This window comes from Sus scrofa, chromosome 10 (assembly GCF_000003025.6).
Source record: "Sus scrofa isolate TJ Tabasco breed Duroc chromosome 10, Sscrofa11.1, whole genome shotgun sequence".
Classification (NCBI taxonomy): domain Eukaryota; kingdom Metazoa; phylum Chordata; class Mammalia; order Artiodactyla; family Suidae; genus Sus; species Sus scrofa.
This window is the reverse complement of record NC_010452.4, coordinates 25,706,586-25,850,764: the sequence shown is the minus strand read 5'-3', so window position 1 is coordinate 25,850,764 and position 144,179 is coordinate 25,706,586. Positions and strand designations below refer to the sequence as shown.

The following is a 144,179-nucleotide window of genomic DNA, read 5'->3' as shown; positions in this document are numbered from 1 at the left end:
GGAGCAATCTGGTATCATACATCCATGCAGCAGACTCAGGGCTTACATAGGGCCATAGGGATATTCACAGAATGGTGCAGGGGAGGGGGGTAGAAGTGATACAGCCTACTCAGAATTGGTATAGCTCCATGACTTTGAAGGTCAGAGCTGAGGAAGAGTCAAAATACAGTGCCTTCCAAGACATTTCCTCATGACCGACAATGGCAGCCATGGCTCTGAGTCAAGTTCGCTGGACTCACAACACCCCCAACCACGGAGTTTGTATTTTGGATTTTTCTGAAAGCTGAACAAATCTTATTACTGGGAAGACAAAAGATGCTAAAGAGCTGGCCTTCTACCACTTAAGCCAGAGCTATGAATTTGTTAGGCAGCATTTCTCCCTTAGGAAGCTAGGTACAGAACCCCAGGAGACTGGGACACAAGGCAGGTAAATTTTGATGTGTGGAGAAGAGGGAAGATGGCCTTATCCTAGAGAGTCATGAGTAGAGGTACCCTTGACCATGCATCAAGGACTAACGTGAAAAGAAAGGGAGGACTCCAGACAAACACCCACCTGGAATACAGAATTTTGGCCACACTCCCCTTACCCATTCCTCGCCCTGGTGATCATCCAGCCAGAGGGCTTAGGATCTGGGTGAGAGGAAACCATCCACAGAAGAGCACAGGCTTACCTGGATGTTATCTGGTGTGTTAAGGAAATGGCTTGGGAGAAGGTTTGGAAGCATCCCAACGTTGTTGACTGACCCAAAGAGACAAAACAAAAAGATGTCAGACGTGCCCAACAGCAAACGTTTATTGAAAGACTTAAAAAATGTCATGTTCAATCCAGGAAATCTTCTCCTGGGAAGTTTTCCAAGGAAACATATGCAAAAAGATTTATATACAAGGTCATTCATTGCAACATGGTTTGATAACAGTGAGGAAATTGGACCAGAAAAGGTTCACAGTTCACTAATACAAAGCACATAGAATGAATCATGGTATAATCACATGATGAAATGCAATGCTGTCATTCAAAACTATGGCTGTTCAGAGTTTCAAAAATATGGAAAAACATTTGCGATGCATTTTTTTTTTTTAATGTTGCAAAACAGAATGTAAGTTGAATCCTGATTTTGAAACTATGTGTGTGTGTCTGAAAGGATAAGTACTAAAGTGCTCTCTTGGGCTATCTAGATTTTAAGAAATTTTTAATTCTTTTTTTTTGTCTTTTTGTCTTTTTAGGGCCACACCCATGGCATGGATTTTCCCAGGCTAGGGGTCGAATCAGAGATGCAGCTGCCAGCCTACACCACAGCCACAGCAACACGGGATCCAAGCTAGTGTCTCGGCAATGCCAGATCCTTAACCCGCTGAGCAAGGCCAGGGATGGAACCCACGTCCACATGGATCCTAGTCAGGTTCATTACCACTGAACTATGATGGGCACTCCAAGAAATTCATTCAAAGCTCCTCTGTTCTTTCCAGTTTTCCTACAATATGTTTTACACTCTTATTAGTAAAAAATGTAATTAATGTTTAAATGTGACAGAAAGTTTAGAAATCAAATCTTCCATAAACAGTATCAATATTGTACTGTATGTGTGGTTATAAAAGAAATTATAGATAAATTATCACAGAAAAAAAATTGTATCTTGTTTCCTGAATGAGAAAGGCAATCCTCAAATAGCCCCACTAACTCACTATTTCATGAATCAATCGCAGAGATGTTTGTTTACTAAACTAATTCTTCAAGGTCAATATTTCCTTCTTCCTTCCCAATGTCAGTATCAGTTAGGTGAAAGGAAAATATTTTCATACTAGGAAATATGGTTTGGAAGGTGGAAATATGTAGATTTGCTACATTGCAAAGCCATTAATGTATCTGTGAATCCAGTGACACCTCTTGAAGACTTGAACTTTAATATTTGGTTTAGCAGTACTGCTAATAGTCACAGGTTAAGTTTAAGCTACTGCTGAAAAATCAAACATCCCTAAGATCACTGTTTCACGGACATATAACAACAAGCTTTGCATTTTGTAATTTACTTACCTAAAATTCCAATTTCTAAGCCTTTAAGTTTTTCTTTAATATCTTCATAGATGTCATCTTTAGTAAAATCTGCTTGTATAATCTTGACGCTAGTCCCTATCGTCCACTCTGCATTAGAGACAAAGATTCTTTTTTTAATGAACAGGAGTCCAAACGCCCTCCTGCCCACATCCCCCTGAAGCTCTTGTACCACCTGGGCAGACCCGTAAGCGCACAAGCCCCCCCCTCCTCTTAATGAGAAACGAGAAATGACCTCAGAGAAATGCTGGGATGTGCTAAAAGATTTGTGAATGATGCTCTCTGTGAAAGATGCTCTCTGTGTGAACTCTCTGTGAGTCGAAGAGTTACTACAGTGACAAGTAAAGCCCTTCTAGCAGATTGAATGCAGTCGTTGTCACAGTGGGAACTAACATCCGCATCACTGGGAACGTGTTAGAAACACAAAATCTCAGGCTCCATCCCAGAGCTACTGAATCAGGAATCCATGCAAGTGGGCCCTGTGATCTGTTTTCACACATGTTCCTGGTGACTCTGGTGATACTCAAGTTTCAAACCCCTGGACTAAGGGCCATAAATGAAAATGCGATGCCTCTGCTCAGTGAGTATCAAGTCCCTTTTGCATAGACATGGAAGACTTTTGTATGTGTCCAACATTCTAGCATTCATAAAGCATTTACGTGCATAATATATATATTTTTTTTTTAGAGCCACACCCATAGCATATGGACGTTCCCAGGCCAGGGGTCAAATTGGAGCTGCAGCTGCCGGCCACAGCCACAGCCACAACCACAGCAGATCTGAGCCTCGTCTGTGAACTACACCACAGCTTGTGCAACAGCAGATCCTTAACCCACTGAGTGAGACCAGGGATTGAACCCACATCCTCATGGGTACTAGTCAGGTTTGTAACCCAATGAGCCACAACGGGAATTCCCACAATATCTTTTTTAATCCTCTCTACAGCCTTGTATAGTAGGTACCATTGCAGTTTTTCAGAGGACAAAATTGAGGCTCAGAGAAGCTTCCTGGCTTAACCAAGGGCACACTCTGCTCACTCCAAGTTCAACGCTCTTTCCACTACTCTATGTGAACTTGCCTTGTACAGGAGCTTTTGGATACATCTCAAAGCATCAGCAAGATTTCACCAGGTGCACCCTGCTCAGCTTTGGAGTTAGACCCAATATTTCTGGGCCAAATGATCTTAAGGCATAGTTTGGGGGCAGGGTTTGTTTTTTAAAGACACTGCTTGCTTTTTAAAAGGAAGATTAAAAAGTACACTTTAGCACTGTGGGGAGAACACTGAAGAATTCCTAGTCCTCATCATGGTTATTTTTTTTTATCAATTTTTTTCTTTTTTTTTTTTTTTTTTTTTTTTTTGCTTTTTAGGGCCACACCCAAGGCATATGGAGGGTCCCAGTCTAAGGGTCGAATCGGAGCTGAGGCTCTCGGCCTAGCCCACGGCCGCAGCAACATGGGATCTGAGATGCATCTGTGACCTACACCACAGCTCACGGCAACACCAGATCCTTAACCCACTGAGCAGGGCCAGGGATCGAACCTGTATCCTCATGGATACTAGTCGGATTCGTTTCTCCTGAGCTGCAACAGGAACTCCCCTGGTCAAAGTTATTTCTAATATCCAGACCCAGAACACAAGTAGAATTCACTAGTTCAAGGGCACTGAGCTGCCCGAGTGTGACTGCTCAGCCTCACACCTCTCATTTCCTTCTCTTATCCCAAATCTCCCCCAGGGATATAAAGCTGTCCCCAGACAACCTGCCATAGTCTGCCTTCATAGCCGAAGACTCATTCCTTTGAGTTAAGAAGTTTATTAATTACTAAATTAAAATGATTAAAATTCAAATACCCAGAAAGGCACAAGATGATTATTATTAACTAAGAACACTTCAGAGTGGGCCATATAATAAAACATTGTAATATAAATGCTGTCTGATAGGACTGTATAGTGTACAACCTTCACAACCGTACATGGAATCAAATCTTTCTTTGCTTACTTTCAAGCCCCAGTAAGCAATGTCCCTATTCCAAGGAGCACAGACAGAAGGACGTGAAGTCCCAAAACATAGATGTTGCTTTTGAAAGGAGTAGCAGAGGGGAGTTTCATTTGTGGCTCAGCAGGTTAGGAACCCGACTAATATCCTTGAGGATGTGGGTTCGATCCCTGGCCTTGTCAATGGGTTAAGGATCTGGTATTGCCTCAAGCTTCGGTGCAGGTCCAGTAGGTCAAAAATGTGACTCAGATCCTGTATTGCTCTGGCTGTGGTGTGGTCCGGCAGCTGCAGCTCCAATTCAACCCCCAGCCTGGGAACTTCCACACGCTGCAGGTGTGGACCTAAAAGAAAAGAAAAAAGAAAAGAAAAAGAAAGGAGTAGCAGAGGCAATCAAGCAGAGGAGGCCTCTGGATGAGGGGTCTGATTCTAAAGATAGAGACACTGGACCAAAGAAGACAATAGACCTACTTGTAGGGTGAGTCTGTTCCTGCTTCACGCAGCCCAAAGAATCACAGGTGAAGTAAACAAAAGTGAACTAAAGCCACTTAGTCCTGCACTTAACCCTGGCTCCCTGCAGGAGGGCTGGGGCCCCAGGCGCCAAAGAGCAGCCATGGGGATGCTGACAGATGCCTCTACAGGGAGGACAGGACCAGACGTGGCTGGCGGGCTCTACAAACATCTCCCTTAGAAGAAATAATGGGATCACTCACCAATCTCCGCAGCAATGGTCTGTAGTTTTTCCAGTGTCCGGCTGATAAGCACGACGTTGAGTCCCTGTCTTGCTAACTGGGGGTGGGGATGGGAAAACCAAAAAGACAGAGATGACAAGCAGACAGGGAAGGCTTGTTCTAAAGGGGAATTGGGCCATCGCCCCCTTGACCATAGGGTGATGTGCTTGCCTCTCCTTAGTTTAAATGTGCAGAAAGTAACAGTGTTTTCTGGGTTATGAGTAAAACAGCCACACGGGGCCAGGCTAACTGTGACATGGTAACGGTGGTCTGTGTGTGTTTGCTATGTGCCAAGAACTATTATTCTAAGTGCTTTTTTGGGCAGAGTCACGATGTGAATGCCCTCCCCTCTGAAGCACCTGGGTCAGAAATGTGATAGAATTCAAAATTTGGAGGTGTTTTATTTTATTTTATTTTATATTTTTTTGTCTTTTTAGGGCCTCACCCACTGCATATGGAGGTTCCCAGGCTAGGGGTGGAATCAGAACTGTAGCTGTCGGCTTACACCACAGCCACAGCCATTCTGGATCCGAGACTCGCCTGTGACCGACACTACAGCTCATGGTCACGCTGAATCCTTAATCCACTGAGCAAGGCCAGGGATCGAACCCGGGTCCTCATGGATACAAGTCGGCTTCATAAACCGCTGAGGAACTCCTCGGTAGGAACTCCTGTAGCTTAGTTTTTCAGTTGTTTATTTTTGAGAATAAGGTGAGGTTGAAATCATCCAGCACTGTTTTTTTCAAATGGGTGTCAAATTGTCTTGGCAACATTTTCCTACTTGTTCTGATTTGAAATGCTTAGTCATATGCCAAATCCTCCTATGAATGTGGGTCTGTCTCTGATTTATCTGTGCTGTTCTACTGCCTATTTGTTAATTTCTACACCAGTGCCACTTCTAATAATCTTATAATAGGCTTTGATATCTGGTGTCTGAGAGTGGAAGTTCCTACAATTTACTACTTTCTTTCAAAATGTTTCGTTTAATTTTCCAACTACAGGACAAAATTGTATTTTTTAAACAGCTGTATTGAAATTAGAGATATTTAAGGGGAAAGTTACATCTTTTCAGTAATCAGTTGTCTCATCCATAACATGTGATTTATTTGTTCAGATACAATGCATTCTTCTAAAAACTTTAAAAGTTTCTTTATATAAATTTAGGACATTTCTTGTTAATTTGCATTAGCAAGGATAATATAACCTGCTATAACAAATAAGTCCAAAATGTCAATAGCTTCACATAATGAAATTTGGCTTTTGTCTTATATAACAGACTCTATTCCACATGGTCCTTTAGGACCTACAGCTGAGAAAGGCATTGCCACCTTCAACACCAGGTTTCTAAGACTGCCCTAGCTATAACATCCAGTGAGTGCAAGGATCAAAATAGGGTGGAAAAGATGTATCCCCTCCTTAACCACCCACCTTAACCAAGAAATGACACACATCATTTCTGCTTGATTTCATTGGCAAAATTAGTTCCATGGCCCCAGCGAGATGTAAGGGTGTCTGGGAAATTCCTTGGCTGGACAGTCACTTACCAGCTACAACTCCATACAATGGAATAATTAGAATGTTTGGCAGTTCCTGCCACCAATATGGCAGCTATCTATATTCATTTGTTGCCATTGTGAATTAAATTATTGTGGATAACTAAATTGGGTCAACTTATATAATGGAATACTATACAATGCTGAAAAAGAATGGGCCATGTTCTATGTACATCAGCATGGATGAATTTCAAAATCACAGTATTGATCAGTAGGAAGCAGATTATAGAAAATACCTGAATCGATTTATATTAAATTCAAAACTAACAATGCAACCAAATGCTGATGAGGGGTGCACGCATATGCAATAGAACTTTTTAAAGTAAGGAAACCATTAACTCAATGTTCATAATAGTACTTACATCTACTACTGGGAGTGAGGGAGAGGAAACACAAAGGCATGACGTAGATGCCTATATTGTAGGCTTCAAGGTACAATATAGGCATCTATTTCTTAAGCTGGGTGATAAGGGACTCATTTTAAATTTTTTATGAGCACACTTTATATACTCTTGTTTGATGCATCTGTCTCTCTCTTACACACACACACACACACACACAAACACATACACACATGCACACGCAAACACACACAGCCATAACATACTACAATGAATCTAGGATATTCAAAGCTTGGACCAGAAATTATAGGGTTGAAGTCAAGCCACACAGGAACAAAGCAATTAATCCAGGGAAACATAAAATAGCTAAAAGCTGCTGTCTTCATTTAAAGCAAGATGAAAGAGAATAAGCTGAGAGTACAGCTGGAGTAATTTAGACCAGAGTAATTTAGACATTAGGAAGAATTTCTTTGCTGAAACAACATAAGACACCATCATATATTGCCATGTAATATATATATTGTGAGTAAATATTCAAGAATGGAGCATTTTTTGTGGGTTGGTCTGAGCCAAGATATTTTAATCCAAGGGGCAACCATGTGCCATTACCTGGAGCTACCAGGAGCACTGTCTTGAGGAGAATTCTAACTGCCTTTGTCTTCCACACCAGAGCATGGAACAGTGCCTGCATCTGTACCATCCCAGACATTGAAGGGGCGGGTGTGTGTGGCACTAGAACTGCTCAGACGTGGAGAAATTAAACCAAACAATCTTTAATCATGGATTTTGCTTCTAGCATTCTGTAGGCATTAACAACCAAGAATGTGTGTTTACATACATCAGAATGACAAACAGTAAATTTTATAATATTTAAATATATATTAAATATATTATAATATGTATTATCTAAATATTAAAATTTCTAGTAATATGAGGTGGGTTAAAATTGGTTTAGTCATGCAGAGGACTATCTGGCAATGGTATCCAATATTCAAGTGCACATCCTCACTGAGCCAGCAGTCTTACTGATAGGAATGTATACTTGGGTACATGCGAGTTTATGTTCTAGGTTGTGTCTTAAAACATTATTTGTAAAGACAAAAACAAAAAGCTACCTTAGTGGTCATCCCTAAAAGACTGATAGAAGAGGCTGATATATCCCTGCAATAGGATAACCCTGAAACCACTCAAAAGAATGAAGACTGTCTGCATTGGGCTTCAAGGCCCCTTCAAGGACAGAGAACTCAAAGCCTCCAACCAAGACAGGAATTACCAGACCCATGTCATCCCCCACCTGTGTCATTGAGCAACCTGGCCTACTCCTTCCTGTCCCTACTAGGAAAGGTATGAGCCCCACTCCTCACCCAACCTCTATAGGGCCTTATACACCCCCAACCAACAAGCAAGTGTATCCTAAGACCCCTCTTTCCCCAACTAACCAGCAGGTCAGCAGGTGTATCACAGGACCGCTCCTCTCCCTGGGCTATAAAAACAGACATGATCGCATGCTCGTCGCTGGCTCTCCCTGATCATCAGGAAGTCATCCTGCTGTGCTTGCAGCATCTCTCATCTCAGTAAACTCTACCTTCTCTCCACCACACCATGCTCAATAAATTGGTCTTTTCTTCACCTTTCCTTGAATCGGGAAATTCTTCCTCCAACCCTTGAGCAGAGACCAAGACAATCTGTATGCCTTTGCTGTGGCAAGATCTCCATAATACATTATTAAATGAACAAAGCAAAATCCAGAAGAGGGTTTATGGGTGTGTGAAGCAGGATCCCATTTGTGCTCACATGGGCAAAAACCATACATACAGGTGTAAATTCCAATGGAGACTGCTAGTGGCCCATTAAAATGAGTGCCCTGCTTCTTCCTAGGCATGAGACTAGATGACAGTCCTGGTATTTCCTGTCCTCAGTCTGGCCACAAGACTGAGTTCTGTCAGTGCAGCAAGACACAGACATGTTTATGACCCAGCTCCAACCTTGAAGATTAACCTTGAAGATGAGAAGCAAGACAGAGGGAACTAGACAGAGCCACCCACCAATCAGGAAAGTCTCTGGATTGTTACTCTGAAATTCCTAGGTAAGGTATGTGCCCTACTCCTCACCTCACCTCTATAGAGCCTTATACACCCTCAACCAACAAGCAAGTGTATCCTAAGACCCCTCTTTCCCCAACCAACCAGCAGGTCAGCAGGTGTATCACAGGACCGCTCCTCTCCCTGGGCTATAAAAGCAGACATGATCGCATGCTCATTGCTGGCTCTCCCTGATCGTCAGAAAGTCATCCTGCTGTGCTTGCAGCATCTCTCGTCTCAGTAAACTCTACCTGTTACTTCATCTATCAGTATCCACATCAAGATGTGGTATATGAATATAACCATGGTTTTCCTTTACCTTTTATGAAAGTAAACGCAAGACATTGTGAACTCTGGTGACCTTTGCAGAGAAGGGTCTGGCAAGGGCAGTAGTGAGGAGAAGCCTTTATTTCTCTTTGTGTGCCTTTCTGAGCTGTTTGAGTTTTCTAATTTTATGCCTGCATTATTTTAACAGGGATTTTCTGGGCAAAGAAATAATGGCCTTTTTGATGTTTTCTTTCTTACATTTCTTTTAATTAAAAAAAAATAGATATAAACAGCTTTAGCCATCAGGGAAATGCAAATTAAAACCACAATAAGAATGTATATATGTATGTGTGACTGGGTCACTTTGCCGTACAGTAGAAAATTGAGAGAACACTGTACGCCAGCTATGATGGAAAAAATAAAAATCATTTTAAAAAGTACATAAAAATAAAACCACAAGGAGATGTGACTGCACAGCTCTCAGAGTGGCCACAATTTAAAAATAGCAACACCAAATGCTGGTGAGTATGTGGAGAAAATGCACCACACGCATACAGTGCTGGTGAGAAGATACCACCAATCTGGAAAGCAGTTTAGCAGTTTCTTAAAATACTAAACATGAAACTACCACACTAGCTAGCAATTGCACTCCTCCGCATTTATCCCAGAAAAAATAGTCTTGCATTCACACAAAACTTATATGCAAATGTTTATAGCAGCTTTATTTGCACTGCCAAAAACTAGAAACAATCTCAATGTCCTTCAATAGATGGGTGGTTAAAACGTCCTTGGAACATCCATACCATGGAATTCTACTCAGCATGAAAAGCACCCTGAATGAATCTCCAGAGAATTATGCTAAGAAAAAAAAAATTTCAAAAAGGTTACAAAGTATATAGTTCCATTTATGTCACTTCTTTAGACTGACCATGTTCTAGAAACAGGGACCAAATCTGTGGTTTCCAAGGGTTAAGAAAGAAGTGAGCGTAGGATGGATGGGGGGTTTGTTTTTAAATGGCAACACAAGGGATCTTCGTGGTGATGGAAATGTTCTAGTATCTTGGGAGCTCCTGTTGTGGCTCAGGGGTTTTAAGAACCCGACATCGTCTCTTTGAGGATGCAGGTTCGATTCCTGGCTTCACTCAGTGGGTTACGGATCCTACATTGCTGGGAGCTGTGATGTAGGTCACAGATGCGGCTCAGATCCCTCATTGCTGTGACCTAAGCCTATTCATAATTACTGGGTTTTCTCGTAGCCTCCAGTGATCAGAGGTAGTTTGGGCTACAGATCTCCTCCCCAACAACCAGCCAGCAGTTGGTGTGTTACAAAAGGCAAGCCAGCCTCAGACCAAATCCTACTACACAGAAACAATTATTAGTAAGCTGGCATCAAAACAGAAATGAGGAGTTCCTGTCATGGCGCAGTGGTTAACGAATCCGACTAGGAACCATGAGGTTTCGGTTTTGATCCCTGGCCTTGCTCAGTGGGTTAACGGTCCGGTGTTGCTGTGAGCTGTGGTGTAGGTCGCAGACACGGCTCAGATCCTGCGTTGCTGTGGCTCTGATGTAGGCTGGCAGCTACAGCTCCGATTCGACCCCTAGCCTGGGAACCTCCATATGCCACGGAAGCAGCCCAAGAAATGGCAAAAAGACAAAAAAAAGAAAAAAGAAAGAAAGAAAGAAAGAAAGAAAGAAAGAAAGAAAGAAAGAAAGAAAGAAAGAAAGAAAGAAAGAAAGAAAGAAAGAAAAAAAGAAAAAAAAACAGAAATGAACCTGGGTAACTGAGCAGGACGCTATGGGGTCTTCCAGGGACATGCCCCTCCCCCATATCCTCTGCCATAACTCCTCTCTGAAGGACCCATGATGGTATTTAATGCATATTTCCTGAGTCTTCCAGATGCTAAAAGGCACCATCAAATGGAAGAAATTAACTACTTGATGATCATGAGCATGTAGCCCCCAGACCTTCTGGTACCAAAGGGTTGATAAAGTTAACCCCTGTGACCTCACTATCAACCAATCAGAGAATTGTGTGCAAGCTAATCATACACTGCGACTTTCCTCCCTCACCTGGCCTTTCAAAATGCTTTGCTGAAACACTCTGGAGAGAACAGGATTTCGGGGGCATGAGCCACCCATCTCCTTACATGGCCCTGCAGTCACCTTTTTTCTGCTCCAAACTGACATTTTGGGTTGTTTGGCCTCACTGTGCATCAGGCATGCAAACTTGCACTCAGTAACACCAGTTCTTCTTCTTCTTTTTTTTTTTTTTTTTTTTGGTCTTTTTTTTGCCTTTTCTAGGGCCTCTCCCGCGGCACATGGAGGTTCCCAGGCCAGGGGTCAAATTGGAGCTGTAGCTGCCAACCTACGCCAGAGCCACAGCAATGCGGGATCTGAGCCGCATCTGCGACCTACACCACAGCTCATGGCAACGCTGGATCCTTAACCCACTGAGCAAGACCAGGGATCGAACCTGCAACCTCATGGTTCCTAGTCAGATTCGTTAACCACTGCGCCACGACGGGAACTCCAACACCAGTTCTTATAACTCAGTGGAGTCCCAGCTCTCTGTCCCACCCAGGATCACCCCAGGTAGATACAATAATGTTCTGGGGGCAGATACAGTCAAACTTGCAGCTGGATCAGGTGACAGAACCCTCCACTAGTGGCAGGATACCAGGCCAAATCAGTTCAAGGCCAAGAACACTCCTCTGCTGTGCTCTCAGATATGACATCCTTGTTCATAGGAGGGCAGAGCTGTCTGTACAATATTTCTACCTAATCCACATATCTTGGAAGGCATTTCCTCAGAAATATTACTGACAACACCTCTTAGGCCAAGGGGCAAGCCCACTAATGAAAGTCAACTTAGAGGAAGAAGAGGAAAGCAGGGGGACAGAAAACAAAACCTGTCGGGAGCCATAGGGCTGCTCCAGTAAAGAAAGCAAAGCCACAGTCGGCACCTGCATGAGGCTTGTCTGGTTAGCAGAGCTACAGACAAGCTGAAGAAAGAAGAAGGATTGCGGATGCGTGAGGCTTGTCTGGTTAGCAGAGCTACAGACAAGCTGAAGAAAGAAGAAGGATTGCAGAGCAATCCCTTGAAAGACATCGGTTCCAGGAAAATAAAAATGATATCCCCTAAAAATATGTTAATCTATTTTTCTGTGTTTATCTTTCCTTTTCTATCTCTATTCACAGCTTTCTTACTGCTAAAGATTTGCCCTGGGTACGTAAAACACTTGAACCAAAACAGAATGAAGTTGTTTAAACAATGTAATGGAAAAAGCCTTTGTTTTGGAGTAACAATTTATGGCACCTATTTTGTGAGAGTATTCAGGGGAAACTTATGATTTCAGTCCCTTTACTTAAAAAGAAGTTGGGGGCTGGGAAAATGTTGTTTGGCCTATAAATTGCTATTTTCTATAATAGATATATTTTTTAACAGTGTCACTTGTAACTTTCATCCCTTGTGGGGGCATTTGTTAATTTTTGGGTATAATACTCCTTTCTATTGAAATTGGTGGTTTGGAACTTACGTAAATCAGTACAATAGGTTAAATGCTTAGCTTGCTGGCGCCAAATAAATCGTGGTTTTAAGAATGCCATGAACCCAAGGCTTTCATGCGTTTTGTTAACCACATACACCTTTAGTTAAAGAATGTTAGGTATCATAGTTTATTACTTATTAAAGCTTTGTTCTTAACATAGAATAGAATAGCTACTGTTGTTGACCTTTTAAGAAAAATACAGTGTGAAACTTTAAGTTTGTAATCTTGTAGGAAAATCTGAAGTTGAAAGGAACATGTTTTAACTAACCTTCTTTTTTGTATCTCGGGTGGAGGGAACAAAAGGGCTTTAAATCAAATGTTAATGTTAAATCTTACACGAAATCTGATTGTGAAATGGTATAAAAACTGATGCTTTTCATTTAATAAATTGGGTCATCTGCAGCATGCAGCTGAGGAGTTGGCTCCAATTCTTTCCGCGCTGTTTGTAGCCCATCCTCTCCTTCGGCACTCCCTGGCTGCTGGGGCTGGACCTCTGCAAAAACCCACAAGGTTGGTTTTTTTTTTTTTCCTTTTGCATTTAATTTTTTAAAAAATTAGGTTTTTTTGGCACACCCAAGGGGTCCTGTCCAGAGCAGACATGGATTAAGAATGGATGGGCAATGTGGTCCTGCTGTATCACACAGGGAACTATGTCCAATCACTTGTGATGGAACATGATTGGAAGATAATAATGAGAAAAAGAATGTACACATATGTATAACTAACTGGGTCATTTTTCTATACAGCAGAAATTGACAGAATATTGTAAATCAACTATAATAAAAAAAATTTTTTTAAGTCAAATTAGGAGTTCCCATTGTGGCTCAGCATTTTATGAACCTGACTAGTATCCATGAGGATGTGGGTTCTATCCCTGGCCTTGCTCAATGGGTTAAGGATCTGGCATTGCCATGAGCTATGGTGTAGATTGCAGGTGCAGCTCAGATCTGGTGTTGCCAGTGGTTGTGGTGAGGGCCAGAAGCTGCAGCTCTGATTCAAACCCTAGCCTGGGCACTTCCATATGCTGCAAGTGCGGCCCTAAAAAGCAAAAAAAGAAAAAAAAAAAAAAAAGTCAAATTTGCTGACACCTCGATGTTGATAAACTCTGAACAAGGCCTTGACAAAAACAGAACACACTCAAATTGGGTGACTTGAAGAGAATTTAATAAAAGGATGATTGACAATGTGTGGAGCAGTGTGTAGAGAACCCATGGGCTCTGGAGCTAGGAATGAGGCAGGAGGTAGAAGGGCTCCAGGATAGACAACTCCAACTAGCCTCTTATTTACACTTCCTGAGACAGGAGATAGGTGGGCTCCTGGATAAGCATTTATAACCAGCCACCTCACTATACTTCCAGATAGAAATAACAGCAGGCACCCAGCCAATAACTGGTACTTGTCTTCTGTGAACTTGTTAAACAATGATAATGACAGGATCAAAAGAGGAGCTAAGCCCTGCTTGGACAAAAGACAAAGAGCTTATATCCTCAGATTCAGGAAGACCCCAACTATGCATGGGCAGAGACCCCTCTGGGTCAGAAAGGGAGGGCGATGCCAGGCCATAATAAGTCTGGACAACCTTCCCACCATGATTTGCTTCAGATTCCATCTTGGCCAAAAGATGCACACACATAGATCAGGGCGGCTGGGGGGTGGGGTTTCTGCTCAGGTGTGAAAGATAAAACAAGATAATTGGCCAAAGAAAAACAATGACCTGGAAGAACTGTCCCATAGAAGCAGTTTAAATCACCTCTGTCCTCATTCAGGGGGACACCCGCAACCTCACTCCTCCTTTGGGTGTGTACTACTGCTTTGGTCCTGCCTTAGATAAATAAACTATTCTCCCTGTGCTCTCCCACATGTTGTACTGTGTCTCTAATAATAAACCTGGTATCTGTTTTTATAGTCTTTGCCTCCTTGAAACATTCTTGCTTTCAAGAAGGGCAAGAATCAGAACAATTTTACTTCTAGTCTCTAGCTGGTCTCATAACCAGGATTCCTGGTTTCCACCCAAGCTGCCCAGGTTCAATTCCTGAACAGAAAATTAAGGTCTGACCTCTGCAAGCCATCACTCACTGCTTGATCTCCAAGCTCAGTATTGGCAGAGCTGTTGTCATCTGTGGGCCTGAAAGGGTTGGGAATGAACAGTTACCAGAACCCGAGTGTGGAGAGGGCTGCTGGACAGAGCTGTGGTCTTCAGCAGAGGGACACAGCCAGCCCTTCCTGGCCCACAGGGAGAGCAGGAAAGAACCCAGCCTCACACTCCTCTCTTCCCCTTACCTGTCATCAGAGTCCCTCAAGCCCCACATCAAACCCAGCTGAAACCAGGGACCCACCAAGCCTCTTGGTGCAGGTCAGCCTTCTGGGGCACAGAGCCAGCTGAAGAAGGGCAGAGAGGGAACCCAGTGGGGGGAATAGAAGAAACCCAACACACACCACCTCTGGGTGTTAAGCTCAACTGCTAACCAACTTCTACAGAAAAGCAGCCTGAGACTCACAAGCCTTAAGCATAAATTTATCAGATGACCCAGTGATTCCATTCCTGGATAATCTACCCAAAAGAAATGGAAACATATGTCCCTGCAAAAAAAAAAAAAAAAAAAAGCACGTAAGACTATTCACAGCAGCTTATTATCTAGTCAAATGTGGGAACAACTCAAACATTTATCAACTGGTAAATGAATAAACAAATTGTGATGTATCCATATGATGGAATATTATTCTGCAATAAAATGAACGAACCACTGACCCATGCTACAACAGGGATAAACCTGTGAACAAGTGCCAAACTCTTGCCGTCACTTGCCATCTGCCTCTACATGGATTAAATCAAGAGCCACTGCAGCTGCAGTCACTGCACTGCAGTGGAGCTCAGGATGGAGACCAGGAGTGAGCACCCTGTGCTCCGGGGATCCTGGAAGAACAGGTCTTCAGAGAGTTAGATATTTTTTAGAGAAGATTTTATGAGCCCCCTTCTTACATCTCTTTGTATCTAAAAAAACACTAAAATTCTTCAATGAGGACAGCTGTCTATGACTGGTAGAAGCCTTCATGAGGCCAACAGCAAACGTCTATGAAAGATGTGCATGAAATATGTTCATGGCTGCATGCATCTCCCCATTCACCCTTATCAAATATCCTGATAGTCCCCCTTTCCTCTTTGGGACTGTATTTCAGAGCTGTCTTAACAACAGCCTCGGCTATAGTTAGGTCAACAAAACAAAGGATGTCATAGTCATTTTGAAATGCAGCCACCAACCCCCGAGAGCTGTGAAAACTCAGGAGACTGGCCCTGATAGCTGAGGTGCATAGCAAAGGAATGATTTCAATGAGCCCAGACCTCTTTTGTTCCTGCCACCTGCCTCTGGTTGCAAAAACTCCTGTATATCCTAGCTCCCCCCTTGCCTCCTGGGAGCCTTTTTCTAAGGGCTCCCTGAGCTGCTCTCTCCTGGGCTTAAGTCCTAATTTTACCCCAAAGAAAACTTAACTCTCAACTTTCAGGTTGTGAGAAAAATTTTTTAATGTTGACCAACCTCAAAAAGCCTGTGCTAAGTGAAAGAAACCAGGCACAAGGGACCACATCTTGTGTGGTGGCCTGTGTGTGAAACGTTCAGAAGAGATTAGTGGCAGCCTTGGACCAGGGATGGGACTGAGAATTAGCTGTGACCAGCTGTAAGGGATCTCCTTAGGATCTTCTTAGGCTGATGGAAATGTGCTAAAACTGGTTGGTGATAATGGTGAATGATTCGGCTTATTTACTAAAAATCAATTGCACTGAATTTTATAGTATGTAGTAGGAGAAAATGTCCCTATAAAAAGGTAGAGAGACCCCGGCCATGATGACTAAGCAAAGCCCAGCCAACTGCCCCAACCACCCCTCCCTGACACATCTGCTTCTGTAAGCTTGCTTCGGCATCTACTACCTTGCCTGATCTCACCCTGGTCCGACCAGCCAAGCATGGATCCAGAGAGGTAGCTCATAAAAGCATCATGAAACTCTTCTTGGGGCTCAGACTCTGGAGAGTGATCTCCTCCGAGCCCTCCGGTGTAATAAACCTGAGTTCTCCAACTCTCCGAGTGCTCACTTGGTTTCTTGCTGGGTAAAAGAGCTGATACACTGCAGCCACAGAGCTGCTGGAGCTGGTACATGACAGCCACAGGGCTGTCCCTAGAGCTGATACGCTGCGGAGCAGGGCTGCTGGGCAGCTGCCTTAACAACGTGACTTGTATCTCAAGAAGCTGTTTAAAGCAAAACACTGACTCACACGGGTGGGGCAGAATAATAATTCAGGTAGTATAGGAGCGTGGGCTTTGATGCATTATTTGATATGGCTATTGTTTAGCATTTGTGGTTTAAGGGCTCCAGGGAGTAACATCCCTGCAGGCATTCTTTATGATGGGTTTGTGTTCCTATGCCCAGATGGACATTAATTTCTAACCCACTGTGACTCAGTCTACAGGAAAAGAAAGGCAAAGAAACCATAAAATTTATGGAACATTTCCACCCCTAAGACCCTTATAGGACAAGGACTGATATAGGTAACTGGGCAAGGCCAATGGGAGAAAAACACATCTTTCTGGACCCCACATTGGTAATCCCCATATTTAATGAATAAAAACTCCTACAGAACAATAGAGAGGGAAACTCTTCTTCCCCCTTCCAGCTGTCCTGGGAGAGCCTTCCAGTAATAAAGATGTTGCCTGCTTGCTGCCTGTGTGTTTGCAAAGTTAATTCATTGGCTCCCTGAACAAGAACCCAGATTCCGGTAACATCTTTGTGGCATCAGTTTCACTTTGTAAAAAGACAATCAATCAATATCTAGGCATATATACAATATACTTAGGGTGATATTCTGCATCTGCTGTCCCCTTAAACAGTTGATTTCCTAGTGTATTTTTAAATGACACACAAAGGAGTTTATTCCCTGATGGTTTGCTGGAACACAGCTATGATTTGAAAGGATGATAAGCCACAGAAAATCTCTCAAAGACATTTGTGTCAATTTTGACTGATCCTGATCTCAGAGAGACAGCAGTGTGTTGTGGCTTGAAGCAAGACCCTAATTCTCTGCTCAGCAATTGAACCTGGGCAGCTTGGGTGAAAATCAGGAATCCCAGCCACTAGACCAGCTACCCCCTGTGGAAAGCAAGAATGTTTCAAGGAGGCAAAGACTATAAAAACAGGTACAAGGTTTATTGTTAGAAACACAATACAAAATGTGGGAGAGCGGAGAATAGTTTATTTATCTATGGCAGAAGCAAAGCAGTAATACACACCCAAAGGAGGAGTGAGGGTGTGGGCCTCCCCCTGAAAGGGAAACTTGCCAGAGAGGTGATTTAAACCTCTTATATAGGACAGTTCTTCCAGGTCTTTGTCTTCCTTTGGCCAATTATCTTGTTTTATCTTTCACACCTGAGCAGACACACACACACACACACACACACACACACACACACACACACACACACACACACACACCTGCCCCAATCTGTGTGTGTGCATCTTTTGGCCAACATGGATTCCCAAGCAAAGTATGGTGGGAAGGTTATCCCAGGCTTATTATGGCCTGGCACCCCCTCCCTTTCTAACCCAGAAGGGTCTCTCTTGCATGTGTAGTTGGGGTCTTCCTGAATCTGAGGTTGGGAGATATGTGGCCTCTTGGTTTTTTTGCCCAGGCAGAGCTTAGCCCCTCTTTTGATCCTGTCATTATCATTGTTTAACAAGTTCACAGAAGACAAGTACCAGCTATTTGCTTTGTGCCTATTGTTATTTCTCTCTGGGAGTATAGATAGGTGCCTGGTTGCAAATGTTTATCCACCCATCTCCTGCCTCAGGAAGTATAAACCAGAGGCTAGTTGTAAAAGTCTATCCTGGAGCCTATCTACCCTCCTGCCTCAAGCCTAGAAGAAGAAAGCTTCCTTCTGGTCATACTGAGCAAAGGAGAGAAAGATGGGAAGAAATTTCCCTAAGAAAAACACATCTTCAGCTGTGCCTATATCACACTGTCCTCTGAAATGCAACCACCACGGAAAAACTAAGCCAAGAAGGGTGAATAGCAAGGAAAACCATGGAGTCTGGGTGATAAAGACATGCCTACACTGGTTCATTGCCTGTAACAGACTGATAGGGATGGAATAGGCACAGGTAGTTGTGAGTCCCAATAAAAGACCATAGATAGAGAGGGAAAACTAGGGGACTTTGGGAAATCACTGTAAGTTAGTGATTGCTCAAGAAAACCCTCAGAACAAGGCAGGCTGGCTTGACAAGGAGATGGGAGAATTGCCTCAGGTCATTGGGTGGGGGATGGGATGAGGCCTGCATTCAGATTCAGACCAAGGGCCAGAGTTTGAGGACCGCCCTTCTGCTGACTTGAATACACACCTTACCAGATACCAAGGAGGAGCTACTACTCCCAGAAAGGAAGAGGTGGTCTTTTCCAACCCCCACTCCCCTTGGATGATAAAACTGCAGCCCACCAGATCCTTGGGGCAGAGCTCCCATGCCTCCTCCCTTGCATCTCACACAAGCATCCTATCTTCATAAATATATTTCTTGCCTGTCATTTTGTCTCTTGCTGAATTCCTTCTGCACAGAGGCATAAAGAACCTCAGTGAGTCCAGACATTGGGTGAGTGATTCTAATTTAAAACTGTGGGTTCTGGCTGGGTTCAGGCCGTTAGTGCTGTCAGTTTCAAAATGTCTCGCTCAGGCGTGTGTGTAGGGGGGAGGGGGGGACAGGGGGTATAGGGGAACTTGCTGGACCTTCTACAAGATTTTGTGGTCAATCTAAAGCGTCTCTAAAAAAATAATAATAATAAGTCTATTTGAAAAGTTGAAAATAAACAGAAAATTAAAAGATAAAAAATAGAAGCTGCTCCATTTTAAGGCTGATCCTGCCAATAATATCATGGAGTGTTCTCTCTCATTCTCTCCAGGAAAATTCCCCATCCCACCTCCAGTGGCCTTTGGGATCTGCTAAAGGATGGCTAAAGAATTAAGTACCTTTGCTTCACAATGTACTTCATCAGCCTCCTGCAGGGAAGATGGTCCATTAAATTGAAAACAATTTGCATTTCCAGCACAAAGGTTGCTCTTTGCCCTGTGGGCTTCTAGCCTCTCCTGAATTGTGCCATTTCTCTCAAGAGCCATTAACTTTTTAAAGGTTCCCTGCAAAGTGGTCTGGGTCAGGAGGGGGCGCAAATGGGACAGCATTGTTCCCTTCATCCATTATAGCCAGGCTCAGTCTTATTTGCAGAATGTCCAGGCTGACAGGGTCCATACACAGGTTTTACACCCCCCCAGCCCCCCTTTCAGGGAGTTAAGCCCCAGAAGCACTCTGTTTCTCAGAATGCACTGCCAGGCACTGCTCTAAAGAAGAATGGCTGCTGCTGTTGAAGGATGAACAATCCTTGGAGAAAGGAGAAAGGAGAGCCAGGGTTGAGCCATCCCGGCCATAATGACTAAGCAGACTCCAGCTAACTAACCCCCACCCCCACACACCCATTTCTGTAAAGTTGCTTCCCCAGTTGCAACCCTGCCTGTTCTCACTCTGATCTGTGCCGCCAAGTATAGACCCAGAAGAGCTAGCCCATAAAAGCCTTGGAAAACCCTTCTTCAGGGCTCAGACTTCAGAGACTGATCTCTTCTGAGCCAGCCAGCAAAGTAAACCTGAGTTCTCCAACTCTCTGAGTGCCGCTTCATTTCTCACTGGGTAAAAAGCTGACACACAGCAGCCACAGGACTCCTACACCGTGACCATAACACTGGGGTGAATAGACCCTGTTTTCCTTCTGCTGAGAGTTAGAGCCTGGGTCAAAGAGGGTGCCAGTCACTGCTAATCTGCAGCAGGTGGCGGGGACACCAGGGAAGATAGAGCTTCTTCTAAATGGCAGGAGAAAAAAAAAAAAAAAAAAACTTGGGGGTTCCCATTGTGGCCCAGAGGGTTACAAACTGAACTAGTATCCATGAGGAGGTGGGTTCAATCCCTGGCCTCACTCAGTGGGTTAAGGATCTGGCATTGCTGTGAGCGGTGGTGTAGATCACAGATGTAGCTCGGATCTAGCACTGCCAATGGCTGTGGCGTAGGCCAACAGCTACAGCTCCAATTCTACCCCTAGCCTGGGAACCTCCATATGCTAAGGGTACGGCCCTAAAAAGACAAAAAAAAAAAAAAAAAAGTCCCAACAGAAGTCTGCTCTCTCTAACCAAAGGCCAGAAAAGGGGCTGCCTAGAAAGGAGAAAACTTTAGACAATAACTGTTTTACTCCAGGCAAACAACTTAAAAAAAAAAATCTATGGTCCTACCCCTACTCTCTCCTACAAAGGGTAAGTAGGGAGCTGACACTTCCACTCTGGTGAGGCTGCTCTAACAGGGACTCCAACCCCTGCCATGTGGACATCAGAGAAGTGTGAGTAGGGAACTGGGACTTTCATGCCAGCCACCACCCCTGTCAGCAGAGACCTGAATTTCCACTTGCGCCTGGCAGAGCCAAAGCAGCCCTTCCCCACCCTCCCCTTGTCCTTACCCCAGGATGATGACAGAGGAAGCCTCATGGAAAGTCAGGGCTTATACCATCACTTTAATGGTAGTGAGACCTTCTCCAAGTACCACTGGAAGCCTTGTGGGGAGCAGTAATGATGCACTTTGCTTGGAACATCCAGAGTGGCCTGCAAAAGCCAGAATATCTACCCCTGCCCAACCAGCAGTAACAAGGAGGAAGGACACCCCCCCATGGAGACCAAGCAGAAAACCTGGGCTTCTACAGCACCTGGTAGGAACAAGTTGGTACCACCCCCCCACCCCTGCTCTGCTGAAGCAATGTCAGAATAGACTTAAAACAGAAAATTTAAATACAACCCAAAGCCTTATAATATAAAAACAAAACAGTAAAAAAATCACTCATCACACCAAGAACTAGGAAGATCTCAATTTGAATAAGGTAAAAATAATTGACAGATGCCAAGATCAAGATGACACAGATGATAGAATTACCTGACTAGGATTTTAAAGCAGCTGTCATAAAAATGCTTAATAGATCAATCACATACACAAATAAAACAGATAAAAAACAGGGAGTTCCCATTGTGGCACAGCAGCAATGAATCCGACTAGGAACCATGAGGTTGCAGGTTCAATCCCTGGCCTCAATCAGTGGGTTAAGGATCTGGCATTGCCGTGAGCTATGGTGTAGGTCACTACCTGGTAAGAATAAGTTGCTGTGGCTGTGGCGTGGGCCAGCAGCTGTAGCTCTGATTAGATCCCTAGCCTGGGAACTTCCATATGCTGCAGGCCCAGCATTAAAAAAAGCAAAAAAAGATAAAAAAACAATACATTGGCAAAGAAATAGAAGATATAAAGAAAAAAACAAATGGAAATTTTAGAACTGAAAAATACAGTAACGAAATTAAAAACTCCAGGGATGGGCTCAATAGCAGAATGGAAAAAATCAGTGAACTTAAAGATAAGACAATAGAGGAGTTCCTGTCATGGTGCAGTGGAAATGAATCCAACTAGGAACCATGAGTTTGCAGGTTTGATCCCTGGCCTTGCTTGGTGGGTTAAGGATCCGTCATTGCCATGAGCTGTGGTATAGATCACAGACGCAGCTGAGATCTGGCATTGCTGTGGCTGTGGTATAGGCAGGCGGCTACAATTCCAATTGGATCCCTAACCTGGGAACCTCCATATGCCACAGGTATGGCCCTAAAAAGACAAAAAAACAAAACAAAAAAAAAGAAATTACCCAATCTAAATAGAGGGAAGGAAAAAAAAAAAAAAACTGAAAAAAATGAATAGCATCTCAGTGACCCACCAGACAACAAGAAAGTTCTCAAGTTCATGTTGTTGGAGTCCCAGAAGAGGGCTAGGCAGAAAGAGTATTCGAAGAAATAATGAAAAAAAATTTTTTCCGAAGTTTCCAGATTCAAAAGGCTGAGTGAAATTTGAAGATCAAGGCAAAGAAACTCACACAAAGAAACACAACTAAATTCCCAAAAACTGAACACAAAGAACGAAATCTTGAAAGCAATGAAAGAGAAACAATACCTTACCTACAAGGGAGAAAATATTTGAATGACATCAGACTCATCAGAAATCATACAGGCCCGAAGGAAGTGGCACAATATTTTTCAAGTGTTGAAAGAAAAAGTGTGTCAACTATAAACCTCTATCAAGCAAAAGTGTCCCTCAGGCATGAAGGGGAAATGGGGACATTCTCCGATAAAGGAAAACAAAGACCATTTGTCACCAGCAGAGCTACTGTAAAAGAATAGCTAAAGGAACTTCTCTAAACTGAAAGAAGATAACAAAAGAAAAAACCTTGAAATACCAGGGAGAAAAAAAGAACAATAGAAAGAGTAAAAATATGGGTGAATACAACATATTTTTCTCTTTCTAAAAAAAAAAAAAAAAAAGACCAATATATGGGAACAGAAACACAATTTAAACATCCAATAATAATAGTGGCTAAACTTAGAGAACTTACTCTATGCAAAGCATTTTGCTCACCTTATCCAATTTAACTGTTACAAAAGCCCAGGTGGAATTATCATCACCTCCAGTTTATTGATGGGGACCTTTTGCAGTGAGCAGTAGGGCAAAGTACGAACAGACCTCTGATCAACTCCCAACCCAAACTCAACCATTACAGTCCAGAGCATTCCAGACTCTGAGCTGCCTCCCTTGAGGCAGCAGTAAGCAGGGAGACAAAACCAGGCTCTCTGGAAGAGAGAAACTCCTGCATGAAAGAAAGATAGAGATCCCAGAAAATTGTTTAACAGCGCCTAAAAAAGAACAAAAGGAAACAAATAAGAAGATTCTACAAGGAAAAGAGGAGCAAAGCAAGAATTAGTTCAGAGCAGAAACTAGAATTCAGAACGTGAAGGTTTTTGGGAGGTACCTTTTGTGCCACGAAAGACCTGGAAGGCCATAAAGGATATGTGGGTTGTCCATAATCTGTAGACAGTGTCTGGGTGAGGACTGGAAAATGACCTCCGGGCCATTGCTTTTTTTAAAGATTTTTTTTCCCCTGTGATAGTTGATTTACACTGTTTTGTCAATTTCTGCTATACAGCAAAGTGATCCATTTATTCATTCATATACAATCTTTTTTTCCTCAGGTTATCCTCCATCATGTCCCATCACAAATGATTGGATAGAGTTCCCTGGGCTGTATAGCAGGGTCTCATTGGGCTTATCCACCCCAAATGCAATAGTTTGCATCTACTAACTCCAGATTCCCAGTCTATCCCACTCCCTCCCCAGGCCATTGCTTTTGGATAGTGGGAAATAAATTGCTAAGGAAAGTCCCACTGTGGATTTCCTCCAAGAAGAAAGAAAAGTGTCTGACTCTTAAGATGTCAAGGGGACCACAGGTATGTCAGGTCAGCATGAATTTGAGGAAAGAATCTGGAATGTCATAAAGAAAGAACCTGAACTTCTCAGGAACCCAGAGAACTGAGAGATAAGACCTTAGATCTTGTGGATAAAGAATTAGGCCCTTCCCAGAAACCTGGTCTAAGTTACATACAGGGTGATACAGTTTTAACACAAATAGCTAGAAAAGCTTTCCTTCTGGTTTGTTGAGTATGGAAGATACCAGGCTTTGGAAAGGGCTTGGTGTGTAGTCTCTCCAACATCAACATTCAACATAACCACCCATCTACTGAGCGTTGGGTCCTGCTGATTATCAGAAGGTTGCTATACATGAATTAGCTCAGAGCAAAGAACTCTTTAGCTGGGAAAAAACAAAACAAAACAAGGTTGAAGCAGAATGTCAGTACCAAAGAAATTATCTTCAGGGTCTGGAGGATGAGGGGCAGACCCAAAAGACCAGCACTAGGAGAGTTTCAGAGGCAGGGTTTACTAAAAAGTAAACCAAGTTTCTATCAAGTGCCTCTGCTATGCTTTGCAATGACCATTTCACAGATGTTTTGACCTCTGTCATGACACAGGTCTTTAGGGACAAGAAAACATGTGGGTACCATTGCTATTGTTGAATTAGTTTTCGTAATTGAAATGCTTTTCGTTATGTTCATTATGTTTTTAAGGTATTGATTTTTTTTTTTTTTTTTTTTTTAATGGTCGCACCCACAGCACATGGACGTTCCTGGGGCCAGAGATTGAATCCGAGCCACAGCTTCAAACTTCGCTGCAGCCATCGTAACCGCTGTACCAGTCCAGGGGGTAAAATGCATGCCTCCACAGTGACTGGAGCTACTACAGTCGATTCTTAACCCACAGCACTACAGTGGGAACTCCTAATGTATTAATTTTTAACATCCCTTCTCTTATAACTTCTAGGACTCTTTCTATTTCTTTTGCTGTATTTTACATGGTTCTAGAGGACAGTATAATGAGCACAAGGAAGAAAAGAAACAGATAGGAATGCCAGGAAACAATGCCTCATTCATGAAAAAATGAAAGTTGTAACAATAATAATAATAGCATACAAAACTGCATATGCTATATGTGCATTTTTAGAAAAGCATAACTACTTATTATCTAACTATCTACTGTCATCTATCTATCTATGTTTCTGTCTACAGAGAAACAAAAAACCTGGAAGAAAACACTCAAAGACACGAATCATTCTCCAGTGACCCCCCAGCCCTATCAGATCATCTTTATATTATATTTTTAATGCCCATTAATCTTCTTGAAAGGAAAGTTTTATATATATACATGTAAATCCTGCCTACACAGTGATCTTTAAATCAACAATGACCTAGCTATGTAAAGAATACATAAAAGGAAAGTAGTTGGAAATTTTTTTTATTGTTTTAAATACATAAATTGCTTATTGTACAACTACCTTAGAAAATAACAAACATCCCTATAAATTCCTAAAACAACTTCTAAGGGGATATACTGCCACCTTTGAATATCATTGTATTCTTTTTAAAAAGTAAATCTTTTTTTTTTTTTAACCCCAGGGGGTGAGATTATGATTTTTAAATTTCTTTTTTTTTTATAGAAAATAGTTTCCTTCATAAAGGAGTGTCTATTGCTTTTATAATCAGAAAACTCATGTTTGGGATGGCATCATGTGAGTATAACATGAAATTCTCCAAAGACATAACTTACCTCGAATGAATAAGCTTTCCCAATCCCATCTCCGGCTCCAGTGATCACTGCAAAAAAGCAGAAATGGTTTTTAAAGCATAGGATTCGTCTTCAAGTTCCCCTTTCTTGCAGGCCTACTCTCTAGGACGCAAGATTCCAAAGCAGCGCCCTTCTGCTCTCCAGCCCCACTCTGCTCAAATGTGAAGTTTCCAGCCTTAACTTCCCCCTACCTCCCAGGGCTGCACCTGCTGCATATGGAAGTTCCCAGGCTAAGGGTTAAACTGGAGCTACAGCGCCAGCCTACATCACAGCCATGGCAACACCGGATCCGAGCTGCATCTGTGACCTACACTGTAGTTTAGATAACATTGATAAGTGGCTGGTATCTACTGAAAGCTTATTTTCTGCCATGCACTTTTGAGGGAGGGGTGTGCTTCTTAGTTGCTTCGACCTAATTATTTACAAGTTAAATTACAGAGCCACTTTGCCCAGCATGAGATGGAAAACAGAGAGTGAGGAGAGGAGAGGAAGCTAGGTCCTGGGCTTTTCCGTTCTGGGTCCTGAGGGTTTTGCCCTCCCACCCCACCCCGTCCCCCCTCCCCTCTCTCCCTCTTTCCCTCTTGCTCTTGCGCAGCAAAGCCTTCCCTGTTGCCTCTGCTCAGTTCTGGGGTCAGGCTTCGGAACTCAGGTGTAAGTCAGGCTCTGGCTAAGACAGCCCCAGAGCCCCCAGGACTGCCACCAGCAGCTTCTTAGGGCACTGGGGGGTGAGTGTGAAGGCATTAGTTTGTGTAGGTGACAAATGAGGCCATTGGAATTCAGGTGGAAGGTGGAACAGTTATCTTAAGTCCAGCAAAGCACTTCCTTGTCAGGCTTCCAGAAACACAGACAGAGCATGGGGATGGGCAGACCTACCAGCTGCCATCAGATTTAGTATTCAAAAAAAGGCTATAATGCAGGCGCCCTTGTTTTCCCTAGTTCAGAGATGAGGGGCTAAGAGAGAGAAAGTTCTTAACCCTGGAGTTCCCCGGCGGTTCAGCAGTTATGGATCCAGCATGGTCACTGCTGTGGCATGGGTTCGATCCCAGGCTTGGGAACTTCCACATGCCAAAGATAAAAACTTAACCCAATCCCTGTAAGTAATAAATCTTTTTTTTTTTTTAAGTTTCCTGATGGTTATTGCTAAACGGCATCTTGCAGTCATAGTTAGAACAACAAGGGCCAGCCCAACCCCATCATTGGTTATTGATATCTCAGCACATAACACCGACTCGGAAATGCACGCTTAACACTTCATTCAAGGAGATGCTGAAACCATAGCCACGCATCCTTCACCTTAAACCCAGTCTTGGGACTGAAATTCCGCATGGCGGTTCCAAGTGATAAATCCTATTGGGAGGCAGCAATTAATCAATCTACTTGGGACACAAACCAGACCCAGATTCCATATCTAACCATCTTAAAAGCATGACTCCATAGAGAGCTTCATGGCCTTGATTTTGTATTACCCTCACTTCATGAGAGGGCTCGGAGACATTTTTTTTTTTAAATAAAGTAAATGTAAATTATTTGGATTTCAGAAATTTGAAACACCCTTGAACAAAATGAAAGCACCTGGGCTTTTGAAAATTTGGAGAAGAGGATGCCAAATTTTCTGCAGCCTCTATTATTTGTATCATCAGAAACTCCAAAAAGAAGAAGAAAATCCAGCTAGTGAGGATGAGAAGAAAGCTCAGAGGCAAGAACCGAGTCACATTCTTCCCTCATTGTCCTGGTGCCCCACATCTTCTTTTTCAGAGAATTCTAATTTCAGTCATGCTTGCCAGCCCCTCAAATTAAAATTGCCCAAAGGAATTTCATCTTTGCTCTCAATGGGAAAAGATGCAATCTATCTTTTGCGACCTAAATAAGAATAAGCAAGAACAATAGAAAAACAAGAGCTGGAAAGCTTTCTTTACCTGCCCACTGTCCCATTGACATCAAGAAAGACCTTGGCGAAACTCTCCAGAAGTTCAGGAAAATACATTTGCAGAATCGCACACACTTCGCCAGGTAAACCAGGCACACCAGCAGCCCTACAAAAATGAAGAACTGTCCCAAAATGTCTCCCATGATGGCACTACGGCAGATGCTGTTTCAGACCTGGTCCGGGTCTTCACAGCCTTCAAGGGCAAGTGCAGCTTGTCTGGAGGAGTGTCAGACCCCTTCTGAGGACACTGGGTACATGCCAGTGTGACACTGTGTCTAGGCATTTAGATTAGAGTAACTTCTTTACACAATCCTCTCATTCACAGGCTTTGGAATAAAACATTCTAATATCTTTATAGTACTATTGGGCTTTGTGACTGCAGGGGAGTTGGAGGAGCAGTACAAGGAGGACATGAAGAAAGATAAAGCCTGGAGATCCTGGAATCTTTGCACGCCTGCTCTGTTGCCTCTTTCTCAGCCTAGCCCAACCTCACCATGGTGGATGCCTTGGAAGCTAATGGACAGCAAAAATTTTGATGACTACATGAAGTCAATTGGTGTGGGTTTTGCCACCAGGCAGGTGGCCAACACGACCAAGCCTTCCACAATCATCAAAGTGAACGGGGACACAATCACCATACAAACACAAAACACCTTCAAGAGCACCCAGATCAGCTTCAAGCTGGGACTGGAGTTTGATGAGACCACAGCGGATGACAGGAAGGTCAAGTCCATTGTGACACTGGATGGAGGCAAACTTGTCCCCGTGCAGAAGTGGAATGGACAAGAGACAACACCTTGTTTGGGAACTAGGTGATGGGACACTCATTCCTGACACTCACCCATGGCGGTGCAGTTTGCACTGGCACTTATGAGAAAGAAGCATGACCTGCCCATCCCTTCATCAACTGCTCCTGCCAATTGGCTACTCCTGGAACTCAGCACCAGATTGCCTCATTTTTACCTCTAGCATTTGTAAAAATCCATTCTGGCCATATTCTCCTGGGGTCAGGTGGCACCAGCCTGCATATGGTTCCAGTTCTTGGTGTGTATGTTTGGTTTTTTTTAACTGCATCCAAAGGGTGCTCTGAGGTCAATAAAATAGCCAAGGCCAAAAAAAAAGAAAGAAAGAAAGAAAAAAAAAGGAAGAAAGAAAGCTAAAGCCTGGATAAAGAATAAATGACAGCACAGTATCCCCTTCCTGAATTTGGAGGGGTAAATTTGAAAGTAGGTAAAATCCTGTAAGGTCAGCAAATGCTGATTGACTACCCACTGTTGGACTTCAAGGCTCCTTCAAGGAGATAGAACTCAAAGCCTCAGGCCAAGACAAGAAGGACCAGGCCCTCATCATCGCCCCACCTGCCTCATTGTAAGGCCCCTACCCCCTCCTTGTGCAGCCTGGCCTACTCCTTCCTGCCTGTGCTAGGAAAGATCTAGTGGCCCACTCCTATAGAGTCTTATACGCCCCCAATCAACCAACATGTCAGCGGATGTATCTCCAGACCTCTCTTCTCCCTGAGCTATGAAAACAGCACTCCTTGTTTGCTCTCCCTGATAGTCAGAAAGTCATCCCGCTGTGCTTGCAGCCACTCTTATCTCAAAAATGATACTTTCTTTCCATCTCACCATGCTTAATAAACTCTTCTTTCTTTTCACCCCATGTGCATCCAGAAATTCTTCTTCTGACTTGTGTACACAGACCATGACACCTACCAGGTGGCATCACTGTTTGAGTCATGGGTGATAAGTTATAGCAAACAAAGCCAGTCACAGCCATGGGGGAGCTGAGATTCACAGATGCCAATAAAGGAGATAATGTCAGAAATCAGTGCCATGAAATAGTGCTATTGAGTGACTTGTCAGAGTGACTAGTAGGGGAACAAATACTTTAGAGAGGCAGAAAGAAGTTCTGTGACAAGGTTTTATATATATATATTTTTTTGTTTGTTTGTTTGTTTTGTTTTGTTTTGTCTTTTTAGGGCCGCACCTGTGGCATATGAAAGTTCCCAGGCTAGGCGTCAAGTCAGAGCTACAGCTGCCAGCCTCCACCACAGCCACAGCAATGTGGGATCCAAGCCGTGTCTGTGACCTACACCACCACTCATGGAAACACTGGATCCTTAAGCCACTGAGCGAGGTCAGGGATCGAACCCACAACCTCATGGTTCCTAGTCAGATTTGTTTCCACTGTACCATGGCGGGAATTCCAACGAAGTAATTTTTTGAGCTGCACATTGAAAGGAAAGGAGACAGCCATGCCGAGATAAGGTCCCCCCTCCAGGCTGAGGGAACAGCTGGTACAAGTCCCCTGAAATGAGAAAGATGCCTGTAGTGGAGGAATAAACAACACCATATAGAGCGACTGGTCTGTAGTGAACAAAGGACGGAAAGAATGAAGTTAAGGTGGAGGCAGGAAGCAGAGTCAGACAATCCTGGGGAGTCTGTACTCTAGTCTATGAGCAACAGTAAGCCACTGAGGCAACTCAGACAGTGGCCTTATGTAATCTGAGTCACTCTGGATGCCAAGAGAAGAGAACCTTTTGGAGATAAGGATGGGGAACCATCATGACACTGAAGATGGGGAGTGCAAAAACCATGACAGTCATCCAACAAGGGTCCTGTGGTCAACCCTTGGCCCTCTTCTCTTTTCTGTCCCCACTCACTCATTTGGTGACGCCACCCAATCTCTTGACTTTAAGGATGCTGTGTGCCAAGGACCCCCCCCCCCGCCCCATGTAGAGCATCGGGCTGCCCATCCATGCATGTCCCACCACCTACTCGACACCTCCATTGGAATGACTAATAGGAATCTCCAACCTAATGTGTCTAGCACTGGTTTCTGGTATTATCTTCAGATGGCAAAGCTTGCATCGCTTACAGACCTCCTAATCCCAGCACAGGACAATGCTTATGTTTCAGTTGTTCACGTTAAAAACCTTGGCCATAGCCTTGACTCCTCGCTTTCTCTCACATCCCCCAGCCCATCTGTCTTCTGTTGATAGACAACTGGATTTGTTTTCAGTTTCAGATTATGCCAAACCACATTGCTATGCATATGCTTGTATCTGTACTTTCCTACATGTACAAATTTTATGTACGCATATTCCTCTCTCTCTCTTACACACACACACACAACACACACACATGACTGCTGGGTCACACATGTTATACCTGTAAAACATCAATTTTACTGCTGTGTCAGTCCCACACAGGAGACAAACTACACAGCAACTTGAATGGGCACTATTCAATATTTTAAAAATTAGTAAAGAGTTAGCTCCTAAAAGGGTGTAAAAGAAAACTCAAGGAGTACATGTCATGGCTCAGCAGACATGAATCTGGCTAGTATCCATGAGGTTGCAGGTTCGATCCCTGGCCTTGCTCAGTGGGTTAAGGATCCCACATTGCCATGCACTGTGGTATAAGTCACAGACATGGCTCGGATCCTGCATTGCTGTGGCTGTGGTGCAGGCCAGCAGCTATAGCTCCGATTTGACCCCTAGCTTGGGAACCTCCATATGCCGTGGGTGCAGCCCCAAAAAGATAAAATAAAGAAATGAAAAGAAAATTCAAAAGAATACCCGAGGGCTGAAGGAGAGTATTTACGAAACAAATGAGCTTGGAAAGGAAGCCCTGGAGCCAAGCCTGGGATTTGGATTTCAGTGGAGAGAGGATGGTTAGAGCAAGCTGGTTGGTGAAAATGTTCTCAGGGTTGCTTTGATCCAAGACAGAGGCCTCCACAATCGCTGACTAGCTGGAAAAATGCAGGGCTTGGGTGTTAGGGGGTGTTGCTGTTGAATTCCATGAGGTGAGCCCTACTAGGGTTTAGGTGGGGAAAATTCACATTTGTTTTGCAGTTTAAGTCTTTCAACCTATAAACATGGCCCATCTCTTCTTTTAGGTCTTCTTAATATCTCTCAATAAATTTTGTGATTGCTTTGAAAATTCTTGCACTTGAAAAAAATTTATATTAAGAAAAAACTCAAAACCGTACCAAAGTAGGGAGACTAATTTAGTGAACCCTCATTTTTCTATAGGTTATAGGTAATTATAATGACAGTTAATAATGAAATTAGGAGTTCCCTTTGTGGCTCAGCAGAAATGAACCCGATTAGTATCCATGAAGATGGGGATTCGATCCCTGGCCTCGCTCAGTGGGTTAAGGATCTGGCATTGCTGTGAGCTGTGGTGGAAGTTGCAGATGCAGCTGGGATCTGGTGTTGCTGTGGCTGTGGCGTAGGCCATCAGCTGCAGCTATGATTCGACCCCCAGCCTGGGAACTTCCATGTGCTGCACCTGTGGCCCTTAAAAAATAATAATAATTATCATTTCATGTCCGTTTTTACTTTGCATATACCTACTTTCCTTGCTCCCAAACCCCCATAATGGGAAGGACTCTAAAAGAATAACATAAAAGCAATGCTGTTATTACCACTTAACAATTAGCAGTAATTCTTTAATGCCGTCAAATATTCAGGCATTACTTAAATTTCCCTAATTGTTACATAAATACTTCTAAGTTGACTTGTGAATCATTTTGATTTTTCTTAAAAGACTACACATTTCATTAGATTGGTATATCTCATAAATCCTATAGGTTTTCTCTCCTACCTTTTTAAAAAATGTTTACTATTAATTGTTTAAGAGATGAAGTTGTTTATCTTATAGAATTTTCCACATTTTGAATTTTGCTGATCACATCTGCATGACTAACATCTGTTGATTAACATGTTCCTCTGCCCCCTATATTTCCTCTAATCTGTTAGATCTAGGAGTTCCCTCGTGGCTCAGCAGGTTAAGGATCTGGCCATTGTCACTGCTATGGCTTGGGTCAATACTTTGGCATGGGTTTAATCCTTGGCTGTGGAACTTCCAGATGCTGCAGGAGCAGCCAAATAAATAAACAAACTATTAAATCTACAGCAGGGATCAGCAAAGTTTCTCTCTCTCTCTTTTTTTTTTTTTTTTTTTTAGGGATGCACCTGTGGCATATGGAATTTCTCAGGCTAGGGGTTGAATCAGAGCTACAGCTGCTGGCCTATGACACAGCCACAGCAACTCGGAATCCAAACTGCATCCACAACCTACACCACAGCTTACCACAAGGCCAGATCCTTAACCCACTGAGCAGGGCCAGGGATCAAACCCGTGTCCTCATGGATACCAGTCAGGTTTGTTACCACTGAGCCATAATGGGAATTCCTGTTTTTAAATTTTTTTTTTTAATCTTTGGCCTTGCCCATGACATGTAAATCTACACCAGAACAGTGATCCAAGCTACTGTAGTGATAACACCAGGTCCTTAACCTGCCGTGCCACAGGGGAACTCCCAGCAAAATTTCTCTTTAAGGGGCCTGAGAATAGGGATTTTATTTTGGGTTTAGTGGTCTCTGTTGCAAAAAAGACCATGACCATCATGGTGCCAAAGCAGTCATAAGTACTTTAATGCTAACTGTGAGGATAAGGTGGACCTCAAGAGTATTGTGCTAAGTGAAGTAAGCCAGACAAGAAAGACAAATACTGTATGATCTCTTTACATGTGGCATCTTTTAAAAAAATATATATATGATAGTTATATGTAAATAAGCTCACAGATACAGAAAAGAGATTGGTGGTTGTGGGGCGGGGGCAGGAGGGAATGAATTGGTGAACTGTTTTTGTCTTTTATTTTTCAGGTTTTTGTTTGTTTGTTTGTTTTTGTCCATTGGGGGCAATGCCTGCAGCATGTGGAGTTTCTCAAGCTAGGGGTCAAATCAGAGTTGTAGCCTCTGGCCACAGCCAGAGCCACAGCCACAGCAACACCAGATCCGCACCACAACTGTGACCTGCCCCACAGTTCACGGCAATGCCGGATCCTTAACCCACTGAGCGAGGCCAGGGATCGAACCTGCATCATCATGGATGCTAGTGAGATTTGTTTCCACTGCACCACAAAGGGAACTCCTGTTTTTAGTTTGAAAAGACTGAATTTTTTTTAAAGGGAGAAAATTGTACAGGAGTACTGGAAACCATAGATAATTAAGATGTTCCCATCTTCCGCAGTCTTCAGAGGTTATCAGTGCCATAAGGACAATAGTCTAAGTCTCTATTTCACTGCCTTCTGAGTCTCTATTTCAATACTAAAGAGTTCAGTATTTTTTTTTTTTTGAGGTCAGTATTTTTTTTTATTTTTTCTTATGGTTGATATACAAAGTTCTGTCAATTTCTGCTATAGAGCAAGGTGACCCATTTATACATATACATATAAATATACATTCTTTTTCTCACATTATCATCCATCATGCTCCATCACAAGCGATTGGATAGAGTTCCAATCAGGAACTCATTGCTTACCCACTCCAAAGGCAATAGTTTGCATCAACTAAGCCCAAACTCCTAGTCCATCCCAATCCCTCCTCCCCCTCCCCTTTGGCAACCACAAGTTTGTTCTCTAAGTCCATGAGTTTGTTTATTTTATGTAGATAGGTTCATTTGTGTCATATTTTAGACTCCACATATAAGTGAAATCGTATGGTATTTGTCTTTCTCTTTCTGACTTACCTCACTTGATATGAGAGTCTCTAGTTCCATCCATGTTGCTGCAAATGGCATTATTTTGTTCTTTTTTATGGTTAAGTACTATTCCATTGTGTATATATATGTACCACATCTTCTTAATCCATTCATCTGTTGATGGACATTTAGGTTGTTTCCATGTTTTAGCTACTGTGAATTGTGCTGCTATGAACATAGGGGTGGATGTATCTTTTTGAGTTAAAGCTTTGCCTGGATATATGCCCAGGAGTGGGATTGCTGGTTCATAGGATAGTTCTATATTTAGTTTTCTGAGAAATCTCCGTACTGTTTTCCATGGTGGTTGTACCAACTTACATTCCCACCAACATTGTAGGAGGGTTCCCTTTGCTCCACACCCTCTCTGGTATTTGTTGTTTATAGACTTATTAATGATGGCCTTTCTGATAGGTGTGAGGTGGTATAAGACTTCAGTGTTTTACTAGGTTTTCCTTTTCATGTAATTTTGGGGAGCCCTTAAGGAAACTATTACCCAAATCCTCCTGTTCTATCCAAGCAAATCTAGTCTCTGGGTCTGGTCACTTCTTGCCATCTGTGGGATGTCAAGACTTCTCCAAGGAGATAAAACTCAAAAAGCCTCCAGCTGAGATAAGAACTGCCAGACCCTTATCAGCCCACCTGTCTCACTGTAATTGTTAAAATGTTCCCAAGGACCTCCCCACCCCATCAACTTGGCCTACTCCTTCCTTCCCCCTCCTAGAAAAGGTATGTAGCCCACTCCTCACCCTGCCCCTATAAAGGCAACGTATGCCCAACTAACCAGCAAGTGTATCCAAAGACCTCATCCTTCCCCAACCAACCAGCAAGTGTATCCAAAGACCTCATCCTTCCCCAACCAACCAGCAAGTGTATCCAAAGACTTCATCTTTCCCCAACCAACCAGCAAGTGTATCAGAAGACTCCAACCAATCAGCAGGTTAACAGGTGTATGGCAAGACCGCTCCTCCCACTCCTTTGTCTTTGGTCTATAAAAACACGCTTGACCAGGGTCAGCTCTCCCTGATTGTCAGGTAGTCAGCCCACTGTGTTAACAGTGTCTCTTGCTTCAATAAATTTGTCTTTTCTATACCTCGGCTTAAATCCAGAAAATTTGGGAGTTCCCATCATGGCTCAGTGGAAATGAATCTGACTAGTATCCATGAGGATGCAGATTCAATCCTTGGTCTTACTCAGTGGGTTAAGGATCCAGCATTGCTGTGAGCTGTGCTGTAGGTCACAGACATGGCTCAGATCTGGCATTGCTGTGGCTGTGGTGTAGGCCAGCAGCTATAGCTCTGATTCAACCCCTAGGCTGGGAACATTCCATATGCTATGCATGGGGCCCTAAAAAAAGACAAAAAAATAACATGAAATAAATCTGGAAAATTCTTTTTCCGCCTGTGTGCAGAGACCACAACACTATGCTGTTGCTTCTCTAGGCTGTTGTCTTTCTGCTTCTTCCCAGGAGGATGGGGAAATTTAGTTATAACTTACTCTAGATTTAGGGGGAAATAATCTAATGTGGCCGGTCAATAATTCTGCTAGTTATACTCAATTTATATGCCCAAACAGGATATGTAAATCTCAGCTTGAAGCATCTTCACATATAATGTGGAGGGGGGAATGGTAGGTGCATCTGCATTACTAAAAGGGTCATCGAAAAAATCTGCTCCCTAAAATACAGAGCTCGTTGCAATCCTATGTGGAAGTGACCTGCACCACAGCTGCAATGACACCCAATCCTTAACCCACTGAACCACAGCGGAACTTCCAAAAGACAGTTTTTCAACTTGAAAAAAGTTAAGATCTTGCTTCCACCAGCTATAGAGAGGTGATGTAAGTATTGTGAGTCAAAGAGAATTTTTGCAACAAGGGATATGCTCCCTGGGTTTTGTTCACCTATATAGAAACAGTAATGATCAACTTAGCCAAGCTGGGGCCAAATACATACTGAAAGAGCAACCTAAGAGATCTTTGGTAGAGAAACTGTCAAGTTATCTGATGATCAAAACTTTCTAATTTGAAGAGATGAGATTATAGACAATTTCATATATATGTGTGTGTGTATATGGAGATATATACACATATACATACACATAAAGTACATATGTATGATATATGTATTCATATTATATTATATGTATACATATAATATTGGGAGGTAGGATCTAAAAAGAAAGATCAAAGCCCAGATAATGTGACCATCTTAGCCTGAGTTCTTTCTGATATGAGGACCTTGTGAAGATAGTTATTTTAAGAAGCAATTCCAATGGATAGGAGCTGGGTTGGGACCAGGAGATTGAACAGGGGACAGACATAATGACATGAATGTGCCATTGAGCTGGTCACTGCTCTGAGCGACTGAGGCTCTGTCCTTCTGGGAAAGCCTCTGAGAAACTGTAGAAGGCACCTCAGACTCTTCTGCCCTAAGCATGAAAGTTGAGTAACTCCCAGGCTCAGTGGCTATGGATGCCCCAGGGGGTATTACCCTTCCTCACTTCCAGGTTTGCTCAGATGTTAGATGATGAATGGGTTCCTGTGGGTGAAGAGGAGCCCCAGGGAGGAAAGTGAGAGACACCAGCTACTGGTGTCAAGTTTAGCCAGCAATCGTCTCTAAAGGATGCCTTTTATCTACCCTGTCACTTTCAGCTTTGGTCTTATCCTAAGCAGCTTCCCAGTTCAAGGGCCAATTACTCATAAAGCTATGGGCTGAAAAAAGCACAAGCAATGCAGAGATTAAAACTAGGGCAAAGGAGATGGGTTTTGCCAGGGGCAGCTCCCCTCTCCTTCCCATTTTTTCTGATGGCTCCTTATTTAGTATGTTCTATGTACAAGACGCTGCATTAATCACTGTACCTGTCTTGTCTAAGGATTACCTGTCTTGTTTAATTAGTACTCTTTCCATCTCAGAGTTGGTTGGCAGAAGCAGACATTGTAGATCAGCCACCTCAGTGCTTCCACATCTGTTGCCAATAGAATGAGAGAGCTGTTGGACAAATATGAAAACAATAATTACTGTTTTCACTAAGGCCTGGAAAAGGCCTGCCAACTCCCACCACACTGTCCTATTGATGCCATAAAGATGTTACCAGAATCCCGATTCTTGTTCACAGAGCCAAAGACCGAACTTTGGGAACACACAGGCAGCAAGCAAGCAAAGTCTTCATTACAGGAAAACAAACAGCTCCCAGGACAGGCTGGGAGGGGGAAGAAGAGTCCCCTTCCCTATTGTTCTATAGGAGTTTTATCCCTTAAAGATAGGGGGTCCCATTGTGGGCTCCAGAGAAATGTGGTTTTCTCCCATTGGCATTGCCCAAGTTACCTATTCCAGTCCTTGTCCAAGGGATGGAAATATCTTAGGGATGGAAATGTCCCATAAGTTTTGAGGTTTCCTTGCCCTTCTCTTCCCTTAGATGGAGTCACCATTCCTCTCATTCCTATTCTATTAGTTGAGGAGTGGGTTAGAAATTAATGTCCATCTTGGCACAGATACACTCCCTATAGCAAACAAGGCCTGTGGGGATGTTATTCCCTGGAGCCCTTAAGCCACAAATGTTAATCCATAACCATATCAAAGAATGCATCAAAGCCCATGCTCCTACACTATCTGAGTTATGATTCTGCCTCAGTATGACTCTGCTTTATTTTTCTTCTGCACATATTATTTATTGGCTTATCTTATACATTGCTTGTTGCTGGGTATCCCACCACTGCAATGGACACTCTTTTGGGCTGGGACTTTGTTAGAACAAAAGTAAGTAGTCAATAAAGAGTCCTTCAGTAAATACTAAATGGAAAAAGGGCAAGGGAGCCTTTAGTGGTGTGTGATGAAGTTTGTCCTGTTTAAGAACTTTTTGATAAAGAGGTGAGAGATACTGGCAAATTGCCTCTCTAAATCTCAACTGGAAGCCCTTAGAATATGGAGTCAGTGACTAGAAAAGGCAAAAAAAAAAAAAAAAAAGAATGAAAAAGGCAAAGATGGAACGATCGGATTCCTTCACAGTCGCCCCCATTTTTTTTTTTTTGTCTTTTGTCTTTTTTTGTTGTTGTTGTTGTTGTTGTTGTTGTTGCTATTTCTTGGGCCGCTCCCGAGGCATATGGAGGTTCCCAGGCTAGGGGTTGAATCGGAGCTGTAGCCGCCAGCCTACGCCAGAGCCACAGCAACGCGGGATCCGAGCCGCGTCTGCAACCTACACCACAGCTCACGGCAACGCCAGATCGTTAACCCACTGAGCAAGGGCAGGGACCGAACCCTCAACATCATGGTTCCTAGTAGGATTCGTTAACCACTGCGCCACGACGGGAACTCCAGTCGCCCCCATTTATGAAATATTTGGTGTTTTATCTTTATGCAATAGAGGACACAGCAGGTGGACACAAGGTGGTAAGATGCCGAGGAGGGAGAAAAAAGGGTGGGAAACTGGAGAAATTCACAGGAAGACTCTAATATACAGCACAAATGAACCTATCTACAGAAAAGTAACAAACTCATGGACATGGTGTACAGATTTGTGGTTGCCGAGGGGGAGGGGGAGGGAGTGGGATAGATTGGGAGTTTGGGGTTAGCAGATGCAAACTCTTGCATTTGGAGTGGATAAGCAATGAGATCCTGCTGTATAGCACTGGGGACTATATATATATCTAGTCACTTATGAGGGGACATGATGGAGGATAATGAGAGGAAAAGAAGGTATATATACATATATGTATGACTGGGTCACTTTGCTGTACAGCAAAAATTGACAGAATGTTGTAAATCAACTGTGATTTAAAAAATTTTAATAAAAAATAAAGAGTAGATGGAGTTCCCATCATGGCTCAGTGGTTAACGCATCCAACTAGGAGCCACAAGTTTGCAGGTTCAATCCCTGGCCTCGCTCAGTGGGTTAAGGATCCGGCCTTCCCATGAGCTGTGGTGTGGGTCACAGACTTGTCTTGGATCTGGTGTGGCTGTGGTTGTGGTGTAGGCCAGCAGCTGTAGCTCCGATTAGATCCCTAGCCTGGGAAAATCCATATGCCATAGGTGCGGCCCTAAAAAAGACAAAAGACGAAAAAATAGGGACTTCCCATCTTGGCTCAGTGGTTAACGAATCCGACTAGGAACCATGAGGTTGTGGTTTCGATCCCTGGCCTTGCTCAGTGGGTTAAGTATCGCGCGTTGCCGTGAGCTCTGGCGTAGGTTGCAGATGCGGCTCAGAACCCGAGTTGCTGTGGCTCTGGAGTAGGCCAGCGGCTACAGCTCCGATTAGACCCCTAGCCTGGGAACCTCCATATGCCGCAGGAGCGGCCCAAGAAATGGCAAAAAGACAAAAAAAAAAAGACAAAAAAATAAATAAATAAAAATTAAAAAAAAAAAAAAAAAAGAAAACCTGAGAGGAAAAAAGAAACTCATTATCTTGGGCTTGGAGGATACCGATGGTGGAGCTGGATGCCATGAATTCAGCCAGGAGATGGACCAGAACCGTTTGTCCAGTGAATCAGTTCATCAAAGGTGAATTTGTCAGAACTCCAAAGAGTTTGAGGATCCCAAGAGTCCCAGGCAACATATGCCTACACTTCCTTCTTTGTCTAAAAGTCCTTCTCCCCCTGTCTGTGGCTGTATTTCCCTGTCTGGGGGACAGGGTGCAGCTTAGGAGGCTCAGGCAGCTGAGGGCTTGATTCAGAAGAGCCATTCCTGATCCACCCCATGCTCCTTCCCCTTCATTCGGTGTCAAAACTCTAGGCTAGCATTTCTAGCCTTGCCTGAAACTCTCTGTGCTATGCTAATAAATAATAATCACAGTTACGTAAATGACATAAGTCAAGCCAGGAACATGCAACCCAGAGACGATATCTATATCTCTATATATCTATAGCTATATAATTTTTTTGTCTTTTGTCTTTTTAGAGGCATATGGAGGTTGCAAGGCTAAGGGTTGAATCGGAGCTGCAGCTACCAGCCTACACCACAGCCACAGCAATGCAGGATCTGAGCCAAGTCTTCCATCTACACCACAGCTCAGGGCAACACCAAATCCTCCACCCAAGGAGCGGGGCCAGGGATCAAACCCACATCCTCATGGATACTAGCCAGATTCGTTTCTGCTGTGCCAGGACAGGAACTCCCCGAGGGACCACTTTTTGCCTAACCGAAGTTATGTGTATTATTGAACACATTATGAAATTGGTATCATTTGTGGCATCATCCTTCTCCCCCTCCTCCTCAGCTTAGAAAAATGAGAGTCTTTTAAAAATATCTCCCTTTTCTTTATGCCCTAGGATAGAAGCAACCACCCAATCCGTCATTACAAACACCCCCTCTGAATGACTTTTCCTTTTCATGCCCTGCAATCTCCACGCACCACCCACGTGGCAGCTGGGAAGAGGGTGAGCATATGCTCTGGAGAGAGACATTCTGGATGTGCATATTGGCTTTGGTGTGACTTGGACAAGACAAATTTTCTGACTCTCAAGTTATTTTTATAAAATGGGATTGAGGAGTTCCTGTCGTGACTCAGCAGGTTAAGAACAAAACATAGTCTCCGTGAGGATGCAGATTCAATCCCTAGCCTTGCTCAGTGGGTTAAGGATCCGGCATTGCTGCAAGCTATGAGCCTAGGTCACAGAGGCAGCTTAGATCCAGTGTGGCTGTGGCTGTGGCATAGGCTGGCAGGTGCAGCTTGGAATCAGCCCCTAGTCTGGGAACTTCCATAGGCTGCAGGTGTGGTTGTAAAAAGAAAAACAGAAGAAAAAAAAAAAGGGATTTATTATCTTTCTTTGTAGGGCTATTGTGAAGATTAAATGAAATAACATTTATTAAGATGCAGGTGACTAAATAGCACAGTCCCAATGGTTTTTCCATATGTGATGATTAGTAGAAAAAAGTTGATAGGAGTCCAATTAGCAACCATGAGCTGGCGGATTCCATCCCTGGCTTCACTCAGTGGGTTAAGGATCCAGTGTTGCCGTGAGCTATGGTATAGGTTGTAGATGCGGCTCAGATCCCGCATTGCTGCGGCTGTGGTGTAGGCCAGTGGCTACAGCTCCGATTTGACCCCTAGCCTGGGAACCTCCATATGCCATGGTGTGGCCCTAGAAAAGACAAAAAAAAAAATTTTTTTTAAGTTGATAAAGATGTGCACCAAAATGTTATTTTTTTAAAGGGTTAGCTATAAACAAAATTTCATTTGTTGGAAATCATGATTTCTTTTAGTCTGATTAATGTTCCAAGAAATAATACTCAAATATGCATTTAATAGTAATTTTAAACAGATACTTTCTTAGGTTGTTAATGCTATTTTTATACTGAAGTGGTGGAATTTATAACCTTTTTTTTTTAAACTTGCATGTTTGCCCTTTTCTATGCTTTTAAAATTTCCGTAATGAGTATATGTTTCTTTTGTGATGAAAAAAATCATAAATATGAATTAAAATTTCAGCCAACCTGAGATGATACTTCTTCTATGAAAACTTTCCAGACCTTCAAAGATGCATTTCAAGCTCACACACATGTTCATTGCTAGGATGTAGTGCCCACCCCATCCCACAAAGCTGTTCCTTGACACATGAGCCTCATCATTTGTCTTCATTGAGACGGCTGTTCACAAAATGGGTGCGTGTTTCATCAGAGCAAGCCCGTGAGAAGAGTCAGACATAAAGTCAGAAGCCACGCTCTTTCATCACTTATCTTGGAAGGAACCTCTCAATACTTTTGCTGTATTCTATACATGAGAAGCCAGCCTGCATGCTAGGTCCAGCCCATGTGCAAAAGGAAGCAATTACACGGGAAGTGAATGTAAGGAGGCAGGCATTGAGATCGATTTCAGAAAGTACCTGCCACCCTTTTACATGTACATAATATACAGTGCCTTTTTTTTTTTTTTTTTTTCGGTCCTTTTATGGCTGCATCCATGATATATGGAAGTTCTCAGGCTAGGGTTTAAATTGGAGCTGCAGCTGCCAGCCACAGCCACAGCCACACGGGATCCAAGCCATGTCTGTGACGTACACCACAGCTCACAGCTGCACTGGATCTCCAGTCCACTGAGAGAGGCCAGGAATTGAACCTGCATCCTCATGGATACTAGTCGGATTTGTTTCTGCTTTGCCACAATAGGAACTCCTATATGATGCCATTTAGAAGCAAATCCAATCTTCAGTGAAATAAATCAGATCGCTGGTTTCTGGGTAGCAGTGTGGGGCCTGACTGGTTGGGGTCATAAAGAATTTTCCATCTAATGGAGTTCCCGTCGTGGCACAGTGGTTAACGAATCTGACTAGGAACCATGAGGTTGCAGGTTCGATCTCTGGCCTTGCTCAGTGGGTCGACGATCCGGCATTGCCATGAGCTGTGGTGTAGGTTGCAGACGAGGCTCGGATCTGGCGTTGCTGTGACTGTGGCATAGGCCATGGCTACAGCTCCGATTAGACCCCTAGCCTGGGAACCTCCATATGCCGCGGGAGTGGCCCTAGACAAGACAAAAAAAAAAAAAAAAAAAAAAAAAGAAAGAATTTTCCATGGTGATGAGGATGATGCATATTTTAATAAGCATCTGTGTAAATGGGAGTGTGCCTTTATCAGAACTCCCTGTATGTACACTTAAGTTCTGTGTAATTGACTGAAGGTAAAAACATACCTCAAGTTGAAACAAATTTTATCCTGCAGTTATTTTTCAGATTGTGGATAACTGAGGTTTCATCTGGCTAGTTGCCGTGTCTCAGTGTGATTGGATTCACAGCATCTGTGCCTTTGCTCACAGGTCAAAATGCAGATCTTTGTGAAGACCTTGACCGGCAAGACCATCACCCTGGAGGTGGAGCCCAGTGACACCACCGAGATCCAGGATAAGGAAGGCATTGCCCCCCGACCGGCAGAGGCTCATCTTTGCAGGCAAGCCGCTGGAGGATGGCCGCACTCTTTCTGATTACAACATCCAGAAAGAGTCCACCCTCCATCTGGTCCTCCGTCTGAGGGGTGGCTGCTAATCCTTCAGTCTTGCATTCATAATGCCTGATGATGGCATTACTCTGCACTCTAGCCATTTGCCCCAATTTAAGTTTAGAAATTACCAGTTTCAGTAATAGCTGAACCTGTCCAAAATGTAAAGAAAGGTTTTGTTGCATGGTGAAAAAAAAAAAAAAAAGAAAGAAAAGAAAAAAAACAAACAAACAAAAAACACACTAGTATGCTTGGTTTTAAATCAAATTTCCCACTTTTTCTTTTCAATAGTTAAAAAAAATGTAGTCACCTCTGTTGAATAGATTAAGAAATTACAAGACAATATCTGACTGTGAATTCAGAACAGATTTAAAGAAATTTGTGTTTTATGACTCACAAGGATACCTCCATGCCTTGGAAAATTAAATTCTTCCATGTGAAGACATGTTATTTTTTCCAGTTTCTACATTAGCTGTTGTTTTCTTTCCCATTAGAGAAATGCAAGAGACATTCACTCCACTGTGAAACTTTTGAATACATTATTTTTTAGTCTTTAAACAAAGTTATTATATATTTTTTATTTTAGAAATAACTCTATAAGCTGGAAAGCCATCATAAGTATACTTATGGCAGCAAATTTTTCCAACAATTGATTTTTTTGTTGAGGTATAATTGACATATAACATTATATTAGTTTCAACATAATGAGATTCAACATATGTAGACATTGTGAAACAATCTCCATAATATCTGGTTAATGTCTGTCACCATATATACTTACAAAGTTTAAAAAAAAATTTTTCCTATGCTGAGATCTACTCCCTTAGCAACTTTCGAATAGGAAATACAGTAGTATTATTTTTTTTTTCTTTTTATCTTTTTAGGGCCACACCTGCAGCATATGGAAGTTCCCAGGCTAGGGGTCGAATTGGAGCTGCAGCTGCTGGCCTACACCACAGCCACAGCAATGTCAGATCTGAGCCACATCTGTGACCTACACCACAGCTCATGGCAACACTGGATCCTTAACCCACTGAGTGATGCCAGGGATTGAACCCACCTCCTCATGGATACTCATTGGGTTTGTAACTGCTGAGCCCCAGCGGGAGCCCCAAAAATATTATTAACTAGACTCATCAAAGCTGTACAATACATGCCCATGACTTGTTCTATAACTGGATGTTTTGACCTTTTGACCCCCTTCACTCATCTCACCTGCCCCTGCCCCACCCTTTTGGCAACCACCCATATATTATCTGTAAATGTATTATTTTTACAGCTCAATAAATAATAAAAAAATTTTTTCTTTGCCATACATATCTAGCAACGCCACACAGTAAGAAGATAAGATAGTTAAAGAACTGGGCCTCTAGAAGTGGGGCCAAAAACTCAAATGGGAGTTCCTGTCATGGCTCGGTGGAAACGAATCTAGCTGATCAGGATCACTTAGGTCGGGTTTTTTCCCTCAGGGTGGGGTGGCTTGTCAATTCCGGTGTGTGTGTGTGTGTGTGTGAGTGAGTGACTGGAGAGAATGAGAGCCTGTGCTTCACCATCTTCAGACTGCGGAGCCAGAGTGAGTCCGAACCTGCAGTTCTGTGGTGAATCTCCTATGGCTTGTGGTGGCCCTCTTCAGAGGGATCCTGACATTGGGGTTTATAAAGTCCCACCTACGCTAAGAGGCACCTGAAATATCTCTTCCAGGGGAGCTGTCAGGTGGACGAAGCGACTGTGGCCTTGTCCTCACTGTTGGTCCTGTGTCACCGTCACAGGGTGGGACTTCACGCAATGGGTAAATCAGCTTCCAAGCCCACTGTCTTAGAATGTATGGCTAAGAATATTAAGAAAGGATTTTCTGGAAATTATGGTGTTGAATGGGGTCCTGGAAAACTGTGTACTCTCTGTATTCTAGAGTGGCCCTCCTTTGGTGTCGGATGGCCTCCGTGAGGGACCGTAGATGTGCCCACAGTTCAAGCCATAAATAATATTATAACAGGAGACCCTGGACACGCAAACCAATTCCCATACATTGATCAATGGTTAGAAGTTGCCCAGTTGAGGCCCCCATGGGTTTGGTTCTGCGTCACAGGCCAGAGGCAGTGTAAGGTGATAGTAGCCCAGTCCAAGAAGAAAATCTTGCCTTGAGAAAAGAAGCCACCTATTTTTCAAGGGGATGCCAAGGACTCGCCCCTTGAGCCACCTCTGTATGTGCGGCCAGCCCCTCCTTTGGGGGCTGAAGGTCCCCAGTGGCCAGATAGCACCGCCTTCTGTTTCTCCTCCTTCTCCTCCTCCTCCTCCTCCTGAAGTCCCCAAGGCCATATGACTGCCACAGCCAGATTCACCGGAACCAGTGAGCAGGTGTCTCTGGTCAGCCCAGGGAGCAGCTCCAGAACTGCAAATGCCCTATGGGAGACACAGGGACCGCAGCAAATCACCCCCAATGGAACCATTCAAGAGGGGGGCAGGGACCAGTCTTTTACTACCAGCGCTTTTCCATGACAGACCTCCTCAACTGAAAACACCAAACTCCCTCATCTTCTGAAAAGCCTCAGGTGCTGATCAGCCTCTTAGAATCCATTTTCCAGACACATCATCCCACCTGGCTAGGCTGTCGGAAGCTCCTACTTGCTTTGTTTAAGACCAAAGAGCTGCGAGAAAGTGTAACAGAAGCCCAGAAATGCCTTCAGACCAATGTCCCAGGGGATCTACTACATGTGGAAAACTGGGCAAGGGAAGCCTTCCCAGAGGAAGAACCCCCCTGAGACCACACACAACACTGAAGGGGGAAGATATAATTTAGAAAGGTACTGGCAGGCCCTCCTACAAGGGGTAAAAAAAAGCCTACTAGCATGGCTAAGACCACTGAGATATTACAAAAGCCCGATGAAAGCCCAGCCAACTTCTATGAGAGACTATGTGAGGCTTATCGAGTCTACACCCCCTTTTAGATCCCGAGGCCCCTGAGAACCAGCAGGTGATAAATGCTGCCTTTGTGGGACAAGCCCAATCAGGTAGCCATAAAAAGCTACAGAAACTAGAAGGATTTGCAGGAAAAAAAATGCCACTGAATTTGTTAGAAATAGGTTTTTGTTAACTGAGATCAGGTGGCCTGCTGCAATGCAGAAAAGAGAATGAAACAAAAAGTGACACATCTGGGGCCGCTCTCTCATAACTGTTTCCCCCAGTGGGACCACCCCGTAAGGCACGGGACCCAAGGCCAGGAAAAAGGAGCCCCCAGCCCATGATCAGTGTGCTTACTGCACAAATGAATGCCCCAACCTCCCTGAGACAAGGACCAAAGCAGCACCCCTACCTAGCCGGTACCAATCTGAGCCATCCAGCACAAATCTGATCCACCTAGCCAAGTCCAATTAGGGGGGACAGGGCTCTCTCCAACTGGGGCCTGAGAGCCCATGGTCAGAATTCAAATAGGGGGCCACCCTGTAGACTTTACAGTAGACACAGGTGCCGAGCATTCAGTGGTCACACAACCTGTAGCTCCCCTCTTGGGGAAAGAACCACGATCGTTGGGGCCACAGGTGACCAAAGCTGCAGGCCCTTCTGTGGTCCCCAGTGGTGCCAGTTAGGAGGCCATGAAGTAATACACGAATTTCTTTACCTCCCTGACTGCCCAGTCCCCTTGATGGGAAGAGACCTGCTGGCTAAAATGGGGGCACAAATTTCCTTTTCCGCTGATGGATCAGCCAAACTCAAATGAGCAGAATCCCCATCTCCTTTAATCAAGTCCCTTGCTGTAAGAAGGGAAGAGGACCGTCCCCTGTACTCCTCCCCTTCAGAAATGGGGACCATTTCCCCCAGAACTAGAGATCGAGTGCCCATTGGTTTGGGCTGAAGGGAACCCTCCAGGACTGGCAAAATGCGACACCCCTATCTTGATTGATCTGAAACCCAGAGCTCAACCAGAAAAGCTGTGGCAGTCCTTGATTCCCTGAGAAGCTCGACTGGGAATCTAGGCTCATCTGAACAGGTTACTACAGATCAGACTGTTGATAAAGTGTCAGTCACCCTGGAACATCCCCACTGCCTGTAAGAAAACTGGGAACACAAGACTACCACCTGGTTCAGGACTTGAGAGCCATAAATGAAGCAACAGTCACGTTACACCTGTCCATCCCTAACCTGTATACGCTGCTGGGGCTGATCCCTTTCACTGCTGAGTGGTTCACTGGCCTGGACTTTAAAGATGCCTTCTTCTGCCTCTGAGTGGCCCCTGCTAGTCAGCCCTTATGTGCCTTTGAATGGGAAAGTCCACACACAGGGACAAAGGAACAGCTCACCTGGACTCTCACAAGGATTCAAGAATTCTCACGCTGTTTTCAGCGGTGCCCTAGCTGCTGACCTGGCTGAATTTTCTGGACAAAAACTGGACTGTGTTTTGCCACAGTACATTGATGACCTAGCACCACGCTAGCTAGCACCATGCAGGCTCAGTGTTTAGAAGGAACAAGAGCTCTCCTCTCCCTACTAATGGAGGCAGGGTATTGGGTATCGAAGAAAAAGGCACAAATCTGTAAGAAATGAGTTAAGTGTCTGGGCTTTAACATTATGCAGGGCTGACAGATGTTGGGGCACCGAACGAAAACAGATAGTTTGCACCATTCCTCTTCCTACCACCTGCCGGGAGATTCGTGAGCTCCTAGAGCAGCAGGATTCTGCCAGATATGGATCTCTGGGTTTTCAGACTTGGCCAGACATCTGTATGAGGCTTTAAAAGGGGAAGAAAAGGCTCCCCTTGAATGGGGACCAAGCCAGGAGGCAGCATTTCAGGCAATCAAAACCAAACTCAATGAGGCTCCAGCTTTAGGACTTCTTGATGTAACCAGAGAATTTAACCTCTTTGTTCATGAGAAAAATGGGATGGCTTTGGGAGTCCTAACCCAAAGTTCGGGCCTTGGCAGAGGCCAGAAGCATATCTGTCTAAGCAAATCGACTCAGTTGTGGCTGGATGGCCTCCCTGCCTCCAAGCGCTAGCAGCTACCACCTTGTTGGTAAGAGAGGCTGACAAGTTGACTTGGGGACAAAACCTCAAGTCCTGCATTCAGTTGTAACCCTAATGGACACTAGGGGCCACCACTGGCTCATGCATGCACACATGACTCAGGAAAACCCCTGGGTAAAACTGGAGGTTGTATGAACTCTGAACCCAGCCACTTTTCTGCCAGATGAAGTGGGGCCCCCATATCATAACTGTTTAGAGGTCCTAGATGAGGTGTTTTCCAGCAGGCCTGACTTGCCTGATAAACTACTCCAGAACCCAGGGGTTCCTGTTGTGGCGCAGTGGTTAACGAATCTGACTAGGAACCATGAGGTTGCGGGTTTGGTCCCTGGCCTTGCTCAGTGGGTTAAGGACCCGGCATTGCTGTGAGCTGTGGTGTAAGTTGCAGACGCAGTTCAGATCCTATGTTGCTGTGGCTCTGGTGTAGGCCAGCAGCTATGGCTCCGATTAGACCCCTGGCCTGGGAACCTCCATATGCCATGGGAGCAGCCCTAGAAAAGTCAAAAAGACCAAAAAAACCACTCCAAAATCCAGACCTGGTTTTATATATACTGATGGCAGCAGCTTCATGGAGGATAGAAAAAAGATGGCAGGTTATGCTCTGGTGTCTGACTTAGAAGTGATGGAAACAGAGGTGCTTCCTCAAGGTTGGTCAGCACAGAGAGCAGAATTATGGGCCTTAATCAGGGTGCTAGAATTCAGCCAGTGAGTTAATATCCATACTGATCACAGTATGCCTTTGCAACTCTGCATGTCCATGGAGCCTTATATAAGGAAATAGGATGCCTAACTGCTGAAGGAAAATGGATCAATAACCAAGCTGAAATCTTAAAGCTCCTACAGGCAGTATGGGAGCCTAAAGAAGTGGCAGTTTCCACTGCAAAGGCCACCAAAATGAGGGTGACCCAGTGGCAAAAGGAAACCGCAGTGCTGACACAGCTGCCAGACAAGCAGTCCGAGGACAACCATCAGACAAACCTAAGGTCTTGCTGGCCCCAGAAGTGCCAGCTGTCCCCAAATATTCTCCAGAGGAAGAAAAATGGATGAGGGAGGAAGGAGGAACCAAAACTAAAACAGAGTGGTGGGTCACACAAGACCACCAGGTTTATGTTCCAGAACAACTGGCCTACAAACTAGCCCACCAGCAACAAGAGTTAACCCACACGGGCAAAACTGCTTTGGAGACCTTACTGGGCCAGTATTATCTCATTGCATATCTTCCCACACTCTGCTCCACCATCTTCCCCTGGTGCATAACTTATTTGCAAAATAATGTTCACCAGGGGCCTAGCAGACCAGCCAGGACACACACAACCATTTGAAGATATGGAAGTGGACCTCACTGAAGTCATCCCAAGCAAGGGATCCAAATACTTGGTATTTTTTTTTATTTGCACTTTTTCAGGTTGGGTAGAAGCCTTCCCCATCCAAACTGAAAAGGTAAGGAAGTCACCGAGGCACTCCTGAGAGACATCACTGCCAGATACGGAATGCCTCTGAGCATCGGGTCAGACAATGGACCAGCATTTGTGGCCAAGGCAGTGCAGCAGGTGGCAAAAGCCTTACAGATCCGGTGGAAGTTACACTCTGCCTATTGCCCTTAAAGTTCAAGCAAAGTAGAACACATGACCTGAACCCTTAAACAGACACTGGCAATGTTATGTCAGGAGACTGGCTTGCTCTGGGTAGACAGGTTGCCGGTGGCCCTCTTACAAGTGAGATGCTCACCCCGAGCAGGAATAGGAGTCTTGCCATTTGAAATCTTATATGGGAGGCCGTCTCCACTGATCAGTTTGAGAGGAAACACCAGAGAGTTGGGAGACTTGGAATTACATAAACAATGACAGGGATTGGGGGGGTCACTATCTCACAAATACATAGATGGGTCACAGATAGAATACCTGTGTCTTTAGGCATAACAGCGCATCCCCACAAGCTGGGGGACCAAGTATGAATAGAGGACTGGAAAAAAAAAGAGGCTTTAAGGCCAATATGGGAAGGCCCCTGTATTGTAATTCTAACCACCCCCACTGCTCTCAAATTAACAGGAATAGAGGCTTGGATCCATCATTCCAGAATTCAACAGGCTGGCCCAGATCATGACTGAGGGGAATGAGAAACTGCCCTTGATCCAGAGAGACCACTACACCTGTCAATACAGAGGAGGAGACAAAGATCTCAAAGCCCTGTTCTGACCATACCAGAAGCCAGTCAGTCAACGCATGGCTGAAGCTTGAAGAATCAGATGCATGGTCAAATAGACTGCCTTATTTCCCATAAGAGCCTGCCTTACTGTCATATCCTGTTATCCTATACCCAACATGTAAGGTTGCTGTTTGCTCTTATTAATCTGGTCCCCCTTGGCCCTGCCAGGATCCATTTCCCCATGCGACCCATGCAATTCAAGTGACCCGATCAGATCAGGGTGTTACATGGACTTTGCTTTTCTCCACTCGTTTCTCCTGTTTGGGAGAAATTCAAGGACGTTGTACCCACAACCAAACCACTTATTCCCTCTGTCAGCAGGGGAACAAATACACTTCCTTTGATCCACAATACTCACCAACTGAGGTATGGTTGGAGGTCCGGTGCTCTCATAAAACAGGGCATCTGATTAAGCGGACCCAAATTACCAAGGCTGAGTTGCCAGTATCAGTACCCTTTGATGCCTGTGAAGCTATGAACAGGTCATGGACTTCTACCATACCATGTGGGAGCCCATCATGAAAAAGAGACTATAGGCTCCAAGATAAACATATGTGCTGGGGGACCCCCTGGAGCGGTTGCCAGGAGTGCACTTACTGCAGCTGCGTAACCTGAGCAACCTGGGATGAGGGAGACAGAACAGCTGTCCTTCAAAAGGGCACAGCCCCTCCAGACTAAGGCTTACAACCCAGTTAATTTCACTCTTTACAATTCCAAGGAGCCCAAGTGGAAGGAGGGTCTCATAACTGACATACGCATTAACAGAGGAGGCATTGACCCTGGAGCTCTGTTACAGTTCCAGAAGGTCAGGCAGACGCCTCAAGCTGCCTCTCACAGGGTCTTCCATTCCTTTTATGAAGAGATAAAGAACACCCCACCTCCCATTTGGGCCACTTGTTTTTGGCCCTGGCAGAAACGATTGCACAAACCCTCAAGGTCTCATCTTGTTATGTATGTGGGGGACCGAACGAAGAAGACCACTGGCCTTGGCAAGCCAGGGAACTGAAGCAGTTAGAGCCCCACAATGAGACTGCATACCCTCAATGCGCCAGTGGGTTATGGCTCCTCAAAACTGCCATTATAGGGGAAAACTCTCTTGCATGGTGGGGAGGATGGTTCAATGTATCAGTTAGAAGCCTAACATGTTTAGGCCTAAGGTTTTATAATCTGACTGCCCCAAAGACCTAAAAGTGGTCATCCATCAACCTCTCGGAGCCCAAGCCTAACCCTCTATCTAACTTTTCTCACCTCTGACAGGCATGGGACAATATCTGTGCAGATATCCAATGGCGAGCACCAAAGGGATTATGTTGGATTTGTGGGAAAATGGCATATTCCATACTCCCCCCAGCCCCCAGTAGCGCCGGGGCATGTGTCCTGGGGACAATCAGACTGTCCTTCTTTCTGATCCCACTGTCATTAGGGGAACAACTGGGAGTCCCTATATATAGGACACAGGGTGCCCAGAGAGACTGGAGGGCTCTCCAGCCTGGAAGGGTGATGAATGGCCCCCAGAATGGATAATTCAATATCATGGGCCTGCCACTTGGGCAGAAGATGGCTCTTGGGGATATCACCCCCCCATCTATATGCTGAACCGCATCATCAGACATCAGGTGGTGTTGGCACTTATAACAAACGACACTGCAAGGGTCCTGACTCTACCAGCCCAGCAGCAAACTAAAAAGCATAATGCCATCTGCCAAAACTGCTTGACCTGGGATTATTTGCTTACTTCTGGAGGAGGGGTTTGTGGAAAGTTTACCCTGAGTAATTGTTGTCTATGAATAGATGACACAGGAAAGGTGATAGAAGAAATTGCTGATCGCATGACTAAAATGGCACATGTGCCTTTACTGACTTGGAAGGGATGGGACACAGAAAGTCTTTTCGATGGATGGTTCTCCTGGCTGGAGGAATTAAGGCAGTGGTTGGAATAATCATGGTCATACTCGTGGGGTGCCGACTTATTCCCTGCCTTATACCTCTCCTGATAAATGTTAGAAAAGGTTTGATGGAAACCATGGTTGAAAGAAAAACAGCCTCCCACCTGCTACTCATCCAAGGTTACCAACTGGTACTGACAGATGATGGTTTCCAATGGGAACAGGTGCACCCTGACCATCAAGAAGGGGGAATGAAGTGGGAGATTTAAACAAAAGACATAAACCCCCCTTGTCTGAAAAAGCAGCTGCATGTCTTTTCAGTTCTGCTCCCTTCATACCATCCTTCTTGTAATTATGCAGCAACTACATGCGCTATATCCAAGCCAGCAGCCCAGCTAACCCTGCTCCAAGCATTGCTTATCAGTTTTGCCTCTGTAACCTTGCTCAGTTTCTTAGGCAGGAACACTGTCTGCTCAGGGAAGAGGGAGTTCGGGCTGCTTACATGGGAAAACCAAGACCCTGTATGGTATAAAATTTGCTGAGAACAAAGACCTGGTGCTCAGACTCTGGAGGTGACTCCTCTGAGCCTGCATCACACTGGTGCTGAATAAACTTTGCTTTTCTGCACCTCCGAGTGCCGTTTGTCTCCGCTGCCATGGTTTCTGCAGGTTCTTCAACAATGGATACTAGTCGGGTTCTTCAACCACTGAGCTACAACGGGAACTCCTCAAAAAACATTTTAACACTGCATCAATTAAATAAAACACATCTCTTATCTCTAATCACCCCTCAGACAAATTCCGGAGACCTGAGACAGTTTTTATAGTTTTCTCTACTTTCTCTGTTTCCTTGGAGAGTGGACTCACAGAGCACCTCATGCTGCCATCTCACCTTTCCACAGACTTAACTTCACTCTCCAGGTAAGCAGAATTTGAAGAACAAGGTTTGAGGACGGTGGCACAATTGACAAGACACATATTTGTTCTGACCTTTGAATAAGGAGGATGTGGCCACGAGCCCCAGCTATCCCTCCCCCTCCCCTCTTCCTCCCCTGTTTGCATCTTCCTCTCTCTCCTTCCAGCTGCAGACAGCTGACCACACTGGCAGGAGGGTGACACCTTCCCACTGATCTCAGAGAGACAGCAGTGAGTGATGGCTTGGAGCGAGATCTTAATTTTCTGCTCAGGAATTGAACCTGGGCAGCCTGGTTGAAAACCAGGAATCCTAGCCACTAGACTAACTAGTGGCTAGAAGCAGAATGGACCTGATTTGAATTGAACCTGGGCAGCCTGGTTGAAAACCAGGAATCCTAGCCACTAGACTAACTAATGGCTAGAAGCAGAATGGACCTGATTCTTGCCCCCTGTTGAAAGCAAGCATGTTTCAAGGAGGCAACGACTATAAAAACAGGTATAAATTTTATTATTAGAGTCACAGTCCAACATGCAGGAGAGCACACAGAGAAGTAATTTATTTAAGTCAGAAGCAAAGAAGAATACATACCCTAAAGAGGAGACCATGTGTGGGCCTTCCATTGACTGAGAAGGGCACCAGAGGCGATTTAAATCACTTACATATAGGACACTTCTTCTGGGTCTTTGTTAACCTTTAGCCAATTACCTTGTTTTAATTCTCACACCCGTCTAGACATAGGACCCTCTGCAACATGCGTGCGCATTTTTTGACAAAGATGGATTCCAGAGCAAAGGATGCTGGGATGGTATCAGGACTTGTTATGGCCCGGCACCCCCTCTTTTTCTGACCCCTAGGAGTCTTATTGAACATGTAATTGGGGAACTCTCCTTGACCCCAGGAGTGATTGGAGTGGTCATCTTTCTTAGGTAGAAAATAAAACAAGGCCTAAAAGGACACAGACTCCTTCTTATCAAACAGACCCATGCAACGGATGAGTTCCCAAAGACAAAGATACTCCAAGGCCACAGACTACATGCCTCAACAAAGTCCCACTTGCAATCTCATTGCTTCAGCTTCTGTCTCCTTCTTCCCCACAGTTCTAACAGTCTTATCTCTCTACTCCAACAGAGCTCATCTCCAGCAACTAACATTTTCCTTGAGGTGGCAAAGAGAAACAAGGCCCAGTTTACTTGGCCTAACAAGTCCCAGCTGTTCTCAGCCCAGGGGCCCATCTGCCTCCCACCTCACCACCAGGTAGCAGGTGTAAAAAATGCCCCTGGGCTCCTCTATACCCATCCACTGCTACCAAGGCCAAAAGTGGAACAACTTCCTGAGGAAATGTATTCATCTGGAATTTTCTTTCCTGCTAAGGCAGGGGTTCTTACTTTTTTCACTGCCATGAACAGCAATGGCAGTGTAAGGATGGCTACAGCTTCCTTCTCCAGATAATTGTTGGGTTGTTGGTTTTGCTTTTTTTTTGGCCACACCAGCAGCATACAAATTTCCTAGGCCAGGGATCAAACCCACGCCACACAGTGACCCAAGTCACAGCAGCAACAACTCCAGATCATTTAACTACTAGGCCAACAGGGAAACTGGCAAATAATGTTTTTAAATGCATGATAGAAAATACATAAAATTGGAGTTCCATCATGGCGCAGCAGAAACGAATCCGACGAGGAACCATGAGGTTGCGGGTTCCATCCCTGACCTCTCTCAGTGGGTTAAGGATCTGGCATTGCCATGAGCTGTGGTGTAGGTCACAGACATGGCTCGGATGTGGCATTGCTGTGGCTCTGGTGTAGGCCGGCAGCTATAGCTCCGATCAGACCCCTAGCCTGGGAACCTCCATATGCCATGGGTGTGGCCCTAAAAAGACAAAAGACAAAAAGAAAAGAAAAGAGAAAAGACAAAATTGTAAAGGAAACCAACATGGATGGACCTGGAAATTATCATGTTAAGTGAAGTCAGACAGTGAGATACAAATGTCAGATGTTATCACTTAATCGTAAAAAAGGATACAATGTACTTCTTTGCAGAACAGAGATTGACTCACAGACTTTGAAAAACTTATGGTTACCAAAGGAGACAGGTTCAGGGGCTGGAGAGATGGGCAGAGGGTTTGGGATGGAAATGCTGTAAAACTGGGTTATGACGATTGATGTACAATTATAAATACAATAAAATGTATTGAGTTTAAATTATAAAGAAATTATTAAAAAATTATAAAGAAAACCCATTACCATAGAAAGTTAATGGCAATATTTTCTAAATATGATGTACTAAAAATATTCTTCTTTATGAACATATTAAATAACAAGAGCTAGCAGAGATACTAATAACTACTAGAATACTGAACAGAGCATGCATGATTTCCTGCAAAAACTATAAGGTAATATGAAAATATCTCAACTTCTATCATTAACAGAGTCACAAGTACAGCCAGTATTCCTATGGTCTTGCCCACACTCAAAGGAAAAGAAATGCTAAGTTTCCATGGGGGAAAATCAAGATATAGTCTTTCCCCATCCAAGTTTCCCAGCCCAATAATGTTGTGAATTTCAGGTTAGGAACCCTAGGTCCTAAAACTCTGGTCTGGGAGCTCCCGTCATGGCTCAGTGTTTAACGAATCTGACTAGCATCCATGAGGACATGGGTTCGATCCCTGGCCTTGCTCAGTGAGTTAGGGATCTGCCGTTGCCATAAGCTGTGGTGTCGGTCGCAGACTCGGCTGGGATCCTGCGTTACTGTGGCTGCAGTGTAGGGCAGTGGCTACAGCTCCGATTGTACCCCTAGCCTGGGAACCTCCATATGCCGTGGGTGTGGCCCTAAAAGGACAAAATATAAAATAAAAAAATAAAACTCTGGTCTGGACCAAAAGCCTGGGGTAGTACTTCTCCAATTGCGTGAGTTAAAATGCAGATTCGGATTCATTGTGCAAGCTTGGCATTTAGCATTTCTAACTAGCCCCAGATAACGCTGATATTCTGGTCCAGGTGCCACATATGGCAGAGAAGAGGTTCTGAGGCTTATCATGGGGCTTATCCTGGAGCAGAGGTGAGAGTCAGAAGGCACACGGATGATGTTTCCTGACCCTAAGAGTCCAAGGAATGGCTTGTGGTTTCTGGCTTCATCTTAAAGGGGCATGCTTTGTCTTACCATGTGCTTTAGTATCTAATGACAGAAAGGGAACCTGGAGATTCTGAGCAGCTGGGCACTTTCAGTTTCCCTAAAACTACCTTGGCAAGTGGCAGCACTCCAAAGTATGCACAAGTACACAAATCCATTCACAGAAAACAAAAGGCACTCACAAGTCATAAAAATGACTCACCAAGACTGAAAAGTCGAAGTGATCATGCAGAAGGAAAAAAGTCACCAAAGGCTCTGAAAATACTGACATATACCTTTGCCATTTTCCTGAGGGCAGGGAAAGTATGTATAAATAAAAATAATATATAGTAATCTATACTAATACATCATAATATATAAAATATATAACTTCTCTAAACTAGGTTTTATTCTTTAGGCAAACTCAGCTGTCACAAAACTCCCTTGTAACATACACTTTAATATATATAAAAAATACTAAAACAGCAGGAAAGTCCAAGTTTAAAAATGCCACTTTATTAGCAGGAAAATAGCCAGAATTAAGCAAAGTATCAAGGATATTAAAGTAATTTTCCTTGTCCAACCAGAATGGTTTCTACAAGAAATCTGGAGACTTGGGGCACTGGGCTACATTTTTTCTTCAGCCTCCTTGGAGCTCACAGATCCCTTTTGCACAACCTCTATGCATCCAGCATGCTCAACTAACCTTAATTCAAAAGCCAGACTGGCGCTCCCATCAACCCCACACCTCTGGAATCTGGTTCTTCAGAGGAATAGCAGAATTTGCAAGTTTCAACTCTGCTACAAGGCTGCTCTTAGAGTGTCCTCTGCTGGCCACACATGGAAGCCAGCGAAGAAGTCTTTCCACACTGGTACAAAGAATGGGTCATTAAAAGCCAAGAAAGGTGTTTGGTCATTAAAGGCGAAGAAAAATATTTAAATGAGAACTCCCACCCCAAGGCATCCTGGCTATTAAAACAAAAGATGGATCATATTAAGACTTTAGGAAAACACAAAAACTTTTCCCTTTAAGAATTCTAAAAATGGGAGTTCCCATCCTGGCTCAGCAGAAACAAATCTGACTAGCATCCATGAGGTTGCATGTTTGATCCCTGGCCTCGCTCAGTGGGTTAAGGATCCGGATTGTTATGAGATGTGGTGTAGGTCACAGACACGGCTCAGATCTGGCATTGCTGTAGCTCAGGCATAGGCCAGCAGCTACAGCTCCAAATAGACCCCTAACCTGGGAACCTCCGTATCCCACGGATGCAGCCCTAAAAGGACAAAAGACCAAAAAAAAAAAAAGAATTGCAAAAATGAAAATTAGAAAAAAATTGAAAGAAAGCAAACCTTGAGGTTATTTTATATTTTTTAAATATTCTTTTCCATTATAGTTTATCACAGGATATCGAAAATAGTTCCCTGTGCTATACAGTAGGACCCTGTTGCTTACCCATTCTATGTATAATAGCTGACATCCGCTAACATAAACCTCTTGGTCTATTCTTTCCCCAAACCCATCCCCCTATGCAACCACAAGTCTGTTCTCTACATCTGGGAATCTATTTCTGTTTCACAGGTAGGTTCATTTGCGTCATATTTTAGATTCCACATATAAGTAATATCATATGGTATTTGTCTTTCTCTTTCTGACTTAACTTCACTTAGTATGATAATCTCTAGATGCATCCATGTTGCTGCAAATGGCATTATTTTGTTCTTTTTATGGCTAAGTAGTATTCCATTGTGTATATATACTACATCTTCTTAATCTATTCATCTGTCTATAGACATTTAGGTTGTTTCCATGTCTTGGCTACTGTGAACAGTGCTGCTATGAACATAGGGGTACATGTTATCTTTTTGAATTATGATTTGGTCTGGGTATATTCACAGGAGTGGGATTGCTCAATCATATGGTAATTCTATTTTTAGTTTTCTAAGGAAACTCCATACTGTTTTCCATAGTGGTTGCACCAACTTACATTCCCACCAACAGTGTAAGAGGGTTCCCTTTTCTCCACACCCTCTCTAGCATTTGTTATCTGTAGACTTTTTGAGGATGGCCATTCTGACTAGTGTGAGGTGGTACCTCATTGTCATTTGGGCAAATCTTGTTTTTGTTTCGTTTTGTCACTGAAAAAAAAAAAATGAAACATTGATGCTCACGCTTTGCAAATCTTAGCACTTTGGGTCTCTGGGTTTCAGAAATTATGTGAATGATGCAAGAAAAGGTGGTTACACAGTTGGGGAGCCCCAAGGTAATACCCTCGAAGCCTTTTCAAAATAAACTGAAACAACAAAGAACTTCTACAAGACATCAACAAAAAAACCAAACAATCCGATTCAAAAATAAGCAAAGGACTTGAACAGATGTTTCTCCAAAGACATACACATGGCCAATAAGCATTTGAGAGGATGCTCAATATCACTAAGCATCAGTGAAATGCAAATTAAAACTACGAGATACCACCTCACAAACATGGGGACATGTACTATTACTACTACCACTACCAAAAACGGAAATAACGGAGTTCCCATTGGCACAGCAGAAGGGAATTGGACTAGGAACCATGAGGATGAGGGTTCGATCCCTGGCCTTGCTCAGTGGGTTAGGGATCTGGCGTTGCCATGAGCTGCGGCGTAGGCGGCAGACGGCTCAGATCCTGCATTGCTGTGGCTCTGGCCTAGGCTGGTGGCTAGATCTCCGATTAGACCCCTAGCCTGGGAATATCCATATGCTGTGGATTTGCTCCCCACACCCCCCCCCCCTAAAAAAAGGGAAAGAACAAGTGGTGAGGATGTAGAGAACTTGGAACCCTTTTGCACACTGGGTGGGAATATGAAATGATGTGGCTGTGGTCCACGTATTACTGCAAAAAGCAGCAATGAAGCCTAAACTAAGGGGTTTGGAGAGCTTCTGGGCTGGTGAACACATTGTGGTGCTGTGAGGGTGGCCCGCCTGGAGGAGTGATGGAAGCTCCAAACCATTTCCCACATACCTTGTCCTATGCATTTCTTTCCTCTGGTTCTTCCTGAGATTTGGATGCTTTATAACGAACTGGTAACGAACTGGCTCCCTGCATTCTGTGAGCCATTCTAGCACATCACTGAACCCCAGAGTTATGGCCAGTTGGTCAGAAGCACCAGTCACAACCTGAGACTTGGGGTTGTCATTTGAAGTAAGAATCAGTCTTGGGGGACCGAGCCCATAACCTGTGGAGTCTAAACTAACTCCAGGTAGTTAAGAGTTAGAATTTAATTGTAGGATCCTCAGCTGGTGTCCAGAGAATTGGAGAATTGCTTGATGGGAGGTGTTAGGAGTGTTCTAACACCTCCCATCAAGAGGTGAGGAAACATGTTACCTTTTCATATCTTTTTTTTTGGGGGGGGGCTTTTTTTATTACGGCCGTGCCCGAGGCATACGGTAGTTCCTCAGCTAGAGGTCAGATTGGAGCTGCAGCTGCCAGTCTACACCAGAGCCACAGCAACACCAGATCCGAGCCATGTCTGTGACCTACACTACAGCTCACGGCAACGCCAGATTCTTAACCCACTGAGTGGGGCCAGGGATCGAACCTCGTCCTTGTGGATACTAGTCAGGGTTTGTTACCACTGAGCCATGATGAGAACTCTACCTTTGAATATCTGAAAGAACTGAAAGCAGAGTCTCAAAGACATATTTGGACACCTATGTTCATACTAGCATTATACACAAATAGCCAAGAGGCAGAAGCAGTCCAAGTGTCCATTGCCAGATGAATGGATAAACAAAATGTGGTGTGCATATGTTGGAATATTTATTCAGTCTTAAAGAGGAAGAAAATTCTGATACATGACGGATGAACCTTGAGGACATTAGCCACTGAAGACAAATACTGTGTGACCCCACTTTCATGAGTTATCTAGAGTATTCAAATTCACAGAGACAGGAGTTCCCATCGTGGCGCAGCAGAAACAAATCTGACTAGGAACCATGAGGTTGCAGGTTCGATCCCTGGCCTCGCTCAGTGGGTTAAGGATCCAGCGTTGCTGTGAGCTGTGGTATAGGTCGAGGACTCCGCTCAGATTTGGCGTTGCTGTGGTTCTGGTGTCGGCTGGCAGCAATCAATAGCTCTGATTAGACCCCTAGACTGGGAAACTCCATATGCCGTGGGTACGGCCCTCAAAAAGGACACAAGGCAAAAAAAAAAAACAAAAACAAAAACAAAAAAAACCCCAAACTCACAGAGACGGAAAATGAGATGGTGGGTGCCAGGGGCTGGAGAGAGGAAGGAATGGGGAGTTACCATTTAATGGGTAGAGCGTTTCAGTTTTGCAAGAAAAAGTTCTGGAGAGCAGCTACACAACAGTGTAAATATACTTAACACTACTTGAACTTAGAAAGGGGTAAGACGGTAAATTTTACGTTATGTGTATTTTACAATTAAACGTTTTTAATTGTAAAATAAATTGAAACACATCAACCCAATCCTTCCTTCATTTGCTGCCCTGCCCATCTGGCCCAGCTTCTATTAACTTAGGAAGTTAGAGCTGGTGGGAATTTGGACATCTAGTTCCATTATCAAGATTAAAAAATGGAAGCCAAATGGCAGTGAAGGTCTCTGGGGGGTTAGTAGTGGAGACAAGACTAGAAAAATGGCTCCTGATTCCCAGACTGGGACCCTACCCTGCACCACAACCTCAGCAGCAGGAACAGTTCCTTCCTTCCTTTCCTTTTTTTTTTTTTCCTTTCCTTTCTTCCATCTTTTTTCTTTCTTTTCCCCTCCTTTCTTTCTTTCTGGCTGCACCTGCAGTATGCAGGAGTTCCTAGGCCAGGGATCAAACCTGCAATACAGCAGTGACAATGCCAGATCCTTCACCTGCTGAGCCACCAGGGAACTCCAACAGTCCATTTCTTGATGGAGATAATAACCCTTATCCAATCTGGGGCTCCTTCCCATACACCACTGGTCTGGGAGGTCAGACAACCAGGAAAAAATGTACCCTGATTAAAGTCCACGTGATCTGAATTTCAAAGCCCCCTGAACAAAAAGAGGAGAGAACTATGACTGATTAAATGTTGACAGGGTACACCGAGTATTATTTTTTCCATTGAATTATTGCATAATTTTGCACATTGAGTCTTAAAAGGAGTATTACCCTTTAAGGCATACTGTTTCTCTGACTGTCCACAATGCTATCACAGAATGAGGCATGCCAATAAATTATCTTTTATTTTACTTTGATGACTGGGAAAAGATCAACATAGAGGATCAAATCAAAGCTAACAACTTTACTGGCAGTTCAGCAGCTGATTGTATTAAAGATATGTCTGGTTACACTGGAAAAATGTTCTCACTGGCACGCTGCTTTGGCTGGGACCTTTGAAATTAAGGCCAAGGTGCGGATAAGCACCCTCACAGTATCAGTCTTTTACCTCCTCTGAAGCACTCTGGTCACAGCAGCGACAGCACAGACGTGTGGTCGGGGCTCTGCCCATGCAGAGTGCCTTGGAAACAATCCCTTTCACCAATGGCTTCTTTGAGAAGATACACTTTCAGCTGGTAAGGCTTCGCCCAGACGCATTTCTCAGGGCTCAGGATGGCTCCCTATGCAGCACATGAGGTAGATTGTCTCTGTATTTTGCAGACCTTTCTGTTGCGCCCTAACGGGGGCGGGGCCAGGGGCGGGGCCGGGGGCGGGGCATAGGAAGCCACAACCAGAACAGCTGGCAACCCTTCCCCATGCCCCCAGTCTGCAAGCCAGTTGGCAATTCTGCCCCACATTCTAGCCCTTCAAGTCTTGAGGGATATTTTCTTCGTCCACAGGTTGTTTAGGTTTTAACTGGCTGCTTAGAGTTAAAAAGGAATATCTCAAGCCCCCTGCCATGCTGAAAGGAAAAGGAAAAAAAAAAAAAAAAAAAAAAGAGTGAAAATAAATAAATAAATCCCATAGGTGGTACCACTGAAGTTACTGACATCTTTATAAATATAGTCAGCTTATTTTTTTTTTTATGGCTGCACCCTTGATATATGGGTTCCCCAGGCCAGGGACTGAATCTGAGCCACAGCTGTGGCATAGGTCACCGCTGTGGCAATGCCAGATCCTTTAACCCACTGTACTGGACCGGATGTCGAACCCATGCCTCTGCTGAGCAACCCGAGCCACTGCAGTCAGATTCTTAACCCACCATCCCACCATAGGAACTCCACAGGAACTCCATTTGAAGGGAATAATTGAGCCCCCAGTTTTATTTCTTCAAATTTGTGGATTCATTGATGAGAATTAACCCTCTTATTTACAAATCTTGGGGACAAAAAAAAGAGATCAAATCTCACACAGAAACTCAGAGAAACTATAAGCACCTGGTTATTATTTGAATACAGTATATACTCTGAAAAGGTGTCCCACCTCTGAGACCCCAAAATGCCTTTCAAAGGTATCTCAGTCACTCCCCCTAATACCCTGAGCATGTGGTGCTTTGATGGAGCACAGATTAGTGAAGCCCATTCACAAAAGGAAGACATGTAACTTAGGGGCTTTTCTGTGAGGAGGACACATGCATTAAATTCAGATGTTGACCCTTTGAATTTTCATTACACATGTCCCCATGAGCCACATGAGGGAGTTATCCTAAAAATAGATGAATGGAATGACTTAGGTGAAATTTATGCAAGATACTGTCATGTCACAACACCTCCTGCTCTTTCACTAACATATTAATCAGGCTTCTAAAAATTCATTATTTTACTAAAATGAGTTTTTAAAAATCCCACGTACCAGGAGTTCCCATCGTGGCTCAGTGGTTAACAAATCCGACTAGGAACCATGAGGTTGAGGGTTCGATCCCTGGCCTTGCTCAGTGGGTTAAGGATCAGCATTGCTGTGAGCTGTGGTGTAGGTTGCAGACGGGGCTCAGATCCCGCATTGCTATGGATCTGGTGTAGGCCAGCAGCAACAGCTCTGATTCGACCCCTAGCCTGGGAACCTCCATATGCCATGGGAGCCGCCCAAGAAATGGCAAAGACAAAAAAAAAAAAAAAAAAAAAAAAATCCCACTTACCAAATATTTAACCCCACAAAGTTTAACACAGAGAAAATGTAGTCTCCACCAACTAACATCCCAATGTAGGCAATGGACACATTCTGTAGAAAAAGAGAGGATTCGTGATTTTAAGTCCTTTTATTTTACTTTTTTTTTTTTCTTTTTTGGCCATCCCTCAGCATATGGAGTTCCAGGGCCAGGGATCAGATCTGAGGCACAGCTGTGACTAAGCCACAGATGTGGCAACACTGGATCCTTAACACACTGCACCGGGCCGGGAATCAAACCTGCATTCCAGTGCTCCCCAAATGCCACTGATCCTGCTGTGCCACAGTGGGAACTCCAAGGATTAGTCATTTTAAAAGTAAAGGATTTTGGCAGGGGGGAAATGTGTATATACATATGTGTGTGTGTGTGTGTGCGTGTGTGTGTGCGTATGTATATATATATACGGTGGAATATATATATATATATATGGTGGAATCTGACACTAGCATTTTGGTTACTTTTCACAGAGACTTGCATATAGTAGGGGTTAGTGGAATATTGAATGAGTGGATAAAAACTATTACATAGGGTTTTTAAAAGAAAATGAAATCATCAGTGTTCCAGATCCCATCTCTTTACCACCAATTGGGTAGTGAATTTTAATCACCTTAATCCTAAACTTGACCAGATTAAGATATCTGATCAGAAGTTCCCATTGTGGCTCTTCAGAAATGAACCCAACTAGTATCCATGAGGACACAGGTTTGATCCCTGGCCTTGCTCAGTGGGTTAAGGATCCGGTGTTGCCGAGAACTGTGGTGTAGGCCAGCAGCTTCAGCTCTGATTTTTCAACTCCTAGCCTGGGAACTTCCATGTGCTGCAGGTGCAGCCCTAAAAAGAAAAAAAGAAGAAAACCAACTACAGAATAGAATTTAGAACACCCCCAACCTCCTATTCATTAGTGTATGTGTTCAGAGGCTTGTATACACACACAACACACTCACCAATCCAAGAGTTAGTCACCTTATAATTGAGCATAGATCTACACTGAAAACTGTCCCTCACACAAATTTCCCCTTCTTAGCAAGCCGGTTCTTCCAGAAAACCAAAATGGAGATCACAAGGTATCGGAACACAAAAATTTGGAATTTTTTTTCAGCTATTTTACTTGGTTTTCCCATCATCCCCACTTTATTTTATTTTCATTTTATTTAGGGCCACACCCATGGCATATAGAAGTTCCCAGCCTAGGGGTCGAATCAGAGTTACAACTGCCAGCATACACCATAGCCACAGTAACGCCAGATCTGAGCCGCGTCTGCAACCTACACCACAGCTCATGGCAAGGCCGGATCCTTAACCCACTGAGCGAGGCCAGGGATCGATCCCACAACCTCATGGATACTACTTAGATTTTTTCCACTGCACCACAACGGGAACTCCCCCAATTTAAAAGTCATGATTTGTCTCTTCCTTTTTAAATTCGCAAGTCTTCTCTCTGTTTTATGGATTAGGAAATTAGAAGATAGAAGAAGGGGTCATCTAGGCACAGCCAAAAATATCACAAGCCTCCATTTTACTACAGCGCTGATAACAACGACAATAAAATCAGTCACGTCCCCAATGTGGCTGTGCATTCCAAGGCTTCAACCACTTACCTTGATGGCTCCAACTACCGCCGTGGTCAGGGCTGAATTGTAATAGCTGCACAAAACTGTGGAGTACATCAACAGAAACCTGGGGCGAGGAAGCAAACACTTGAGTGTGTGCCTTACTGTGCTGGGTAATAATAACAGATTGAGAAAAGTCAACAGGACTGTATAGCTCAGGGAACCATATCCAGTCTTGTGGGATAAGCCATGATGGGAGATAACATACAAAAAGGAAGACATATATATATGTATGAGTGTGTGTGTGTGTATATATATATATAAAACTGGGTCATTTTGCTATACAGAAGAAATTGGCACATTATAAATCAACTATACTTCAAAAAATAAATTAAAAAAATGTAAGAAAAGTCAGTGAGTGACACACACAGGTACTTTAAACAAATAAAAAAAGAAAAACATACCATAAAGATTTTAAAATCTGCATCTTAAAACATCTCCTTATTAACTACAGCCTTTTACAGGTCCAGTCATGCATTAGCCAAACCTTCTACTTTCTAGGTGTCCTTTTCTTTTCTTTCGTCTTTTTTAGGGCTGCACCCATGGCATATGCAGATTCCCAGGCTAGAGGTGGAATCAGAGCTGTAGCTGCCAACCTACGCCACAGCCACAGCCTCAGCAATGCAGGATCCTAGCCTCATCCTACACCACAGCTCAAGGCAATGCCAGATCCTTAACCCACTGAGTGAGGCCAGGGATCGAACCTTTGTCCTCATTGGCACTAGTCAGATTGATTTCTGCTGAGCCACAACAGGAACTCCTCCTTTTCATTTTGTCTGTGATTTCTCATCAGCATTTCCACAAAAAAAAGGAGGTAAGGACAATGAGATTTTGTGTAAATGATCTGAAATCTTTTGTTTAACAGCTATAATATAAGCAACCGAAAACCAACAGTGGAGTTCAGTTCTCTCTATGCCTCAGAATCACCTGGTGCACTTTGAATTCGACGATGCCTGGCCCAGGGTCTCCAACTGGTTCAAGGTGAGGCCCCCGCCGGTGTCTATAAAGCTCTATGAATGATTCTAATGTGCAACCAGTGCTGAGAACCACTGGTGTTAGCAGGGAAAATCAGCTGAACAATTACTAGCTTTGGACATAGAAAATTTAAATAATGGATTCTACACACCAATAGCACTTCCGTACCCCTTTTTTTTTGGCCTTTTTAGGGCTACACCCAAGGCATATGGAGGGTCCCAGGCTAGGGGTTGAATTGTAGCGCTGGCCTGCACCACAGCTCACAGCAATGCAGGATCCTTAACCCACTGAGCGAGGTCAGGGATTGAACCTGTGTCCTCATGGATGCTAGTCAGATTTGTTTCTGCTGACCCACTGTGGGAACTCCCTCCTGTACTCTATTGCCAAAGTTAATTCAACAGGCATTCAACATTGACCCTTACTTGTCAACACAATGACTACAGAACTGTGACCAAGCACCACGCAAGAATGTGTGTGTGTGTGTGTGTGTGTGTGTGTGTGTGTGTACATACATATACACACACAGGAAAGAATGCAGAATCTAATCAGAGGTAAAGAAATATATTCATGTCACTCAAGTAGTGAAGAAATTTAGCTCAAAAAAAAGAAAGAAAGAAAGAGAAAGAAAGAAAGAAAAGGAAGGAAGAAATTAATTTAGCTCTAACCTAAGTGGGGGGCAAAATTTCATTCACCAGATCAGGTGATTAAATGTTGAAAGAGTAGCCTCTTTCAACATTTAATAGAGTGACAATCAAACTGGCTGAGAACAAAATTGGAAAGATACAGACAGAGCATAAGATGTGTTGGATTTTAGGAGTTCCCGTCGTGGCTCAGTGGTTAATGAATCTGACTAGGAACCATGAGGTTGCGGGTTCAGTCCCTGGCCTCGCTCAGTGGGTTAAGGACCCGGCATTGCCATGAGCTATGGTGTAGGTCGAAGACATAGCTCAGATCCCGTGTTGCTGTGGCTGTGGTGTAGGCCAGCAGCTATAGTTCCAATTGGACCCCTAGCCTGGGAACCTCCATATGCTGTGGGTGCAGCCCTAGAAAAGACAAAAAAACAAAAAACAAAAAAAGATGTGTTGATTTTAAATCTAAATCCCAGGTAGAGCTTGGGAATCGTACTCTCAGAAAAGGCTCAGCCTCTGAGCAGGAGGAAGATTCTCCTGCAGCAATTTAGCACCCAGTCTAAGGTCCGGGGCCACACTTCTGATTGCTAGTAACAGAATCTAGATCACAAGCATTCAACACAAGAACTGCTTTTGTCCTGGCTGTTTATTACCAGGGATGATAGAGAAAAAAAAAATATTAGAGATAGGGCACATCAAGCTTTTACCTTAAGTTGAGGAATAAGTTCAATTACAAATTCTGTAATCTTCACAATACCGTATGTCTTTGTTACTAAGGTAATTACAACAATTTGATAAGTTAGAGACTCCAGCATCCCAGCCTTTGTGGTTTGTATTTGAAATGTGCAATTGATATTAAATTTGCTATTTTCATTTGAAATGAATAAGAAAATCTAAGTCTGTACATGGTATTCAAATGTTTAAATGACCCTGATTTACCACACTGTCGAGTTTGGTTTATTAATAGATTTCAAAGAGTTGCTTAGGCCTCCAACCTGGCCCATTAGCTTCTCTAGGGCTCCACCAGGGCTTGGAATTGCTGGGAAAAATCATGTAAATTAAATTTGTAAATCACATTTTAAATGCTTGATTTTTTTTAATTCCCTAAGATGTAAATGAGACTGATTCATAGTAGACTATTTAGGAAATTTCTATCAGCTAAACTTGAGTTAACAAACCATTCATCAAAAAATGAATGTAGGACTTCCCGTCCTGGCTCAGTGGTTAACCAATCTGACTAGGAACCATGAGGTTGCAGTTTGATCCCTGGCCTTGTTCATGGGTTAAGGATCCGGCGTTGCTGTGAGCTGTGGTGTAGGTTGCAGACGCAGCTCGGATCCTGAGTTGCTGTGTCTCTGGCGTAGGCCGGCGGCTACAGCTCTGATTAGACCCCCAGCCTGGGAACCTCCATATGCTGCGGGAGTGGCCCTAGAAAAAGGCAAAAAGACAAAAAGGCAAAAAAAAAAAAAAAAAAAGAAAGAAAGTGAATATTCCTATTAACACAAAAATTACTAGCTTTATAAATACAGCAACAGCATTTATAAATTGGCTTAAGAGGGACTTCCCTGGTGATCGTTGGTTGGGACTCAGCGTTTTCACTGCTGCAGCCTGGTTTGATCCCTGGTCCAGGAACTGAGATTACACGTCAAGCCTCTACACACCATGCCCCCCTCCAAAAAAAGTGTACAATTAAAAAAAATTTTTTAAATAAAAATAATAAATGACTTAAGAAAATCTGGGTTTTTTTTTTTACAATTTTAATAAATTCAACATTAATTTAAGAGCCTTAGGGAACGGTAAATAATCCTATGCATGCATAAAATGAACATCAACTTGATATTACTTGGCTCCATGTTCTGCTGGGCCTGGAGTATATAACCTCAGCATCTATCCTGGAGGAGCTAAGAGTCTAATAAAATAACAGAGATTACAGCTCATGGGAGGGGCCCAACCTAATTTCCAGGACACAGAAAAGCTCCCTGCAGGCTTCCTACACTGGAGTGCAGTTTTAAACCCAGCACAATCACAGATGTCCTTTATGTTCTAGTTTTGCTTAAAATTTTCGACTCCAGTGTCCTCATCATGCAATGTTTTCTTCGTTCTACATTTTTGTGAAAGCACCTTGGCCAATCTCCATCCACCATGAGTGTGGGCAACCAGGACACTCAGCCACCAGCTGGGCTGCGCGAGGGGAGGCGTCCCTGTCTGCAGCCTCCTGGGGGGTCTGAATTAGCAGCAACCCTCTTAAGTGACGGAGGACATCTGGTACAGGAACAGCCACCTTCTGCTGACAGAAAGGCTGCACTGCTTCGTCTACCCACAGGGTGTCCCTAGAGAGGTTAACTGCAAAATGACTAGGATCAAAGTATATTAAAAATTTTTTTTCTAAGAAACAATCTATTTCTATATACAAATATGTACCTATACAGTCCTTTGGCTAAGATCAAGTTTCTGAACTAAGAGACCCTCCACTTTTAACGTCAAAAATGCCAACCTCCACGTGACAGTTTTGATTTTAGCATCTGTGGATTACAAAGATGCAAACAGGAGTTCCCATCCTGGCTCAGCGGTTAACGAATCCAGCTAGGAACCATGAGGTTGTGGGTTCGATCTCTGGCCTTGCTCAGTGGGTTAAGGATCCGGCATTGCTGTGAGCAGTGGTGTAGGTTGCAGACGCAGCTCGGATCCCACGTTGCTGTGGCTCTGGCATAGGCCGGCGGCTACAGCTCCAATTCGACCCCTAGCCTGGGACTCTCCATATGCTGCAGGAGCGGCCCTAGAAATGGCAAAAAGACAAAAAAAAAATAAATAAAATAAAATAAAAAATTAAATTAAATTTAAAAACACAAAGATATTACCAAGGATGTGGGGGAGTGGAATAGCCTGGGAGTTTTGGGTTAGTAGATGCAAACTATTGCATTTGGAGTGCATAAGCAATGAGATCCTGCTGTATAGTACAGGGAACTGTATCCAGTCACTTGTGATGCAGCATGATGGAAGATAATATAAAAAAAAGAATGTATGTATATGTATAACTGGGTCACTTTGCTATACAGCAGAAATTGACAGAACACTGTAAATCAACTTTAATAAAAAAAAAATAAAATGTAAACTCCCAGACAAAAATAAATAAAAATAAAATAATTTTTAAAAGCATTGCTGAATGCTCAGTAGCTTTGTGCCCTTCTATACTCTTTAAAATCGTACTTATCATCTGAGTACCTTTGAAAAATAATGGCACATACAAATGACACACATTTATTCTGACAACAGATGCCAGCTGGTGTTTTGGCTTATAAGGGCCTCAAGGGATGGCGGTGCCCATGTGGAAACCCCTGGACCAGAACCCTTGTTCAAAGGTTTCTTCCTGTTTCTGAAAATAACACCAAAAAAATAACTGATTAACCCAAAGCTGGATGGCACACTCATGGCAGTCACAAGCAGAACTCAAAGGCCCTTGTTGCTCGTTACCATTCCATGTACAAGCATATAAAAGAAATCCAACACAAATGTTCAGATAATAAAAGGCCACGTGAATACTCCCACCAACCACATTTTTCTCTCATTTCAGATTTCAAAGGCTTTTAAGTAATCTCATCTTGCTCATCTCTGCTAAGAATTCACTCTCATCCAAGACCTCAGTGGTGTGCCAAGGAAGCCAGAGCCATGGGATAAAAATGATTCATTCTCCTGGAACATCCATTTTACACTATAATTTGGGGTGTTGGAAAATGATGGGCGTGTCTGCACTCTGAAGTCTCTGTCACCCCTTTACTCAAGCAATGAGCAGAAGCCTGGTTTGTCTTGGACCCTACGTCTTGGCAGTAACAATAAAGGTTCAAAGAACAGAACCTTTTTTTATGCTGAGAGTGGGGAAATTGATACTTTTGTGTTTCTATTAAGGAATATATTACTGCTTCATTGGAATCAAAGAGGCTGCTACTGGGGCAGAAACATTAGGATAATTGCCTCCAGGGCCTGGGAGCTGGTGCCAGCTGCTGGTGTGAATGAACCAGAACCTATCTGTCGTTTCTTGGCAAGATTCAAAAGACTAGCAGAGCTGGCTTTTTTAAATCGAGTTTGTCAACTTCAATGTCACTTATTTTACCTTTGCCCGCATTAAATTATCACGGCTCCCACAATCCAGTTTACCTGACCGATCCAATTTCATCTCATTATAGATAGGCTTTGTTTACAAACTCTTAATTACAAACAGCATTTCTTAAAGCTGAGTCCTTCCCCATACCTCAAAAGTCTGCCTTTTTCACCATTTCACTGGCATCTTCACATACATTTTTAAAGGGTCATAATTTTTAAATTATATTTTCAACTACGGATAAAGGTTTGGTGGTCAGAAAAAAACAAGACTGAAATGCAAACTTGAAAGCAGTGAAAATAAGAAAGGAGCTGAGAGAAGAGTCCTATGGAGTCAAGGGTTGGGATGTGCACACGTTACCCTGAGGCATTCCTTGAGCACAAATCACAGAGAGAGGACAGCTCAAGTCCAGTGGCAGCTGGTCTGAAAGCCAAGGATGTGCTCAGAAGCTCGCAATGGCTTCGATCACTGTGACTGGTAACCATGAGGCTGCAGGTTTGATCCCTGGCCTTGCTCAGTGGGTTAAGGATCCGGTATTGCTATGAGCTGTGGTGTAGGTTGCAGACTCTACTCGGATCCTGCATTGCTGTGTCTCTAGCATAGGCCGGCGGCTACAGCTCCAATTAGACCCCTAGTTTGGGAACCTTCATATGCCAAGGGAGCAGCCCTAGAAAAGGCACAAAGACAAAAAAAAAAAAAAAAAAGACACAAGCTGTATAGCCTCTCAATGGGAAGGTATACCTAAGGAAAATTCTAAGAAAAGCCTAAAATTATTGGGCAAGATAATGGGCCTCACCATCTCTTCTCAGAAAACACTCTGGGAATAACAGGGACAACACTACAGAAAGTGTGTTGTTATTTCCACAACCTTATGTGAGGGAAAGATCTCAGGAAACTTGGGACATTGTGACAAAGACAAAAAGCACATTCAAATTGGATAGGTAGCTGACTTCAGTTCAAATTAACTTTCAGAAGTCAATAGGCAACATCCTATTTTGGAGCTCACATGTAGCATAGGGTCCCATCAACTTACTCTTCTGGAAAGGAGGGGTACTTTCCCGAAAAAGTCAGAGAAAACACAAGCAAAGGGATTTTACCAGGGTAGACAGAGTGCATATTTTGATTTGACTTGTCAAGAGATACCATAGACAAACGCTTCTCATCTATGGTTTCTTACCCCAAAAAGCAGGAAAGAAGAAACTGTATGATAAATAGAACATTCTTCCATTGGTTGAATTCAGTGGCCTATCATCAAAAAGAAAACTAATGGTTAGATTAATAACACTGGTTTTATCAATTTGTACAGGCTAGAACAGGAACCACTTTTCCAAACAGAAAATGCAGTTTCAAAATTCCTGGGTAAGGATTTCCCACTGTAGCTCAGCTATAACAAACCCAACTAGGATCCATGAGGATGTAGGTTCAATCCCTGGCCTCACTCAGTGGGTTAAGGATCCAGCATTGCCACAAGCTGTGGTGTAGGTTGCAATAGACCTGGAGTTGCTGTGGCTGTCTGTGATGGAAGCTGGCAGCTGAAGCTCCAATTTGATCCCTAGCCTGGGAACTTCCATATGCTACAGGTGCAGCCCTAAAAAGAAAAACAAAAAAATCTTGGAGTTCCTGTCGTGGCTCAGTGGTTAACGAATCCGACTAGGAACTATGAGGTTGTAGGTTTGATCCATGGCCTTGCTCAGTGGGTTGGGGATCCGGCGTTGCCATTAGCTGTGGTGTAGGTTGCAGATGCGGCTCACAGCAACGCCAGATCCTTAACCCACTGAGCAAGGCCGGGGATCGAACCTGCATCCTCATGGATACAAGTCAGGTTTGTTCCATGAGCTGCGACAGGAACTCCATTAATACGTTTTCTTAATCAGAAAAAAAGTCCTATCCCTATTCATCAACTGCAGCATTTGTATTCATCAAGTGCAATACACTCAATGTACTCTGAACTTATTGAGTGATTCAAATAACTAAAGAAAGTTCACCCACTATTTTCCAAGGGCCTAATTTGTTAATAAGAGGAGCCAGCATTCCTGACTTTGTTAATCAGAGGTAGATAGAATCAAGGTGCTATTTTGTGATGAAACATGATGGAGGATAATGTGAGAAAAAGAATGTGTATTTATGTATAACTGTGTCACTTTGCTGTACAACAGAAATTGACAACACTGTAAATCAGCCATAATAAATTTTTTTTAAAGGTGCTATTATCAGACCTGGTGACTGTAAGGCCAAGGTGCAGGAATGAACCCCCAGTACAGTGAGTCACACACAAGGTCAATCTCTGACCCTCTTCAGTCAACCAGGAAAAATGACTCATCAAAGTATTTCTTCCATTAACAAGAGAAGTTAACCTTTCACTTTACCTCATCACTCAACTTTTAATACAATCAAACCAAACTTGGCAAAAAAAATGTAATTTCATATTGCAGACTAACACACCTAATCACATAAGTTCATCTTTATTATATTTGGTTCACACTCTGAAATGGATTCAGTCATGGTTAAAAGTGACCAACTGGAGGAAATTCATGACAGCTCAATGAATGCAGAGCAGAACAATGTTAGCAGTGAAAAACCTTATCATTTTTCCTATAGGGTTTTTACAGTTACTGATTACAGAAAGTGTCTCATCTCTTTTGATATCTCTTATCATACAATAGTTTTAAATTAGAGGCAAATTTTTAACTTTATGACTTTTGTATTTTTGTCATTTTATAGGCTTTCTCTGACAGTTATAAATACATTCATTTTGTTTTGTTTTTCTTTCTTTTTTTTTTTTTTTGGTCTTTTTAGGGCTGCACTTGCAGTACATGGACATTCCCATGCTAGGGATCGAATTGGAGCTGCAGCTGCCAGCCTACACCACAGCCACAGCAATGCCAGATCCGAGCCCCATCTGTGACCTTCATCATAGCTCACAGCAACACCAGATCCTTAACCCGCTGAGCAAAGCCAGGGATCGAACCCAAATCCTCATGGATACTAGTCCGGTTCACAACCCATCGAGCCACAATGGGAATTCCAGAACAACTCATTTTTATGACAATGAAATGAGACAAGCTGCTAGGGCTACTTCATTGAAGGTTCATAATTTCACTTTATGTAATGTCACTGACCCTAGATTGGTTTAGTTGATGGCAGCTGAAAAATAAATGTTGTGTTTTTAGATATTCTGCTCTGTTCACCATTGCTAGAGACGTGCGGGGTGCTTGCTTTACTGTCCAATATTCTGAATTAACAGTGAGGCTCAGCTTCATACAATGAGAACCCTTTATTGAAACAGGTGTTTCTTGACAGTTTTCAATATAAACACTTCCCTGGGCATGTGGCTGCCAAGCCTGTTCTTGGGAAGGAACTGTAGAAGAGAGACACACAGTGTAGTTCTGAGCAAGAACAATAAACCCTGACATCCACCCCAGGAGTCCCCAGGAGCCACAGCCTTCTGAAGACATTCAAAGCCCTAAAAGGCAATAAATGGGACTGACACTCAACCAGTGTGCACCACACAACCATGCTGATTGTTAAATACAGAAATGCTATCTTGTGGTGGTGGGTTAGCAGCTGCTGCATGGGGGGCCAGGGGAAGGGTTGGGGGGAAGTGCTGTGAACCCCACCCTAACCGGCAATGTATGACAGAGTTAAGGAGGGTTAAGCCTAGCCAGTAGTGGTAGTGGTGGCGGGCATTTGCGGGAGAGGTCAGGGGCCACACTGGACCAGGATTTTGCCCAGCATACCTCATTTCTCACATGAAGCTAAAGTGGTGTATCCAGCAACTTTCTAGGAACTAGGATTTGGCAGGAGGCAGCACACTTCGAGGTGGCTGTTGCAGATGTTATGGGATGAACAGTCACCCTTCCTAAGTGGTACCCCCTCCACACACATAACTGGGTCTCCCATCCTTCTACTAATTTACCATTTTGTCTCTGCAGATAAGGTAAGCAGGTGAACCAAAAGAACAAAACCTCCTCCAAAATTCAAACATAGATCTTGAAATATTTTGAGACATATACCGTAATGTCTAGGATTTACTTTAAACTATTCCAGGGGGTCCCACGACAACAGAAATAAAAACAAAAATAAACCGATGGGACCTAATCAAACTTACCAGCTTTCACATAGCAAAGGAAACCGCAGAACAAAAAAACGAAAAGACAACCTATGGATTGGAAGAAAAGAGCTGCAAATGATGCAAATTACAACAGCTTCATCTCCAAAATATACAAACAACTCATAAAACTCAACAGCAAAAAAACCAACAACCCAATCGAAAAACGGGCAGAAGACCTGAAGAGACATTTCGCTAAAGAAGATACAAAGATGGCCAACAGGCACATGAAAAAATGCTCAACATCACTAATTATCGGAGTTCCCATCGTGGTGCAGTGGAAACGAATCTGACTAGGAACCATGGGGTTTCGGGTTCAATCCCTGGCCTGGATCAGTGGGTTGGGAATCTGGGGTTGTCATGAGCTGTGGTGTAGGTGGAAGACATGGCTCAGATCTGATTTGTTGTGGCTGTGGTGTAAGCCGGCAGCTATAGCTCCGATTAGACCCCTAGCCTGGGAATCTCCATATGCCACAGATGCGGCCCTAAAAAGACAAAAGACAAAAAAAAATTACTAATTATTAGAGAAATGCAAATCAAAACTACAGTGAGGTACCACCTCACACCAGTCAGAATGGCCATCATTATCAAGTCAACAAATAACAAATGCTGGAGAGGATGTGTAGAAAAGGGTACCCTCCTTCACTGTTGGTGGGAATATAAATCAGTACAACCACTATGGAAAACAGTATGGAGGTACCTCAGAAAACTAAATACAGAACTACCATATGATCCAGCAATCCCACTCCTGGGCATGTATCCAGACAAAACTTTCATTCAAAAAGATACATGCACCCCCTATATTCATTGCAGCACTATTCACGATAGCCAAGACATGGATACAACCTGAATGTTCATCAGCAGATGAATGGATTAAGAAGATATGGTAAATATACACAATGGAATACTACTCAGCCATAAAAAAGAACAAAATAATGCCATTTGCAGCAACATGGAACTAGAAGGAACTAGACTCTCATACTAAGTGGAGTAAGTCAGAAAGAGAAGGACATGATATCACTTACATATGGAATCTAATATACACCACAAATAAATCTTTCCACAGAAAAGAAATTCATACACTTGGAGAAGAGACTTGTGGTTACCAAGGGGGAGGGGGAAGAGGTGGGATGGATGGGGAGTTTGGAGTTAGTAGATGCAAACTATTGCATTTGGAGTGGATAAGCAATGAGGTCCTGCTGAATAGCACAGGGAACTATATCTAGTCACTTGTGATGGAACATGATGGAGGATAATGTGAGAAAAAGAATGTATATGTTTATGTATGACTGGGTCACTTTGCTGTAGAGCGGACATGGACAGAACATTATAAATCAACTATAGTGGAAAAAATAAAAATCTTTTAAAAATTAAAAAAATATTCCAGGAGGCGGGCAGGGAGAGGAGTGAGAGCAGATGGGAATAGATAAAATAAGATTGGGTAAATGCCAAAAAGTGTTGAAACTATATGATGGGTAGATGAAAGTTCGTTAAATTATTCTACTTTATGTGTATGCTTCCAAATAGCTATCATAAAGATAATACATAAATAAATTTGTTTTTAAATGATTAAAATCCCCTTCTAAGTTCATTAGCTTTCCCAGGGTCCCCATACCAGCGAAAGGGAAGGTGAGATTCAAACTCAGATTTTTGTTGTTGTTTTTCAAAAAGCTTCAAGACCAGGGTTCTTCTGCCTACTTTCTGCTCCTTCTGACGGGTCTAAAGATAAAAGCCAATGAAAGGAAAGTGCCAAAGGTATTATTGGGCATATCACACATCTTGCTGTCATGTAATCCTAGTTACCTTTACACACTTTTTATGTTACCGAGTATCACAGGTTAAATATTAACTTTTTTTTTTTTTTTTGCCTTTTCTAGGGTCGCTCCTGTGGTATATGGAGGTTCCCAAGCTAGGGGCTGAATCGGAGCTGTAGCCACTGGCCTATGCCAGAGCCACAGCAATGCCAGATCCAAGCCGTGTCTGCCACCTGCACCACAGCTCATGGTAACACCAGATCCTTAACCCACTGAATGAGGCCAGGGATCGAACCCACAACCTCATGGTTCCTAGTCGGATTCATTAACCACTGAGCCACGACAGGAACTCCAAATATTAACATTTTTAAAGACTACTAAGTAAGAATGTAATGACTGCATCAGCTTACCTGTCGAAGGTCTCCAGTAGAGATACTAAGGATAAGAGTTGGGATTATCATGAAGCAAGCATTGTAGAAAAGCACTCCGTATTTCCCTAACTCCTGCAAAAAAAAAAAAAAAAAGAAGAAAAGAAAACTCCACTCAACTTTAGGAATATGAAGCATCAGAATTCCTAGAGCCATTTATTTTTATTTTATTTTCCCCTGGGGCTATTTATACAACCATGGAATTACAGAGTTGGAATATGCATTCTGACCAGTTCTGTACTGGAATACTTTCAGCAAACTTCTGACATATGCTTCATTTCAAGTATACTGTGATTTCAGAAAAAAAAAAAAAAGTGTTTTACCCCAAAAATGACAGATAAAACGGATGGAGATGGATGGACTCCGATATTCCACCCATCTCCAATTTTCAATTGTTCTTTTTTCAAAATGGGAAATCTGGAACAAAATAAATAACATTTAAAATGCTAATATAAACAGAACTCCTTAAACACATCTGCTCTTTCTATGGAGGAACAGCAGGGTTCAAACGCCAGGTATCTCCTTTTTCCAATTGTGCATACATTTACTTTTTGTAAAAGAGACTATATCCACCACTTTCCATAAAGGGTGACATACTGTGATTCTCAAAAGGCAACAAACCCAGTTTTGTAAAACTGCCATCATTAAAAAATAAGTGGCAATGCAGAAAGAAAAGAAAAAAGAAAAAAGAAAGAAAGAACGGTGCAGATAAAAAAACAGCTTGGAGAAATGAGCCTGTCCATCAGAGCAAACACCCTCACTCGACACAAAGAACTTGAAACAAAGAAACATATGCCGGGCTCATCCTTCAGAGCTTCCAGAACAGCTGGGGTGGGGGTGAGGGCTGGGAGCCCCGACATGGGGGCAGCCACACGGAAGGAAAGCTTATCTGCCTGCCCGCCCCCATGACAGGGACAGGCGGTTACTGCTGGACGGGATCTTATAAATTATCTGTTCCAATCATCTCATTGCACAGATGAGGAAACTGAGGTTTGGAGAAGTGAAAGTTCCACTCAGAATAATAAGTCAGCAGCAAAACTTGTATCTGTAACCCACATCTCCAGACTCTCATACCATGCTTCTTTCATAGTACCCCCGACTTCATCTCAGTCACTAATGAGGATGATAAAAAATAAAAATTCAATTTTAGGGAGTTCCCTTTATGGCTCAATGGTTAACGAACCTGACTAGGATCCATGGAGATGGGGGTTCGATCCCTAGCCTCACTCGGTGGGTTGAGGATCCCGTGTTGCCATGAGCTGTGGTGTAGGTCGCAGATGCAGCTCGCTTCTGTCGTGGCTGTGGCTGTGGCCAGCAGCTGTAGCTCTGATTTGATCCCTAGCCTGGGAACCTCCATATGCCTCGGGTATGGCCCAAAAAGCAAAAAAAAAAAATCTAATTTTAATTTGCCTTTCAAAATAATCCCTTCTCCATCCTGACTTTGCATCTGAAACAGTGCCCTCTTCTCCCTTCCTATCTAGTTTTCACCCCAAACTGCAAGAAAAGGAATAACAAGATAATTCCAAAGAAATGAGTGATGTGTAGATCGTAATATGTAAATTAAATTACATGCTGGCTTTACAAGTTCATTCTATTTTTTCATGTGATTTCAGGGGCCAGATGACAGAGCCTAAAACCATAGGAGTGAAGATCTGGTACCTTTGGGTCCATTTTCTGTTTGGTATAAACTCCATTGGCTGCTGTGAAGAGATCATTCAGGAACACGAAAATATAGCCTTCCAAGTTAAAAGCAAGGTCAGAACTGGGAGAGAGGGGACGCAAAGGCATATGATTATTCAGAAACTCACAATGTGGCCTCTGAGGCTCTCTGGTCTGTTTTATCTTACCCTAATCAAATTCATTTGCGATGCTAGTAACTACCTTTTCTCTGGCATCTTTTCCCCCGTGTGCTGGTGCACGGTTAATTCTTCTGTCTGCCCCCAGATTAAAAACAAAACCAGGCCATCGGGAGGCTTCCACTTAATCACAAGGGACTTAAAACCAGAGGACCATTAACCACCTCGCTTTAACTGAGAAGCCCTTTCTTTTGCTAACTGATAAATTGCCATGATCATTGGTGAGCTCTGCTTTTCTAAGGGGAGTGATTTATTCGACTCACCCTGTGGGCTTTTCTTATGGTAGGAAACAGGGCCATCCCCAGAGTACAACCCTGTGGGGACAGCTGGGCAGTGACAGGGCAAAAGGGGTCCAATGAGGAACTGACACCTCCATCTGGTCCCCAAACAGTCACATTATCCACTAGCACCCCCACCATCCTGTCCATCAAAAAGGCAAGGCCGGAATCCATTCCTTCTCTGCTACTCCTCTAAGCGCCCTTTCTTCCCGTTCTTTGAAGCATCCTCTCTTCAATTTCCATTTTAAATAAATAACACTAGAATAAAAATGTCTGGGGGTGGGACAAGGCAAAGGGAGGAGAGAGAACAACAGTTAAGCCCAGATGTCATAATTCATAAGTATATATTGTCAAGAAGGTGTCCCTTGCCCTCTTTTGGGTCAGTGTCTGGGAGCCTGCGAATGTTACTGACCACAGACTAACAGCAGAAAAAAAAAAAAAAAGACAAATTGAATTAAGTATTTTACACTCACAGGAGTTCACAGAAAAGCAATGAAACTCAAAGAAGTGGTTGAGACTCTGTGGCTTATATAATATCTTTTTTCTTAAATTTCCCCAATACATTATTTATTTTTTCTACTGTACAGCATGGCAACCTAGTTACACATACATGTATACATTTTTTTTCTTTTTTTTTTCAGCATTTTCTTTTTTTTTTTTTTTTAACTGTTATTTCCCCAACACAATTTTTTTTCTACTGTACAGCACGGTGACCCAGTTATGTACACATGTATACATTCTTTTTTCTCCCATTATCATGCTCTGTCATAAGTGACTAGACATAGTTCTCAGTGCTACACAGCAGGATCTCATTGCCAATCCATTCCAAAGGCAATAGTCTGCATCTATTGTGGCTTATATAATATCTATTTTAACAAAGGAAAGGGTCTGGGCTTCAAGGAACAAGTGAATTGTGGAAAGGGACTAAGAAATATATAGGGGAAACTTGGAGTTCCCCTTGTAGCTCAGTGGTAATGAACCCGACTAGTATCCATGAGGTCACAGGTTCGATCCCTGGCCTCTATCAGTGGGTTAAGGATCCAGCATTGCCATGAGCTGCGGTGTAGGTCGAAGATGTGGCTAGGATCCTCCTTTGCTGTGGCTGTGGTATAGGCTGGCAACTGCAGCTCCGATTCAACCCCCTAGCCAAGAAGTTCCATATTTCTTGGGTGCAGCCCTAAAATCCAAAAAAAAAAAAAAAAAAAAAAGCCATACATACATACTATGTATGTATATGTGTGTGTGTGTGTGTGTATCTATATATGGGAAACACACACACTCACATATATATGGGAAACTAATGGAAGATGATGTTTACTTTAGTAAAGTTTCTTTTCACAGACTCATCTTGAGGATGTATCTCTCTCCAGTGATAAGAACCCCCGTCCTATTCCTGGTCTGGAACCCATGGACACCTCCTCGAAGGGAAATTTATGTCTGTTTTTAGGCAGAAAAGGGGAGGGCAGAGAACTCCTCCCGCATCTGTTGATTCTCAATTGCCTTCCACTCCATAAACTTCCATAATGTTTATGCCAATGTGGCATATTTTGGAGTGGTATGTCCTCATCCCCTTCAATATCAAATTAAGAGTATTTCTAGCCAAGAAGAAGGAAATGCAGAGGCAAAGATTGCATCAAAATCTGAATGCAAATTAAATCCGATTTTGCTTTAGGCTTCCACCGGCATTATTTCCTACAAATATATTTGTGAGAATATACATTAACTTTAGATCATCATAAATCAGAGTTCTCCAGCTCAATCACAAAAATAGAACCTCTCAAAATAAGAGTCTTCCAAATCTTCCCTACCTACACTCAAGTTGAAGAAGAATCTGCCACCCCTAAGACGGCAAAGAGCTGAATGAGTTGAAAAGCGACAATTCCAGAAGAATGCAAAGGAGGAGGTGCTCACTTCCTCGGAAAGCCTAAGGGGGAATTCTCGGAGATCTCAGGTCTCCCACCTGAGGGGGCCAGGGGTTCCCAACATCATTTAGGCCAGTAGTGAAAGCACGGAAGTTCAAAAAAGAATTTACTTATGTGATAAATGGGAACCGATTCAGGGTTAACCCCTGTGATCGTCATTTAGGGCGGCTCACAGGCATTCTGTTTCAACTTCTGCTGACCACGTGACTTGCTTCGGCAAATTAAATGTAAGAAGACAAAACACAGGTCACTTTCCAGGGAAAAGCTCAAAGAGACAGCATACCGCTCCCCACATGCCCTCTTCCCTCCAGATGACCCTGGGAACCCCCTCTGAAGCAGGGTTTCCATCAGCCTGGGTCCCTGAGCAGCTACCGTGAGCAGCGCACTCCCACAGCATCAACGGATGGTGAGTGGTAGATGGAGAGTGCGCAGAAAATATTTAGGATGTTAAATCATCAAGATGTGGGGGCTCCTTGTTACAGCAGCCTAAACTGGCCCATCTGACTGAGTCTGTTCTACAGTTACTTGCTTTTGATGAGTTAATCTGAGTCCAAGCAGGGAAGGGTGGGGTCACAGCTGGCCCGCAGCTAAGAACTGTGCTGGTCACCCACAGGCATGCGCTCTATTCTGTGGGTGCTAAGGAAGGGGGAAGCCAAGAATTACTAGTCCAAGCTGGCTCTTGGGTAAAAGTTAGATGTTTGGGGAGACACCATGCACCCTTTCAGCTCATGAGGATATCACATACATTAAATATGAGCTCAACACCTACTAACGGCTCCTGGAAATGAGCCTCCATACATAACAGCATCTGCAGTCTATTCCTCATCAAAGACTTACATTTTTAGAAACCACTTTGTGTGAACGTCTTCAACTGGCTCTAAGTCAGTGGGTTTTCAAATCGAGCTCGAAGAAACCAAGGCACTTTCAACAGAGCACCTCCCTTTTTTAAAAGCTACTTTACGCATATGATTTTGTTTGAACAGAAGTCTTCATGACCAAAACAGGCTCTAAGTGTGGCAGCTTAGTGTTCGCACCAGCAAGCACCACACCAGGCGTGAAAGACAGCGCTGAAACCAAAGAGGCCAGCTTTCAAGGTGGCTGAGCTCAGCCACAGCTAGAACTGGAGAAGTGGCCATTCCGGATGAAAACACAAATAATAAACCCTGGTCTAGGCAAAGGACTAAACACATTTATAATAATAATAAACATCACTGTTATTACTACTGTCACCATCTAGCATACTATATATATTTTTTTACTACTCGATTTTATTTTATTTCATTTCATTTTATTTTGCTTTTTAGGGCCATGCTGCGGCATGTGGAAGTTCCCAGGCTAGGGGTCGAATCAAAGTTACAGCTGCCAGCCTACCCCACACCCCACACCCTCTACAAGCAGACACGCAGATCTGCAGATGCTCAATTGCCTTATATAAAATGATGTGTTGTATTTGCATATAACCTATGCATCTCCTCCCATATGCTTTAAATCATCTCTAGATTACTTATAATACCTAATACAATGTAAATGCTATATAAATAGTTGCCAGCACATGGCAAATCCAAGTTTTGCTTTGGGGAATTGTCTGGGATTTTTCAAAAATATTCTTGATCCACAGTTCATTGAATCTACAGGTGCAGAAGCCTCAGATACAGAGGGCCAGCTGTATCGCTTATACTTTATAGATGAGGAAACCGAGGCAAAAAGAGGCTAAGAAATAGCTGTCAGAGCTAACTTTCAAACCCAAGGAATGGAACTGCACACATGCTTTAACCACAATGCTATAAAAGAACCCTGGGAGTTCCCATCATGGCTCAGCAGTTAACGAACCCGACTAGCATCCATGAGGATGCTGGTTTGATCCCTGGCCTCGCCCAGTGGGTTGAGGATCTGGCGTTGCCATGAGCTGTGGTGTGGGTCGCAGACGCAGCATGGATCCCACATTGCTGTGGCTGTGGCAGGTGAGTGGCTACAGCTCCAATCAGACCCCTACCCTGCGAACCTCCTTATGCTGCGGGTTAGGGTCTATTAAAAACAAAAACAAAGAACTCTGAGTACCTGCTTTCAAATGCAAACCTGGAGTCCTTATTCCTGGTCAGGCATATTAATGAATAAGACATTAGTCGTGCAATGGCATTGGCTCAAGTCTCAAAAATACATTTAATGAGAGTATTCCACCCTTGGAAATATTGACCACTAAGGCCTCACAGAGGATGATGAAACAAATCAACATGCAAGGGCATTACAAATCTGTTATTCTTCTTAGTCAAATGCCCAAGAACTTTGCAAATTCCTTGTAAGTTTTTTATCTTGAAGACAAACATTCAGTAATACAAGTACACGGCTCATTCCTTTTATGAAGAAGAGCAGTATTAATATCTTGCAATGCTCTCTCTATTTCTCAGAAATGTTCTGGCCACCTTGGAACCCAGTTTAACTTTCACAGGAACACATAGAGATCCCACTAACATCAACAGATTTGTCTCTTGGCTGCTCCATTCAACTGCAGCCAGATGGAAAATGAAAAAAATGAGGACCGGGCTGGGCCTATTGTCAAAGACACAAAGGAGTTATTGAGCAGAAATAGTCTAAAGTCTTACCCAGCTGCTATGACAGCACCAAGAATGATGGCAAAGACACTGACAATGATGTTCAAGGAATACTGTTTCCTGTAATAAACAAATAAATAGTGGGCAGATAGATAGGAAAGGAAGAAGGGAAGGGAGGAAAAATATAGATTATATTTTAAAAATAAACTGAAAATAGACATTGTTAACAGTTTTTTTTGGGGGGGTTGTTTTTTATCTTTTTAGGACGGCACCTGCGACATGTGGAGGTTCCCAGGCTAGGAGTCCAATCGGAGCTGTAGCCACCAGCCTACACCAGAGCCACAGCAACGCAGGATTCGAGCCTCGTCTGCAATCTACACCACAGCTCATGTCAACGCTGAATTCTTAACCCACTGAGCCGGACCAGGGATTGAACCCACAACCTCATGCTTCCTCTTCAAATTCGTTTCCGCTGCACCACAATGGGAACTCCTGTTAACCGTTTTAAAGCTAAAATCTAATGGACAAATGCTTTACATAAAGAGAGCGCTAAAAGTATCTGCAGGTAGATTAGTAGATCAGAACAAATTTTCTTTACATCTTTAGTAGTTGTTTTAATATAATAATAAACATATTTCTCTGTTCTCACTAGAGAGACGCTGGGACAAAATGCATAAGAGCTATGGCCGTAGGTCTAGCTGGTTGGTATCAAGCAACCAAAGATTAAGATAAAATTCAATAGCACAACTTAAAACATTGGGCCATCATCCAAATTTCCTTGTTAAATAATCCTCGCATCAAAATCAAGAATCACCTTTTTGGACGTCAGACTGAGTATCTCTATGAAACATTTTTATAAAAATTAATTTATCCTGTATGAGACATTATAAAAATTAATTTATTATGATGTTACCTCATAATCATTGCATCCGAACAAATATCCCTGATTTTCTGCACTCCTATCCTATTCTACCTATGAGGACAACGCTTCCTCCTGTATTCCATAATCAGTGTCAAATCCATCTGGCTCAGGAAAAAGATTCACATCTATTGTGGGGTGGTTTTTTATAACTTTTCTACCACATGATATACTATTTTGTCTAATGGAAAATTATCATCAAAAACTACTCATTATATTCTTAGGGATTTATGATAGGACACTTCTTTTAAATGAGTAAATCATTTGTCCTTAAGTTATTGCTACCAGCACTTCAAATCAGCTATCTGGCAAGAGGACTAGATGTTGAGGATTTTCTAAGTAAAAATAATGAGGGGGTGAGGGAAGAGGACACCAGAGGAGAAGAAGAAAAACAAACAAACAAAAAAATCACCCAAGTATGATGGTTTCCAGGAGTAAAGTAAGTGGAATGGTAAATTTCCTGAGTACGGTGAACATCGGTAAGCTGTCAGGAAAAGATTCAGGTATAGTAACATCAGACACCAAGCATTTTTTAAATGTTTTACGTTTTAAGTAAGCCCATTCATTGTCCAAATTAAACATAAGGAATCAACCCGACTTCTCACATATGTCACTAACAAGTCATATGAAATAATAAAAAGTAGAGATTTAATAAGCTCATGCACTTCTACGTACTAGCAATTAAAACATCCTATTATCCAACTGCAACAAAGACGGTGGCTGAAACCACAAAGATGGTGCTAAAGATTATACACTATGTGAACCAATGTAGCTTTGACCAATCAAGCTGGGACTATGGATGGACAGTCTTTAAAGGGTCCTACCCTTGGACTTAATTACTTCTTGTTGGGAAATTTATCCCAGGGTAATAAGCCAAAGGAAAGGAAAAAAACCATGTGCAAAAACATGTTCATGGCAGTAGTATCTTTGGGGAAAACATCAGCACCAATCTAAATATCAGACAACAAGGTAATGATTAAAAAAATTATGATGGAGTTCCCGTCGTGGCGCAGTGGTTAACAAATCCGACTAGGAACCATGAGGTTGCGGTTTCGATCCCTGCCCTTGCTCAGTGGGTTAACGATCCGGCGTTGTCGTGAGCTGTGGTGTAGGTTGCAGATGCGGCTCGGATCCTGCGTTGCTGTGGCTCTGGCGTAGGCCAGTGACTACACCTCCGATTCAACCCCTAGCCTGGGAACCTCCATATGCCGCAGGAGCAGCCCAAGAAATAGCAAAAAGACAAAAAAAAAAAAAATTATGATAAATCCACTTGAGGGAACATTATATGCTAGCTAACTCTGTAATACCAAACTTTAGCACTCTTGGAAAACAGTTTGGCAGTTCCTCAAAAAGTTAAATACAGAATGGCCAGCAATCCTACTACTAGGCATAGACCCAGTCAATAGCAATTCTGTTCTTTCACCAGACTAAAAATCATCTTTTTCTTTCTCTCATACCCGACATGTTATTCATCCGGATACTGTGTTAGTCCGTCCTTTGAAATATATCCAAACACCCAGATTGTGGCCTCAATCTCACACTAAATATAACCAGGGGATCCTCAGAGAAATGGCAGGAAAAGTTCAAGATAAGCCTGGGATTTCATGGGCCAGAAAACAAGGAAGTAATCAAAGACTACTGGGGCCCTAGAACATGGGAGCCAGCTCAAAGAGGCTCCCACTGACCTGAAATGATACAACTTGAACATCAAAAAATTATTTATATAATGTATTAAAACATCAAGTAAATGAAACAAATAGATCAATGAAACAGAATACAGAGCCCAGAAATAAACCCACACAAATATAGTAACTGATCTTTGACAAAGGAGCAAATACAATTCAATGAAGAAAGACTATTCTTTTAGGAGTTCCCACCCTGGCACAGTGGAAACAAATCCAACTAGGAACCATGAGGCTGTGGGTTTGATCCCTGGCCTTATTTAGTGGGTTAAGGATCCAGCGTTGCCCTGAGCTGTGGTGTAGGTTGCAGACTCAGCTCGGATCTGGTGTTGCTTGTGGCCCTGGCGTTGCTGTGGCTCTGGCGTGGGCCTACAGCAACATCTCTGAATAGACCCCTAGCCTGGGAACCTCCATATGCCTTGGGTGTGGCCCTAAAACAGGTGCAGCCAAAAACAGAAAAAACAAAATGGGCAAAGGGCATAAGTAGACAGTTCTCCAAAGACAAAGAGATGGCCAAAAGGCACATGAAAAGAGGCTCACTATTGCTAATCATAGTTCTGCAAGTCAAAACCTCAAATCAAATCACCTCACACCAGTCAGAATAGCCATCACTAAAAAGTCTATAGGATATAAATAAACAAATAAATAAAAGATCAAAAAAAGAGAAATATAAAAAAATAAAATAAGTAAAATAAAATAAATGTCTATAGGGAGTTCCCTGGTAGCTCAGTGGGTTAAGGATCCAGTTGTCACTGCTGTGACTCAACTCAGGTTGCTGCTATGGCGCAGATTTGATCCCTGGCCTTGGAATTTTCACATGCCATGGGTGCAGAAAAAAAAAGTCTGCAAATAGCAAATGCTGGAGATGGTGTAGAGAACCCTCCCATATTGTTGGTAGGAATGTAAAGTGGTACAGCCATTGTGACAAACAGTGTGAAGGTTCCTTTAAAAAGTAAAAATAGGGTTACCACATGATCCAGCAATCCCACTCTTCAGCATGTATCTGGAGAAAACCATGCCTTGAAAAGATACATGCACCCCAATGTTCACAGCAGCACTATCTACAATCGCCAAGACATGGAAGCAACCAAAATGTCCATCAACAGATTTGAACAGATTAAGAAGGTGTGGTATATACTACTCAGCCATAAAAAAGAACGAAATGCCATTTATAGCAACATGGACGGCCCTAGAGAATATCATAGTAAGTGAAGTAGTCAGCCAGAGAAAGACTGATATCATATGATAACACTTGTATATGGAATCTTTTTTTTTTTTTTTGTCTTTTTACCATTTCTTGGGCTGCTCCCGCAGTATATGGAGGTTCCCAGGCTAGGGGTCAAATCAAAGCTGTAGCCACCGGCCTACACTAGAGCCACAGCAACGCGGGATCCGAGCCGCGTCTGCAACCTACACCACAGCTCAGGGCAATGCTGGGTCCTTAACCCACTGAGCAAGGCCAGGGATGGAACCTGCAACCTCATGGTTCCTAGTCAGATTCGTTAACCACTGAGCCACGACGGGAACTCCCACGACGGGAACTCCAACATTTGTATATGGAATCTTAAAAAATGATACAAATGACCTTATTTACAAAACAGAATTAGACTTAGACATAGATAACAAACCTATGGTTAGCAAAAGGGATAGCAGGTTGGGGTGGGGAGGTGGGGTAAATTAGGAGTTTGGGATTCACATACACACACTAGTGTATATAAAATAGATAAACAACAATGATGTACTGTATAGCACAGGGAACTACAGTCAATATCTTGTAATGGAAAAGAATCTGAAAATTCAGAATTCCATTACAGGTTTTATATATACATAATATTATATATTATATTATATATAACCAATATAACTATATATGATATTGTATATTATAGATATTTATTATATACATTATTATATATTATATTATATATGTAATTAATAGATATATTGTAATCACATTGCCATATGCCTGAAATTAATATAACACTGTAGATGAACTACACTTCAATAAAAATAAAGAAAAAAGATGAAGTTCCAGTCGTGGCGCAGTGGTTAACGAATCCAACTAGGAACCATGAGGTTGCAGGTTCCATTCCTGGCCTTGCTCAGTGAGTTAACGATCCAGCATTGCCATGAGCTGTGGTGTAGGTTGCAGACGCGACTCGGATCCCGAGTTGCTGTGGCTCTGGCATAGGTAGGCGGCTACAGCTCCAATTTGACCCCTAGCCTGGGAACCTCCATATGCCACGGGAGCAGCCCAAGAAATGGCAAAAAAAAAAAAAAAAAAAAGAAAGAAGAAAGAAATAAAGAAAAGAGAAAAAAGAAAAAAGTGCCAGAAAACAGTGTGTCCTCCATGAGGTGATGCAGTAAAAGAACCAATAAACTAATCTGGCCTGAAAAAATGGAATCTGAATCAGATCAAGCCTCGAAAACTAATTGCCAGTTTCTGGAAAATATGAGCGATAGAGGAGCACACTAGAGGACACCACATATAAGCAATCTCCCTTCCTTCCTTCCTTCCTTCCTTCCTCCTCAGTCTCACTTGCTGAAAGCCCCCAGGGTACCCAAGAAGCCCCTGTCTTGCCTCTTCTGCTAGGGAAGGAAGTATGGAAGGACACTTGTCATAAAGATGGTTCTAAGATCACTAAAAAAGGAGTCCTTCTCTGCGAAGCAGAGACCCCCCAATGCAAGAGCTGGGCAGCTCTCAGGGTTAACAGAAGCCATCTCCACCGCTGCAGGTGAACCGCTGCCAAGAGGAAACGTGGCAACACCTACCCCAGGAAGCTTTAATACAAATGTGAGATAACTGGGGAAAACTGGTTGGTGCAATCCCAGAAGGAAACAACAAAACAACTAAAATGTGTCACTAGAAACAGTATTGCATATTTTGTTTTTTGCAATTAACCACAATCCGTCCTTTTCAACAAGAGGGAAAGGCAACAGGCCTAATTCACCTTTCTCCGTTTTATATGTCCTTTCTCCCTCTGGTCTACTTCCTACCCGCCTCTTTTCCACTCTCCCCATACAAACAGCTTTTCTTCCACTTCTGCCACCCCTTGCACAAAATTTTCTCATTATTCATGTCTCTGTCATAAGGTTGGTGAGCCTCATGTGTGTTCGTTAGGCTACATATTTCACACCACATTTTCTGGTTTATAGGATGGCTTAGTCTTTGTACACTTCCATTTCATTTTTCTTTTCTTTTTTTTTTTCTTTTTTTAGGGCTGCACTCTCGGCATATGGAGGTTCCCAGGCTGGGGTGGAATCGGAGCTGTAGCTGTCGGCTTACACCACAGCCACAGCAGCGCAGGATCCGAGCCACGTCTGCGACCTACACCACAGCTCAGAGCAACACTGGATCCTTAACCTACGGAGAGAGGCCAGGGATCAAACCTGAAACCTCACGGTCCTAGTCAGATTCGTTTCTACCACCATGACAGGAACTTCTCATTTTCATTTTTATAGTGTCTTTCAACACAAGTAATCAAAGGACCATAAAATAAATGCAAAGGCAAATATCAGAAGCATATAGCACACATTTGAAAATAATATCTATCATTCATATTTCCCTGTACCTAACCTGACCTCTGCCAAATCTGATAGAATAGTCCTGCTTTTATAAAACTGCGATGAAACCAAAAGTTAGGCAGAACCATATTCATATAAATAAATCTTCCTGCATAAATCACACCTTCTCTATCTTGATTTCTACAGATCTTACATTCTATCTTCAGACTTGGACATAAAGAAAAAAAATATCAGTTTTTTAACATGACTTTAGCATTATCGGGTTAAATTCAAAACTCCACCTTATTTTTTTAATTATGAAATATTATTGTCCTCTATGTGTAGCCCAAGCAATATCTTAAAAAAAATAAAACTTGGCCCTTGTGACACTAATGAGTGAAGAACCTTCAATTAACCATCATCTTGCACTCTACCTTAATTTACTTGTGCTCCATAATCCGCTTATGTGGTTTCCGATGTAGAGAAGAGGCAGAGGAAACAGCTTCAATTAAAAAAAAAAAAGGAATATTTGGTTAGAACTCCAATAATATTTTCCTTTTATAGATAAAAACAGCGACATTCATTCCCCATGGGTAAGCAAATGGTTCTGAGTTCCTTTCCTTGCAAGGACTGTGAGTTCTCCAAAATCCAAAATCCAGAACCCAACACGGTTCCTCTACGGGACCAAAGCAGTTAGGTGGGCAGCAATAATCTAATCTAATCGTAATCTTTGTACTGGGAGTCAGAGGGGGTGGGGCAGAGGGGGGGCAGTGCTGGCTAGAAATGGAAATTTTTTTTTTTTTATGTCTTTTTAGGGCTGCACCTGCAGCATATGGAGGTTCCCAGGCTAGGGGTCCAATTGGAGCTACAGCCGCCGGCCTACACCACCTCCACAGCAATGCCAGATCCAAGCCGAGTCTGCAACCTACACCACAGCTCACAGCAACACCGGATCGTTAACCCACTGAGCGAGGCCAGGGATCAAACCTTCGTCCTCCTGGATGCTAGTGAGATTCGTTTCCACTGCACCACGATGGAAACTCCAGAAATGGATATCTTGATCTTGCCCACATTAGTAGACAATTTCCCTAAAAGAAAGCTCTGAAAAGACACCTCTCTGGAGTGGAGACCCCCTGGCTAGGTTGGTGAGTTGAGGATGGGTGTTTACAGTTGTGCATAAGGTTCAGAAGGCCGTTGAAAAGGTGTGCAAACTTCTGTTATGATTACATGCACTTTTCTGGACAAAGGCAAAGATTTGTATCTCTCATTGAAATGTCACGCTGTTGGTGATGCAAAAAGTTGTGTATACTGGTCGCATTACTTTGTAGTTACTTTATTTGTCTTAAAGGCCTAGATTAATTAAATATCTACCAAGATCAAACAAGGACATGCTATAAAATTCAGTTATAATGACTGTTGTACACATATAAATGTAATAAAATTCATTGAATAATTAAAAAAAAACAAGGTACCCTATACTTGAATTATGTTTACCGGACTCTGAGCTCCTGAATTATTTTCTGGTTGTTAAGAGAAATAGTGTTCAGAACAGAATGAAGAAAGAGACAAAATATAAGACCTAGTCTTCCAAAAGTAAATATATGTATTTAAATGTGTGTGTGTATATATATATATATATATATTCATGAGGTCAACGGTAACTTTTGAGAACTTTTTTTTTTTTTTGGTCTTTTTAGGGCCACAGCATATGGAGGTTCCCAAGCTAGGGGTTGAATCGGAGCTATAGCTGCTGGCCTACACCACAGCTACAGCAGTGCCAGATCCAAGCCATGTCTGCAACCTGCACAACAGCTCACAACAACGCCGGATCCTTAACCCACTGATCGAGGCCAGGGATCAAACCTGCATCCTCATGGATGCTAATCAGATTCATTTCTGCTGAGCCATGACGGGAACTCCACAACTTTTTAACTGACATAATATTCCATAGCCATTAAGGTGAGTCTGACATTTCTTTTTCCACTAAAAAAAAAAAAAAAAAAAAATTAAGCATGCAACTCTGATAAGATAGCCTTTGAAAGATTTTTAAATACTATGGGTCATCTATAAAAAAAAGTTCCAGAATTTTATTAGGAAATATGCTCAAGAAACATAAGCAAGATAATAGATTTGGGACCTTCTCCTTTATTCATCAACATTGTGAGTGAAAAATGCTGCCAGTCAGTAAACAAAGGATGTTGCAGCTGTCAAGCCACTACAGTGCCCCTCCCACAATGAGTCCCGAGGGGACTCATTGTGGAGGCAAACGGGCTGCCTGATGCCAAGCCCTCTGCCACCACAGCCACTTGCAATGGTGCACCCTGAGGGGACTCAGCACAGGAACAGGATACTGTTCCTAGACGACTAAGGTGCATATTAAAGAAATGATTTCAATGAGGCCAGACTCTTGCATCTTCCCACATATAGAAAATTGCTAAATCCATTAACTGGAAGTATCTGGTTTTCTTTAATGAACAGTAGTCTTTCGAAGTTCTGACTACTTGGTTTGTTGCAAAAACTGCTACATCTTGGCTCCTCCCTAACCTCTTCAGAGTAGTCTCAGAGCTATCTGAAAGGTTGTAACCTGGGCTTAAGTCCTCCGTTTTGTCCAGGAAATAAAACACATTTCTCAAATTTTAGGTTGTGCAATTTTTTTCCCCCAGTGGACAACATTCTTTTTTTTTTATTTCCCCAATACATTATTTTTTTTCTACTGTACAGCATGGTTACCGAGTTATACATTCTTTTTTCTCACATTATCATGCTCCATCATAAGTGACTAGACAGAGTTCCCAGTGCTACCCAGCAGGATCTCATTGCTAATCCATTCCAAAGGCAAGAGTCTGCATCTATTAACCCCAAGCTCCCAGTCCATCCCCCCCCCCGCCCCCGCTTGGCAACCACAAGTCTATTCTCCAAGTCCATGATTTTCTTTTCTGTGGAAAGTTTCATTTGTGTCATATATTAGATTCCAGATACAAGTGATATCATATGGTATTTGTCTTTCTCTTTCTGACTTACTTCACTCAGTATGAGAGTCTCTAGTTCCATCCATGTTGCTGCTAATGGCATTATTTTGTTCTTTTTCATGGCTGAGTAGTACTCCACTGTGTATATATACCACTTTTTCCTAATCCAATCATCTGTAGATGGACATTTGGGTTGTTTCCATGTCTTGGCTATTGTGAATAGTGCTGCAATGAACATGCGGGTACATGTGCCAGTGGACAACATTTCTGGTTAACAGCATATAACTAACTCAACAATGACACAGCTGGTAATATTACAGCTTTAGAGGCTGTTAGATATTGAAAAGAATCAGTTGCCCCTGTTTCCATATATATTCAAAATGAAGCCAATACCGACTTCTAGTTTCTGGTAACCACAGGCTAAATTATTTCTGCTAATTCCCCTTGCTGCAAACCATTTAAAATGCTAGATAAAATAATTTAAAACCTTCATAAAAGCCTGAAAGGACTATGAAGACAGTGAGGAATTCCTAGGTCAAAACTAAAGGGAGAACAGAAACCCAGATAGAAACAGCTGAAGCCAGAAGACAGCAGCCATCTTTGAAGTTCCGCCAAAGTTTTTTTGTTCTCCTTTGCAGATAAACAAAAATTAAGAGTTTAAGCAGATCATCAGTAAAGTTAATTCTAAAAAAGTTACTTCATTCAGGAGTTCCCATTGTGGCTCAGCAGTTAACAAACCTGACTAGTATCCATGAGGACGCAAGTTCGATCCCTAGCCTCGCTCAGTGGGTTAAGGATCTGGTGCTGCTGTGAGCTGTGGTGTAGGTCACAGACGCAGCTTGGATCTGGCGTTGCTGTGGCTGTGGCATAGGCTGGCAGCTGCAGCTCCAATTGGACCCCTACCCTGGGAAACTCCATATGCCTTGGGTCAGCCCTAAAAAGAGAAAAAAAAAAAAAAGTTACTTCTTTCAGGAGGAAAATGGAAAGTGTGAGATCTGCCATTGTCTGTCTACAGCTACATGGACGCCCTAAGCCAGAACTGCCCAGTTGAGATCTCCCCGAATTCCTCAACCACAGTCATGCAATAATTATTATATGAGTCATTGAGTTATACAGCAAAAGGTAACTAAAACACAGATAAAAGATATCTAAAAAAAAAAAAAACCTACAGCAAACAACATACTTAATGATGTTCCCATCGTGGAGCAGCGGAAACAAATCCGACTAGGAACCATGAGGTTGTGGGTTCGATCCCTGGCCTCGCTCAGTGGGTTAAGGATCCAGCTTAGATCCTCTGTTGGCATGGCTGTGGTGTAGGCCAGCAGCTGTAGCTCCGATTTGACCCCTGGCCTGGGAACATCCATATGCCTCGGGTGCAGCCCTAAAAAGCAAAAAAATTTAAAAAAAAAAAGCTTTCCCATTGAGGTCAGACAGAAATGCCCAGTATTACCATTTCTATCAACATTACACTGGCGGTGCTATGCTATAAAGTAAGGCAAGTAAAAGAAATAAAAGTTAGAACATTGGAAAGAATAAAACAAAACTGTCATTTTTATTAAAGAGGACGCGATGGTGAATACAGAAAAATTTTAAAGAAACCAAAATTAAATTATAATTAATATTCCATTAATTTGCAGATAACAAAGACAATATATACAAGAAAGATTAAAATACATACCTCTAACTTTTTAAATAATCTGCTTTTAAAAGATATACGCAATATTTTTTTAAAAAGGGAGGGAATTCCTGTTGTGGCGCAGCAGAAACGAATCTGACTAGTATCCATGAGCAGGTGGGTTCAATGCCTGGCCTCACTCAGTGGATTAAGGATCCATTGTTGCCATGAGCTGTGGTATAGGTTGCAGATGCAGCTCGGATCTGGCGTTGCTGTCCATGGCTGTGGTATAGGCCGGCAGCTCCAGCTCCAATTCGACCCTGAGCCTGGGAACTTCCATATGCTGCGGGTACGGCCCTAAAAAACCAACAAACAAAAAAAAAAAGATGTACCTCCAGAAATGTGAGAAAATAAATTTCTGTTAAGCCACCTAGTCTATGGCATTTTGTTCTGGGAGCCTTGGCTGTCAAATACACGTGCACCGAGATCCATCTATCAGGATGTTCCAAACAGCACTTTTTATTTTTCTAGCACCCAAACTAGAAACAACCCCCATTTACTGTAAACAGTAAAACAGATAAATAAATTGTAATGTATTTACACAATGAAAATAAAAAAAAATACAGCTACACCCAACAATATGGATGAATCCTACCATCATAATATTAAGTGAAAGAAACAAGATACAAAAAAATAGAGAGAGTTTAATTCCCTTTACATAATCTCCAAAAATAGGCAAAACTAAACTACATAATTCAGGGATATATACGAATTTAGAAAACTTACAAAGAAAGCAAGAAAATTATTACTACAGGAGTCAAAATAGTGGGTAAGGAAGATTTCGTGATTCCTACCTCATGACCTACATAATAATTACAAGCATAATTATTTGTTCAACTATACATTCGTGTATGACACCTTTTTCCCGTTGTCTAGATCATATTTCACAATTTTTTTTGGCTGCACCCACAGCATGCAGAAATTCCTGGGCCAGGGATCAAAGCCGTGACACAGCAGTTACCTGAGCCACAGCAGTGACAATACAGGGTCTTAAACCACTAGGCCACCAGGGAACTCTCACACTTTAAAAGTGTTTAAAGTGTGGGAGTTCCCATCATGGCTCAGTGGTTAATGAATCTGACTAGGAACCATGAGGTTTCGGGTTCGATCCCTGGCCTTGCTCAGTGGGTTAAGGATCGGTGTTGCCGTGCGCTGTGGTGTAGGTCAGGTCACAGACGCGGCTCGGATCTGGCGTTGCTGTGGCTCTGGTGTAGGCCGGTGGCTACAGCTCCGATTGGACCCCTAGCCTAGGAACCTCCATATGCCGCAGGAGCAGCCCTAGAAAAGGCAAAAAGACAAAAAAATTAAAAAATAAATAAAGTGTATAATAATCATAATATATCAATAAACTAAGTGTAAGCATTCTTATGATGATTGGGTTAATATCTTTCCTATAATTCGATATTTTGTTTTTCTCTTTTTGTGGATGTCCCTGATTATGGGTGCTTAAGCATGTGATTAATTAGCCTGATGAATAACCCAGAGCTGGATGCCAGCATTTTTTCCAGGCCTTAAAGACATACCAGGGAACACGCCAGGTGAGGTCCTCACCCTCAAGGAACTGCAGTTTGATTTAACCTCCCTAAATCCAAAAATGTCACCATGGTCCATTTAATCCACCTGTCATATAGGATTGCTCTAGGAACTAAATGCCTGGCCTCATGCCTGGCACCCAGCAGCTGTTCAATAAAAGTTAGTTCCACTTCACAATCCCAGGAAAGAATGGGAGGTCTGTGTTTCTAGTTCCATCATGGAAAAAAAAAAAAGAAAGAAAGAAAGAAACTACATATATCAAATTGTATTTATTCTTCATTCCACTTACAGCTTTTATCAATCCAAGCTAAAAACAAAAACTTAAAGCAGGGATCAGCAAACTGGGAGAGCCCAAGAGATAAATCTAGCCCATCTTTCATTTATGTAAATAAAGTTTTATTAGAACACAACTATACCAATTCATTTACATCTACATTTATATCTATAGCTGTTGTATCATCTAATTTCTTGGTGCAGTGGCAGAGCTGAATATTTGCAACAGAGATGGTTGCGACCACAAAGCCTAAGTATTTACCATCTGGCCCTTGACCAAATGAGCTCACCAATTCCTGTTAGAAGGCTTTACCGTTTCAGAAGACACATAGTATTTATTTAATGTCCACTATCAAGCATGCACTTTTACTATTATTATGTTATATGAATGGACAACTGAATGATATAAAATCTTTATGAAGTTGTTTCTACCCAGTGCCAGCAGGAAGCACAGTAGGGATAGAAATGGACCTGTGCTCTAAGATTAACTTGTAATTTCTACAGTATTTTTCCATATTCCATCATAGCCATATGTACTTTTCATCACATACCTTTATAGGAATTTTCTTGTCAAAATCAGGGAAGTGAATTATTTTATTTAGCTTGGACACATACAGTATCATTATGGTAACTGCCATCTAAAGAAAAAGGGAGAGGAAAATGTTAGCAAAATACCTGGAAAGACTGCTTGGGGTACAAACACATCATCAAAAGAAAAGAGATTCATCAAAAAGAAGTATATCTGGAGTTCCCTTGTGGTACAGTGAGTTAAGGATCCAGTGTCACTACAGTGCCTGGGTCACTGCTGTGGCACGGGTTCAATCCCTGGTCCAGGAACTTCCATGTGTGGAAGGCACAGCCAAAAAAGACAAGTATATCTGAAAAATCTATTTTCTAAGGTTCCAAAAAATTATTATTCCTTGAAATATTAAAATTATTTTTCTTGCCACTGTACGGATTACATCAGAACTATAGGCAAAAAGTCAAGTAGACTCACACATACACATGTTATCTCAAGGGACTCAAGGAATGACAACAGAGGGAAAAAGGAACAGTGTCCCCAAAACTGGCCAGAGTGACCACAGTCAGTGAGGCCACTTGTTGATCCTGGACCATTCTTCCCAGGTACTAAGCATATGGTCACCTTCCCCATAACATAAGTGTGTGGGTTATGGCAAACTTCACACATAAACATATTTTGTAAAGTCAAATATTTCTATAATACAGAAGACAAATTAAGGAGTTCCCATCATGGCTCATTGGTTAACGAATCCGACTAGGAACTATGAGGTTGCAGATTCGATCCCTAGCCTCGCTCAGTGGGGTTAAGGATCCGGTGTTGCCATGAGCTGTGGTGTAGGTCACAGATGCAGCTCAGCTCATGCGTTGCTGTGGCTGTGGTGTAGGCTAGCGGCTACAGCTCTGATTTGACCCCTAGCCTGGGAACCTCCATATGCCCTGGGTTTGGCCCCAGAAAAAGCAAAAAGACAAAAAAACAAAAAACAAAAAGAAATAAACAACAAAAAAAAAGATAAATTAAGAGAAAAGAATTTTAAAGGTGTTTCTTTTTCTCTCCAATCTAGCCAGTATTGCAAAAATGTCTTATTTAAAAGATATTAATCTGGAGTACACCATGTATGATGTATATCAGAAATATTCCATAGCATTAATAAAAAATTTGAATATGATCTTCCTACACAAATTTTAGAATTTACTCACTTTCTCCACATTAGGATGCAAAAATTTAAAGACTCCTTCAACAGGACTATCATCCTAAGCCTTGAGCCTGAGTGTACAAATTTAATACATATGATAGATTCATATAACTCAAGCCCACCCTGAATTAGAATTGAAGTCTTTATATATGACTTACTTTATAATACCTACAGAAATGAACCAACATTTCTGTTTATTTAAAATATTTATTTGTTTGTTTATTTATTGTCTTTTGTCTTTTTAGGGCCGCACCTGCGGCATATGGAGGTTCCCAGGCTAGGGGTCGAATTGGAGCTGTAGCTACTGGCCTACATCACAGCCACAGCAACGCATGAGCTGAGCTGCATCTGCGACCTACACCAGAGCTCACAGCAACACAGGATCCTTAACCCACTGAGCGAGGCCAGGGAGCAAACCCCCATCCTCATGGATACTAGTCCCATTCGTTAACCACTGAGCCACGACGGGAACTCCAAAATATTTATTTAAATATGTTATATTTATTTAAAATATTTTGTAAATCAGACTTTTTTTTCCTTTTTTATAGCTGCACCTGTAGCATATGGAAATTCCCAGGCTAGGGGTCCAATCAGAGCCACAGCCCTAGCAACAGAGGATCCCAGCTGCGTATGGGACCTACAGCTGCAGCTTGCAGCAATGCTGGATCTTTAACCCACCGAGTGAGGCCAGGGATCAAACCTGCATCTCCACAGAGACAACGTCAAGTCATTAACTCATTGAGCCACAATGGAAACTCTCAGGCTTTTAAAATTAGGTCTTCTGGCTTCTTCCCCCACAAATTACAAATCAGAAAGGCTTTTACCTTGAGTACAAGCCAGTGAGTTTATTTGTCTTGTGCATTACAAAGGGCACATTACCACATATTTTCGGATCTTTTAAAGTACTTTTGTCTACATATTTTCACACTGATCCATAATGATATATATTTGCTGACCTTAAGGAAATATATCGTTTCCTCATTATTTTTTCTCCCTAAAATGATGTACGAAGAGTAACTTGTTAGCAAAACATTTAACCAGAACAATGTTTAACCATATAAATTCCAGACTCACAGTTTAAAATTTAGTTAACAAATAATTTTCATAATTTTAAGTTTTTCTCCTTATAAACTAAAGGAAAAACAAAAAAATCTATGGTGCCTGTTATCACTTGTCTACTAGAAATCACCAACATAAGTTCAAAAAAGTCAACAAGTCACAAATTTATATGAATGGAAAATTTCAGTAACAGCCAAATAGGGTTGGTCTGAAAGTTTTTCTCGTTTTTTTTTTTGTTTGGTGTTTGTTTGTTTTTGTTTTTTTGGGTTTTTTTGTTTTTTTGTTTTTTTGTCTTTTCTAGGGCTGCACTCATGGCATATGGAGGTTCCCAGGCTAGGGGTCCAATCAGAGCTGCAGCTGCCTGCCTACACCACAGCCACAGCAATGCCAGGACAGAGCCTCATCTGCAACCCATACCATAGCTCACGGCAACGCTGGATCCTTAACCTACTGAGCTAGGCCAGGGATCGAACCCGCAACCTCATGGTTCCTAGTCGGATTCGTTTCCTCTGCACCATAACGGGAACCCCCTGAAAGTTTACCTATGTTTATCATTACACTTGAGAACAAACATCACAAACTTTAAAAAGGAAACCGTAAATATGTTTTTTTTTTGGGGGGGAGACGTAGAGAGTTTCATGAAAATATGAATGTGTTGCTACCACGTACAAATTGAGAGATTTAATGTAAAAATTAGATTTCCTTGATTCCTAGAGGACATCGCCTCATCTCTCCAACCCCTTTCCTCTCAGGCACAGAGGTTTAAACTGTGCACACACATTTGTTACCCAGCTGATCTTGAGGGCTTTCAGTCTGCTGCTCTCTTGCTTTAGAGTAATTAAATTGTAGGAGTTCCCATCGTGACTCAGCAGAAATGAATCTGACTATCATCCAGGAGGACGAAAGTTAGATCCCTGGCCTTGCTCAGTGAGTTAACGATCCGGTGTTGCTGTGAGCTGCGGTGTAGGTTGCAGACTTGGCTTGGATCTGGCATTGCTGTGGCTGTGATGTAGGCTGGCAGCTACAGCTCCAATTGGACCCCTAGCCTGGGAACCTCCATATGCTGCAGGTGCAGCCCCCCCAAAAACAAAAACAAAACACAACAAAACAAAAAAGAAGTTAATTTTTTTTTCACTTACCTGTCCAATTCCAAGAACAATTGGCGATGGGAAACTACAAAGAATATAGAATAACAAATAATTTTAGCAACTGATAAAAATCTGAAGATATTATGTAACACATAATGCCACGAGGGATTAAAAAGCCCTCTTTAGACTTTTTTTTTCAGTCTTACTGAAAACATAAAATTTGTTCACTTTTCATTTGTGCATTTCTTTTCCATTTTTCAAACTGATCATTGCTAACACTGGCAAAGTTCTATTGCCCCGTGAGGCAGACTGTCACTATATTAACAAACAACACAACTGGATATGTAGAAAACCAAAAGTAATCTGGAAATAAATTACTAGGATTAATAAATAACATTAGCAATGTTATTATATACAAGGGGAACATATGGAAAAATAATTTCTATGTCTATATATAAGCAAGACACAAAGAACACGAAAGAGTTTAAAGACATTATTTATAATAGCACCCCCAAAACACCGAATAACACCGACTAGATATTTTATGCTAATAAGGAATTATTTTTACTTTTTTAGGTGTGAAATGATACTGGAGCAGTTTTTTTAAAAAAAAAAACAAAACAAAACAGAAGTCCTTGTCTTTTAGAAATACATATTGAAATGCTTAGGTGATATATTTTTGATTTGCTTCAAAATAACCCCGGGGGAAGATGCTGGGATTGAGAGGAGGAGCAATACAAACATAAGAAAGTTGATAAATCTGGATGATGGCTACATGGAGACTTATTACACTGTTGTTTCTTTTTAAATAATAAACCCAGGTACAAAGCTAATAAAAGATTTCAAGAAATACCTCTACATAGAAAACTATATATATGGAGTTCCCATTGTGGCTCAGCAGTAATGAACCTGACTAGAATCCATGAGGACTCGGGTTCATTCCCTGGCCTGGCTCAGTGGGTTAAGGATCCAGTGTTGCTGTGAGCTGTGGTGTAGGTCACAGAGGGGCTAGATCCTGCATTGCTGTGGCTGTGGTGGAGAGGCTGGCAGTTGCAGCGCCAATTGGACCCCTAGCCTGGGAACTTCCATATGCCACAGGTGCAGCCCTAAAAAGCAAAAAAGAAAAAGAAGAAAGAGAGAGAGAAAGAGAGGATGGATGGAAGGAAGGAAGGGAGGGAAGGAAACTATATATCAATATTTTAAAATTAAGAAAAAAAATAAATAAAAATAAATAAATAAAATTAAGGAAGTCCTAAATAAAGTTCATGAATGAGAACCAATATTGTAGTGAATCATTATCCACAAACTGATCTATCACATCAAATTAATCTCTGTAAAAATACCAACAGGTATTTCGTGGAAACTGACAAGCTGATCCTAAACCTGGATGGAGAGGCAAAAAGCAAATATTATCTAAGGTTATCTGGAAGAAAAACAACGTTGAAGGAATGATTCTACTGGATACTAGGATTCTTGCTAAAGTTACAATAAATGAGAGAGTGTGGTATTTTCACAACGGACCAGAGGAGAGATAGGGACAGATACACACATATAGACACTTGATTCATGACAATGATGATGTAACATTAAGGAAAAGATGGTCTTTCAACAAATGGCATTGGGTAACAGGACAGAATCTTTTTTTTTTTTTTTTGCTTTTTTTTATGGCCGCACCTGCAGCATATGGAGGTTCCCAGGCTAGGAGTCCAATCAGACCTACAGCCACCGGCCTACACCACAGCCACAGCAATGCCAGATCCGAGTCACATCTGCAACCTACACCACAGCTCACAGCAACACCAGATCCTTAACCCACTGAGCGAGGCCAGGGATCGAACCTACATCCTCATGGATGCTCGTCAGATTCGTTAACCACTGAGCCAGGACGGGAACTCCCAGGACAGAATCTTAACTCCTATCTCATACCACACTTAACAAGGCTGCTCATCCTTCCACCAGGCTCACTCATTGTCCAACCCTTCACTGGTTCCCGGCCATTCACTTGGGCTTACTAAGAAAAGAGGAATATCACCAAAAAACCACCACCAGCAACAACACCATTTCCACTCTCTATCTGTGTGTCAGAGGGAAACATACCCATTTCACATAGGGTAAGAAGAGAATAAAATACCAACACGGGAGTTCCCATCATGGCTCAGTGGTAACAAGCAGACTAATATACAAGAGGACGCAGGTTCAATCCTTGGCTTTGCTCAGTGGGTTAGACGATCCGGCTTTGCCGTGAGCTGTGGTGAAGGTTGCAGATGCAGCTCAGATCTGGCGTTGCAGTGTCTGTGGCGTAGGCTGGTGGCTACAGCTCTGATCCCTAGCCTGGGAACTTCCATATGCCGAGGATACGGCCCTAAAAAGACAAAAAACAAAACAAACAAACAAACAAAAAACCACCAACCCAGAGCTCCAGCTGTGGCTCAGTGGGTGAAGAACCCAACTAGCATCCATGAGGACACAGGTTCGATCCCTGGCCTCAGTCAGTGGGTTAAAGATTCGGTGTTGCCGAAAGCTGCGGTGTAGGTCGCAGATGCTGCTCCGATCTGGCAATGCCATGGCTGTGGTATAGCTGCACTCCAATGCGACCCCTAGCCTGGGAACTTCCATATGCCGCAAATATGGCCCTAAGAAATAAAAAATTTAGAAAACCAACTTAGCTTTTCAGAGAAAACCAAATGAATGTTTGGACAGTACCACCATGAGAATAAAATGAACTCCAGTGGATGTTGGATGTGCCACCCAGACACCCCCTTCTGGAAGCACTCACATCCCCAGTTGCTCAGGAGCATCCTCAGCGGAAGGAAGCTGCCTTGGCAATAGCATCCCCCTTCCCTGAGAGCAGCCTGCGTTCCAAGCACTGATCTATGCAGGGGTCTGAAGGCCAGGGCCCCTCATCCCAATTCAGGACAACTCTAGAGCCCTTTCTGCTCCATGCCTTGGGCTCAGGCTTTGTTGTGACCGCAGCGCAGCCCAGCTTCTCCCTGCGCTTCTTCCTGCCTCCCTCACTCCCCATCCTAGAGGAGTGGATTCCCAGAGCAGCGCTCCCCAAAATACTTCCCCTGCATGTGTGAGTCTCCCTCCCTCGGGCTGGGGGTGGGGGTGGGATACAACCCACAACATCAAGCAAAATAATAAGACCACAACATAAATAGTAAAACAGCAATAAGAGGCTTCAGAAGGAAGACAGGGACCTTGGCCTAGACTCAGAGAATGCAACACAGGGAGCAAAGGCACCCTTTGTGATTGCTTCCAGCTACAGAACACCTTAGCAAGAAATCTTGCTCTATAGCACAGGGAACTATATCTAGTCACTTGTGATGGAACATGATGGAGGATAATGTAGGAAAAACATATATATATATGTTTAACTGGGTCACTTTGCTGTACAACAGAAATTGACAGAACATTGTAAATCAACTATAATTTAAAAAATGAAAAAAAGATGATAGCAATACCATAGAACACCACAATAAGACGATAGCAATAACACACGAGCTCACAAGTGACATCAAGCAATCAAATAAGGTGAAAAGGGAGACTACAGATCTACGGAAACCAACAGAGCATCGAAATGACATAACCGCCACATGAATAATTTAGACACAAGACAGAACTAAATGGCCATTGCTGAAAATTGAAATGCCAAGACGAGGTCATCACAGTGAAACACTCAGAGATAAACAGATATAGAAGATAGATAGACACCACCATGGAGGGTGAATCGTTGTGCCCAGTTTAAAAGAACTCAATAAAGAGAGAGAGTAATTCAAACATAAAAGGCACATTCGTCTCCTTGACATGAGGAAAATAAGGAAATAAACTCTCCAGACCTAAAAGCACATTTGTTACCAAAAAAATAAAATCTGCCAAGAATGTTCAACATGATTCATATAGCAGCCATGAACTCTCCATAAAAATAGTACCACACACTGGAATCCAGCAATTAGGAGTCAGATCATAATGAACTCTGGAATGGAGACACGGTGATAAGATGGTGCTGTTTACTGCACCCATTTCAAAAAGAACAGATTCAAACAAGTGTAGGATTATCATTACACAAAAGGATGCTACGCTTTATTTTTTTATTATTTTATTTTATTTTTGTCTTTTTGCCTTTTCTAGGGCTGCTCCTGCAGCCTATGGAGGTTCCCAGGCTAGGGGTCTAATCAGAGCTGTAGCCGCTGGCCTACACCAGCTAGAGCCACAGCAATGCAGGATCCGAGGCACGTCTGCAACCTACACCACAGCTGACAGCAACGCTGGATCCTTAACCCACTGAGCAAGGCCAGGGATCGAACCCACAACCTCATGGTTCCCAGTCGGATTCATTAACCACTGAGCCACGACGGGAACTCCAGGATGCTACACTTTAAGAGAAGCCATGGAAAGAAGGGGAGACGGAAGAAGCGGGCAAGTGTCATCATTCAGAAGCACACAGGTCATACATACAACCAGAAATTAAAGAAATATATATTTCAAAGTCAACAATTCTTTTCACTGAACATTCATTTCTCTTTTCTCCAATTTGGTTAAAACTAAGTTTCATATGAATATGCAACTTGCAGTCCTCACCTCAAGTAAGCCTCCAGGTAGCCAGTCTGACTAATAAAGGGCCAAATCCTCATATGATACAAGTTGAACTCAAGTTCAACCCTGTCAACAGGGTCAGATTACAGTCTTGCCAAAAACTGTTTAACCTGAATGTAACCAAGCCTTTAGATTTAAGTTTCAGTTAAAAAACAGACTGTGGGAGTTCCCATTGTGGCTTAGTGGAAACAAACCCGACTAGTGTCTATGAAGATGCAGGTTCGATCCCTGGCCCCACTCAGAGGGTTAAGGATCCAGCGTTGGCACCAGCTGCTGTGTAGGTTGCAGATGCAGCTTTGATCCCGCATTGCCGTTGCCGTGGCTGTGGCATAACCTGGCAGCTGTAGCTCTGATTCAATCCCTAGCCTGGGAACTTCCATATGCCGCACCCGTAGCAAGAAAGAAAAAGAAAGAAAGGGAGAGAGAGGGAGGGAGGGAAAACTAAAAAACAGTAAGTTAAGTGAGACTTCAAAAAATAAATCACACAACTCATAATGTGGGAGATTTTACAACACATCTGCTCCAGGCTTTTCAAAAATCAGTATCGGGGGGAAGAAATGGGATGGGTGACTTTTCTAGATTAAACTAAAACATAACTGTACGCCTTAGATGAAGCTTGACTGGATCTTGATTCAAACATTCAAAACAACCATAAAAATATCTTGGGAACAATGGGGATGATTATAGATTTGGCATTAGATTATTTTAGGAAATTATTCTTTAGTTTGTTAAGAGCAAAAATGATGCTATCTATGTAGGAGAATATCCACATTTCAAAAGAGCTAAGCTGAAATATTTCAGAGTGTAGAATTATGATGTCCATGGCTTATATTCAATGATTCAGGCAGGAAAATGCAAATATATCAAAATATTAAGTATTGAATCTCACCAGTATGTTTATGGGGATTTGCTGTACTTCGCTTTCTCTACTTTACTGGGTAGTTGAAACTTTTCATCATAAAAAGTGGTGGAGGGACTTAGGTGATCCTTAAAAAAGTTAATTAAATGAAAGTCCTCCCCCCCTTTCCAACTCCTTTTTGGATTAAAGAAAACAATTTAGGTGTTCCTGTCGTGATGCAGAGGAAACGAATCCGACTAGGAACTGTGAGGTTGAGGGTTCGATCCCTGGCCTTGCTCAGTGGGTTAAGGATCTGGTGTTGCCGTGAGTTGTGGTGTAGGTGGCAGACAGGGCTCAGATCTGGCGTTGCTGTGTCTCTGGCGTAGGCCGGCAGCTACAGCTCCAATTAGACCCCTAGCCTGGTAACCTCCTTATGCCTGGGGGTGAGGCCCTCAAAAAAGACAAAAAAAGAAAAAAAATTAAATAAGTAGCATCTACAATGTTATTTTATATAAAAAGTAATACAGTCTATGCATCTGTTTACAATCCATCTAAAAAGATGTCTGAAGTTATTGCCTAATATATCAATTATAGTAATTTTTAAAATTTTACTATTTTTCTTTTGTTTGATTTCTTTATAATGATCACAACAGAATCAGTTTTTTTCTTTTTTTTTTTTTTGTCTTTTTAGGGCCATGCCCACGGCATATGGAGTTTCCCCGGCTAGGGTTCCAGTTGGATCTGTAGCTGCCGGCCCACACCACAGCCAGAGCAATGCTGGATCTTTAACCCACTGAACGAGGCCAGGGATCGAACCCATGTCCTCACGGATGCTAGTCGGTTTGTTAACCACTGACCCACCACAGGAACTCCACACTCTTCCTATTTCTATTTAACATTATACTAGAGGTTCTAGCTAGAGGAATTACACAAGATAAATACAATTGTGTAAGACTACCTCTATTTCACATGACATGATTTTATATATAGAAAACTCTAAAAAACCCACATTGAAAAGTCCCCCAAACAGATTTAATTACAAAGTTCAGCAGTGTTACAGGAGAAAAATTAAATATACAAAAATCAGATGTTTTTCTATACACTAGTAATTAAGTATGAAATTGAGAAAAAATTCAAGATATTGATTCTAGGAGTTCCCTTGTGGCAGAGCAGGTTAAGAACCTGGCATTGTCACTGCAGCAGCTTGGGCGAGCCAAGGCATGGGCTCAAAAAAAAAAAAGCTACTGATTCTAAGTAGTGGGAATATGGATAAGTATTAGAGTCTTCTTTGTACATTTCTGTATTTAAAATAACCCCCAATTTTTTAAATGGAATTCTTCCAGGAGTGAATGCAAGGAAATGAAGACAACTCTTTGCAGGGTACACAGCTCATTGAAGAGTGGCTCTGAAAGGAACAGAGAGGCATGGCCACGTGGATCAAGGGAGGGTTATTTTTCACTTGAGAAACCTGAACGTGGTTTAAGCTGATAGAAGCTGCTGATGCAGAACAGAGGCTAATGAAAGGAGCAGGGAGAGTGTACACCCAGAAGAGGGGAGCTGGACCATCCACAGGAGCAAAACGCTCCCTCCATCATAGCAGGAGGAGCATGAAGAGAGCCCCAGGTGACAGCTTCTATTTCCTCAATGAAGTACCAGAGGAGAGTGGAAGGTGGGGGTGGGGGAGGTTTCAGGGTGAAAGAGACCTCGTGCAGTCTTTTCTGAGACAAGGAAAGCAGCCCCCAGAAGAAATTTAGCAGGTGGGAGTAGAGCCGGTTGAGGTTTGTGATCATCAATTTAAAGTCAACCCAGGACTAGAAAACAAATTAATTAATTGATTAATAAATAAATTCTTTTTTTAAAAAAAGAGTCAACCCAGGAGTTCTCATCGTGGATCAGTGGAAATGAATCTGACTAGGAACCATGAGGATGCAGGTTCGATCCCTGGCCTCGATCAGTGGGTTAAGGATGCAGCATTGTCCAGTGTTGCCATGAGCTGTGGTGCAGGTTACAGATGCTGCTGAGATCTGGCGTTGCTGTGGCTGTGGTGTAGGCCAGCAGCTACAGCTCTGATTGGACCCCTAGCCTGGGAACCTCCATATACCTAAGAGGCGGCCCTAAAAGACAAATAATAATAATGATGATGATGATGATGATGATGATGTCAACCCAGCCAGCCCAGAAGTGGTTTTTCTCCCAGGATAGTCAGAGCTGCTCAATACTAAAGGGAAGATACTGATGGTAGGCTGTTCAGGACAAGTCTCAGCTAAGGCAGGAGTGGAAAAGGAGTCACGTGGCTTCCAGAGCAGCTCTTTGGCTGGACCAGGAAGGAATGGATGCCTGGAAGGCGAATGTGGCAAAAATGAGCCAGGTGGACATCCTGCCCAGGGGCTGGAGTTGCTGGCAGGGTGACGCTGAGCCGAAGTCCTGGGAGTGACCTCAGGAAGTGGGACAAGGTAAACTTCGATGGTTGAGTCCACGGAACCCAAAGTCCTGATGGCTTCAGTGTGTCTGGTGGAGAGGAAGACCAGGACTCCAAAAAACCACTAGCGTAACCGAGTGGCCACAGATTCTTGCTTCTCCCTCTCACCCCCAAAAGAGTCTTACAGTTCAGTTCCTTCAAAGGCTCTTCTCTGGGAGTTCCCATCATGGTGCAGTGGAAACAAATCCAACTAGGAACCATGAGGTTGCGGGTTCAATCCCTGGCCTCACTCAGTGGATTAAGGATCCAGTGTTGCCATGAGCTGTGGTATAAGTCTCAGACACAGCTCAGATCTGGCATTGCTGGGACTGTGGTGTAGACCCCTAGCCTGGGAACCTCTCTATGCCTCGGATGCAGCCCTAAAAAGCACACACACACAAAAAGACTCCTCTCTGTCCAGCCAGGTATATTTAGCATCTCAATGAAGCAAAACTAATAAATAAGACCCCCCCAGTCTTATATCACAACCAGACACAATCTGCTAAAAACCAGAAGAGAAAAAAATAGGACCCCATGATGTCACTGCTGTGGCTTGGGTCACTGCTGTGGCGCAGGTTCAGTCCCTGGCCCGGGAACTTCCACATGCTGCAAGCACAGCCAAAAATAAAATATAAAAAGAATAAAAATTTGGAGTTCCTGTTGTGGCTCAGTGGAGACAAAGCTGACTAGTACCCATGAGGACGCAGGTTCAATCCCTGGCCTTGCTCAGGGGGTTAAGTATCTGGCGTGGCTGTGGCTGTGGCGTAGGTCAACAGCTACAGCTCCGATTCAACCCCAGCCTGGGAACCTCCATAAGCTCGGGTATGGCCCTAAAAAGACAATAAATAAAAAAATAAATAAACAAATAAAGAATAAAAATTTAAAAAATATTTCCTGGGCTACATTTCCATAATCCTCATAATCCTGAGAATTAGGTAACTATATAAAACTCTATCCTGCAACCCGTTTTCTAATCTCAAACAACTAATGCTTGGATCAGATGTCTAAGGTTTATTCTTATAACCAAGTCACTAAAAACATGCTCCTAACACATTCTGAGGTCCTCCAACTGTATATTACATTACAGAAATGTGGAAATTTTACTTATAAGGGAATAAGGGTTTTTGCCTTACTAAGACAAAAACTCGATTTCCTCCTTCAGCCATGGAACCCAGAATTTTAAAGACAGAAAGACTAGAGCATGAGATGTTTCATATCATTCTTTCTGGTTGGACACTGTCCTTCATCTTTGAAGCATTTAACCACTAACTGGTCTCTGCTTCCAACAATAAAATACATGTTTTCGGAGGCACAGATTGTCGTCATCAGTGAGCACACTGCTCGGTCAAGTGCAGAAAGTAGAGACTTATCTTCAAACTTCAATTGATAGAATCCCAACCACGCCCCAAAGTTCTGTTAATAGCATTCTCCTGTTTTATACGTAGGTGTTTGTGGGTTTTTTGCTTTGTTTTGTTTTGCATTTTAGGGCTAAACCCATGGCATATGGAAGTTCTCAGGATACAGAGGGGTTGAATGGGAGCTGCCAGCCACAGCCACAGCAACTTGGGATCTGAGCCACATCTGCAACCTACACCACAGCTCACGGCAATGCTGGATCCCCGATCCCCTGGACAAGGCCAGGGATCGAACCCTCATTCTCATGGATACTAGTCAGATTTGTTTCTACTGCGCCACAGTGGGAACTCCTGTTTTCTTTTTCTTTCATTTGCCTGCCTTATATACTAAATGAGCCAGGTTTGAGTATGTGTTCACTCCAGTTTCTTTGAGGCAGGTGTGTGTTTCACATGGACACTGGAAAGCATGCTGCAACACACTAGGAGACCTTGTGAAGATTATCAAGAGCCATAGGATCACCAGAAAATATCCCAAATCCATCGCTTCCCTCCATAGCCCCTGCTACCCTCCACCCCAGTCCAAGCCATCACTCAGAATTATCTAGAATACCGCAATCAATTCCTAGCTCCTCTTCTTGCTTCCAGTACCATCAGTTCTCCACCCACCCATGAGCCAAAAAAATCCTGTTAATCATACAAATGATGTCATGTCACTACCCATGCTGAAACCTTCCAAGGGATTTCTAATTGCATGCAAACTAAAATTAAAACTATCTGGAGTTCCCATTGTGGCACAGCGGAAACGAATCCAACTCGCAACCATGAGGTTGTGTGTTCGATCCCTGGCCTCACTCAGTGGGATAAGGATCGGCATTGCCATGAGCTGTGGTGTAGGTTGCAAATGCAACTCGGATCCCGTGTTGCTGTGGCTCTGGTGTAGGCTGGCAGCTGTAGCTCCAATTCAATCCCTAGCCTGCAAACCTCCATGTGCCACGGGTGCATCCCTAAAAAGCTAAATAAATAAAAATAAATAAATAAATAAATAAATAAATACCATCGTGGTCTCCCTCCCTCCACCCTGATCCCCCAATATCTGCTGTCAACAGAGCAGGTGGGAGTGAGTTTGATCACACGCCTCTGCTGGACACTTTCCATTGGCTCTCATCTCCCTCAGAGCTTTTTCAATGGCCACAGAGGTTCTCCACAATCTAGAAATCCATGACTCTGGAACCCTATCTAGTACCAGTGCCACCTGTACGCCTCACTCCTCCATGCCTGGAATGTTCCTCCCTTATCTTCCTCAAGTCTTGGCTCACATGTCGCCTCCTTTAATGAAGCCTCACCAATCACACTGAGACGGCAATACTTTCCCATGCTCACAGTCCCTAATTCCCTTTCCTTATTTTTGTCTCCTGAACACATGGCTGCATCTGATGTTACATAAATTCTACCAGTTTATTTACTGATTCACTCAAAATCTCCATGTAAGCTCTGGGAAGATGGATATATGCTCTCTGACATTTGGGGTTTGGATCTGCCCAGTGCTGGCACATAACAAGGGCTTAATACAATATTATTAACTGAAGGAAGGCTCTGATTCTGCCTTTCCTGCCTATCTTCTTGTTGTCTCTCCTACCCTCTCCCACATGTTCATTCGGTTCCAGCCAGGGACCCTCTCTCTGATCTTCCAGCATGTCAAGCTCATGCCCTCTCCAGCATTCTGTCTGGAACGCTCTAGCACCAACCACTCCACCTGAAACCACCCGCCTTATTCATGAGCCTACTGGTTTATTTTTTGAGTCCACCAGGGATGTGGAATCTCCAGAACGGGAGCTTCGTGTTTTCACAGCTGCCTCCGTGGTACCAGTGATGAGCATGGCACATAACAGGTGCTCAGTAAATGTCCGTTAGAGGTTTAGAGGTGGAACCAGCCAAGCTCCTGTGGGTCTCAGCTTTTTTTTTTTTTTTTTTTTTTTTTTTTTTTTTTTTTTTTTTAGGGCCACATCCGTGGCACATGAAGGTTTCCAGGCTAGCAGTTAAATTGGAGCTGTAGCCACTGGCCTACACCCATAGCCACAGCAATGCCAGATCTGAGCACATCTGCAACCTACACCACAGCTCATGGAAATGCCGGATCCTTAACCCACTGATCAAGGCCAGGGATCGAACCTGCATCTTCATGGATGCTAGTCAGATTCCTTTCTGCTGAGCCACGACAGGAACTCCAGGATAGAAGCTTTTGCAAGCATAAACAAAATAAGAAGGCCAAAGATACTCTCTGAGGGCTCTTTGGGTTCTTTATAAAACTTTAATTTTACATTCTTATAGCAACAGTACCATTTACAAAGAGAGCCCTCACTTAATGATAGCTCACGCCAGAGCTCTGGAAGGTAACTAACATAATCGTAATTATCCAACTTTCACATCTGAAAAAAAAACCGCTGACTCTGAGACTGGCGCAAGAGGCATAGCTATTAAATGCGGGAGCTGGATCTAAAACCACAGGGCTTTCAATGCCGATACAATGAAAGCATAACTAAACAGGATATTCTAGTCTTTACATACAGGTTCAACGAACCACAAGTTTCCTGGTTTACTGCACACTCATCAAAAAAGTCTAAAATATGAACTTTGGTTTTCCCCCGTTTTGAATGATCAAATGCAAATAAACTTATCCACCCGGGCCCCTTCTGATTGTTGAACACCTCGATGTGTACAAAGAATAGTTCACATTTACAGAACACATTCAGATCACTTGTTTCAGCTCACTGGTGCTCGTGAAAACTCTACAAGCGCCGCTGCGCAAGGTCCTGCAGGAGTAAGCGGTCCTGTGTCCGCGCTCACTGACAGCGGAATGACTTTGCTAGACTGTGGTTCGGTTTATGCAACGCTGCGAAGGTTCCGGCCGGTGCAAACATGGCCCAGGTGCCAAGCACAAAGCCACCCACGCCGGCGCAGGAGTCAGCAGAGACACTCCCGGCTCGCTGTCCCCGCCCGTCGGTTGCGCAGGGGGCGGCCCAAGTGCACCAAGGGCAGGGGCAGCCCGGCTGCACTCCCCCGCTCGGGGACCTCGGGGTGTCCTGCCAGGCCCTGCGGGGACAGGGCGGCATCGGATCGGGAAGGTCCCCGGGGTGGGTCGCCGCCGAGCAGCCGGGCACCCCCGCGGACCCCGCCCGGATCTCTGGCGCCCGCCTCACCGGTAGGTGGTCAGCAGCGCCTTGTTGACCAGCACGAGGAGGAAGGAGCAGGTCCCATAGAAGAGCGCGGACAGCAGCTTGGCCGCCCGGGAAGGCAGCCCCACGGAGCCGGGATCAGCGCCCGAGCCCTCCGCCTGGCCGCCGGCCGTCATGTCCAGCGGCCGCCAGCCTCCACCGCACTTGGGGACGCCCCGCCCAAGTTCCGTCCCCACCCCCGGCCCGCGGCCGAAACAGGAAGGGCTGCGGCGGGAACCCCACACGCCAGCGCGGCCCCATCGGTCGCCCCGAAGCTACTGGAGGGAGAAGAGCGGGTTTGGCTGGAGTTCGGGCTCAAAAACACCACTTTCTGATGGCTTGTCTGAAAGGAGCACAGAAACGGGTTTGGCAGAGTTTAAAAACCCCATCTTCCTCCAAAGACTGGGGAGAAATGTTAAAGACCGTTTTGCTCTCTTGGCGAGAAATATTAAGACTTTTTTTTGTCTTTTTTTTTTTTTTTGACAATTTTAAATGTATAATGTACATACAGTGAAATGCAATCGAGTCCACAGTTTGATGTTTTGACAAATGCGTAACCCATGTAACCACCCAAGTCAAAACATAGAACAAAAAAGATCTGAGTTCCCTACGTGGTTATCGAACCCCGACTAGCAACCATGAGGATGTGGGTTTCATCCTTGGCCTCGCCCAGTGGGTTAAGGTGCCGGCAGTTGCTGTGGCTGTGGTGTAGGCTGGCAAATACAGCTCCGATTCAACCCCTAGCCTGGGAACGTCCATATGCCCTGGGTGAGGCCCCCAAAATACAAAAAAAAAAAAAACAAAACCAAACCGTAGAACACTTCCATTCCCCCAGTGCACTGTGTCCTACTGAGGGCGATCGATCCCCTCAATTCATTCTGATTTCTGTTACCATAGACTAAATTTGCCTGTTCAGAAATTTCATGGAAACGAGCATGTAGTCTTTCAAGGCTTTTTTGGCTCAGTTTATTATTTTAGTGACTCAGCCAGGTTTGAGTCTTTTCATTGTTGAGTAGTACCACGACTTGTGTATCCATTCCTCAGTGATTATGTGATGGGCATTGGTTGTTTCCAGGTTAGGAACTGCCAAAAAACAAAGATGGTCCATGAATATTCATGTACAAGTTTTTGTGTGAATGTATACTTTCATTTATCTTTGCGAAATGCCTAGGGATGATATGGGTGCAAAGTCTCCAGGTTTCTTGCCTCTGGGTGCTTTATGGCAGGTTCTCCCCCTGAGGGCCCATTTCTTTTCTACATGGGTACATCTAAGGATAGGTTTGTTGTTTGTGTTAACTCTGACCAGCATCTACTTGCTCTAGAATTTTTTCAATTAACTGTCCCATATTTTCATTCTAATTTTTTTTTTTTTTGTCTTTTATCCTTTTAGGGCCGCTCCCGTGGCATATGCAGGTTCCCAGGCTAAGGGTCTAATCAGAGCTGTAGCTGCTGACCCACAGCAACACCAGATCTGAGCAGTGGCTGCGACCTACACCACTGCTCATGGCAATGCCGGATCCTTAACCCACTGAGCAAGGCCAGGGATTGAACCCGCAACCCCATGGTTCCTAGTCGGATTTGTTTCTGCTATGCCATGACAGGAACTCCCTAAATAATTTTAAAAATCTGAAATTCTAGCTTTTTAGAAAAGCTAAAGATGTCAAGTTAAATATATATTTGAGCCTAACCATATTGAAGCCATGCAATGGTTTTCTATTGGAGGCACTGAACAACCAAGAACATTTTCAGTACTGAAAAGAACGAAAGCACAACTTTTGACAAAAAAAAACTAGCAGTAAAAAAGCCAGAAAGGAAGAATCTACAAAACGCAAAAACAGGAATCAAATAAATACATATAAGACTGATTTAAAATAGAAAATGAATTCATATTCAAGTTAAACCCAAAATCTAAATTTCCTCAAAAAGAATCAACTAAGTTTCCAGTTAGCCTCCAAATAAGTTTTGGCTGCAAGACAGTATTTTAAAATCACTTTTAACAATAGGCTTAATCATATTTGTATTTAATTTGCTTCTGTGTACATACTTCTAGGAACTTAAGTCACTGTCAAAATCTCATCCTTACTGTTTAAACCACAACTCACACTAAAGAGTTGCTTGTGGAAGTCTTCTGCACAAAGCCTGGAAGGGCTGAACTTTGCCACTGTGTGGACAACTAACGATCTACCAAAAATAGCTAATGAAAATATTAAACCAAGTTACTTGACTCAGAAAAGTAAACAGGCCCTGACTGGATCCTCTGGAGGTGACCTCAGATTCAACACGTCTTGAATCTAAGTGAAATGAAATCCAAGTTAGGGCTGGCAATAGTTTAATCCTTATCAACACCAGCATTTTTAATACTGTAATAATGAAACAGATGAAGAAGTTAAAGGAATAACTAGAGTCTACAAGGTCATAATTTGGAGTTCCTGTTGTGACTCAGCGAGTTAAGGACCCAGTATAGTCTCTGCGAGGATGTGGGTTCAGTCCCTGGCCTCACTCCAGCATTGCTGCAAGCAAAGGTATAGTTTGCAGATGCAGCTTGGATCCTATGTTGCTTGCCGTGGTTGTGGCATAGGTGTCAGCTGAAGCTCTGATTCAACATGGGAACTTCCATATCCTGCAGGTGTGGCCGTAAAAAGAAAAACAAAAAAAGGCCCTGATTTTAAAATAAGGAAAAGGAATTCGCACCATGATTTCAACTAAAGATGCCTGGGATGAGACTGGAATGAAATATAAAATGCACCAAAATACACCATTAAACTCCTAGAAGAGAAATATAGGCAAAACATTTTCAGACATCACCCATACAAATGTTTTCTTAGGTGAGTCGCCCAAGGCAATAGACATAAAACCAAAAATAAACCAGTGGGAGCTAATCAGACTTACAAGCTTTTACACAGCAAAGGAAACCATTTAAAAAAAAAAAAGAAAGACAACCTACAGAATGGGAGAAAATAGTTGCAAACAATGCAACTGACAAGGGCTTAACCTCCAAAATATACAAACAGCTTATACAACTCAACAGCCAAAAAACCCAACAACCCAATTGAGAAATGGGGAGAAGAACTGAATAGACATTTCTCTAAAAAAGACATACAGATGGCCAACAGGCACATGAAAAAATGCCCAACATCACTAATTATTAGAGAAATCAGATCCCACGTTGCTGTGGCTCTGGTGTAGGCCAGTGGCTACAGCTCCGATTCGACCCCTAGCCTGGGAACCTCCATATGCTGCGGGAGTGGCCCAAGAAATAGCAAAAAGACCAAAAAAAAAAAAAAAATTAAATTAAAAAAATAAAAGGAAAATAAATTAGAAAGAGTTTAAGAATGAATGTGTACTTTAAACTGTAAATTAAAATAAACTTTTATTCAAAGCATTTTTTAAACTTACAGCATGTTTATTCTTATGCTGTTAACTCTGCCAAACTACAACTTAGCCATATGAAGCATAAACACTTCAAAAATTTGAATGTAAACCACATTTTTAAAACAAAAAAGTCTTAACACACCCCAAATTTTAGATGCCAATGTATTTTTGTCCAAGTACATAGCTTATATCAAAAAAAAGAACATTTTAAATATTTCCATAGCAAATAGTTGCAATAATTTCTTAAACTTCCAATGTGACAAATTACAAAATGTTTGTGAACAGAACTATTATAGTTGACAAAAGCTGACCGGAGAAACAAACACTCTTACTTTTGAAGTCCTTAAATTTTATTTTCTGTGAATAGACAAGTATTTTTATTTTTAAAATTCTTAACTGTCCTCTAGGTAAGTTCATCAAATTTTAAATTTCCCAAGACTGAGGAAGCTTTTTTATAATTCATTTAAGTCATATTTGAGAGGAAAAATTTTAAAGAAAAATGTTGAAACTGAAACCAAGAAAATCCAGATGCTATAGTCTCTTACTCTGCTTCTCATAAGTGCTCCATGTTAAAATTCTATATACCAGATTACAGACAAAATTCTTAAGACCATTACAAATATAAATTCTCTTATTACAAAAAAAAAAAAAAAAAACCTCAAGATTTGTAATTTACTGTACAGAGGAATTACATTTTTAAAGTATGTCCTCATCATACACATTATTTGTCACTATCATCTTTCACACTTTAGTTCCATTTCAAGAATTTATATACCTCCCATCCCCCATGGCTACATATTTTTAAACTATCTGTGTACTGCTAGACATTGGGATATTTGGATAAAGAAGCCTACATTTTAGATAACGTTTAAACTACATCTGTAGGCTACCACTTCAATTCCAAAAAAAAGAAAAAAGGGCGCTGAAGAGGCCATATTTCCCTCTGTTATTCTGAGGTTTACTCCAATTAAGCAATCTATAAACTTACCATGCTATGCATGTTATGTAGTTTCTGCTTAAAACAAAAGCTAAAATGATGGAGGTTTATGCCTACGTAAAGGAAGTGAACTACTCTGCTGTTGATTTTTCTATTCGTGCTTCAGTACATAAAATGGTGTTCAAAAACTTCATCTATTTGGAAAAAATGATTTAAAACCACCACACAAGTTAACACACTTGCAGTTAAAACTATTCCAGAAGCAAGTTAACACACTTGCAGTTAAAACTATTCCAGAAGCCTGCTTATTTGAGTTGCTACTATTTTCTGCAGTGTTTAACTGATTGCTAAATTTAGTGAAAACAAAATAGCTTGACATGTTATTCTGAAGTAAAGCTAGAAGGTGGCTTTATGCACTGAAAATATAGACAGACTTCCATTTGCTAATAAGTCTAAACAAGCAGTACATTTAAATTTAGTGTTTGCTAACAAAAGATCTACAACAGTTCACTACAAAACAACCCTGTAGGTGTCCCTTTCATTAATTAAAATCCAAGTGCCAAATCTCATTACAGGGCCCATTACATTAAAAAAAAAAAAAAAAAAAAAAAAAAAAACCAATTACCACATTACCTAGACTTTGCAAGATTAATCATTCAATTTCAGCAAATGAGAAATATGAAATGTGCAAAAGTTCCCAAGTTACCAAGCTAGGGATGACAAGTGCTTTCAAGCCGAAACATCATAGCAAATTGTAAAGCCTCAGAAAGATAAAATAAGGCTGACTTAACTCCAATTTTGAAAATGCTGAACTGCTGTCCATCTTACCAAGCTCTTCAAATATCTATTTTCTTCCAAGGTCCATAAGTTAGAAAGTCTTCCAAAACAGTCAGTTTTCCATTTTTAGCACACTATTTTGCAATTTAAAAATATATATCTTACACACATATCTTATACTTTCTTGCTTGCTTCAGTGTTTACAGTATTGTTAAACATACTACTATACATTGTTTAAAATGATCTTATAAATAATCTATTTAAACCTTCTTTGGCTACATGTACCATGTTCTCTCTCTCTCTCTTTTTTTTTTTTCTCCACACAAGTGTCTTACTCAGAAAGTGCTTCCTGTGAGAACTGCTTCCAATGAATGCCTTAAACTTGCAAAATCTAGCTTCCCACAATATGTAGTATTCTACCCTGTACTAGAAATCCCATATTTACAAAATACTTTAAACTTTACAACAAATCCATGACCGTACAAAAAAAGTGCAATTCTCTCTCACCCCAACTTCTGGGGCAATGACATTCTTCATAAATTTCTACAGAATAGCAGCCTATGATAAGCAAATAAGGTGCTTTAGCTTATGCCCAAGGATCTACTTTTTAAGTACGCCGGGCAGTACTTTTGTACAGTGGGAGAGTCAGTGTTCAGGCTACTGACGGAGTGGCGCTCCAGTCAGGTTGGCGAGCTCGATGAGAGCCAGGGCTCCGTGCAGGCGCTCCCGCTGCTCCTGGAGCCGCCGCTGGGCACCGCTTTTTTCGTCATCTTCCCCATCAGACTGAAGGTACTCCAGAGGGTCTTGCTGCTCCTGATCAGCCTTCTGGACCAGCTTTCCTTTTAAGGTGGGGGTACGCTGCTCTCGTGTTTCCCAATACCTGTATGAAATGCAGCCACATTGGTTATATAGGACATGTAACATTCGCCAATGTTCACTTTTCTTTTCTTTCTTTTTTTTCTTTTTTTTTGTCTTTTTGCTATTTCTTTGGGCCGCTCCTGTGGCATATGGAGGTTCCCAGGCTAGGGGTCGAATCGGAGCTGTAGCCACCAGCCTACGCCAGAGCCACAGCGACGCGGGATCCGAGCCGCGTCTGCAACCTACACCACCGCTCACGGCAACACCTGATCGTTAACCCACTGAGCAAGGGCAGGGACCGAACCTTAACCTCATGGTTCCCAGTCGGATTCATTAACCACTGCGCCACGACGGGAACTCCCACTTTTCTTTTTTTTTTAAAAAAAAGGGAAGGCAGGCGTGGGGGGGAGTTCCCCTTGGGGCTCAGCGGAAACGAATCTGACTAGTATCCATAAGGATGCAGGTTGGATCCCTGGCCTCGCTCAGTGGGTTAAGGATCCAGTGTTGCCGTGAGCTATATGTAGTGTAGGCCTCAGATGCCCTGCAGATCTGATGTTATTGTGGCTGTGACATAGGCCAGCAGCTACCGCTCCTGCTCCATCCCTAGCCTGGGAACCTCTATATGCTGCAGGTGCGGCCCTAAAAAGACAACAAAGAAAAAAGAAGGGACAGTTGTCTTTACTACAGTGTTATTTTATCTCAGGTATTTCAGCTTATAAAGCTATAAAGTGAATTTCACATATATTACAAGTATTTCCTATAACATAGGAAAAACATTTCATGTTCAGGAAGTTGAAGGATTTGTTCAGATTTCCAAAATCAAGTGGCCCTTCTGGGTCTCCTCCTCAACTCTCTGATCTCATGGTTTTGTCATTAAACTATAGAAAGAGTAGAATAATCATTAGAAAACTATTTATCCTATCTGGAAATGGATGAGAGTATCTCACAGAGTTAACTAGGAGAAAGTTTAAACCCATAAAATGTGAAAAATGGGTTAAAATGGGGAACACACAGAGCTTACTCAAAAATTTCAGAGTACTCTCATTATTCTATTATACAGTCGACTGATAATTTGTAAGAGAAAATGCAGATGGTCCACCTTTTTGATAACCAAAGAAAAGCATATTTAAATGACAGTACTGTTATTTATAAAAATGTCCATTCAAAGGCTTATATATTCATGTTCATGGCAGCTTTATTTGTAATAGCCAAAATGACCTAAAGGCCCATCAAGAGGTGAATGCGTAAACAAGTGGAGGTGCATCCATACAAGAGATTACTGCACGGCAATAAAAAGGAATAAACTGATACATGCAACAACATGAAGACTCTCAAAATAATTATGTTGACTGAAAGAAGCCAGACAAACAGGAGAACACACTGTACGATTCCATTTGCATAAAACTCTAGAAAATTTGAACTATAGTGACAGAAAGTAAATCAGGAGTTCCAGCTGTGGCTGAGGGGTAACAAACCCAGCTAGTATACATGAGGATGTGGGCTCGATCCCTGGCCTCACTTAGTGGGTTAAGGATCCGGCGCTGCCATGAGCTGTGGTGTAGGTTGTAGATGTGGCTCGGATCTGGCGTTGCTGTGGCTGTGGTATAGGCTGGCAGCTGCAGCTCCAATTCAACCCTCAGCCTGGAAACTTCCACATGCCACAGGCATGGCCCTAAATTAAAAAAAAAAAAAAAAGAATGTAGATCAGTGTTGCTTGGAGAGGAGGGCAAAGAGATGCGGGAACAATGGATTACAAAGGGACATGAGGGGAGTGCCCTTCGTGGCTCAGTGATTAACGAATCCGATTAGGAACCATGAGGTTGCAGGTTTGATCCCTGGCCTTGCTCAGTGGGTTAAGGATCCAGAGTTGCCATGAGCTGTGGTGTAGGTTGCAGACGCAGCTCAGATCTGGCATTGCTGTGTCTCTGGCGTGGGCCGGCAGCTACAGCTCCTATTCGACCCCTAGCTTGGGAACCTCCATATGCTGCGGGAGCAGCCCTAGAAAAGGCAAAAAGACAAAAAAAGGCGGGGAGGGGGGGACTTGAGGGAACTTGTGACAGTGATGGGTATGCTCATTAGCTTGACTGTGATGACGGTTTCATAGGTGTCTACATATGTCAAAATGCATCAAAATAATTTGTATAAACACTTTAAATGTGAATGATGTATTGTGTGCCAATTATACTTCAACAAAGCTATTTTTAAATTTACATATAAAAAAATAATACAACTACCAGATTTCAAGAAATCCAGACTATTCAAACTGGAAGAGTTTTGACAACACTCAGCAGCATAAAAAGAGAAATACAAACAGTTCAGTATGACTTGAAGGACAACTAGAAAAAGAAAATAAGCAAAAGGTGAGTTTAGCAGGGTCAGCAGAGATCAGCTAACAAAAAGCTTAGAATGCTGCAAGAAAGGGCTTAGGCTTCATACTGAGGATCATGTTAGCATTTTAGAAAGACCCCGCTGGCGGCAGCATGGAGAATGTGCTGAGGAGACTGAAGTGGTTGAATGTGAGAGTTGTTAAGGAAGTAGAATCCATAGGTCAGTCAGTGAGTAGATGGGAAGAAAAGACAATAAACACAAGAATGACTAATATGTTTCTGGATTGGGCAAAATGAAAGATAATGAGCCAACCGGGAGAAAGAGGGAGGAAGGAAGCGAGGCAGTGCTCCAGACAAATATAACCCCTGCTGACCATCCCCAGGGAAGACAGCCACTGAGCAAATAAATAAATGTGGGATGGAGGTTTTGAGAAGGAACATACATTTTGTTATACAAGCATCTATCAAGTGGGTTTAATAACCTTCTCTGGTTTTGGGGGGGTAGTGGGCAGGCTAGGGAAGAACTCCCTGAAGTGATGTTTAACCTGAATAAGAAATGAAGAATGGGAGTTCCCGTCGTGGCGCAGTGGTTAACGAATCTGACTAGGAACCATGAGGTTGCAGGTTCAATCCCTGGCCTTGCTCAGTGGGTTAAGGATCCGAGTTGCTGTGAGCTGCGGTGTAGGTCGCAGACGCGGCTTGGATCCCACGTTGCTGTGGGCCTGGTGTAGGCCGGTGGCTACAGCATCAATTCAACCCCTAGCCTGGGAACCTCCATATGCCTCAGAAGTGGCCTTAGAAAAGGCAAAAAGACAAAAAAAGAAAGATAGAAATGAAGAATGAGCAGAGGAGTTAAATGAAGAGGGAAGGGAACACAAAATATAAAGGCCTGGAAACAGCGGATAGTGGTGTTGAGAGACAAGGAGCCCAGGTGGCCAGAGACAGTCACGTCGCTGGAGGGAGGTAGAGCCACATCCACAAAGTGAGGGACTCTAGACTTTATCCTAAGTGCAGAGGAAGCCAGTGAAGCTAGGGAGTGGTACAGTCACCTGTTGCTGGTGTGTATGCAATAGATGACTCCTTAACTCAAAATATCCTTAGAGAAAAATGTTTTATACTAGTCTCCTTGTTGCCATTTAAAAAAAAAAAAAAAAAAAGCTAAACTGGATGCTTTGGGGGATTTTACTTTAGAAGAAACTCTAATGAATACTGGAGAGGGTGTGGAGAAAAGGGTACCCTCCTACACTTCTGGTGGAAATGTAAATTGGTACAACCACTATGGAAAACAGTATAGAGGTACCTCAGAAAACTAGAGAACTACTGTATGACTCAGCAATCCCACTCCTGGGCATATGTCCGGATGAAACTTTCATTGAAAAAGATACATGCACCTATATGTTCATTGCAGTACTATTCACAATAGCCAAGACATGGAAACAACCCAAATGTCCATCAACAGATGAATGGATTAAGATGTGGTATATATACACAATGGAATACTATTCAGTCATAAAAAAGAACAAAATAATGCCATTTGCAGCAACATGGATGGAACTAGAGACTCATACTAAGTGAAGTAAGTCAAAGAAAGACAAATCCCATATGTATCACTTATATCTGGAATCTAATATACGGCACAATTGAACCTTTCTACAGAAAAGAAACTCATGGGTTTGGAGAACAGATTTGTGGTTGCCAAGGGGGAAGGGGAGGGAGTGGGATGGACTAGGAGTTTGGGGCTAACAGATGCAAACTATTGCATGTGGTATGGATAAGCAATGAGATCCTGCTGTACAGCACAGGGAACTATATCTAGTCACTTATGATGGAACATGATGGAGGATAATGTGAGAAAAAGAATATATAAATGTATGACTGGGTCACTTTGCTGTACAGTAGAAATTGACAGAACACAGTAAATCAACTATAATGGAAACAATAAAAATCATAAAAAAAAGAAGAGACTCTATAGTTTCTATCCCTATCATAATCAACACATATCTAAATCCAATATAAAGAAAATGAAGAGGGTTGGCACTAATGACAGACAAAATACAATACATATACAACATACTTTTCAAGTAGCGTAAACTCTTACTTTTAAGATAAACCGTGGTCTGGGCACTCAGACTAATTAATATCATATAATAGTTTTCTATCACCCACAGATCCAAATACAACTCCCAACAATTCTGTGGGTTTAAGGAAATAAAGTGCCATTTCCAGTTATTTTATAAAATGTGTATAAAAGCAATTTATTTAAACTGAGAGAACTGTCAAAGCCCCCGACATCAACCCCTACACTGGGCAATATCCTGCAACAGAGGCTTACTTTGCCAACCACTCAGCAGCAGCCTGGTTGTCCACAGCCTGGGGCTTACTGAGAGCATCTGTAGGCTCCTCTCGCTTCAGCCTGGCATAAGGATGCTTCGGACAGTGGCGGTTTGCGTGGGTGAATCTGCTTAGGCAGCCTTCAAAACACAGAAGGAAACACTGATCAGAATCTGGACATCAGCAAAGATGGAAAATACTCAGCTTCACTGGTATTTCAGAAGAGTCAATTAAGATGATGAGTTTTAGCATTCTATAACTCAGAGAAGAAGAAAAAAAATAGTACCCTAAGCATGGTATTATCAATGCTACTGAGAGAAAGGTAAAGACAGCTCTTTCACCTCCTGGTCATCACCATGTAAATAAATGCATTCCAGCCCACTGGAAAGTGATTTATTAGCACAAGTCACAAAAATGTTCAAAACCTCTGACTCGGGAATCTCATTCTTGGAATCTACCATTTAAAAACATCCCAAAGGGTGAACAAAGCTTTAAGTAAGAAAACATGCCCCCTCATGTTCGTAACAAGCAAATTTTAAAACAAATATTCCATATCTAACATTGAGGCAATCACCAGTGTAGAAGCTGAGGCAAATCCACTAGATGCTACTACACTTGTAGCAACTGACAATATCAGGAAGACCACGGAGCAACAGAACAAAAGTACATTGTATTTCAAATACAATCGTGTAAAGATACACATAAGAAAAACATCTTAAGAAGGCGTGGTTAAAAAAAAAAAAAAAACACTTAAGAAAAATGTTAAGAAATTATTAAAGACAGCAGTGTTGAGATGGTAAAATTCACCCCACCGCCGCCCCTCCTGTACTGCAAATTTAGAAGATAATGCGCTTCCTTCAGTTTAATAGTTTAAAACCAAAGTAAAAGCCTACTCTAAAGGCTACGTTTACTTTTACAGATTTTTTTTTCTTCCTGACAAGAAAACTGGATATAGCATTTTAAACTGCCCTTGAAGATTTTTATCTAAAAAGTAAGTTTTTTTAAATTAATCACTTCCCAGAAATTGAGCATGGATCCCAGTTAGCAAGGAAGAAAACATACGATGAGGCTCTATAAAATCTTCATGAAAAATCTCCCCCCAAAATGCAAGCAAAAGATATTTTTTTAACTTTCAACCCACAACAGGTTAGCCCGTAAACTTAACTCCTAACATCATACCATTTTCTGAACAAACAAAAGGTTTCTCTCCGGTGTGAAGACGCTGATGGGTTTTGAGCTGTCCACTTTGAACAAAGGCTTTTCCACAGTCTGGATAGTCACACAGGTAGGGTCGCTCACCTAAGCAGATGGACGTTATACATTATTTCTGAGACAATAAAAGTGAGAAAGGCAAGGGGCAGGGAGAGAGATTCATGACTCTGAACAACAACAAAACATGTCACAGCCCCTACAGAGCTGCAGGTGGAGGTGCCAAGGACAGCACTCCCATGAAATCAAGCAGCTGTTCAGTTGGAAGCAATAATATGCTTTAGGCCTTGAGTCTTTTAGGTTCCCGGGTTCAAATCCTTGAAGTTATCATCTGTGGCTTATCCTGTATTTTTTGCTCCCCACGATTCAGTCAGCTCTTACAGATTCTTTGAAAAGTCTCCCACTCCTGCTTTTTCACTGCCATGTCTACTGGTCAGAATGGAAGCCCTTTGGTTCCAAACCTAGCAGGCTTCTAGTCTCTCTCCCTGCACAGTACTCCTGGAGTTTCCTAGTCTAGGGGTCGATTCAGAGCTGCCAGCCTATGCCACAGCCACAGCCACACCAGATTCAACCTGCATCTGCAACCTACACCACAGCTGAAGGCAATGCTGGATCCTTAACCCACTGAGCAAGACCAGGGATCGAACCTGCGTCCTCATGGCTGCTAGTCAGATTCGTTTCCATTGAGCCACAATGGGAACTCCTCTGCTGACTTTTAAGTGGTCCCTTAATATATGCACTGTAGCTACTGGGTTAGGGGACAGGATTTATCTTTACTTTCCTCCTAGAGAGTCATTCCGGCTATGAGGCAGTACCCCATCATCTGCTCCTTGAAATCCCTATCTTTTCTGCCCATTCAAATCTTTCCACTCCAGAAGGCGCTCAGTGAAACTTCTTCTACCTCCTCCTGACCTCCAAACGACTGAGCTACATATCCCTTTGCTAACTTGGTATCCTATGTTGTTTATGTATCATGATACTCTTCTCTTTCTTTTGTCTTTTTAGGGCCACACCCATGGCGTATGGAGGTTCCCAGGCTAGGGGTCGAATCATAGCTGCAGCTGCCAGCCTACACCACAGCCACAGCAATGCCAGATCCGAGCTATGTCTACGATCTACACCGCAGCTCATGGCAATGCTGGTTTCTTAACCCACTGAGTGAGGCCGGGGATCGAACCCACATCCTCGTGCTTACGCGTTGGGTTCATTACAGCTGAGCCACAACAGGAACTGCCGTGGTACTCTTCTTATACATAACACCTTGTCCTCCATTTCAATTCCTATACACAACACAGGGCTAACTCAAGCAAGTACTCGAAAAGGTTGATGTTCAATCATAATTAAACTTATTTCTTTTTTTTCTTAAGGCCACACCTACAACATATGGAAGTTCCCAGGCAAGGGATCAAATCAAACCTATAGCCGCCAGCCTATGCCACAGCCACAGTCACACAAGCTCCAAGCTGCCATCTGTGACCTACACCATAGTTTGCAGCAATGCAGGATCCTTAACCCAGTGAGCGATGCCAGGGATCGAACCTGCATCCTCACAACAATGTTGAGGGGAGAGACAATGGTGGGTCTAAGCTACAACAGAAACTCCTAAACTTATTTCTTGAAACCACTAAACTATTTCTTGTAACCCACTGAGCTACAACAGAAACTCCCAAACTTATTTTTTGAATAAACTTTCTTTGTTCAAGGATTATACACTCGTTCTTCCAATATGATTCAAAGAACAGTAATGAGTTTTCCACAAATTCCTCATTATTTAGAAATGTACTAAATGAGGAGCTCCCTGGTGGTCTAGTGGTTAGGATTCAGCACTTTCACTGCTGTGGCAAAGGTGCTATCCCTGGTCTGGGAACTGAGATCCCACATGAAGCCACTGCATACCATGGCCAACTTAAAAAGAAAAAAAGAAAGAAAGAAATGCACTAAATGAATGGGACAGTCGGACACAACTGAATAAAACATAGGATACAGTTATTGAAAAAAGTAGGAGAAAACCTTTTCAAAAGCATACACTATTAGAGCGTAACTATACCATGGAGATCTTGGGCTCAGTTCCGGGTATACTGCGTGGTACGCCTGGAAGTACTGGGTGACACACAGTGGGTTAGTGGTTAATTCAGGACTGGGACCTTTTGATGATGCTGTCTGGCCTTGAATGTTATCTACACTGGCAACATGTACTCTACAGCTGTGAACCACTTACTTGGAGTTATTTCAGAGTAAGTAGATTGTAAAAAATATAAAAATTCTCAAAAATCAGATTCGCAAAAGTCAAAACCTCTTGGCCACCTTAGTTTATAATGAATCAAGGAGTTCTCATTGTGGCTCAGCAGTAACAGACCCAACTAGCATCCATGAGGATGTGGGTTTGACCCCCGGCCTCACTCAGTGGGTTAAGGATCTGGCATTGCTGTGAGCAATGGTGTAGGTTGCAGACATGGCTCAGATCTGGCATTGCTATGGCTGTGCTCTTAGGCCAGCAGCTACAGCTCCAATTCAACCCTTAGCCTGGGAGCTTCTGTGTGCCGCAGGGGCAGCCCTAAAAAGACCAAAAAGGGATTTAGCTAAGAAAATGATATTCTAACATGTTATTAAAATGTATCTTTTCAAAAACTGAAAGATAAAAAGAAACAAATATAGAGGAACAAATAGGGGACTAAGGGTTAAAAGCACAAGTTCTAGACCAATAATGCCCAAGAGAAATAGAAATGAGAACCACTTCTAGTAGTTACATTAACAAAGTAAATGAAACAGGGGAAGTTAATTGATAATATACTTTATTTAACCCAATATATCTAAAATTTTATTTCAATTTATAATAAATATCCAAAAAAAATGGAGTTCCCGTCATGGCGCAGTGGTTAACGAATCCAACTAGGAACCATGAGGTTTTGGGTTCGATCCCTGGCCTCAATCAGTGGGTTAACGATCCAGCGTTGCCGTGAGCCATGTGTAGGTCACAGTCGTGGCTTGGATCTGGCTTGCTGTGGCTCTGGTGTAGGCCAGTGGCCACAGCTCCAAATGGACCCCTAGCCTGGGAACCTCCATATGCTGTGGGAGCAGCTCTAGAAAAGGCAAAAAAAAAAAAAATTATCAGGGTCATTGTTTACCCTCCTAAATATATTTTACACATACTGCTTATCTCAATTTAGACAGGCCACATTTCAAGTGCTCAGTAGCCACATGTGCTATTATACTGGCCAGTGTAGTTCAAGAGTTAATGGTATGAGAAGTTGTAAGTCAGCAGTAACTGGTTTCCTTGGGTGCTTCCATTTCCTCATCCATAAATTATTTGGCATAATTATTAGGCTCCTTCTTCTGGGGCCAGCATTCTCTATGGAAAGAACAAGGCCCTCCCTGCCTCTCTCTCTCTGTCTCTCTCTCTCTCTATACACACACACACACACACCCATATGACATATATATAGGTCTCTGTATAGTATTTTAAATGCAAATATAACTTTTCTCCACAAATAAAGACATATAACAGTCTTAGGATAGCTGCCTATAATACATTTAATTCTGAAAAATTATGCTTCACCTTAGATTTAATGGTTAGGTTAAATACTCTGATAGCACACAGAAGAATCTAGAAATTCTATTAAAAACTTGACAATTATTGATTTAGGATTTGGCCTACAATTCCATTTTGGCAATTAGACAGCTTAAGGGCCTATCAGGTAAAATACCAAATTTAGTAGTAACATTCCTGTGACAACTGCATTAATTACCATGATAACTTTCTAAGTCACATGATATCAATGATCAGAAAACCATTCTTCCTCCCATCAAAAGAGAAACTGACCAACACAGTACCTGTTTTAAAAACTTTACAATAAGGAAATGACAAGGCAAACTAAAAAATTAATGGCCCAAACATCAAATGAGCTTTCAGTAAAGTATCACTTTTGGGATTCTCTAAAATTTGCTCAACCTACCTGTATGAGTCCTTTTGTGCGCCTGGAGCGATTTCTCCCTTGGAAACACCCTATTACAGATGTTACAACGGATTCTGCTGGACGAATGCTCTCCTTCATTGATTAAATCCCGTACAGTATCCGCTCTGGGTCTGCCACGTCGGATTCCATCCTGTTAACAATTTGTATAAACATAAAGATAAGTTCTCGGAGTCTACTCATTAAAGCAAAACGTCATACAGGCATACCTCATTTATTATGAGGTTTCACTTTATTGTACTTTGCAGAAACTGCATTTTTACAAATTGAAGATTTGTGGTAACCCTGTGTTATTAGATGATGTGCATTTTTGAGAAATAAGGTGTTTTTTAATTAAAGTAAGTACTTTTTTTTTTTTTCTTTTTTTTTAAGTACTGCACCTACTGCATACAGAAGTTCCCAGGCTCGGGATCAAATCAGAGCTACAGCTGCCGGCCTACACCACAGCCACAGCAACGCCAGATCTGAGCCACACCTGTGACCTTCACCACAGCTCATAGCAACGCCGGATCTTTAACCCACTGACCAAGGCCAGGGATGGAACTGCCTCCTCGTGGATACTTGCCGGGTAAATTACCGCTGAGCCATAATGGGAACTCCTGCACATCTTGTTTTAAGACATAATGCTATTGCATACTTAGGAGACTACAGTATAGTGTAAACATAATTTTTTATGGCCCAAAAATTCATGTGACTGGCTTTACTGCAGTACTGGCTTTTTTGCAGCGGTCTGCAACTGAACCCACAAGATTTTCAAGGTATGCTTGTAAATACTTTTTTAAAACCTTTCTTGGGAGTTCTTGTCATGGTTCAGCAGAAACGAATCTGACTAGCAACCATAAGGATGCAGGTTCCATCAATGGCCTCGATCTGTGGGTTAAGGATCCATCGTTGCTGTGAACTGTGGTACAGTTCAACGATGGAGCTCAGATCTGGCATTGCTGTGGCTGCAGTATATAAGCCAGCAGCTACAGCTCCGATTCAACCCCTAGCCTGGGAACGTCCATATGCTCCAGGTGCAGCCCTAAAAAGACAAAATAAATATAAAATAAAATAAAACAAAATCTTTCTGAGTGACATCACTGAAACGGCACAATAGGTAGTTCTAAGGGTCCATCCCTCCACAGATCACTGAAAAATTGGCCAAAAACTGTCAGAATCAGCTCTGCCACAACTCCAAAAACTAATCAGAGATTTATAGCAACACAGCAAACACTCGATCAAGAAAAAGGCAACATAACAGAGAAGGAAAGCTTTGTCGTGCTTTTTACTGCCCTTGGCCCTCTCCCTCCCTGCAGTGGTCTTTGAAGACAACTGCCTTCATTCTCAGTGTGGAAACCTAGACCCTGGTTCAAGAGAGAAGGGAGAAGACTTTATTCCGAAATAACTGTGTGTGTTATTTTGACCAGCCTGGGGGCTACCTGAAGGTCTAATGCAAGAGGCTTGTCTTTTCTTGGCCTAACTCAGAACTCTCTCTGGGCAGAAAAGCAGCTACATGAAAGGGCATCTCTCAAAAACCTTGAGAATAGGCCAGTAATGACTTGCTGCCACCTGGGGGAAAAGATTTCAACTAAGGCACATAGACATACCAAAAGCCTGGGAGGAAAAGTTTGAGAGATAATTTCTTTGGGAAATTAGGGCATTGAAAAGTGCCCACATATCCTAAACGTGGGACTTTAGGAAGCCACACACTTGCCCAGGGCAGGAAGCATGCTCAGAAAAGACCCAAAAAAGGGGGAAGGGGAGAGGGATACATTGAGAATTTGAGTTTAAGATACGCACCGCTATATAGAAACTAGATGAACAAGGACCTACTACTGTATGGCACAGGGAACTATATTTGATACCTTATAATTACCTATAATTGACAAGAATCTAAGGAATATATGTATGTATGTATGTATATAAAATACATATATATAAAACTGAATCACTTTGTTGTACATCTGAAACATTTTATTTTTTCTTTCTTGCTTGCTTTTTTTCTTTTTTCCTTTTTTTTTTTTTTTAGGGCCACACTTGCAGCACATGGAAGTTCCCAAGCTAGGGGTCGAATCAGAGCTGTGGCCACCAGCCTACACCACAACAACAGCAACATCAGATCCAAGCCGTGTCTGTGACCTACATCACAGCTCACGGCAACACTGGATCCTTAATCCCCAGAGCAAGGCCAGAGATTGAACCCACATCCTCAGAGGTTCATTACTGCTGAGCCACAATGGGAACTCCATTTTAAATCAACTATACTTCAGTAAAAAATAAACAAATAAAAGACTCGAAAAGAACCTAAGCTTGCACCTCTGGCTAATCTTTAGGCTCAACACAAGCAGGAAATGAAGGCCAAGACAGTTGTCAGTGGTCTGACTAAGCATACATGAAAAGCCATAGCACAGAGCCATTCTGCACAGTTAGAAAAAGTTTCCCTTTTCTTTCCTCCTTTTCTTCTTTTTTTTTTTTTTTTTTTTTTTTTTTTTGCAGGGAAGGAGGAGTTGTCCAAGCATTCAGGGAAATCTCTCAAAATAGGAGCTGACCACAAGCTAAAGAAACTGATTTCGGAGAATGAACACAACAAAGAATAGAGCTTAGAAAAACAGTTTAGAAAAGTCACCAAACTGGAGTTCCCATCGTGGCTCAAAACAAACCTAACTAGCATCCATGAGGACATGGGTTCGATCCCTGGCCTAGCTCAGTGGGTTAAGGATTTGTGTTGCTGTGGGCTGTGGTGTAGGTCACAGACGTGGCTCAGATCCCGAGTTGCTGTGGCTCTGGTCTAGGTCGGCAGCTATAGCTCCAAATGGACCCCTAGCCTGGGAACCTCCATATGCTGCCAATGCGGCCCTAAAAGACAAAAAAAAAAAAAGTCAACAAGCCACAAACCATAGCACACAACAAATGCAAACCCTGACGAAAGAGAAGTATCTGACTTCCAGAGTTACTACACTATAATATTCAAAACATCCAGTTTTCAACACAACATTACAAAGCATGCAAAGACAAAACTATAGCCTATACACAGGAGAATAGACACAGACCATGAAGAAGCCAACATTGGACTTACTAGACAAAGATGTTAAATAAACTGTCTTAAACATGCTAAAAGAGGTGATGGGAACCATGGACAAAGAACAAACAAAAGAAAACCAGAAAAACACTATTTCAACAGAGACTGTAAATAAAGAAACAAAAAAAAATTTTCGGCCACTACCCACAGCATATGGAAGATCCCAGACCAGAGACTGAATCTGAGCCACAGCTGCAACCTACGCCACAGCTGCAACAATGCTGGATCCTTAACCTGCCACATCGCTATATTAACTGGAATATTTTTTTAAAAAACAGTCTTGAATTTCTGGGTGTAAAAAAATCCCAAAACTGAAATGAAAATAAATCACTACAGAGTCTTAATGGGAGATTTGAATGGGCAGGAGGAAGGGATCAACAAATAGGTCAACTGAAATTATCCAGTCTGAGGGACAGAAAGAGAAAGGAATTAAAAGGGCCTAAGACACCTACAGGACATCAAGTGTCTTATGGGTCCATTTGGGATGCTATAACAAAATAACACAATTGAGGTAACTCATGAACAACAGAAATTTATTTCTCACACCTCTAGAGTTGTGAAGTCCGAGATCAAGGTGCTGGCACAGTCACCTGAAGGACTACTTTCTGGTTCACAGCCAGCACCTGTTTGCAGTGTCCTCATAAAGGCACTAATTCCATTCATGAGGGTTTCACCCCATGGACCCAAAGGCCCCACCTCCTAACACCATCATCTTTAGGGGTCAGGATCTCAATGCACAAATTTTGGGGTTTTTTGCTAGGCTTTTTTTTTTTTTTTTTTGCACTTGCGGCATATAGAGGTTCCCAGGGTAGGGGTCCAATAAAAGCTACAGCTGCCAGCCTACACCACAGCCACAGCAATGCCAGATATGAGCCGTGTCTACAACATACACCACAGCTCACAGCAATGCCAGATCCTTAACCCATTGATCGAACCTGCAACCTCATGGTTCCTAGTTGGATTTGTTTCCACTGTGCCACGACGGGAACTCCTCAATGTGTGAATTTTGGAGGAACAGCACAGCATCGAGCATACCAACATGCACACAACTGGAGACCCAGCAGGCAAGAGCGAAAAGGGCAGCAAAAACATTTGAAGAAATAATGGCTGCAAACTTCCCAAATTTGTTAAGACACCCAAGATCATCAGTCAGCTTCATGGGGAATAAACACAAAGAGAAATACATGCAGAGACATAATCAAACTATCCAAAGACAAAGAGAGACTCTAGAAAGCAGCAAGAGAGAAGCAGTTCACTCACTGCACATATGAATCCTCAAGGATTAACAGCTGATTTTTTAGGAAAAACAATACAAATCAATGGGAAGACACATTTAAAGTGCTGAAAGGGGTAAAAAAAAAAAAATCAAGCAGTCATCTTATAGTCAACAAAACTATCTTTCAAAAATGAGGAAGGAATTAAGCATTCCCAGAGAGATAAAAGCTAAGAGAGTACATTGCTAGCAGACTTGCCCTACAATAAATCTAAAGGTAGTTAGTTCTTTAGGCAAAAATGAAAGGACGCAGGACAATAACTCAAAGCCACACAAAGAAATAAACAACACTAAGTAACTACATAAGCCAGAAATACCATATTTTGGGTTTATAACTCCTCTTTTCTTTCCTATAAAAACGACAAATGCAGAGTTTCCACCGCAGCTCAGAGGAAACAAATCTGACTAGCACCCATAAGGACGTAGGTTTGATCCCTGGCCTCTCTCAGTATTGCCGTGAGCTATGGTGTAGGTTGTAGACGCAGCTCAGATCTCATATTGCTGGCACCATGGTCTAGGCCAGCGGCTATAGCTCCGATTCACCCTTAGCTTGGGAAACTCCATATGCCACGGTTCCGTCCTAAAAAGACACGCACACACACACACACACAGACAAATGCCACATGTATTTTAAAATTAATAAATTTTTGTTAATGGGAACACAATATAAGATGTAACTGTGACAACAGTAACAAAAAGGGAGAGGAACAGAGCTGTACAGGAGTAGAATTTTTGTATAACTGAAGCTAAGGTGGTATTAACTCAAAATAGATTGTTTTACATTTAAGAAGCTAATTGAAATTTCCAGGGTAACCACTAAAAACAAACAGAAAAGGAAACAAGAAAGGAAAGAAAGTGGTACACTATAAAAAAAAAAAAAAATCAAACCCAAAAGACAATAATGGAAGAATTGAGAAATGTAACATATAAGACACAGAAAACAACAAGACAGCAATTCTTCCTTATAAGTAAACACTTTAAATATATAGATTAATTTCTACAAGTAAAAAGCAGAGATTGTCAGAATGGATTTTTTTTTTTAATGAGCCAACTATATTCTATCTATGAGAAACTCACTATAGATTCAAAAGCACAAATACGTTTTAAAAGTGAGAGGGTAGAAAAAGAGATCACAATTATAAACACATACACACCTAACAACAGAGCCCTCAAAATGTATGAAGCAAAAATAAGCAGAATTGAAAAGAGAAAGAGTTCAAAAATAGCTCAAGACTTTCACTTTCAACTAACGGATAGGACAGACAGGCCAACAAAGACACAGAAAACTTAACACTATAAACCAGCTGTACCTAACAGACATATACAGAACATTCCACACAGAAACAGCACAATATTCATTTTTCTCAAGTGCACATGGAACATTCCCCAAAATAGACCATATGTTAGGCCACAAAGCAATTATCCATACATTTCAAGAGATTGAAATCATCCAAAACCTCTTACACAAGCAGACTGAAACTATACATCAGTAACAGATGAACAACCTGAAAGTTCATAAATGTGTGGAAATTAAACACACTCTTAAACAAATAGTGGTTAAAGAAGAAATAACATGGAACGTTAGAAAATACTTTGACACAAATGAAAATAAAAACACAACATATTAAAACTTATGGGATACATTTCTTGGACTAGAAGGCTTAATATAAGATACCAGTGCTACCCAAAGATTTACGTCTTCAATGCAATCCCTATTAAAATTCCAAAGGCCTTTTTTGCAAAAACGTAAAAAGCAATCCTCTACTCAATGAACTACAAGAGGCTCTACATAGGTAAAACAACATTTTAAAAGAAGAAAGCAGGAGGACTCATGCTTCCCTATTATAAAGCTTACTATAAAGCGATGGCAATTAAGACAATCTGGTACTGGCATAAGGAAAGCCATATAGGCCAATGAAACAAATTGAGAATCAAGAAAAAAAATCTTATTCTATGGTCAACTGATTTTCAATAAGGGTGGACCACTCAATGGGGCAAGAACAGCTCATCAACAAATAATTTTGAAGTACTGGATTTCTACCTGCAAAAGAACTAAAATGGACCTGTACTTCAAACAATATACAAAAAATTAACTCGAAATGCATCATATTCCAAAATGTCAGAGCCGAAACTTTAAAACTCTTAAAAGGAAATAGGAATAAATCTTCATGACCTTGGATTTGGCAGTAGATTCTTAGATGTGGCACCAAAAACATAAGTAACAAAAGAGTCAATAAACTGCGGTTAACTTTAAAAACATCTGTGTGTCAAAGGACATTATCAAGAAACAACAGACTGGGATCTAATATTTGCAAATCATCTATCAGAGATAAAGTTCTAGTATCCGGAATATATAAAGAACTTTTACAACACGATAAAAAAAAGACAACCCAATTTAAAAATGGGTAAAGGACTTGAACATACATTTCTCCAAAGAAGTTATACAAGTGGCCATCAAGCCCATGAAAAGATGCTCAACAGCATTAGTCATTAGGGAAATGCAAATCAAAACTACAATGAGATCAATTATATCTCAGTAAAGCCCTAAGGGGTGGGGGGAGGGACCTTAATTTAAAAAGAGAAAGAGAGAGAGAGATACCACTTCACACCAACTATGTTATAGCCAAAAAAAAAAGAAAAGGAAAAGGAAAATAAGTGGGAAATAAAAGGGGTTTTTTTGGCAAGAATGTGGAGAAATAGGAACCTTCATTCATTGCTAGTAAGACTATAAAGTGGTTTAGTCACTGTAGAAAAGTCTAACAGTGTGATATATGTTATACACTTAGGTACATATACATTCACAATGGAATATATATAAACAAAATTTATTCAGCCATAGAAATGATACATGCTACAAGGTGGATAAACTTCAAAATCAGTACACTAAGTAGAAGCCAGACAGAAAAAGCCACATATTATATGCCTCTATCTAATGAAATGTCCAGAATGTGTAAATCCATAAAGACAGCAAATGGAATGGTGTATTTCAGAGACTGCCTGTAGAAGGGAAAACAGAGTAACTACTTAATGAATACAGGACTTTCTTTTGGGGTGATGAAAATGTTCTGGAACTTGATACAGGTGATTTCACCACACTGTGAATTAATAAATGTAATATTTTAAGATTTTTTTTTGTCTTTTGTCTTTTGTCCTTTTTTAGGGCTGTACCCGCAGCATATGGAAGTTCCCAGGCCAGGGGTCTAATTGGAGCTGCAGCCACTGGCCTACACCAGAGCCAAAGCCAGATCTGAGCCGTGTGTGTAACCTACACCACAGCTCAGGGATCCTTAACCCACTGAGTGAGACCAGGGATCAACCCCAAAACCTCATGGTTCCTAGTCGGATTCGTGCCACAACAGGAACTCCCTAGGATGGTTAATTTTATACTATGTGAATTTCAGCTCAATTTTGAAAAGATAAATCTAAACATACTATGGACTTTAGTTGATAATAATGTGTCAATTTGGTCCCTTAATTATAACAAATGTAACATCTCACACTAACATCCCCCATTGCTAACATCTCACAGCTAGCAGTGGGGGAACTGGCTATGTGGTTTACAGGAACTCTCTGTACTGTCTTAACAGTTCTATATATCTAAAACTAGTCTAAAATAAGCTAAGTTTTTGTGTTTTGTTTCTTTGTCTTTTTCTAGGGCCAGATCCGAGCTGCGTCTTCGACCTACACTACAGCTCATGGCAATACCGGATCCTTAACGCCCTGAGCAAGGCCAGGGATCGAACCTGCAACCTCATCGTTCCTAGTCGGAGTCGATCGTTCCTAGTCGGAGTCGTTAATCACTGAGCCACGATGGGAACTCCCAGGTAAGTTAAATTTTGACACATACAAGTTATATGGGAAAAAAATCATAAAAGTATCATAAGGAAAAAAAAACACAAAAGGATCATGTACAACTACATCCAAACCCAAAGATGTTTTTACTGCTCTCAGCACAAAAATCTAAAGCCTTCCCAAAGCTTAAAAAACATCAGCCTGAAACCTTGATAATAAGCTTCAGCAAAATTCCCTTCAATCAATTTTCACCTTGAAAGAAAAGCTCAATTTCAACATGGATAAGTTATCTTATAGGATAAGTCAGTTTTAAAACTTCATAGATCCTGGAGTTCCCTGGTGACTCGGTGGCTTAAGGATCTGGCATTGTCACTGCTGTGGCATGGATTTGATCCCTGGCCCGGGAAACTCCCATATGCCATAAAAAACTTGATCCCTGGCCCGGGAAACTTCTGTATGCCATGGGTATGGCCAAAAAAAAAAAAAAAAAAAAAGGAAAAAAGGAAAAAAATTTTTTTAAATCTTAGACATTAAAATCTATTTCCCCCAAGAGCCAAGAGGTAGAAGCAACCTAAACACTGACAGATGCATGAAGAGGAGTTCCCATCATGAACTTGACTAGTATCCACGAGGACGCAGGTTCGACCCCTGGCCTTGCTCAGTGGGCTAAGGATCTGGTGTTGCCGATGTGGCTCAGATCTGGCATTGCTGTGACTGTGGCACAGGCCAGCAGCTGCAGCTCCAATTTGACCCCTAGCTTGGAAACTTCCACATGCCTCAAGTACAACCCTAAAAAAAAAAAAAAAAAGAAAAGAAAAGAAAAAAAAAAGCATGAATTAAAAAAACGTGATATGATTCAGCCTTAAAAACGAAGGCAGTTCTGTCATATGCTATAACATGGGTGAACCTCAAGGACATTATCCTAAGTGCAATAAGGCAGTCACAAAAAGACAAATACTACACTACATGATCCTGCTTATCCAAAACGGTCAAACTCTCAGAAATAGAAAGCAGAATGATGTTTGCCAGGGGCCACAGAGAGGGAGAAGGGGGCGGGGGCTCCATGTGTATGGGTATAGAGTTTCAATTTCGCAAGACAATTCTGGAGCTCTATTACACAACAATGTTCATATAGTTAATACTTAACAATGGTTAAGACTGCAAATCTTATGTTACATGTTTCTTCTCACAAACGAAAAAAAGAAAAAAGAATGTGGGAAAACACTGTAACGGATTGTACTATTGTGAAAATATTCACTCTCCCTCCCTCACTGTGGGCCCAGTGAGGTCAACTTGGCCATAGAACTTGCTTTAGTCAATAAAATGTGAATGGAAATTGCATGTGTGACTTCTGAGCCTTCAAAAGCCAGCGTGAGGTTCTACCATTTCTTTCCTCTCTGCCTTGAGAACCCCATGTCCCAGGAAGAGGATGTTCCTTCTGGGTCTCAGAATGAACAGGATGCAGAGCACACCTGCTGCTAACCTTCAAAGGATGTCATAACACAAGCCTTGCTGATTGGGATTTTGAGGTTGCATTCTGGAGCATGCTTTAGCCTAAGCTAACTGACTCAGGCACACTGTTAATAAACATTTGTTGATGGGATAAAGATCTCATAAATTCTCCACAGTAGCTATATAAAATGTTGCTGGTTATGATTTTATCGTGAATTAATTTTAAATTTTGTTCTCAAAATACAGGTGATGGAGTCTGTTAAGAAAGAAATGGAACATGCAATAAGGTTAATTAAAAACTTTAGTGATAACAACTCCTCTTTCATGAAAGGATCATTTTCCTAACATTTTTTTAAATACATAAAAATATACTGTTGACTCTATTTGAAATAACCGATTAGTTATCTAGTATCAAAATTGTAACAGTATCCATTACTATTTTCTCTGTTTCTTGATTAGTTATCTAGTATCAAAATTTTAACAGTATATATTACTATTTTCTCTGTTTCTGGTTAAAAAAGCATTAACAAGCATGCTTAATAGTGGGGGGAAAAATTGAAAAACAACAACTTTTTTTAACCATTTGACTGCTTTCCAGTAACTCTAAGATCTTGTTTCAGCTACAAACCACATATTTACATTTTCCAAAAGAGAAAGAAAGAGCTGAAAAATACAATATAATACAACCATATACTGGTAAGACTTCACTAAGTGCATTCTTTCAACTAAGAAAATTAAGCAAAGCATCATCTAGTACCCCAAATAGATGACTAGAGAACACCTTTCAGCTAATAAAAAAAGTCAAAAAGAAATTCTGTGACCTCCTATTGCTAGTATGTGGCAACTGCTGCAAAGTTAGCTACTAGAAAGAAGCAAAATGATTAAAATTGTCAAAAAGATTTGCATTGAAGAATGCAATCTCAGTACCTCCAGAAGATAGGTTAGTGATTTTGAAAGTGTTCTCTAAAACATTTCCTGATAAAAGTTTTTCAGTTTTAAAAGTTATTTAATAAAATTTGAGTTGTTTCTCAAGCCACTTAGAATAATGTACACACTTACCTAGGCTTCAGAAAAGTTATATTCAAACTTAATTTAAAAAAAAAGAAAAATCCTTGACACATTTTTTATGCAATAAAATTCAAATAAAGTGTACAAACACAACCTAGAGGGAAAAGAAAAATAGATCTCAGAGGGAGGCACCTTGACAAAAAAAAAAGTAAATGATCTTATTTCCCTTTTTAACTCAGGTTTAGATCCTAATTTCCTACAGCTCACATAGCTGCTTCCTAACTCTGTTCCCCACCTTGACCTCTCCGAACAACTTTCCAAGTCTTAATTTGCATCTGTCTATTATACTGTGCGTACTCCCACAAAGCATCTCAATTGAGATATAGGTGGTTATGCGTCTATTTCATAAGTCTACTTGCGTCTTCTTAATATTTAAAAAATAATAAACCACTCAAGGCAACTCACACATGATATACTCAGAAGCAATTATGTATATGCAGATCAAGAGCAAGGGCTCTAAAGGTTCCAATCAGTTCCGCTACTTATCATATGATGCCTCCTAAACTTAATCTTGGAGACTCTAAGTCATCCTTTTTCATCAGGGAAACAAGGTAAATTAAAGAATTCAGAACCCTCACTAAGAATGCACTTAGTGAAGCCTTACCAGTATATGGTAGTATTATTCACAATTAAAGAATTCAGAAACAAGGTAAATTAAAGAATTCAGAACTCTCAACCCTACAGAGCCTGGTAGTTTGCTCTGCAAAGAAATAAATAATAAATGATGGCCACTACGTTCATATAACATGTTAACATGATGTTATGTTTAAACACGGTGGTGATCAAAAACTGCTCTGTACTAATCAGCTATTTGTAAGGCTATGTGCAGCCTATATATCGAAAAGTGTTCAGTCATCGAAAGGGGAAAAGGCAGCTGGCAGGTCCTGAAGGGTGAATGGTACCTGAGGATATGCAGAGAAGCCAAGCCACACTGGCTCCAGAGTGAAGTAATCTCATATATGCAGTCTGAGTAGAGGGCACAAAGGCACAAGATGTGGAGGCCTGGACTATCTTATGGCAGAGGGAAAAGAGACCTGCTCTCTTCCCTTCCAGAATTTGAAGAGATAGTGCTAATATATAGAATTACATCCCAATTATCCCAATACTACTAAACAATCTTTTGATGAGGGGCCAAAACAAGTTGGTAGATGATGGATGTTCTTGCCTCAGGCAGGGGAGGCAGTGTTGGGCCAGAACAACAAGAAAACATGCAAGAGCTGACACCAAGTGTGCAGGACTTAAATGTTAACGCCTCCTTTGGGAGCAGTGGGAACAAATAGAGAGTAAATGAATGAAAATGTTGTTTTCAAATCCACAGCTATTGCCTTTAACCCAGGTTAGAGAAGGGAGTGAGATGGGGGTTAAGGACGCATGTTACTGGCAGCATCTATTTTACAAATGTGTCTCCCCTCTTCCTAAAACGTGAGCAGACTCAATCAGCATGATTCGCCTATGAAGCTTAAGGAGATAGAGAACTGCAAGCACCTTAGAGAAGCAAAACAAATTACTGAAACTCCCTATCTGCAGTCTGGAATATACGGATCACAGATCAAACTAGGAAACTTCCTGAAATGAAGGTATATTCCAGATCTTTCCCCCTCAAGCTGGAGAAGCTAAATGAATGAATTTTTGGAGCTGTACTTGGACTGCCTCATGGATAAAAGGACAAGTTAAAATCATTCCATGTAATAACATGAAACAGTTACAGTATGAATGACTGTGGGGAGGGGAAAAAAGTGAAATATATAAAAGCCTTTTCATTTTTACATGTTCTTCAGAATCTGAGGTATGTTTTACCTCTGAAAAGAGGTAGACCAAGTGGAAGTAAAATTCAAATCCATGCATTATTAAGCAACTTTTATAAAAGGTTTGTATGACGATAAGCCTGTTTCAGGCCAAAAACAAAAACACACACCTATAGAGTTCACTTATCTGTGGAAACATTAATTTTCTTCGATAACCCAAAATTAGATTCAGTTATGATTAAGAATAATAGATGCAAAATCTTCCACAAGTATTTGTGCATGTATGTATTTTAGATTCTCTCAACTATATAGCCAACTATGTTGGGGTTTTTTAAGTACTAAATATGTAAATACGTTAACACACACACACAAAATATCTAGGATACTCAGCCATCTCACTAAGGACTGCCTAGAGAAGGCACAATGTGTTTACAAACAGCGCTATTATGAGTATTTCTAACGCTTGTGCTTTCAAATTTTTACTGAAGTGCAGCTTCAGCGTTGAAGTGTGTCAGGCACATGGTTTTATAATTTTCTGTTTCTTCAATAACAATGACATTAGTAACAAAGTGTCTCAATTTCCTCTGGGCTCCAAACAGAGTTTCAACATCTTTGCTCTTGCGTGTAAAATGATAACCTAACTTGTTTCAATTTATACAGTATATAGATGTACTTATTCCAAGATGACTTGTTTTTCACCTTTAGCAAACTGCTCATCTTATACAGCCATTTAACAATTTGAGCCTGAATATTAACCTTATATTAGCAGCATTCATTACACAAATACTTAAGTGAGCACATTTATTGAGCATTTACAGAGTGCAAGGTATTAAAGTCGAGTAAGTCCACCAGAAAGAAATAAACCCGGCACTCCCTGAGCTTACAGCCTATAGAGGTAAGTATATGTCAGCAGACAGACTCTCCCAAAACACGCTCAGGTCTAGGAGTCACAAAACTTCCACTATAATCCCAGCACTCACTCTATCTAGCTGTGTACCTTGGGGAGCTCCCTTCACCAATCCCTCTAAGCCTCAGTTGCCCGATTTCTTAACTGTAGGTTTGTACCAGGTAGTCACATCCTTCCCAGCTCTAAACCGGTAAGATTTCGAGCAATTCCAGGTCTGTGACAACAGCGTCCCATTCCACTGCGTGCTCTCAGAACCTAGCAAAGTTGTACGCTGGATGCATGAAACAACACAGCGAGGGCTCAATTCCCGCTGGGGAGGAATCCCCTAAATCCCCTCTTTTTCTTCGGCCATCTCAGCAAAGCATCTTTAGCAGGGTCGGGGTATCTGCGGTGATGAAGCAGAAACTGGGCAACCTGTCCCTTCCCTCACCCAGAGGAACAGTTCAAGGCCCGCGGCCCTTCTCTCCCACTTCCGCCAGAGCGGACCAAGCGGACTGCCGTACTACTGGCAGAGCCACTTGGCCGCGTTACTCCGCGACCCCAGGCCGCGCGCCAACCCAGTGCACCAGCGGACCAGTGGCTTCGGGTCTACTGGGCCTCCCCACCCCCTCTGGCCGGTGTCATGTGACTGAAGCCCCGCCCCCAGGAGCAATTTTTTGGCGCGCGGCAGTGACGTCAGCGTCCTGTCACCCGCCCCCGCCCCGCCGCCGCGGAGCAACCTCGCGTTTTAAACTCGGCCCCGCCCCACCCGCCGAGTCCGCGGGCGCTGCCGGCTGTCCGGCCGCGCCGTTAACGGGCCCTCGCCGCCCCGCGCCCCGCCAGCCGGTGCCGCTTACCTTGAGGTGGCCACTGTCCGGGCTGCTCGCTTCCTCCTCGTCCTCACCTCCCGAGGCGGCGGCGGCCGAGGGGGTGGGCAGGGGCGCGCCCCGGCCCCGAAGCCCCGAGTGCTCGGCGACCGCAGGCAGGGCAGCCGAGGCGGCGCCCCCGGCAGCCCCGGGGCTGAGCGTCACGTTGTGCGCGTTCTCACCCCAGCGCCACGGGTACACCATGAAGTCGCTGAAGCCAGGGCTGGTGGGGATGAGAGGCGGCGGCGGCTCCGGCTCCCCTCCGCCGCCGCATGTGGGCTTGATCGGGGTCGTCCTAATGACCGACACCAGCACCCGCTTCGGGGAGTCCTGGCAGAAGATGACGGGCGGCGGCTGCGGCGGGTTGTCCGCCATTGGCGCCTCCACACCCCGGATCATTGCCCGACCCGGATCCGCAGCCCCAGCGGCCGTGGGCCACACTCCCTGAGCTCGGGTCTGGCCCTTCGCTCCGCTAGCCCGCGCTGCTCCGAGTTGCCGGCTCTCAGTCCCGCCGGCTCATGGCAGGCGGACGTTTCCTGGAACCTTCCTGCGCCGCGGCCAACGAAAGAGCGGAACGGCTCGGTTGGCACCAGGCGGCCGGAGCTGGACCCCAACCCTGGGTCAGGCCGGTCCTCCGCTCTTCGTACCCCAACGCAGGCTGCAGCCGCGGGAAGCAGCAGGCGGCCCGCGTTGCGATGACAGGAAAGCAGGACGCGAGGCGCTGAGCCCCCGAAAATAACAACCTGCCGCCGGGGTCCCTGCTCCAGTTTTTCCCGCGTTACATTTCGCGCCTGGGCGGGGCCAATCACCGCGAAGCCTCTGCCCGCTGGTCGCGGCGGAGAGTGACAGGTCGCTCGAGCCAATGGCCGGGCCTGGACCCCTTTCCAGCCAGAGCGGGGTGGAGCCGGATCTGTGCGCGGGTCCTTTCTGCCACGCCATTGGTCGCCGCTCTTGTATTTTTTTTCTGCCAAAAGGGCCAACAAGCGTTCGAAGCTCCGCGGGAGCGCGCGACGTCTGAACTTGCCAGGACACACCCTCCAGGGTCCCGCCCCGCCAGTCCTCGGAGCGGGTCGTCGAGGTGGGAGGTGCGGGGCCATGGGCGGGGGCGGGCGTCAGGAGTGTTGCCGATTGGAGAGGTGTCGGCGAGGGGCGGAGACAGGGGCGGTCGTTGGCCCGCAGGGGCGCGCGTTCACCGGCCCCACCCGCTGGTGGCTGTTGGTCAGCGGTTCCCGCGCGGCTGGGAATTTAAAGGGCTGGGGCCCAGGCAGCCCGCCCCGCCCCCGGCTCCCGCCACCCGCTTCTGGGGCATCGAGGCCTTCCTCCTGCAATTTCTAGTGGACACCCAGAGGTGCCGACTTTCTTAATGGCTCCCGTCTGCCCAGCTCTTGGGCTCGCTGTGAATTGACCCTCTCCGCACCCTCGATTCGCCCCGAGGCTGAAGCGGTCATCGGTCCCAGCCTTCGGCTTCCCGGACCTCGGTTTCCCAACTGTGCAAAATGGGGTAGTTAGGGAAGTCGTCTCTGAGGTCCCCGAGTGCTGCTCGCCGCTCAGAGGGGACACGAACGCAGGCGTGTGTGTGTGTGTCCGTGGTCACCCCCGGCACAGATACCCGAAAGACCCCGAGGACTCCCCGTCCCCGCGCCGTGGTTCCTCACCCAGTCTGGGGCGCACCTTCATCCCCGAATCTGCAAGGGCGTGGAGATGTGAGTGCCCGGAGGACCTCACCCCACATTGAAAGGACCTTGAACAAGCCGGCGAATCCAGCTCTGACAGTCACCCACCGAGGGCCAGCGTGGGGCTCGGAAGCACAGCACAGCAGACGATGGGGCAAATGGCATGCCCAGCCTCACATTCACTAGAAATGTGAAAGAAGTGACTGTGCCTTGTTTTTTACTGTATTGCCAGGGCCTA

The 144,179-nt window shown here is 42.7% G+C and overlaps 3 protein-coding genes and 2 pseudogenes across 6 annotated transcripts in view; 2 read left to right on the top strand and 3 right to left on the bottom strand.

The window, feature by feature from the left end:
* Window positions 1–27,852, bottom strand: part of HSD17B3 (hydroxysteroid 17-beta dehydrogenase 3) — a 43,959-nt gene extending 16,107 nt beyond the window's left edge. The window contains 5 exon segments of the mRNA NM_001244790.1: window positions 672–739; window positions 2,033–2,140; window positions 4,755–4,830; window positions 25,647–25,693; window positions 27,581–27,852. Coding sequence (NP_001231719.1) covers window positions 672–739; window positions 2,033–2,140; window positions 4,755–4,830; window positions 25,647–25,693; window positions 27,581–27,734 — 453 coding nt within the window. The 5' untranslated portion in view covers window positions 27,735–27,852.
* LOC102164903 lies at window positions 27,968–28,478 on the top strand (annotated as a pseudogene).
* Window positions 42,656–43,247, top strand: LOC106505121 (annotated as a pseudogene).
* Window positions 61,278–112,557, bottom strand: SLC35D2 (solute carrier family 35 member D2). Of its 4 annotated transcripts, none has more exons than XM_021063996.1 (12): window positions 112,329–112,557; window positions 99,936–99,969; window positions 96,574–96,660; window positions 90,007–90,074; window positions 84,799–84,870; window positions 83,519–83,587; window positions 78,522–78,624; window positions 76,845–76,937; window positions 71,750–71,817; window positions 64,861–64,939; window positions 63,233–63,315; window positions 61,378–62,059 (listed from the first exon to the last, which is right to left on the bottom strand). In XM_021063996.1, exons 1-12 carry the CDS (start codon window positions 112,478–112,480, stop codon window positions 61,957–61,959), a joined length of 1,011 nt encoding a protein of 336 aa, XP_020919655.1. In that variant the 5' UTR covers window positions 112,481–112,557; the 3' UTR covers window positions 61,378–61,956. The 4 variants fall into 4 exon arrangements, 3 of the variants coding, with proteins under 3 accessions (NP_001231291.1, XP_020919655.1, XP_020919656.1); XR_002336107.1 differs by lacking the exon at window positions 61,378–62,059 and adding an exon at window positions 76,296–76,399 and having other exon boundaries at window positions 63,246–63,315; XM_021063997.1 differs by lacking the exon at window positions 84,799–84,870.
* ZNF367 (zinc finger protein 367) lies at window positions 115,692–143,054 on the bottom strand. The gene is made up of 5 exons (XM_021064593.1): window positions 142,260–143,054; window positions 128,108–128,258; window positions 124,125–124,244; window positions 122,947–123,085; window positions 115,692–118,309 (listed from the first exon to the last, which is right to left on the bottom strand). The coding sequence occupies exons 1-5, from the start codon at window positions 142,665–142,667 to the stop codon at window positions 118,087–118,089; spliced, it is 1,041 nt and encodes a 346-aa protein (XP_020920252.1). The 5' UTR covers window positions 142,668–143,054; the 3' UTR covers window positions 115,692–118,086.

What these genes read in the sequence shown, in the direction of transcription:
- SLC35D2 (XM_021063996.1), bottom strand. Translation starts at nt 112,480, where the DNA reads ATGACGGCCGGCGGCCAGGCGGAGGGCTCGGGCGCTGATCCCGGCTCC. An exon ending in ACAAGAAAATTCCTATAAAG is followed by an intron (nt 90,075 to 96,573) that starts GTATGTGATGAA and finishes TTTTAATTGAAG; the next exon opens with CTGTTTCCTCTGCCTCTTCT. An exon ending in AACAGAAAATGGACCCAAAG is followed by an intron (nt 76,938 to 78,521) that starts GTACCAGATCTT and finishes TTTTTTTTGCAG; the next exon opens with GAGTTAGGGAAATACGGAGT.
- ZNF367 (XM_021064593.1), bottom strand. Translation starts at nt 142,667, where the DNA reads ATGATCCGGGGTGTGGAGGCGCCAATGGCGGACAACCCGCCGCAGCCG. An exon ending in GCACAAAAGGACTCATACAG is followed by an intron (nt 124,245 to 128,107) that starts GTAGGTTGAGCA and finishes CCATCTGCTTAG; the next exon opens with GTGAGCGACCCTACCTGTGT. An exon ending in GCTGCTGAGTGGTTGGCAAA is followed by an intron (nt 118,310 to 122,946) that starts GTAAGCCTCTGT and finishes CATTTCATACAG; the next exon opens with GTATTGGGAAACACGAGAGC.